The sequence below is a fragment of the Schistocerca piceifrons genome, chromosome 6 (genome assembly GCF_021461385.2).
Source record: "Schistocerca piceifrons isolate TAMUIC-IGC-003096 chromosome 6, iqSchPice1.1, whole genome shotgun sequence".
NCBI lineage: Eukaryota > Metazoa > Arthropoda > Insecta > Orthoptera > Acrididae > Schistocerca > Schistocerca piceifrons.
The window spans coordinates 314,852,221-314,990,405 of record NC_060143.1 but is presented as its reverse complement, the minus strand read 5'-3'; the positions used below and the strand labels follow the sequence as shown (position 1 = coordinate 314,990,405).

The 138,185-nt window shown below is 39.2% G+C and overlaps 1 protein-coding gene across 1 annotated transcript; it reads left to right on the top strand.

The window, feature by feature from the left end:
• The first annotated feature begins 19,120 nt into the window (after positions 1 to 19,120).
• LOC124802527 (ATP-dependent RNA helicase Ddx1) lies at positions 19,121 to 100,729 on the top strand. The gene is made up of 14 exons (XM_047263373.1): positions 19,121 to 19,254; positions 27,752 to 27,803; positions 34,047 to 34,228; positions 46,702 to 46,901; positions 46,988 to 47,230; positions 57,762 to 57,938; positions 76,908 to 77,045; positions 77,172 to 77,411; positions 77,526 to 77,712; positions 77,797 to 77,937; positions 87,547 to 87,717; positions 87,808 to 88,025; positions 89,214 to 89,334; positions 100,272 to 100,729. Exons 1-14 carry the CDS (start codon positions 19,239 to 19,241, stop codon positions 100,394 to 100,396), a joined length of 2,211 nt encoding a protein of 736 aa, XP_047119329.1. The 5' UTR covers positions 19,121 to 19,238; the 3' UTR covers positions 100,397 to 100,729.
• The last annotated feature ends 37,456 nt before the right edge of the window (positions 100,730 to 138,185 follow it).

Below are 138,185 nucleotides of genomic sequence, written 5' to 3'. Positions count from 1 at the left end.
TGGATCACAACCAAACTGTGACTTGGATATCTTTTCCGTTTAATGTTTTTCGAAAAGCGATATCTGAGGAAAAAAATTGTGTAGCTTGTACAGTAACAGACTAGAGTTATCGCTTATGAATAAGAACGTAAGATGACGAAAACATTTTCATGAAATAACATTTTTATCTGAAAAAGTCGGCTAGTTTCATCATCCACGGATCCTTTGTACGATAAATTGTAATGATCTGAAACAAGTCATTCCACACACACACAACAAATTAATATGAAACTATGGCTAGATGCTAAGCATCTACATGCTTTGCTATTCAAAAATATACAGCTGTGACTTAGTAATTCTTACCCACCACATTCTACACATAACAATAATAGAAATTCTTTTACGGAATAGAAGGAGCTGTCAAAAAGAATTTTTTTCAGTTTGTTTCCAAACTTTTACTTCGCTATCTGTGAGACATTATATATCAATGCGTAAGTGATCAAAAATTTTGGTTGCAGCAGTGTTAACCTAATGTGATGTAATGAATATTATTTAATCTTCTGATATTGTACTTATATATCTCATTGTTTGTTTTGCACTGCAGTGGATTATTTACAAACTTCACGAAGGAATAAATATAATGTGAAGCAGTAGTCAAAATGCCCAACTTCTCAAACAGATGTCTACAAGATGATTGAGTGTGAGTACCACATATTACTCTTACAGCACCTTTTTGACCAATGAAGGTTTTTTTCTTAAGAATGAGATACCCTGGAACATTATTCTATATGACATTATTGAATTCAAATATGCAAAATGCGTCAATTTACTAATTTTATTCTCTCCAAGATTTAGGGTGATTCTAAGTTCAATGCGTATATTGTTGCAGAAACAGCCAGTGTATAGAAGACTTTGCACAATAGTGTTTACGGTCATTGCATTTCCTTTTCTTGAAGATAGAGAATGCTTCTGCTGTATGTTAAGGGTCTGGGAGGTTGCAGTTCCACAACATCCATCTATTATTATCAAGGAAATATTTTATTTACTGTTAAGCCTCCATATTTAATTAGTTCAGCAGTTTTCTATCTATTCCGGTAGCCTTACTTTTCTTCATGAAGCCCCTTGTAGCTCCTCCAACCATAACTGGATCTACTGCATCATTGTAGATACATTGCCCATCGTAATATTTTGTCTTGTGGGTATCCATAAATTTGTATAATGTTTCATCTACTGTTCATTGCGTGTAATGTACAGTGAGGATGCCTTTTCTTCCTTCTTTGAGGCTTTCATGACTTTGTATGTGAATTGCTCTCTGTCATGTACACACTGTTCTGAGACACTATGAATGACATTTACTTACTTACGAAAGTATATACATACAGATACACCAAGCAGTATTTATAATAATAATAATAATAATATAAATTTTAGTGTCATTGAACTTTACAGGACTAGACAAAGTCAATATTAATAAGTAAAGGATTGTATTTATAAGTTTATACACCAAGTAGTGCAGGATAGACTTTCTTAATATATCCACAGGTATCTCCCCATTCATGCTACATACTGCAATTTCCCTTAGAACTGCATTCAAAAAATTCAGTAACCGAATAAAAAGGTAAACCATCTAATCTGTTACACAAGTTGTGTTTAAATAAATTTAAAGTATATTACTTATTTCTAAAGGTAACTTATTATACATTTTTAAGCTTAAAACTTTATAACTATTTAATGATTTTGACAATCTATAGAATGCCACATCTATTTTCTTGCTATTTCTAGTATTATTACAATGAACGTCTTCATTTAAGAGCTGGCTGGAAAAATTATTTTTTATGAAAATTAGAACATGGTATATATACAGATTAACAACTGTACGACAACTTAAATTTACAAATAGTGGCTTGCATGTTCCCACTTGTTTGAACCTTTAGTAATCCAGACCACACTTTTTGAAGCAGAAGAATATCCTGGACATGGCTGCTGTTCCCCCAGAAAATAATTCCCTATGAAATGATACTCTGAAAAAATGCAAAATATGCTGATCTAACATAATTATCTGGGACACAGCTCTTTAATTTCCTCAGCAAATAAATTACTATAGAAAGCCTAGCACTTAAGTATTTAATGTGTGGTTTCCATGAGAGTTTACTGTCTATGTTTAAGCCGAAAGATTTAATACTATCTGAGTTGTCTGAACATGGTAAATTACAAAGACTAAAAACATATTTGTTGCGTCTTACCTTCATTTAAACAAAAGCCATTGGCTCTAAACTAAATATAGGCCTGAGATATTGTATGTTCAGTTAAACTGTGCTGTTCATTGAAGTCAGAGCTACTGTTAAAAAAGGTAGTGTCATCTGCATACAGTATAGTTTGAGAGTTGATAAAAGGCGGTAAATCGTTGATAATTAATGCAAATAGCAAAGGGCCTAAAATTGAGCCTTGTGGCACACCATATCTAAGTGTGACTACACTAGACTTATCGTTACCTATACATACAATTTGTTGGCGGTCATTAAGAAATGATTTGAACATTTTAGTGCGAACACCTTTTATTCCATAATAAAACAGTTTCTCTATCAGTACCCCATGATCAACACGATCAAAAGCGTTGCTGAGGTCGCAAAAGGTAGTCTGAGCATATCCCATTGCTTCAAATACATCCAGCACTTTTTTTAACGAGTATGACCATGGCATCCACAGTTGACCTGCCTTTTCTAAAACCAAACTACTCATTACATACTAGGTTATATTGTTCACGATAGGAACAAAGTTGGGAGTAGATTCAATAATTTTAGAAAAAATTGGAGTAATGCATATAGGTCTATAACTAGATGGACATGTTTTATCACCTTTCTTAAAAATAGGAACTACTCTAGCCAATTTCAAAATGGTAGGAAATATTCCCTCACCAATATATCTATTTATGAGATAGATCAATCGGTCAAAAATACATTCAATTTTTCTTTTTATAGAACTACTGGACAAATCAAAAATATGAACACTCTCAGATGGTTTAAGAATTTTAACAACTCCTAGAACATCACTAAAATTAAAATTTGAAAATGGAATTTTTTCCCCAAAAAGCTTCATCAATTCTGCATGGGATTCATTGGGTTTTGCTATGTTTCTACAAATTTTTTCCACAAAAATTGTTAAAACTATCTGGGAATAAGTTCACAACCTCTTTTTTGCCACTATTGGAAGGTGAATTTATTACCTTCCATGTTGTTTTACATATATTTATAGATCTGTTAGTTATACCAAACATCAACAATTTCTTTGCATCATTGACACTTAGTTTGTATTCTCTCTTAGCTTCAGTATGCACTAATCTAGCATTTTCTGTCCTATACTGTCTATACAGATCTAAATAAAACAGTGATTTATTTTTATATGCAGTAATTGAAGAGTGTACCACTCACGTTGGTTCTTAGATTTGCTTTTTTTTATGTGAAAGGGGATACACTCTTTTTTTTTATAAACGCCTCAAAAAGTGAACAAAATACTGAAAAAATTTGTTAAACGTACCATCAGCAGAGCAACATTGATAACTGTGAAATAAACGTTTTCAGCTAAAATTGCACAATGAATTCTTAAAACTGCATAAATTTACTTCATTCAGAGGTCTAGAAACTACTAACTACTTTTACCAGCAACAGTACTCTTATTAGGTAACTTAATATTACTTCATTCACATATCACAGCATTGTGATCTGAAAACTGAAAAGTGGCAACATCTGTGGTACAATAAGCCTCATCGACAGTTGTAAAAATATTGCCAAAACATACTGATCCTCTTGTCATTTTGGAAATTAAAAAAATAAACTTATATTGTCTTAATAGATTTTATAATGCATTCACACTTTGATTATCCTCAGTTACATCAAATGCAGAATTGACCACTCCCCTTATAGCAATGCTAAATTTTTCCCATTTTGACCTACACAAAAAAAATAAACAAATCATCAAGTTTGTCTAAAAAACAGAAGGATCTCCAGTTGAGGATCTATAAAGTACAATTATTAGCGGTTCAGCGTCTTCCAAACAGAAACCTGAAACCTGAAAATCAAACTCATGACAAAGAAAATCGAGGTCCAATTTAAAATCATTACGCAAAGAATGCTTTTTAATATACACTGCAGTGCCTCCATTATTATGCTGTTCCCTACAATAACTGATAACTACTATATAACCATCTAATAGTTCAAATGGCAGTTCTTCTTTCTTATACCAATGCTCACGTAAATGCAAAATATCTAACAACTTTCAACAGCAAAGTTATCTTCTACTACACATTTATGTCTGAGACATTGAACATTGAGATACTCTATTTTAAACTCAGATCTACCTGTTGTGACTATGCTTACATCACCTTGGATATTTCTCTTCAGTTTATTAATTATATCTTCAAAAATGGCAGGGTTATTAATTAAATCTTCACAAGTAGCAGGGTTAAGACCTAGATATCATTTCATACCATCATCTATACCTACTTGTGTCAAAGTATTTCCTGGCCATTCCCTAAAAAACTTTCACTGGTAAAGGTCATTGGGATTGGTTCACAACCATTTAAGTATGTAAGCCTGTCTTTTACAATGTTTATAATTGTCCTACACAAACTAGCCTTGCCACGGGTGTTGAGATGTTGTCCACGTCTAGTGAAAAGGCTGCGATTACAATTAGCAAAACTGATAATACTTACATTTCTAAAATGTTTACAGATACGCCTATATTTTTCATTTTCCTTTAATGTTTCTTCGTTACCACAAGACCAAGACTCAGATCATGTCGCTGAGGGATATTTATCACCACTATGCTTGTATGTGTAAGCACTGACAAAGTCTTCTTTAGTTCATTAACAGCTTCTGAAGTATTTTTTCTGGCCACATCATTTGCTCCTGACATCAACGCCACAGTGTCATAGGAAGAAAGATCCTCGGCTTCTATATTAAAAAACAAAAACCAGCCTCAATTGCAAAAAAAGCACCTAGGTTAAATGTTTAAGTTAGAGTTTATGGCGGGTCATGGCCCATCGAAAATAGGCGTATGAGGTGGAGCATACACCATTAAGTTAAGTATTGGTTTTGACTTTGTACATATGTACTTTTCGTGTTTTTCTTTTATTTTTCGTTTATAAATGTATAGCTATGGTGTTGTTTTAATCATTGACAAAGGTCTTCTTAGGCACTTGTGAGTTTTATTGTTGTTCTGAAGAAAGTTTAGTTATCTACACCGAAACATGGGTTAACATTTAACACTAGGTGCTTTTTTCACAATCGAGCCGGGGCTTTAGTTTTTTAATATATTAACCAACGATTGCTGACGCGCTGTGATGTTGAAGGTTCTTATATCCTTGGCTTCATTTACAGCTGATGAAGCGACGTCATGAAAGCACGCCGCCAGTTACACAGCTCCATGTACTATATAATTCTGAAGGCTTTCAGATTGGTTCAGTTGGAAAGAAAGACATCTGCCATGACTGTCACCAAAAAGAAGAATTTTAGCTCTTTTCGTTTTGATTTTTATTTTGGATTGAAACAAGTCTGGGTTTATCTGCAGATGGGATAGACCTAGTTTCTTCAGTACCGTCGTCTGGAAGCAGGAGAGGTTCAAATCTGTTCTTCATTGGAGAGAAACTGTTATCTTGATCTACTTTCTGCTTCGCTATTCTGGTCGATTGCTTACGAGACCTAACTGATTCCCATCTCCTAGGCATGTGTAGATTATTTGTATCCCCATTTATATTAAGCATGCCCTGCTCAGTCACATCTTTACTGGTTTCTTCCAGATTTTTTATTCTAGTTCTCAAAGCACAATTCTCGTTCTTCATAACTTCCATGTCTTTTTACAACACATTAATTATTTCTAAAGCACTGAAATACTCACTGTTTGCATGAACCACACCTCTGTGTTCTTCACAATGGGCGCAAGTACCACAAAACTAGTCCTTACTTACATCGATTTCTTTAAAATTTGGCAAATTTCCACATTTAAAATGATACCATCTGTCACATAAATCACATAAGATACCGTTTTTCACTATTTTATTAAATTTACGATACTTATCATTCAATACAAAACTACTTTTCGTAGGAGCTGACACAACATCACAACTACCATTTGTCGCCATCTTAGTCTTTTTAGTATTTATCATCGTAGTTTTACACACAATTCAACAGGTTTCATTGGAAAATTCGCTCATTCTAAGAAAAAGACAAAATGTTGTTGAGACTTCACAAAAATCCTCCTTCAGAGCTAACAGGACACACATACACTCAGATATACCTGCAAGGCTACATTGTTCAGGTCAATTACTTATCCCATTTGTTACCAACCAACAGATTTCCAACAGATGTTACGGAGACGGTATGTGGCTTACACACACACAAATTTTCCCTGCTTCGAAAGTTAAAGCATATTTTGTGCATAACGCTAACAAAAATACGTCTATTCAGTGACGTACAACATAAGCACTATGTAGCAGACAATAATTGGTAATTCATACCTGTGTTGAAATATAATATGCACTACTATATAACTTTTTCACTATTTATTGAATTTCATTTATATCTATAACAATCGGCCAACATGACCCACCACAAAACACCTATCGCTTCATCAAAACAATCTAAAGATGGGAATGAAACAGCCTTTTTACTTTATCGATTGAGTATTTTTATTATGTAGCGAAGAATGTCATTAAGAAATGTATTTTTCTCCTTCAATAGATGGCAAAATAAGTGTGTGGAGCACATCTCATATGTAAGTCCGTTTCTTTATATCTCTTTATATGTGAGCAATTGACCATTTAGTAATCTGAGTATTTGTTTTCAAATTATCATGTAAAATCACATAATGCATAGTAGGTCACATTCTGTTGATAATAAACATTGTCTAGTATCAGGTAATACTCATTATAAGTAGCGATTAGAAGTTAATTTTTTAATGAATAAGTTAATTAAGTGAGTGACCAGTTCTTGTTTTAAGAGGAAACATGAATTACTGATCTGCAGGCACAATTTTTGCGGCTCGTAAAATAGATAAATTCGTGTAGTGTAACATGGATTAAGTGATGTAATTCTATTTTCAAGTGTTTCAGCTGCGTTGCAGTCTGTGATAAGTGTGGATGCTGCCATGTAGCACTCATAGCCAGGCAGGGAGTGGTATGTATAGATAGTGGGCAGTAATTTCATTGATGCGTTTGTCATGGTAATTGAAGGCAGAATTCAGTGATGCTGCCCCATGGAACTGTGGGCTTTGCAAAAAAGACGAGACAATCGCTGAAAAGGAAGCAAGGATTTGCGCCTGATTATGCGAAATTTGAACTAGACAAGATACAGGGGGGAAAAGAACATGGAAACTGAGTAAATGTAATACATAATGCACGAAAGGGAAACAGCTCTACAGCTTCATCTACATATGAGGCATCTAATAATTTCGACTTGTTACCTGAAGAAGGAGGGGAAGAGCTTTGTCCACCTGCAGGTCACAATAGAGTGCAGAAGATCTTAAGCATAGAAACTGAATGCAGGTTGGTATCAAGAGAAATGAAGAAGAAAAGAGTTTTGCTGCTAGGTAGTAGCCATGGGAGGGGTATTGTGAAGCCAAGTGCTAGCATTATACAGGTGACAGTGGACATACGGAAATTGTGTGAAGATTTTGACAAAAAGGATCAGGTTAGTATAGTAGTTAGAGCAGGGAACAGATAGGATAAAGATAGAAATTACTACATTAGGCATGATCTGGATGAAATAGGACAGTGTGAGTTTTGTGGAGGTCCGCAGCGCCATGACCAGCACTGACCCACATACTCTGAATGATACACTGGAATAATCGAATTGTACACTGGAAAAATTGAATCATGCACCGAAACGATGAAACGTATCTTACATAAGTTTTTATATCAACTGCACTACACAGAACCACTTATAAACAATTGCAGCAGTATGTAATCGAGATGTATCCAGTAATGAGCACTGTAACCATCTCCACCAGAACAGCGACTACGCTGGAAGCACTGCAAGCACAGGTAACTGAACTGCCTAAGCAAGTTGTGAGTAGTGGGACAACCTTCGCGTCAAGACATGTTGCATTGTTGCCAAATTTATTCAAGATGGCGGCGATGACGTCATCCAAGATGGCGGCGATGACATCATCCAAGATGGCGGCATGTAGACTTGGCAACATCGCATGACGTCATCCAAGATGGCGGATTTAGGCGGGAGAAAAGGCCAATTGTGCTACGTCCACTAACCTAACCTCAAGAAAAAATGGCGGGAAGTTTGACTTTTGGTGGGAAAACAGCCCAATTGTGCTATGTCCACTAACCTAAGCCTCCAGAAAAAAATGGCGGGAAGTTTGAATTCCAACACGATAATGCATGCAAAGACCGTACTTGTCTTTATTATTATTGATTATCATTCACTAACATTCATTATCATTTATTATTATTTATTATCATTTATTATTATTTATTATTATTTATTATCATATATTATTATTTATTATTATTGACCTGCCTCCACTAGAAAATTGCCTACAAATTCAAATTCCAACACGATAATGGCTGCAAAACCTTACTTTTGTTTATTACTATTCATTATTATTTATTAACATTCATTTTCATTCATTGTCATTTATTATCATTCATTATCATTTATTATCATTTATTATCATTTATTGTTATTATTATTATTATTATTATTATTATTATTATTATTATTATTATGTATTATAGGCGTACATCCACTAGAAAATTGCGCCAAATTCAAATTCCAACACGATAATATCTCGAAAACTGTACTTCTATGTATTATCATCGTTTATTATTTATTCAAGACGTCCGATTTTCTCGGCGAGAAAGCCATTTTCCTTACATCCATAACAAAAATATATCACAAGTTCAAATGCCAACACCATAATTGATCACACGTACAAACTTTCTCCCTCAGTTATCTTTTTTCACTGGTAGCCTATCATAATCGCGTCAAATAATAAACTGCTCTTATAGTAACGTAAGTCACGTCCTTTGATTTTGCAGGGGGGAAGGGACTGAAGACTTTATTTCAAGCAGTACGGTCATCACTTGTTCTCCAACACAGTAAGCACACACATCTTTGATATCGCAGTGCAGTCACTACGACGTCCGCGCTCCAACTGAATTAGTTCAAATCCTCACCACCCCCTATCCAGCGCTCAGAGACACTGCCTACGCCTGTCACGTGAGGTGGCCGGCCACTAGCTCAGGGGGCGAGCCCAGCGATCGCTCCCACGTCGTAAACATGTTTTCGCTGGACACACTGGAACTTGTCGAGTTTGACGTCACAGCGGCCACGTGTATTCGACGCCTCCGCACGTCCCCGCCAAAATTGTCTGCCTCGGAGCTGAATCACACAACGGTCGACCGTTCGCTGCCACCCTTTTGGCGCCACGTTCAAATCTGTCGATGCCGACCGCTCACCGTCCACCACGTGCCCTGTGCGAGCGAGAACGCAGTGCTACACTTTTGGCAGCAAAGTTTGCTCGGCAGTGGAATCCGCCATGACTATATATCAGCACGTTTGGACCGCACTAGAACGCCCGCTAATATTGCTCGCGCGTAATAACTGTGCAATCGCTGCGCCAAGCCCCGATTACGTCACACACCCTCTATACACGCGACGGACATAGCCTTCTGTAAATACCCGGAAAAAGACTGTTTATTTCACATATTACGGTTACGCAGGTGTGTTCAAACTGACTTCTCCATGCTCGCACAGCAAAACACCAGAGCACAGCTGACGTATGCGTGGCCGGCTGACGTCAAGCGACCAGCGGTGCCCGCACACCCCCATGGCCAACGCACCAGCTAGGCGGCGAGCGGCGCCTCAGGGTCCCGCACAAACGGTCAGCCGCGCTCGTCTCCACGAGCACTTAACGCCGGACACGATGGAACCTGTCGACCGCATGCCGGACAAAGGATACGTTTGGCGCCAGAGTTTTACCGACAGTGGAATCCACCATGACCGTATAACAGCGCGTTTGCTCGTCGCGAGAACGCTCGCTAATTCACTCTCACCACCCCGCTATATTAAATAATTGAATTTACAATTTCATATACGTATGCAAACGTGTTCAAGTCCCTAATTTCTACTACTTTTCGAGGACCAGACCGCCACCTCCTCCTAGGAACCAGCGCCAAGTTTGAAATCTGCCAATAAACAAAGCTCACTTGCGCTTCCGCCACCAACCTAAGAAAATTGTTTCAAATTAAGCCACCAGCAACCAACTTCTTCCTACACGTTTCTGGTAAATGGGCTCACCCTGCACTAGGCCCATGGATGGAGGAACGAATTTACTTTATTTAGGAATGGAGTATATGTATCACACCGACATGTCCCACATCATACAGACCTGCAAAACACTCCTACATAACTCATTTATAATGTTCTAGACACACGCTTGCTAATTGTAAACAGTTAAAAATAACTCATCGCACAGCCAACAGACATACGAACCGCTCGTAAATAATGCAAAACATTTACCTCCAAATAGCCAAACAACTGCTAATTTTCGGAAATAATTTCAGTGCATAGGCTGATGGAAGGAGGAACGAGTGTACTTTATTTATTTGCGACATATCTTTTTCAAACTTTTACTTCTCATAGGTTTCGATATGTAACGCTCACATAAGGCAGTTTCTGAACTCCAGTAGTGTACTACACTTGGCAACACAACCACATCCATCAAGATATTCATTCCAATACAGACCTGTAACTCCTCTACAGATAAATTTGTCCAGTTATTTATCTACTCACTCACATTCTGACCAGATTGCCGTTATTGCGCAAAAACAGCTCAGACTGCGCTGTGCTGCTCGGGGAAGTAAGGAAGGACTGCACTCTATTTATTTGGAGCCCTTTTATTTAGTTGTGGAGTATATTTATCACAAAACACCCGCACTGATCCCACTGTGGTCATTTGACACAGGCCACAAACACGCAAACAACTCCTAATTTCACCACACAATAGCAAACAGCTCTTAAATAATGCAGTACACAATATCAGCAGACGAGCTCTGTACTCTTAAACTCTCCAAATAAAGCACTGCACAGTGCACAGACATGCTCGCAAAATAGTGCAACAGATGCGCCCAAACACCACCAGCTGCCAAACCGAGCAAAAGTCTCTGCTCGGCCTCCCCCAAACATGACCTCAACACAGTCGCATTCGCACCTATCACTGGAGAAACTGATATCGCCTATGCGCCTTAGATTACGCTCCAAGGCAGGCCGCGCGCGCGTTCGGTCGGCGGGGAACGGGGTTCCAGAGTCTCCAGCCAAGTTCAGCTTCCGAGCGCTCGTGACAGCCGACACATGTGAAAGCTGCATTGTTTTTCTCATGCATACCGCCGGCGTCTCAGGTCTCGACCTGCCTTTACGTCTATTCTCAGAATAGCTCATAGCTCGTTGACACACTCGATTAACGCGGCCGGGAAAACATTTACTACTCGTATGCAACCGAGATGGTGACGGAAAACCAATCACTCTGATCTGCGCTGCAGGCACGTGTAATCATTGAGAACACTCTATTTTTTTTCGAACAACTTATTTAACCATACACTGTATCTATCACGTTATCACAAAACACCAATCCCAGATGTGCCGTGGGCCATGTTGCACAGCCCACAGACCGCACCCAATCATAATTTCAGTACAGACTATAGCAAACTGCTACTAAATAATACATCACACAGATGTGTAGATATGCTCAGTACTCGTAAACTATCCTAATAAAGCATAGCAGAGCCTGCAGATCCGCTCGCAAAATAACTCATCAGACGTGCGCAGGTACCCCCACTCTGCACCTTGCCCACAGGATCGTGAAGTCACTCATCCGTCTGATTTGAGACCTCGCACAGCCCCTGCTCGGCTTCCGCAAGCGTGAGTTGTCGCGGTCAAAGCGCTCGTCAGCGGTCAAAGCACACACATACGTCTGTCCAAGACCGTGAACCCGTGCCACGACCACCGAACGCGGGTGAAAGTAAACTTTATATCAACGTAGCATAATTCCAAAGCTCAACCTCAATACGCTAGACACATCATAGCAGCACATGTCTTTACCTCCTATGACACTGTAGCACACTGCACATTGCTCCTCACACACATTACACGGCCCTTTAACTAAACATAACTACACTTCCCTGCTCTCGCCTCGTCGCGTGACCAGCCATCTAAAAACCTTCTCAATATTATTCTTACTTTACGATATTTTTTTAAAAAAATAAGATCTAATTTACACCTCCCACCGCACCTAACCTCACACCCGTCCCACCATCAACATACGCAAACGTCCTCAACCCTATCTTGACACTCATATATCACCCCACAAACCATGCTCGTCAATCAATTTACCATTCTCATCCACTCTGTTCGAATTACAAACGTAGCCTCTATCTAAACACCAATTAACTCATCTTTCTCACACTTTCAACAGAAAAATTAATTTTACACACACACAGAAATACCAAACGCAATTAAAGAGTCAAACTTTTATACAGAGCATCAAGCACCATCCTTTTTTCAGCAGTTATTGTAAATGCTATTGTGTGTGTTGCCTGAATGTACTGATCTTCTGCAAATATGTTCCAGGTAGGATGAAGGGTTGGGCTCTGCGGTTTATACTGACAAAATTGATGATGAAATTCCTTTGACTTAAGTGACTTACAACCACATGCTGTGTGTTCCATGTAATCCACAGTAGTGTCCCTTAATCCTTAGCATGTAATATCAAATAAATGATGTATCTTGATTTTTTAGAATAACGAATATTATATTAATAAATTTACTAAAATTTGTTAAATATGTACCTCTGATCATCCTTTTTTCGGCAGTTATTGTAAAGTGTATTATGTGTGTGGCCTGAATATACTCATTGTTGTTGTTGTTGTTGTTGTTGTTGTGGTCTTCAGTCCTGAGACTGGTTTGATGCAGCCCTCCATACTACTCTATCCTGTGCAAGCTTCTTCATCTCCCAGTACCTACTGCAACCTACATCCTTCTGAATCTGTTCAGTGTATTCATCTCTTGGTCTCCCTCTACGATTTTTACCCTCCACGCTGCCCTCCAATACTAAATTGGTGATCCCTTAATGCCTCAGAACGTGTCCTACCAACCAATCCCTTCTTCTAGTCAAGTTGTGCCACAAACTCCTCTTTTCCCCAATCCTATTCAATACCTCCACATTAGTTATGTGATCTACCCATCTAGTCTTCAGCATTCTTCTGTAGCACCACATTTCGAAAGCTTCATTTCTGTTCTTGTCTAAATTATTTAACGTCCATGTTTCACTTCCATACATGGCCACACTCCATACAAATACTTTCAGAAACGACTTCCTGGCACTACATTTTATATCCTCTCTATTTCGACCATCATCAGTTATTTTGCTCCCCAAATAGCAAAACTCATTTATTACTTTAAGTGTCTCGTTTCCTAATCTAATTCCCTCAGCATCACCCATCTTAATTCGACTACATTCCATTATCCGCGTTTTGCTTTTGTTAATGTTCATCTTATATCCTTCCTTCAACACACTGTCCATTCCTTTCAACTCCTCCTCCAAGTCCTTTGCTGTCTCTGACAGAATTACAATGTCATCGGCGGACCCTAGAGTTTCTATTTATTCTCAGTGGATTTTAATTCGTACTCAGAATTTTTCTTTTGTTTCCTTTACTGCTTGCTCAATATACAGATTGAATAACATCGGGGAGAGGCTACAACCCTGACTCACTCCCTTACCAACCACTGCATCCCTTTCATGCCCCTCAACTCTTATAAGTGCCATCTGGTTTCTGTACAAATTATAAATAGCCTTTCGCTCCCTGAATTTTACCCCTGCCACCTTCAGAATTTGAAAGAGAGTATTTCAGTCAACATTGTCAGAAGCTTTCTCTAAGTCTACAAATGCTAGAAAAGTAGGTTTACCTTTCCTTAATCTGGCTTCTAAGATAAGTCGTAGGGTCAGTATTGATTCACGTGTTCCAACATCTGATCTTCTTCGAGGTTGGCTTCTACCAGTTTTTCCATTCATCTGTAAAGAATTCGCGTTAGTATTTTGCAGCCATGCCTTATTAAACTGATAGTTCAGTAATTTTCATATCTGTCAACACCTGCTTTCTTTGGGATTGGAATTACTGAATTCTTCTTGAAGTCTGAGAGTATTTTGCCTGTCTCATACATCTTGCTCACCAGATAGTAGAGGTTTGTCAGGGCTGACTCTCCCAAGGCTATCAGTAGTTCTAATGGAATGTTGTCTACTCCTGGGGCCTTGTTTCGAATTAGGTCTTTCAGTACTCTGTCAAACTGTTCATTCAGTATCATATCTCCCATTCCATCTTCATCTACATCCTCTTCCATTTCCATAATATTGTCCTCAAGTACATCGCCCTTGTATAGACCGTCTATATACTCCTTCCACCTTTCTGCTTTCCCTTCTTTGCTTAGAACTGGGTTTCCATCTGAGCTCTTGATATTCGTGCAAGTGGTTCTCTTTTCTCCACAGGTCTCTTTAATTTTCCCCCTAGTGACATGCGTCTCTACATCGTTACATTTGTATTCCTTTTTGCCTGCTTCATTTACTGCATTTTTGTATTTTCTCCTTTCATCAATTAAATTCAGTATCTCTTCTGTTACCCATGGATTTCCATTAGCCCTCGTCTTTTTACCAACTTGATCCTCTGCTGCCTTCACTATTTCATCTCTCATAGCTACCCATTCTTCTTCTACTTCCTGTCAATTGTTCCCTTATGCTCTCCCTGAAACACTGTACAACCTCTGGTTCTTTCAGTTTATCCAGGTCCCATCTCCTTAAATTCCCACTTTCTGGCAGTTTCTTCAGTTTTTATCTACAGTTCATAACCAATCGATTGTGGTCAGAGTCCACATATGCCCTGGAAATGTCTTACAATTTAAAACCTGGTTCCTAAATCTCTGTCTTACCATTGGATAATCTATCTGGAACCTTCCAGTATCTCCAGGCTTCTTCTATGTATTCAACCTTCTTTTATAATTCTTGAACCAAGTGCTAGCTATAATTAAGTTATGCTCTGTGCAAAATTCTACCAGATGGCGTCCTCTTTCATTCCTTACCCACATTCCATATTCACCTACTACCTTTCCTTCTCTTCCTTTTCCTACTGTCGAGTTCCAGTCACCCACGACTATTAAATTTTCGTCTCCCGTCACTATCTGAATAATTTCTTTTATCTCATCATACATTTCATCAATCAATTCGTCATCTGCGGAGCTAGTTGACATATAAACCTGTACTACTGTGGTAGGTGTGGACTTCGTATCTATCTTGGCCACAATAATGTCTTCACTATGCTGTTTGTAGTAGCTTTCCCACATTCCTATTTTTTTATTCATTATTAAACCTTCTCCTCCATTACCCCTATTTGATTTTATATTTATAACCCTGTATTCACCTCACCAGAAGTCTTGTTCCTTCTGCCTCCAAACTTCACTAATTCCCACTATATCTAACTTTAACCTATCCATTTCCCTTTTTAAATTTTCTAACCTACCTGCCCAATAAAGGGATCTGACATTCCACGCTCTGACCCGTAGAACGCCAGTTTTGTTTCTCCGGATAACAACATCCTCCTGAGTAGTCCCTGCCCGGAGATCTGAATGGAGGACTATTTTACCTCTGGAATATTTTACCCAAGAGGACGCCATCATCATTTAACCATACAGTAAAGCTGCATGCCCATGGGAAAAATTATAGCTGTAGTTTCCCCTTGCTTTCAGCCGTTCGCATTTCCAGCACAGCAAGGCCGTTTTGGTTAGCATTACAAGGCCAGATCAGTCAATCATCCAGACTGTTACCCCTGCAACTACTGAAAAGGCTGTGACCCCTCTTCAAGAGCCACACGTTTGTCTGGCCTCGCAACAGATACCCTTCCATTGTGGTTGCACCTATGGTATAGCTATCTATATCGCTGTGGCATGCAAGCCTCCTCACCAACGGCAAGGTTCATGGTTCTTGGGGGAGGGGGGCAGAATATACTCATCTTCTTCCTATGTGGCCAAGATAGGATGAAGGGTTGGGCTCTGTGGTTTATACTGACAATACTGATGATGAAATTCCTTTGACTTAAGTGACTGTAAAATTAAAAAAAAACACATGGTGTGTGTTACATGCAATACACAGTAGCTAGTTACCAACGTATTTTACACTTATTGGAGTAGAAAAGAAAATGCAATGTGTTTTGAATGTGTATATCATACGTACTACCGCATACTTGATAGCTGCACGACATTTTTTTTGTTTTTTCGTGTATAATAATATTCGTAATGTGTTCAGACCCAAAGCCAAGCTCTGGGAAACATCGAAGGGAAGTAAGGTATGATTAAAGAGGCTCTACAAGACATTGCAGAAGAAGCTTTAGGTTTAAAAGAAAGGGTGAAAAGGGCAGGATGGTACGATGAAGATTGTAAAAAGGCACTAGAAGAGAGAAATGAGGCAAGGAAGAAAATGATAAACAGGAGAACAAGATCTTATACACAAGAATTTATGAAGAAAGGGAAAGATTCAGATAGGATTTGCAGAAGAAAGAAATGAGAATTAGAGGGATGGATTACGAAGCTAGAAGAAGAGTATAATGATCAAGAAGTAATAAAATTCTACAAGAGAGTTCAGGAACTGATGAAAGACTTCCACCCACATACAGTATTCTGCAGAGATAAAGAAGGAAATTTTATAGGAGAAGAAGAACTGGTTCTAGACCTATGGGGCGAATACTTCAGTGAACTGCTGAATATCACTACATAAAGAGAAGTTCTGGAAGAAAATGAAACAGAGGGTGACCAACTGTGGCAGAATGTTAGTCAGGATGAGAGACCTCTACCTATACCAACAATAGAGGAAGTTAGAAAGGCAATTAAAAGCCTAAGGAATAGTAAGGCTCAAAGTAACGACAACATTTCAGCAGAGATAATCAAGGGTGGAGGTGAAGACCTAACAAGATTGGTGTGTTAGCTGATAGTGGAAATACGGGGAAAGGAAGAGATACCAGACGAATGGAACATGGCCATTATCTGTCCGATTCATAAGAAGAAAGACAAAGCAAACTGTGAAAATTATCACGGTATTTCATTAGTCAGCATGGTGTACAAAGTATAAGCCAAAGTCATTGTTATGAGACTTGCACCAATTACAGAAGAAATATTCGGAGACTACCAGTGCTGGTTTCGATGGGGCAGGTCAACAACTGACCTGATCTTCATAATAAGGCAAATAATGGAAAAGTGTTACGAATATAATGTGGATGTACACCAGCTTTTTGTAGACTTTAAGTAGGCCTATGATAGCGTTCAAAGGAAAAAGCTATATGACACCTTAATGGAGACGGAATTTCCAAGTAAACTTATCAGACTGGTACAAATGACGCTCACCAGCACAAAATGACAGGTACAAGTAGAAGGAAAAGTTTCTTAAGAATTTGAGGTCAACCAGGGATTAAGACAGGGTGATGTATTATCCACTTTACTCTTCAACATAAGGTTGGAGAGAGTGATGTGAAGGGTGGAGATTGATAACCGAGGTGGCACTCTGTTTAACCGTTTGCACCAAAAACAAGCTTATGCTGGTGATGTGTGTATGCTGTCTAAAAGTTTGAAAGAAAGTATTTGGCAGACTGGAAAAGGAGGTAGAACAGTTAGGATTTAGAGTAAACAACATAAAAACACAGTATCTCTTTGTTTCCAGGAAAAAAGCTGTTGTTAAAGAGAACTATATTAAGTTAAACAGAGGCAATTATGAGAGATGTGAGAAGTGCTGATTACAGTGGATTGTAGAATAAGAGAAAAAATAAAATCCAGAATTGCTGCTGGAAATAGAGCTTACTGGGCCCTGATCAAGATCCTTCAATCATGTAGCCTGAGCAGAAAATCGAAGACGACTGTCTATCGAACAGTCATAAGACCATTGGTAATGTATGGCTCAGAAACATGGACAATGACTGTAGCAGAAGAAGAGCTCTTGAGAAGACGGGAGAGGAAAATATTAAGAAAGGTTTTTGGTGGCGTGTATGAGGCAGGGAAACGGAGGATGAAGAGAAACAAGGAGTTGGAAGAACTGTATAGAAATCCTGACTTTGTGACTGAAATTAAGTGTAACAGATTGAGACAGCTGGCCATGTAGAGCGAATGTTGGAGGATCGAGCTATCAAAAAGGTTTACTCAGGAAAACCAGGTGGCAAAAGGAGCAGAGGGAGACAGCGGAAACGATGGCTGGAGGACATGGAAAATTATTTGAGAAAGATTGGAGTCAGGAGATGGAGGAAACGATCAGAAAATCATCAGTATTGGAATGTGATCATCGGAGAGGCCAAGGCCCTATACGGACTGTGGCGCCAAGCGATAAGTAAGTAAGTAAGTTCAAATCCAATAATGTACCATTTAAATGGGATTAATAGTACTGTTTTGTTCTTGTACACCTGCATTATCGTAGTATTGTACTGATCTGTGTGCAAACGACGTGTCCTACAGTATACTTCACTACTACACAATGTTCCGTTTTCGTGTTTCATAGCTTTCCAACTCTTGTCAAAATTCCGTTTCTGGCTATTTAAATGAGGAGACATTAGTGACCAATTATTGCGTGTGTAAGTTAATCGTATAAATTCATATATTAAAGAGTGTAACCACTTTGTTTTTAATATATAAGGAGACGTCCATCGTGTAAGTCTGGCCATCTATTTGACAGCTACGCGATGTTGTCATATTGAAAGATCACCGAGCGAGGTGGTGCAGTGGTTAGCACACTGGACTGGCATTCGGAGGACGACTGCCCTTGCCCGTGTCCGGCAATCCTGATTTTGGTTTTCCATAATTTCCCTAAATCGCCTTAGGCAAATGCCGGGATGGTTCCTATGAAAGGGCACGTCCGACTTCCTTCCCTACTCCATTGGGACCGATGACCTCACTGTTTGATACCCTCCCCCAAATCAACCAACCAACTAACATAGTCATACCATGATTTGACGGCGACGTCGCCTTTCGTTCCGTTAACGTCCAGTATGAATCGACCGTAACGATATATCGTTGTAACGATTTGGTGTGATATCTTTCTGAAACCTCTGTCGAGCCAACTGAGAGTTCAGAAAGGTCAGAGAGTGTAGTACGGAAGAGTTGTGTAGTGTTGCGGAATACCGGTGTTGATTTCTGTCATTCGGTGTTCGTCGTGTCGGTAATAGTAAATACACAAAAATGACGGCTTTCGAAGGTGTGTCTGCATTTGTACATTTTGTGTTCCAAAGTGAGATAGATAACAAAGTTGTCTTGCAATGAATTAGGCACTGAAGATTTTAACTCATATTTGCTGTCACGATAAATAGCCATTTGGCTTCGAAAAATCATGTGTGCTGATAAATTTCGACTTTTGCCAAAGCATCATCCTTTGAAAAAGCCAAAATCTTAAAAATTCGTCTCCCCTTAATCGAAATAATATAGCCAGTGCATTAATAGTGGAGCAGCTCTTTTCTGCCGTCACTTTACATTATTCGTATTTCTCGGTTCCAGTGGAAGGTGTTCTGTGGGTTGTTGAAATCGAGAATGTACATTCTATTTAAATGCACTGCATTGAAAATACATTACATTACCGTATTACAGTGATTATCTAATTATACATTAACTCAAAAAACTAAAAAATTTCCGTGAAGATACTTTTCAGCGGAGAAAGAGCCGCTATAAAAGTTTTTAAATTTGGTTTTAAGCCCAACTACATTATCTGCCTGATATTGTATTTGGTCCTGTAGGTTGCTGAATACATACCTACCAAAGTGTGTCTCCTTTCCGTACTAATATTGACGCTAATGAGTTCTCTGTTGAAATGATTTTACGCCCAGCTGCTTTTCTCATGGTTTTCACTATTATTTGTAAAATAAGAAACATTGGTAATGACAAGACTTCAATGAATGTACGTTTTGTGAAGTACGTGTCAAAATGACACTGCGGGACATTCTTGAATTAACACCACATATAATTCTTCTAATACACTTAAGAATATTGAAAATGCCGTTCTTATAACTAGAATTTCCCCGAAAAAGTAATTCATAACTCATTAGTGAATGGAAATGGGCAGGTCAAAACTAGTTTCTCCATTTTTAAATCACTTGTAGCAGTTGTGAAGCAACTGCATACATATGCGAACATAGCTATTCATTAATTCTAGTTGCAGCAAACTTCAGCTGGAAGGCTCCCTACCTTCAGTCCCAAAAAAATTAACACTTTCTCCTTCCTGTATATAATTCTGACAAACATTTTTATAGCGTGTGGAGTTCTGTTAAGAGTACTGAACTGTATGTACCGAATGTTGCCACAGTTGACTGATAATCAAGTTTGTATTCAACTGTATGTCAGTGTTTTGAATGTTTAATCAGGTGCCTTTTGAGTAAGAGGACTGGTGCTGTGTTTTATTTCTGTAATTACATCAAGTTAAATGCAAAAAGTACAAAATTTATGTGTATAAAAACTAGTTTTCATTTACTCCTGAAGGATATTGCACGAAACCTATCAAAACGGATTGGTTTCCGCTTCCAGTGCAATGTTATATTATCATTAGCATTTCTAGGTTTATACTTACATTGCTGGTGAAAGAGTGAGAGTTTTTGATAGTGTCTGCCACTTGTTCTGACAGAAAATCAGAAAAATCATTAAGCAAGTGTTGGTAGGTGGTCCTGAGACAAAGCAAATTGACCTTTTTTTTAGTACTGGAGGGCAGCGTGGAGGGTAAAAATCGTAGAGGGAGACCAAGAGATGAACACACTAAGCAGATTCAGAAGGATGTAGGCTGCAGTAGGTACTGGGAGATGAAGAAGTTAGCACAGGATAGAGTAGCATGGAGAGCTGCATGAAACCAGTCTCAGGACTGAAGACCACAACAACAGCAACATCAGCAAGTTGATATGAAAGTCAGAACAGTTTTGTTAAACAACATTCATATTTGACTAGTTTTATTTTTGAGAATAGAGAAAGATCATCCAGGTCAAGGTCTGAACTGTAAAGTGGGTGTCGAAATGTGTAGATAAGGACATCTCTGAGAATGGAGTGTACGTACCTGGATTTTGTGCTTTCTTGAAATGCATTACAGCAAACCAGTCTGCTGTTAACATTGTATCCTCTGAAATAATGTTTCTGAAGAGAGACAATTAGCTTGTTCTCCCAGCTTATACTATTAAGTTTTTGTAGACAGTAATGATGAATCCCTTTATAAATGACTAGTTTCATGTGTGATTGGAATGGTGCAGCCATGTTTTGTCACCGATTGCAATGTTGAATATTGATTTTGATCCACTTGAATTAAACTTACCAGCTGCTTGTATTCATATATCCTAATTCTGAGCATGTTACACCTGCTTAGACTGCAAGCTTTCGTGAGTTGCAAACCAGAGTTAGCTTCCAATCCAATCTGAGAAGTAGGGTAAGCGAGTTGTCTCATCTTCACTCTTCAAAGTAGACATTTTTTCCTTGACGTTAGCTGTTGCTAGATACATAGCTGATTTAATATGCCAGAATTTTATTTCTGTCAGAGTACATGGAACAGTAAAGACTGGCTATGGAAGGAGTATAATTCCAAAACTGCAGTCACTAAAGACACACATTGATATCCAAACTTAAGTTGAGAGAGTTGAAAAAGTCATTGCAAAGAAGTGCTCTCATTATAATGCAAAAATTAATATATACTGAACACTATACAGGGTTTTGACAGTGGACGCTGTTCCACTGATTATAATTGACACCAGTGTCGGAGCTTGCAAGAAAGGAGTGTTCTGATATTAGTGAGTTTCAGGAAGTGAAATAATTAATCTGAACTCTTTCTAAAAATCGTAAGTGAATCACATAATGATGAGAAGGATAAAAAGTCGGAAGTGCACTGTGGTATCAACAACTTCTCCATTGTGTAAATATTGGTAAACGAGTGAGAAAACAGTGTTCGATAAAAATTATCATTCCGTTGAATGTATAAAATTACGTGGCGCCATGATGAAATATATTGTGTTGAATGCTGTCATGTTAAACAGAATATTCCGCAAAATTTAAACTGTGCTCTTAGGTTCTACCAAACCACCACCTTGGAAATTGGGGATTATAGAAGCATTCGATTCCACCCGTCTGCTCTGACCCATGACGTCACCAATATGGCAGAAATTCTCAATGTCTTCAATATGGTGCCTATGACGTTATTACATTAACACGACAGCAAACACGAAAATACATATAAAACCAACAAACACATCTCCCTCCAAAAATATAATCAAACTAATGGGACCAGCGCGGGAAATAGGGGTTTTTGGGTGGGGACAAACTAAATATAAACACTTACAGACATGCACCACAATCCCAAACCACACAAAACGACGACGTAAAAACACCACAAAATTCCCAAATTCTGCTACACTTACAATATAGACAGGAATCGGTCACTTCCCTTTACCTACATAGCTCAACCACAATTGTCGATACCGCAAAATAAAAACCAACTATTCCAAAAATAATAATAACACCGTGACTGCCGATACCACAAAACCAACACCTAAAACAACAAAAATTGGAATCTTACATTTCCCTTGACCTATATAGGTCAACAGCAGCTCACGACACCAAAACACACATAGCTATGGCGACAAATTAGAATCGGTCACTTCCCATGATTTATATAGCTCAAATACAACTGAAGATACCAAAAAACAATTGAAATAGAGTACTGCCTCCAAGATACGTATTTCAGCCACAAGTTCTGATACCAAAACATGAACAACCAACACATGCATTAAATAACACTGACCCAACAACACATAAAAACCCCGTCGAACTTCATAACATGCGAACAATAGACCCCAAAAAAACGAATACCTACCGCAAAAAAAGTTCCAGTGCTACACACACACACACACACACACACACACACACACACACACACACACACACAAAAACCCAACTTGCATATTGTGCTTGCATACACCGCATTTCACTATCTCTGCCACAAGCCCAAAAAGTTGCAGAAACTTAATGATGGACATGTCATCTCCCGTTTCAGCCCACAGATGCGCAATATTAAACTTAGAAGTAATATCCATACCTAACAAAAGAAGCCACAAATTGAATTAAACGACTTACACCGTGACAAACAGCAAACCAATAACATCAAACGACATCGCAATAACATAAACACAACGGAAACTTAATTCTTAACTCACTGAAACTAATGTCCATTCTTCTATAACAGTCACAACCGATAAATGCACACTTCAAGCACGGACACCCAATACACCACATAACACACGGACCATACACACACCACCAGAGGACACTACCATCTGCAACAAGACATCTATACAACACAATGCACTCATAACTCCGTGCCGTCATGACGTCACTCACAACACAACACCCCCCCCCCCCCCCCTTGCATCACGGGTCAAAGCCAACGGGTGGGATCGGGTCCGTCCGTTGACGGGAAATTGAGACAGTCTGAAAATATGACACAAATTTTTTGAAATGATCGTGTTACACTGCAGATCAGTATGCCGTGACAACCAGGTTTCTTATATCCACATTTGTTGTCTACGCCAATTCACAATCAAACTATAACATTGGGATACAAAACAGTATCCCAAGAAATCCTTTCATATTCTCAGAAAACCATTAACAAACCTTGTAAGCTATAACACACAGTTCAAAAATTGTCAGTCACGCACTCTTCATGTTGAAAGTAATTCATTCGTATCTTCTACCAAAACAAGTCATTAGATTTACTGGTTTTCATTGGCTACCATATACTATACTTGATTGTCTACAGCCAGTGGGAAAGAATTGCTGACATCAGCACGCAGCGACACAAATGCGCCAAACTGCAAATATCCTCAGCCAAGTTATAGTTGCTGTATAATCCCGTGTTCTACAGCAAATGCTGGTCAAAATGTTTGCACAGTATGAAAGACTAATGTGTGATATTGGGCACTGCTGTTTGATTGTTGTGCCAACCTGATTTGTAACATAGCCCAAGATCTAGGTTAGGTGAAAGGTTGATAATTTGATTGTGAGTTGGCAAAACCAAGAAATGTGAATCACAGAGTGTGTGGGAATAGATTGACCTGTAGACTATCCTAATGTTTATGTTTGCGCTGTATTCGAATGCACTTTTTGTCATGAAGACTAAAGCTGGAATTCAAAGTCAGGAAATGTTGATGCCCCAGCACATTTTACACAGTACAAAAATAGAAATTTTTATATGGAATTCAAGAGTTGTTAAGAGGAAACTTTTCCAGATTGTTAAAATTTAACTTGACTATTTGTCGGACACATTGTGTTATTGGATAAATGATCAAAAATTGTGGTAGCAGTGTTGTGCAGTCTTGTTTGTGCTAAAGACAATCTTAATTTGGAGTAATTGTCATTATTTCTTCTGCAATTGTAGTAATGTACATAATCATTCCTTTTGAACTGAAGTGGATTATTCACAGCAAACTTTGAGGGGATAAATATGTTGTGTTACATTAGTCAAAATCCAAAATGAATTTTTTAGTCTGCAGTGGAGTGTGCACTGATATGAAACATCATAGCAAATTAAAACTGTGCCAGACAGAGACTTTAACTCAGGACCTTCGCCTTTTCGGGCAACTCCACTGAGTTGGTTGAGCACTTGCCAGACAGAGGCAAAGGTCCTGAGATTGAGTCTCCATCCGGCACACACATTTAATTTTCTGGGATGTTACATTAGTCAAAATGCCTCTCCCCTTAAACAGTTGTCTAAACTTATTGATTTGCCGTTCCCCAAGATTTGCTACAATTGAAAGTGCAAATGTTGCTGAAATAAGATTTACACAAGTTCCCAAAATGTGTGTTTTTCCAGTTTAAATTCTCCTCAATTTGGACACCAAAAGTTTTTTAATTTTCCACCCTAGTGATTATTTCCTCACAATATGTTAAAATTATTGTAGGTGCAGTACCTCTAGTGTGTAGAACTGAATGTGCTGCGTTTTTCTTAAACTGAGAGTGACATCGGCAGAAAACCACTCAGTAATCAGTCCTTTATGTGTGTATTGATTATAATACTAGTTTCATATGGAAAAAGAATGAATTCTGCTGGTTGTTTATTAGATGTAAGGTCATTCACATATATGAGAAACAATCTTGAACTATGATTATGCCTTGTGGAACACCATTCATAATAATCTCCCCTACTTACATTGGTTGAGTTATGAAAATAGCTGTCTGCTATTGTGTTGATAATTATTTAGAACCGTCTAATCATAAGTAAAACACTTTTTTCTTCCATATGTGTTTCGCTTTTATTATTTGCATGGCATCTTCAGTGGCAAATTTTGTAGATGCTGATCTAAATGTGTTTTTCCTGTCTTACGTATGTTGTTCTGCTTTCTGCCGTACAAAATTTCATTTTCACATCACACATGGAGATTAGCGTGTATGAAATTTGCCACTGAAGGTGCCTCACAAATAATAAAGGTGTAACATACATGGTAAGAAAAATATGTTGTATTCAGTTGTGAGTAGACAGTTCTAAAGTAATAATCAACATAATATTACATGCAACTGAGGAAAAGAAATAGTTCAGACTTTCTGCATTCTTTAAGATTGATATGACGTACATTGGTTGGCCACACCATCAATTCCATAAAACCTTAATTCAGAGGAGAAAGTATAATTGCATAAATAGACAGCCCACCCCCAAACCTTTCCTTTCAAACAGTTACACACACACACACACACACACACACACACACAGACAGAGAGAGAGAGAGAGAGAGAGAGAGAGAGAGAGAGAGAGAGAGAGACCAGTATCTGTCCTCTTTGGCCAGACTGCGGATTACAGCTGCATGTGACGGGAGCATCAATCTGTCGTGGTTGGTGGGGGCAAGGAACGGACATACATGGGGCAAGAGGGGGAGAGATGGCAGGCTGTAGGTGAGCGAAGGTTAGTGCTGCTTATAGGCATGTGCAGGGATGTTGTGGGTACTGGCTAAGGCTACTAGATGCAGTCATGAGGTTTGGGGTGAGTGAGTGGAAAAGGAACGAAGTAGAGGAGGAGAAAGGGACTAATGGCTTTTGTTGGAGTGCAGACAATGAAAAGAATAAAAAGTAACAACTTGTGTTGTTGAGCCATTGAATTGTCATTCACTTATACCCAAACCTTCCTCAGAGTTTTTTAAGAAAATAATCTTTTATGTTCCAGCATGATGGTCTGTGCTGTTGATGCTTGTGGAGCTATGTAGTTTGAGGAGAAAGGTATGCTCCCACATGAAGCTAACTGCTTATCGTTGCAGTGTGACACCATGCAGTATTTAGTCTTTTGGATTTTATTTTTTATTATGTGCCATACTTATGTTATTAAACAATAGAAAGTGCGGGCTAGAATAACCAGAATCAGCCATAGTGGTCATGTGTGTGCGAGTTATGCTTTCTGAATGTTAGTGTGTTGTCTACTTCAGAAGAATGCCTCTTGGTCGAAAACTAAAATGTATATCAGTCTTTTCATTGTGCCTGTCGGCAATTCAACACCACATGTATATGAGTTGTAGTAGCTGTCTATTGTTTCCATGATATTGTTATACTTACCTTATTACATAGTTATCTTTGGGATTATCACCTACCACATTGTGTAAGTATTTAGGAGTAATACTGAAAAGCAGTATGAAATGTGGTGGCCACATAAAATAAATACCAGTAAGATGAATGTGTAAGAGTTGTTAGGAGAGTCCTGGGAAAATGAAGTACATTTGTAAAGGAAACTGCATACAAGAAACACGTGCAACAAATTTTACAATATTATCCCACCATTTAGAGTCATTTTCAAATAAATTTGGCAGCATACATCGAACGAAATGAGAAGTGCTGCTAGACTCATAACTGTGTGGTGCAGCCTTTTTGAAAGTGTAACATACATGCTCAGAGAACTTTAATGGGAAAAAAACACAGTTCTCATGAAACTCTGTCGGTTAAATTTAGAGTATGTATTTTTTGAGAAAGACTGTTTGCAACTGTTGTGTAGCTTGCATAGGGATCATGAGAATAAGGTAAGAGGAATTAGGGTGTGTGCTGAAGGGTATGGACAGTCATTTTCAGTACACAAATGTAATAGAATAATGAATAGCCGATATTAGTATGAAGCATCCTTCACTGTGCTCTTACAGTAGCTTGCGGAGTATATGTGTAGATGGAGAATACGATGTTGCAGATGGATGTAGGTAGCAGATTACTTGTGAAGTCTAAGGTATCACTGAAGAATGTTGTGTGTTTTTCAATATAGTGAATGAGACATTTCGTTCCACATCCTTCTTCTCTACTGTTTTACGTATCCTTTCAAATTTCATTATTTTGTGATTTGTAGACATGGTTCCTCATCCCTTTGTTAGCTTCCGTATCGTGAATGTTAGTATGATTTTATATAAATATTGCACCTGCCAACGCATATAATTACTTCTCTTCCCTCTCCCTCCTCCTTACCCCCCTTTACACAAATTACAGTATTTTTTTATGTGACAGAGGGTCAATATCTCTGTCCTGTTCACTGATGGAGAAGGAAAAAGTGTGTTGCCTGGTCTCATATTGGGTGCAGAAATATATAGTAAATCTGTAGGACATTTCAAGCTAACAGTTTCAACAACACGAGAATGAATATGAAAAAAAATTGTTTTGGGTGCAATGTAAATTGTTTTCACTTTATTTGATATTAAGTAAAATACATGTATGTTCTATTACAGAGATGGGTGTATTGCCAGAAATTGCCAAAGCTGTTGACGAAATGGACTGGATGTAAGTTCTAATAGTTGTCTTTCATCTCTTAATTTAATTTTTGACAGTCGCATTATGTTAGGTATTCCCTGGAAGTTTCTTTAAATATACATTAAAGGGAACAGCCATGGGCACCAGGATGGCCCCCTCGTACGCCAACCTATTCATGGGTCGCTTAGAGGAAGCCTTCCTGGTTACCCAAGTCTGCCAACCCAAAGTTTGGTACAGATTTATTGATGACATCTTCATGATCTGGACTCACAGTGAAGAAGAACTCCAGAATTTCCTCTCCAACCTCAACTCCTTTGGTTCCATCAGTTTCACCTGGTCCTACTCCAAATCCCATGCCACTTTCCTTGACGTTGACCTCCACCTGTCCAATGGCCAACTTCACACGTCCGTCCACATCAAACCCACCAACAAGCAACAGTACCTCCATTATGACAGCTGCCACCCATTCCACATCAAACGGTCCCTTCCCTACAGCCTAGGTCTTCGTGGCAAACGAATCTGCTCCAGTCCGGAATCCCTGAATCATTAAAACAGCTTTCGCATCCCGCAACTACCCTCCCGACCTGGTACAGAAGCAAATAACCAGAGCCACTTCCTCGTCCCCTCATACCCAGAATCCCCCACAGAAGAACCACAAAAGTGCCCCACTTGTGACAGGATACTTTCCGGGACTGGACCAGACTCTGAATGTGGCTCTCCAGCAGGGATACGACTTCCTCAAATCCTGCCCTGAAATGAGATCCATCCTTCATGAAATCCTCCCCACTCCGCCAAGAGTGTCTTTCCGCCATCCACCTAACCTTCGTAACCTGTTAGTTCATCCCTATGAAATCCCCAAACCACCTTCCCTACCCTCTGGCTCCTATCCTTGTAACCGCCCCCGATGCAAAACCTGTCCCATGCACCCTCCCACCACCACCTACTCCAGTCCTGTAACCCGGAAGGTGTACACGATCAGAGGCAGAGCCACGTGTGAAAGCACCCACGTGATTTACCAACTGACCTGCCTACACTGTGATGCATTCTATGTGGGAATGACCAGCAACAAACTGTCCATTCGCATGAATGGACACAGGCAGACAGTGTTTGTTGGTAATGAGGATCACCCTGTGGCTAAACATGCCTTGGTGCACAGCCAGCACATCTTGGCACAGTGTTACACCGTCCGGGTTATCTGGATACTTCCCACCAACACCAACCTATCCGAACTCCGGAGATGGGAACTTGCCCTTCAGTATATCCTCTCTTCTCGTCATCCGCCAGGCCTCAATCTCCGCTAATTTCTAGTTGCCGCCACTCATACCTCACCTGTCTTTCAACAACTTCTTTGCCTCTACACTTCTGCCTCGACTGACATCTCTGCCCAAACTCTTTGTCTTTAAATATGTCTGCTTGTGTCTGTATGTGTGGATGGATATGTGCGTGTGTGCGAGTGTATACCTGTCCTTTTTTCCCCCTAAGGTAAGTCTTTCCGCTCCCGGGATTGGAATGACTCCTTACCCTCTCCCTTAAAACCCACTTCCTTTCGTCTTCCCCTCTCCTTCCCTCTTTCCTGATGAGGCAACAGTTTGTTGCGAAAGCTTGAATTTTGTGTGTATGTTTGTGTGTCTATCGACCTGCCAGCGCTTTTGTTCGGTAAGTCACCTCATCTTTGTTTTTATATATCATTTAATACATTAAATTTTATTGATTCGTGTTACGTGTGTAAAAGAATAACAGTAGTTTGTCAGCATACAGACTCTGTTTAAAATAGTAATTCTCTGTAGTGATACATTTCTTGAGTCATTCCATTCATTCATTGACATTTACAGTTACACCAGATCCAATAAAAGTCAAGAATGGGTGAATAGTGGAGAGAGAAAATTACATGACAGAATTGAAATTTAGTGTTACTTTCGAATTCAGACATCAGTGTCCACAAATCTCAAAATAAGTGGGCAGCTTTTTGAAATGTTTTTATTCATTTAACCTACTTTTCTATAGGAAATATTTTAACTTGCATATAACAGTCAGAAGTATGAACATAGCACTAAGTTACACATAATGGCTAGTATTTTACAAGCAGGAGACTGCATATTAGAAAATAATGTTAATTTCCAGAATAATTTACGTTAAATTTATTATTAGCTGTTTCTTATATGAGTAGCATGATTTTACAGCATAACTACTTCATTTAATAAAAATGTACATGTTAAATACAATTTAAAAATTGCTTTTTTACCAGTCAGGCAATTAATGTTATGAGGCAGATTACCAGAGACTTCTGTGAGCCACTGGTGAATTTTTGTATGTTGGTGTAACAATATTGAAAAAATGAAAGTTGCTACACACCATCGAGTGGAGATCCTGAGTCGCAGATGGGCCTGAAAAACTGTGTGTGTGTGTGTGTGTGTGTGTGTGTGTGTGTGTGTGTGTGTTTTGCTGTCTGATTTTGATGCTGGCCTTACTGGCCTAAAGCTATTATTTGTGGCAGTCTTTTTGTTGTGCCTGTCTGCGACTTAACATCTCTGCCATATGGTGAGTAGCAATATTTCCAATATTGTTACATTCCATCCTGGACTTTCCATTGTTGATTTGTATGTAGATGTGTAGCTGTGGTAAATTCTTGTCTTCAACTGATCATTTTTTGATGCATTTAAAGGGTGGTGATTTTTATTAATTTTATTAATGATATATCATCATCATAATCATTTAACTGATTATGCCTTTCAGCGTTCAGTCTGGAGCATAGCCCCCCTTATAAAATTCCTCCATGATCCCCTATTCAGTGCTAACATTGGTGCCTCTTCTGATGTTAAACCTATTACTTCAAAATCATTGTTAACCGAATCCAGGTACCTTCTCCTTGGTCTGCCCCGACTCCTCCTACCCTCTACTGCTGAACCCATGAGTCTCTTGGGTAACCTTGCTTCTCCCATGCGTGTAACGTGACCCCACCATCTAAGCCTGTTCGCCCTGACTGCTACATCTATAGCGTTCATTCCCAGTTTTTCTTTGATTTCCTCATTGTGGACACCCTCCTGCCATTGTTCCCATCTACTAGTACCTGCAATCATCCTAGCTACTTTCATATCCGTAACCTCAACCTTATTGACAAGGTAACCTGAATCCACCCAGCTTTTGCTCCCATACAACAAAGTTGGTCGAAAGATTGAACGGTGCACAGATAACTTAGTCTTGGTACTGACTTCCTTCTTGCAGAAGAGAGTAGATCGTAGCGGAGCGCTCACTGCATTAGCCTTGCTACACCTTGCTTCCAGTTCTTTCACTATGTTGCCATCCTGTGAGAATATGCATCCTAAGTACTTGAAACCGTCCACCTGTTCTAACTTTGTTCCTCCTATTTGGCACTCAATCCGTTTATATTTCTTTCCCACTGACATTACTTTCGTTTTGGAGATGCTAATCTTCATACCATAGTCCTTACATTTCTGATCTAGCTCTGAAATATTACTCTGCAAACTTTCAATCGAATCTGCCATCACAACTAAGTCATCCGCATATGCAAGACTGCTTATTTTGTGTTCACATATCTTAATCTCACCCAGCCAGTCTATTGTTTTCAACATATGATTCATAAATAATATGAACAACAGTGGAGACTGGTTGCAGCCTTGTCTTACCCCTGAAACTACTCTGAACCATGAACTCAATTTACCGTCAACTCTAACTGCTGCCTGACTATCTATGTAAAGACCTTTAATTGCTTGCAAAAGTTTGCCTCCTATTCCATAATCTCGTAGAACAGACAATAACTTCCTCCTAGGAACCCGGTCATATGCCTTTTCTAGATCTATAAAGCATAGATACAATTCCCTGTTCCACTCATAACACTTCTCCATTATTTGTCGTAAGCTAAAGATCTGGTCCTGACAACCTCTAAGAGGCCTAAACCCACACTGATTTTCATCCAATTGCTCCTCAACTAATACTCGCACTTTCCTCTCAACAATACCTGAGAAGATTTTACCCACAACTCTGATTAAAGAGATACCTCTGTAGTTGTTACAATCTTTTCTGTTTCCATGTTTAAAGATTGGTGTGATTACTGCTTTTGTCCAGTCTGATGGAACCTGTCCCGACTCCCAGGCCATTTCAATTATCCTGTGTAGCCATTTAAGACCTGACATTCCACTGTACTTGATGAGTTCCGACTTAATTTCATCCACCCCAGCTGCTTTACTGCACTGCAATCTATTGACCATTTTCTCCACTTCCTCAAACGTGATCCTATTTCCATCATCATTCCTATCCCATTCTACCTCGAAATCTGAAACATTACTGATCATATTTTCACCTACATTGCGCAACTCTTCAAAATATTCCCTCCATCTGCCCAAGGCATCCACAGGATTCACCAGCAGTTTTCCTGACCTGTCCAAAATACTTGTCCTTCTTACCTCCCTTTCGAAGACTGCTAATTACACTCCAGAATGGTTTTCCAGCAGCTTGACCCAATGTCTCCAACCTATTTCCAAAGTCTTCCCAAGATTTCTTCTTGGATGCTGCAATTATCTGCTTGGCTTTGTATCTTTCTTCAACATAACTTTCTCTGTCTACCTGAGTTCTAGTATGTAGCCATTTTTTTACGCCTTCTTTTTCCTTTTACAGGCTGCCTTGACTGTGTCATTCCACCAAGCTGTTTGCTTCCTCCTACTTTTACACACTACTGTTCCAAGACATTCTTTAGCCACTTCTAGTACTGTGTCCCTGTACCTTGTCCATTCCATTTCCAATGACTGTAATTGACAACATCCAACTAACTGGTACCTTTCTGAGATCGCTGTTATGTACTTGTGCCTGATTTCCTTATCCTGAAGTTTCTCCACTCTTATCTTCCTACATATGGACCTGACCACCTGCACTTTCGGCCTCGCAATCCCAATTTCACTGCAGATTAAATAATGATCAGTGTCATCAAAGAATCCCCTGAATACACGTGTGTCCCTCACAGCCTTCCTGAATTCCTGATCTGTTATTATATAGTCGATGACAGATCTGGTTCCCCTGCTGTCCCAAGTATACCGGTGAATGTTCTTATGTTTAAAAAAGGAGTTTGTGATTACTGAGCCCATACTGGCACAGAAATCCAAGAGTTGCTGCCCGTGGCCTCCATATCCTCTCCAAATTTACCCATAACCTTTTCATACCCTTCTGTTTGATTTCCAATCCTGCCGTTAAAATCACCCATGAGCAGAACACTGTCCTTGTCCTTTACTCTAACAACTACATCACTGAGTGCCTCATAAAAACTATCCATCTTATCTTGATCAGTCCCTTCACAATGCGAATATACTGACACAATCCTAATTTTCTTGCTAGACACTGTCAAATCTATCCACATCAGTCGTTCATTTACATACCTTATTGCAACTACGCTGGGTTAATGATATATTAGAAATAATATTTTTAAGGGCATTAGGCTGTGGTCCAAGGCTTATTTCTCTGTTTAACATTGTCTTCCTGTGTTGGAGACATTGAAGCTATTATGATTGAGGAAGCAGTTAAAAAGTTCAGCACACCAAACTGTTTATCATATAAATGGTGGTGCTCAGATAGGCTGTTATCTAGGTGTACAGCTCCTCGAAACATACACAGTGGCACAGTTGCAGGTTGGTGGGTGCAGTATTATGTTATGTGGAACATGCCCATGGGTTTCCATGGGCTGTGACAATATGCAAGGCCATCATGTAAGATGTGGACTACATGAACATTATTGTGGACCTCCTGCATCCCTTCATGCTTGATGTCTTCCCTGGCAATGATGGCATCTTTTAGCAGGATAACTGTCCAGGTTACAAAACCAGAACTGTGCTACAGTGATTTGAGGAAAGCTGTTGGTGAGCAGTAGCACCATAAATGTGCACATGTTTGTAAGAAATTATTAAATGAATGATAACTGTCTCTTGTCAGTCAGACATGAAGATGCAACTTGCGCATCTCTTACGGCTTCTGTCTACAGATTAATATAGTTACCTTGCTAAACTCTTGCTCATGTCACACTGTGTTTAGGATTTGTAAGTACATGTGAATAAGGCTGTAATTTACTACAGGCGGAAAGGTGTAACGTGTGTAGAAACCCGCATAAAAGTTGCCGTTCAGGTTGCTGGGATGAGTGTTACGAATTATTTTGTAGCTTTAACTCAAACAAAAGTTGTTTCATGTATTGAAGCTTTAAGTGAACTTACATCAGCATATATTAATTACCAACAACAAAATCGTTGCTTAATAACCATGTCTGTGTATGTTAAGGTTACCAATGGATGTCCAGGCTGAGGCAATACCATTGATTTTGGGTGGTGGAGATGTTTTGATGGCTGCAGAAACTGGCAGTGGTAAAACTGGTGCCTTTTGTCTCCCAATTATTCAAATCGTCTGGGAAACTTTGAAGGATCTTGAGGCTGGCAAAGGCAGTAAAGTTATTGCTCAGACATGTGAGTAACAGTTATTGCTTTCAAAATATGTTTTGTGTTATTACACTAGTGTCAGCAATAAAGGAGAAGAATTAATTGCACACACCCTTACCACAATAATAATAATAATAATAATAATAAATCCATTTGGCTCAATTGTATAGTGCAATTCTTTCAACTAGCTGCCACTTCAGGGATTTGTGTGCCCCACCTACTCTATAATCCTACCAGGGAAAACGGACCTACAGTTTAATGTGGAATGCAAACCACATGTCATTACTAGTGAGTCTTCACCTCATTTAGAGGTGAAGGCTAAGTTGCAGACTATAATATTCCGTGGTCTGGCTGAGATTTGATCCTGTAAACTTCTGGTTTCCATGCATGCACTTTATCAACAGACCATCAAGTGAGACCTTCATGCTGTGAGTTCTGTCTTGTCTGGTATTACAATATTAATTCAATCAAATTACATTGTAGCTATCAGAGCCAAGCACATATTATATTAATCTACCACATATTTTTATAGCAAGTATTGTGACAGGCACAATCCATTGTGCACACTTTTCATTTAAAGTATTGGAGTTAAATATTTATATTCTCATTTTACATTTGTATGTATATTGTAGCACCAAAGGACTGTATACCGTTTTATTTTCTGTGTTGTTTTAGGCTTCATTAAAAAATACAATATATGTTGATATGATACCTACACTGAGGCAAATATATAGGATGTACCGTACTTCACTTTCTGTTGGTTTCCTGTATTGCTCTTGAATAATCATAGCTTGTTAGTTACTTGTTTCCTATTGATTATTCCCGTTAATATGTATCTGAATCATTTTTATTTAATCTGAATGGCTAAGAAATGGGTGTGAGGATACAAAGATATTTTTTGAATCAGTACATGCTAGGTAATAAAGTTAAGTCAAGTGTCAATTGATAAATGGAATAATTTTGCTTATATGACTGTGTAAAACAGTCATGGTGTGCATGAGATTGCAATTGATAGTGTGCCATAAGTGTTTTGTATAGTTAAGTACCAAAAGAAAAAAATGCATCTTAATTGGTGAAATGTCATAAGAAGTGTATAATTACAGTTTTGACACGTGTTCACATGTGTACAGTGTTAAGGACATCCCAAAACTGAAACCACTGAGATTTAAAGTACGAAATGTTGCGACAGCCACCCCATTCACAAGACGTATCCTTCAGTTTCCATACACTATCTTAGCAAAAGTATCCAGTCACCCCTATGTAATTAAAAATTGACTAACAAATGTCATGAAAGGCAGACCTGCCAGTATAAAAGGAGGTAGGTAGTATTGAGTTAGCAGACTTGGTCGATCAGGAGAGCTCAGCGAGAACGTGGACTAATCAGTGGACGTCACTTGACTAATAAAACCATAATGGATATTTCAATCCATTTAAAGCTGCCCTAGTCAACTGTTTGTGATGAGATTGTGAAGTGGAAATGCGAAGGATTTGCAGTTAAACAGAGACAGGGCAGACCTTGAGCACTGACAGACAGGGTCTGTCGAGCATTGTGGAGGGTGGTTGTAAAAAAATCACATGAAAACTGTCAAAGGACGCTCTCATGAGTTCCAAACTGCAACTGGTAGTCCAGCTAGCACAGTGATTATGTGTAGGGAGTTAAAAAGAATGGGGTAGAATGGTCAAGCAGCTCCTCGTACATCACACATTTCTGGTGTCAGTGCTAAGTGATACTTCAATGAGTGATTGGGTGTGATGGATCCGCTACACCCTGTGGCACTCCTATGGAAGGTTTTGGTGTTAACGAATGCTTGGAGAATGTTAAAAACTGTCATGTGTGATGCCAACAGGGAAATACAGAGGAGGTAGTATAATGGTAGGGAGGTGCTTTTTGCAGTGAGGATGCACTTAAGAAAGCATTAAGTGCAGAAGAATATAAACACATTTTGCAGCATTGTGTACTACGTAAAGTAGAGGAACATTTCAGAGATGACCTTTTGTATCAGCATGACAATGCACTCTATCATAAAGCAGCATCTGTGAAGCAGTGATTTGTTTACAGTAACATGACTGAAATGTACTGGCCTGTCGAGACTCGTGACCTGAACCTAATAAAACACATTTCGAATGAGCTACAACGTCAATTTTGCTTCCGACCCCAACATCCAACATCACCACTTACTCTGGTTTCTGCTTCTGATGAAGAATTGACTGCCATTCCTCCAGAGATATTCAAATACCTCATAGAAAGTGTCCCTAGCAGAGTTCAAACCATCATGAAGGTGAAGGGTGGACACACCCTGTATTAATGTCCACCAATAGGTGTCCAAATACTTTTAATCAGATAGAGTATATTTTAGAGCTAAAGAAATTTTGGCTGTGAAGCATTTGAGAGTTCATTGAAGTTGTTCTTGTATTTGTAAATGAGTTTTTGGCGACCTTCTGGACTGACACTTCACATATAGAACATTGAATAAAGTGCTTGGTCTAAGAGGGAACTTTATTGAAAAATAAGTGTCATTTTGACACTAAAAATGAATGAATATATCGTTAAAAATACTTCCTCCCAGGCTATTAGCGAAGCATCAGTTAACACAATTGAGTACTGGGCTGTTTGCGATATGTATGTCACAGAATCCTCTGTGTTCTGGCATATCTTTAGGTACCTACCATTTCATCATAACCTTATACAAGGTTTACAAGGAGGACTGGTCAGTATTCAGAGATATGAAAGGGATGCTCATTTGAAGCTCAAAACTTTGTATGCCCTATTCTTGAATTTTTTCTGATATAGAATACATTTAACGCACATTTGTTTTTGGGCTAGTGGCACATACATGTCTGTCTTACAAACCCAACCTCTTTGACTTTTTATCCTGGTCTGAGCTACCTCATTCATCGTCTTTGCTTGAGATGTCTTTCTGGTATTAAATTAACCCATTGTACACCCAGTTGTCTGTAGTGAGTTGTGTGAATTAGTGCGAGGGATTGAGAATGTATCGTAGATAAGCATCAGTTAACTTGCCAAATGTTACATCTGGAGCATTGCAATGTTTGGTGCAGAGACCTGGACATTGAGGAAGGAAGATGAAAGAAGATTGGAGGTACTAGAGATGTGGATATGGAGAAGAATGGAATAGTGAAATGGGAAGACCGCGTAAGGAATGAAGAAGTATTAAGAAGAATTGGAGAAGAAACAAACATGCTGAAAGTCATCAGGAAGAGAAAACTGAAATGGATTGGACACTGTTTGAGGAGGGACTGCTTATTGAAGGAAGAAATAGAAGGAATGGTGGAGGGAAAAGGGGGAAGAGGATATTGAATGCAGGACAATATCAAAGGAGACAAATATTCAGAAATGAAAAGATTGTCCATGGACAGACAAAAGTGGAAGAGGCTTAACCCATGACAAGACCTGCTGTAAGGCAGAATACCATACTACTACTACTAACTGTGTTTGTACATGCAGTGGCTAAAATGCACTTATGCAGAATATGCAGGTACGGTGTATGTGTATAGCATCTGCGACAGTAGTGCTCCATCCGTTGTTGAATAATACCGTTGGACCATTCCGGCTGACAAATTTGTGATCGTTGAGTGTTTCTTCCAAATTCCCTTTTTACTTCTGAAGTGTAGTTCAACAATCTGTGCAGGAACAGCAACACATTGTTGAAATGATGCAACATAGTCCTGCTACCAGCACCTCAACTTTCTGCATGTATCAGTGTCCAACGAACACATTAGATATAGATGATTTGTGCCTGTTTTACATACAGCCACCTATCAATGTCCAACGAACACATTAGATATAGAAGATTTGTGCCTGTTTTACATACAGCGTGTCCACAATATTTATATTGGATATTGGTACCAATGCCACATGACTGGAATTTCGTCACTGGTTAAATGCCAGTCATCTGTTTCTGTTGAAATTATTCACTGATACAGCCATGTTTACACGAAGGGAATCCACACACAAAATAATCATCAGGAAAATCCACATGCTTCAGTAGAAACCAGGTTTGTTTTTTGAACGGTGTCTGGTGGGACGTTATTGGTAACAAGTTGATAGCTGCAGTCATTTCAGAAGAATGAATGACAGGCAGATTTTCTTGCATTTTTTGAGAAATTTGTTTGTAGAACACCTTGAGAATGTTCCTTTGTCCATGCATACTGCAGTGTACTTCCAGCAGGACAGAGCCTCCACATTTTACCAGACTTGCTAGGGAACGTCTCAGCTGCACTTAACTTAATCAGTGGACTGGCCTTGGTAGTACTATTAACTAGCTACCAAGATGCCAGACCTCATGCCATTAGATTTTAGTTCGTGGGGGTTTGATGAGGTCTGCGGTCTGCAAACGAAAGGTGATTAAGTGAAATAAAGTGCTTGTTTGCATCGTGACTCCTGCTGCCATCATTAGGAAATGTGCAGACACACTCAGACTTGTGTACTCCCTGGAGTACACAAGTTAACACTGGGATATTCAAACATGTATTATGAGCTGTACAATAGTGACATGTATGATAATGCTTAGTTGTCCTTAGATGTCAATGTGTTAAAAATATGAATTTTCAACTGACACTTCGTTGTAATGTTTACTACCTCTTGTACATGTGTAAACTAGATGAAGTGGTGTACAATACAGAAAATCAATAACAATGTACATTAAATATATTCTATCACTGAAAATGTTTGGACTAGGGTGTGTGTCCATATGAAGTTTTTTGCTTCAAATGATTGTTACTTTCATATCCCTCAGCACTGACTACTCCTTGTGGGACACTGTGTGTACAAAGATGAGAAGGTATTTTCTAACTGCTTTGGAAGATAATTTTAAGTGCGAGTAGGTACCCAAACTTCCACTTCTTTTAAGAGATGACTTACTTGAGACGCTCGGCCGACCTTCCTTGCTGGTTAGACTGCTGCTGCAAACTCTCTTTAACTTCTTCTCCAAAGTATGCTGCTAGGTACAGGAATCTCTTAAGACTCTTTCCACTTACAAAAATAAGTAGACACACAAAGTTTCGTTTGCTTCAACTAACGACGTATATTTGAATTTCACACATTTTACAAATCCCACTCTTCACATAAATATAAACTGTTTAGTAAGTCTTTCATGTCTCCAAATGTCAGAAACAAAATAATTTACATATAAGAGAAAGGTGGCTTAAACACCCTGTCCATTCTCAACATGAATTAGAATACCCATCTTCCCTTCAGCAAGGCTAAGACAAGAGTTTTTCCCAAGAGTACCTTCTCAACTGTTCCTTTTTCACTATTATCACAGAGTTACATAAATACTCCATGGTCCTCTCATATGCACTTTCACTAAAACTTCTATGGATCGCCCGACAGATACTTGTTGTTGCCGTTCGACCGCCGTGTCTACATTCTCCTCGTGACTGAATTTCAAACCTGCACACACAAACACGTGATGTGCAGTAGGTAGGATTCTATCACCCCACCCTCACTTCTAAAATATCATTACTAACAACAGTTTTCCCTTGTGTGGTGTAATTAAAACATTTTGCTGTGCAAATTGGAACTTTTCACCTATAGTACTACCCCAGATCGTGTAAGAATCAGATTGCCCGATCCCTTGGTCTAGCAGGCAGCCCTTGTCAGGGAACGGCCACCAGGCGGCAACAGCGTCACACCTTACTTGTGGCACCAACCACTAGATGGCACTCCGTTCTGTGAAATATGTGGCAACATTGTCCGAACGCGTGCAGCTTTCCACCATTTGGCGTCTGTGAAGTACAGCTGTTTCTGACGTACGGGTGGTAGTGGATTGAGTCATCATGCCGAGTGCCTGCGAGTATATCAACTGTGGAAGGAGTAGACGGACAAATCCTGAGCAAAAAATGTTCAAATTTCCCTTCAAAGATAAAGAAAGGTTACGGGAGTGAATTTTAAATTCAGGTAAATCAATAAATTAGTTAAGAGTAAGAATTAATAAAGAGCCCTAAGCATTCAATCCTATCTAAATTTTGCCGATTCTTATATTCTGATATATCGTGGCAACCCTTCCTGTACAATAGTCATATCATATAATTTTTAAATGAAATCTTTGCTGCGATTTGGACTTTTTGAAACTGTTTATTCACTTCACTATCGTAATTTTGGCTGTAGAGACATTTTTGTGTGCAATGTGGAAACTGAAACCAATATAAGATATGGATAACAAAACGCAAAGCATTGTGTGGTAACATTTGGTAAACAATTTAAGAAGTATTACCTTACAAGACCTTTCCCTTGGTACTTGAAAATGGCTCTAGAGCTGAAATCGCAACAGTGAAATAAATGAATAATAGCGGTCATTTAACTTCTAATTCATCGGTCCCTCTAAATCCTGTTACATACTAGAGCGAACGAAGTGAACGAGTGTAAAATCTCGTTTACACTGCTGAAAACGAGTATTCATAGATAATTCGCCAATGTTCACTGCCATTCGTTTATACTAGTGAACAAGCATTTATACTGGAATGAGAGGAGGAGAATAGAAGAGAACGAGCATAGCGTGCAAACTATAGATGCTGCCTATTTTAATTTTTTTATCTGTGCACTAATAAACCTCACACAGCTTTCACTAAAAAACAACACTACTTGTAGTAACAGGTCTATGCGAGTGCAGATATCCCCAGCAATAACTGTGTTGCAGATAAAAGCGTACGTCTGTTGCGAATATTTGCGGGTTATCTTTAAACTGTACAATGTAAATTTTTAACATAATTGTGGTTTGCCGTCTGTGGCTCTTCAAAGTTGACACCGCCAAAATATGCTCGAAAAACACGCTTTCACTTGTATGTTACCACGTTTGGAGCCCCCTTTCAACAACAATCTAAAATTCATCGTTTTGTGCCACTCCTACATCATTTACGATAAGTTATATGGAAAGTAAAAGAATTTAAATTTGAAATGACTGTCGCTGAAATATGACCAGCCTTAATTCACATCATAACCGAGTGCGGATTTTGAAAACTTTCTAGTGTTAACCTGCACGTGGAGATCTTTTTTACCATCATAATCCATATCAGAAGAGCTGTATAGCAAAGAGAACATATACGGCATGGAAGGCGAGTGTAAAACCTATGCGACTGCAATACAGTCTGCATTTAAACAGTAGCTCGCGATAAATGTTTGTGTGTTACTTTTCATTTATTTCATTTCGCATATGATTGTGAGAAATAAACTTGGTTTGTAGAATTACAGGAGCTAATCTACATTCTTAGATTGAAAACTCGGGAAAAACCACAGCCGATCATGAGCTACAGTCAGCAATGTGACGAATGCATTTCGCGTGCAGCGCTCTAGCCGAACGCAAATCAGTGTCATTCAAGTCACCGAAGATACAGCGTTGCCAATTCCGCGACATGGACAGGTCAGTTAGCATTGCGACATCTGTTGACCGTCAGGAAAACTATTTTTATGGTTGCCTGTTCCGCCGTAAGGACGGTCAATCTGTTTCTTACGTGATCTGGGGTACTACGTCACTGTTTCTTTTCTTGCAGACTTCCCACTAACTGCAAAAGTGTTGCCAATGCAGGATTTTGTGCGTGAACTAAGTCTTGATTATGTCTCATAAATGTTCAATGGGATTCATGTCGGGCGATCTGGGTGGCTAAATCATTCACTTGAATTATCCAGAATGTTCATCAAACCAATTGCGAACAGTTGTAGCCCGGTGACATGGCGCACTGTCATCCATAAAAATTTTGTCGTCGTTTGGGAACATGACATCCCTCAGTGGCTGCAAATGTTCCAGTAGCCAAATATCCAGAGGACCAGTCCATTCCATGTAAACACAGCCCACACCATTATGGAGCCGCCAACAGCTTGCACAGGGCCTTGTTGACAACCTGGATCCGTGGCCTTGTGGCGTCTGACTTTACCTGAATCTTACCATCAGCTCTTACCAACTGAAATCAGGATTTATCTGATGAGGCCACGGTTTTCCAGTCAGCTAGGTCCAATCAATATGGCCATGAGGCTGGAGAGGCACTGCAGCAAAGTTGTGCTGTTAGCCAAGCCATTCACATAGGATGTCTGCTGCCATAGCCCATTAATGTCAAATTTTGCTGTGCTGCCCTAATGGATATGTTCAATATGTCCCCACATTGATTTCTATGGTTATTTCACACAGTTTTGACACTGTGGATATCGAAATGTTAGGACAATGATTTGATTTCTGCTCCTTTCAGAAGTAAGTGCAATACCATGACTAGAATGGTTCTGAAACGGAGTGTCCCATGTGTCTAGCTCCAAGTACCATTCTGCATGCAAAGACTGTTAATTCCCTTCGTGCTTCCATAATCACGTTGGAAAGCTTCTCACATGAAACACCTGAGAACGAATGATAGCTCTACCAACGCACATGTAGGTGATACTACCACCACCTGTATATGTGCATATCGCTATCCCATGACTCTTGTCAACTTGGTGTATATTATCCGCCATTGGTGGTGGCCTTTTGTATGAAAACACAATGGGAAGGTAACTCTCTCAGCTGATTTTACTAGCAAAATTGTGTAACGTAATTGTATCGAAATATTAATTCATACATGAGTCTGACTCAAAAGGAATGTCTTCAGAGAACTCAACATAATCTTGGCACATTAAAAAATTGAAAGCTTCCATTCTAGTCATGGTATTGTACTTACTTCTGAAAGGAGCAGAAATCAAATCATTGTCCTAACATCCTGATTAAGTTTCTAAAGTTTATTAAAAAGAAAAATTCAACTGTATTTGTGATGGGTCTATAAGCAAGCTATTCCTGTTTTTCCAACAGAACTTGCAGTTGCTTCCCTCCACTCCTGAATTAGGCTTTTTGTTGCCCTCGTAACCCCTGTAATATTATGGTAAGACTGTGCCTAGTGCCTCAAAACTATCCATCTCTTTTGCCTATGTTGTCAAAAAGTCATATGTAGAAAACTGTTAACCATTAATATTTATTTTAATGTCATAACATGGTGTACATACAATCCAAGAGATAACCCCCTCCCCCTGAGAGCCTACCAACATCCATGTCAGTGACAGAGTTACTTGTTGCGTATGTGAACAGTCCACCACATTATCAAGGAGAATGAATAGTAATAAGTGGATTGTACTTGTAGAAAAGAGCATTTAACTTCAAACCAAATGTGCTCTATACTTAAGCAGCAAGCTATTTATTCTCATTCAACTGCAACTCCTCAAATGAAAGTGCAACTGGTGCTCTTATTTGATTGCAAACCTTCACTGTATGTGCATACATGTGTGTAAAGATTTGAGTTTTCTCTCTTCATGCCCTCTTCGTGTTGCAGATGTGGTCCGCTTAGTTCTGAGTAAAGTACATTGATGTCATTGAATGTCACACATTAGAGTCTTGGGTCCTTGTGTGTGGTAACTAGTCCTGACAGGGGGTAGAAAATTTTGTCAGTTCAGCTTTAAAATGTTTTTCCAAATGGCATCAAGAATTGTTGTGTATAGTAATAAAGCTGTTCATTCTAGACCACAGTATAAAATACATCAAATGGAGAGCATTATCTATTATTATTATTATTATTATTATTATTATTACCTACCAGCTTAAAAATTCACTCATTTAGTTGCTTCAGTGCATCAAATTGCCTTACACTAAAGTGATACATTGGTTTGCATGGAAGAAATGTTAGAATGATAGGGCTGCTAGAGACATTTAACTGTTAACTCCACCCCTCACTGAAATCAATGAAATACAGTCAATTCAATAATTTTTCTCATGGTGACTTTAGAAGTGACCTGTTTCTTGCTCCATCTCTTGATATAGGTTGTCTGAAATCATGTATTGTGCATACGCACAAAGATTTTAATATGGAAGTAATCCCAATCAACACGGTGTCAACATTAATTTCATCTGGTACTTGCACTGAGTTGATGGGTGCTGCCAGTTGACAGCTGTTGGGTACTGCCAGTTGACACATAAATTTCAATAGACTAGGGAATCAGACTCTTAATATATGTCTGTAGTTGTGCTCTCAAATTTTGTTTAGAACTAGTTGTAAGTGAAATTTGTTGTTAGGGTTACTCAGAATGCCAACATTTAGCACCATTAACAGTTGGCAATTAAATTTGCTGGAGGACACTGTTATTGGAGATGATGGAATACTTTTGAATCCATCAGGAACTGCCTTATCCATTGTGTTAATTACAGTGATCGGTGTCACAAGATAACAGAATTAAAGGACTCTGAACTGAATGTGTGGAGGCAGTCTGCTAGCCACTCAGATGGAAAAAGTCACTCTAACAAGATTGAAAATATGGGCACTGTGCATTAATATATAGGCACCTTTGGTGTTACAAGGGCTCACTACTTTTCAATGTTTGTGCTGTACCAGCCACATTGCATCACAGTTCTAATTGTGTTTTATATGCTGACAAGAAAGCATACCCCCAGGTTGGATACACCTGCACTGTGTTCACTGGTGTGAGTTGTGCAAATTTTAGAATTCTGTATGGAGTTGTTTGTTATAGGTGATTGTAAGCATATTATGATTTTACGTAGTGGCTCACTCATCCACTTTCATTAGTCAAATAACATCTATTTTCTGTCAGGACTTCGTTTATGTATGTATTGTTGCTCCCCTCAAAAATAAATTTTAACCCTGCAGTTGGTCAGGGGGGACAAAATAGTCAGTTTGTCTGTGTGTATTGGGGTTGCTCCAAAAGAAAGGCACTATTTTTTTTAAAACATCTAATTTATTTTCCATATCTTCAATATTTTTATACTATGTAGATGCCTTACTGAGAGACAGTGTCTTTTTTTCACATAATTTCTGTCCCTTTCAACTTTCCTAGTCCACTGTGAACCTAAGGCTTGTATACTTGCACATTAGGATTCAGGAGCAGCACCTTTGCACCACTGTTTAGCAGCCTTCACAAGACAGTTTGCAATCTTCAAATCTCATTCCGCTAAGGGATTACTTCAGTTTTTCAAAGTGGTATTTGTGACATAGTGTCAGATCGGAGCTGTAGTGTGGATATTTCCATGTTGTCTACCCAATCTTTGTGATCTCAGTGGTGGTTTTCGCACTGGCGTGTAAATGGGCATTATTACGCAACAGATAAACATCATGTTTTTGCCAATGTTGTCAAATGCAACACATTCAAGCATGGAGTTTTTTATTGCTTGCTACAAGCAACAGTCCTTCTGAATCAAAAATACACAGTGGCCACCACTTCTCCAGCTGAAGATGCGGTTTTGTGTTGCTTCTCCATTGGCAAGTTTGCATTATGCTATTCTGTCAATTGCCTTTTCATCTTGGGTTCAAAGTGATGCAACTAGGTTTCATCTCTCTTCACAATTCTTGCAAGCAAGTCATCTTCAAAATTTTAATACTGTTCCAAAAGTTCACTGCGCGGTTGCCTTGCATGTTTCTTTGTGGGCATCCATCAGCGCTTTGGAAAGCTACCTAGTGCAAACTGTTTTCAGCTTCAACTGTCTCAGTATTATGCACATACTTGCTACTTCTTCTATTCCGACTCAAAATGACAGTTTGTTCACTGTTAAGCATTTGTAAGCAAAATCAGATCATGAATACGCTGCACATTGTCAGTGCCGTGGTCGGTCTGCCGCTTTGCGGAAGGTCCTTGACTATTGCCACTTCCACATTCACCAGGGATAATCTGCTGGCCCAGCAGCTGACTTTCCTGCTATGGAAAGTTATCATCCCCATACATCATCTTCAGTCTCATGTGATCGTTTGCCACTGTCTCATGCTCACAATATAGGATGCACATATAGAGTGCAGCAGGCATCTTGATGGAGTGCTGTGACAGCGCAACTTGCGGAAACTGGTTGAATTGAAGTTGAGTGCAAGTGGCAAAAATGTATTGATGACTGCTGTGAATAGTGAAGGTGTAGAACAGAAGGTTTTTCTTTCTTTTTTTTTTTGGGGAAGAGGGGGGGGGGGGGGGAGGATGTGCGTTACCTTTGGAATGACCCTCATATAACATGTTATTTTACTGCCACTTTACATGTGCATGTTGCTTTTTGTGGGTATTCAGAAGAATAACAGATTTGATACTTGTTAAAGGCAGCTGACTGCTACTTCGAAAAGTATAAGAACCCATCTTCACTTTCTATAACGTTTCAGCCAATCAGGTATTTCATTCTTGGTGCATTTAAGGAATTACTTATATCGCAGCTGACTGCTACTTCGAAAAGTATAGGAACCCATCTTCACTTTCTATAACGTTTCAGCCAATCAGGTATTTCATTCTTGGTGCATTTAAGGAATTACTTATATCGCAGCTGACTGCTACTTCGAAAAGTATAAGAACCCATCTTCACTTTCTATAACATTTCAGCCAATCAGGTATTTCGTTCTTGGTGCATTTAAGGAATTACTTATATCGCATTATGACATTTTTGAAGGAATTTCTTATAGTGACTTTACATTAATGTTTGTTTCATGCCATTTTTGAAACTTTAAATAATTCAACAAGATGGTCAATTATAATCATATGCTTTCTCTCTTCTTAGCACCACACTGGACCCTCAGTTTCTTTGATAGGGGTCATGCAATGGCTGTAACACCAGATGGACTGAGGTGTCAATCACGGGAGCAGAAGGAATGGCACGGGTGTAGAGCAACAAAAGGTGTCCAAGGGAAGGGTCGTTACTATTACGAGGCAACAGTTACTGATGAAGGCTTGTGCAGAGTTGGGTGGTCCACACTACAGGTCAGCATGACAACACATACAGCAAAAAAATTAAGTTTCACGTTTTACAGGATTTGTTCTAAACTGAAATAAATTTGATTTTGAAGGCTAACCTCGATCTTGGAACTGACAAATTTGGCTTTGGATTTGGAGGCACTGGGAAGAAGTCAAACAACAAACAGTTTGATAGCTATGGTGAAGAATTTGGGATCCATGACACCATTGGGTGCTTTCTTGATTTGGACTCAGGGGAAATAAAGTTCTCAAAAAATGGTGTTGATTTAGGCAAGGCCTTCTCAATTCCACCGCAAATAAAAAACTCTGCATTCTTCCCAGCAGTTGTTCTAAAGGTAAGTGTGTGTGTGTGTGTGTGTGTGTGTGTGTGTGTGTGTGTGTGTGTGTTTTGCACAAGCCTAATTAAGAAACGAGGAAATCAGTATTCCGAACTTACTCTTGCTCTATCTATAGTATACACATCTGCACGTGTGTCACTTTCCTACTACGTGTGAAAGAAGAGTGTGCATGTCGAGATTTCCTAAGGCATGTCTTCATACCATCTTTAATTAATTTGATTCAAGTGATTGCTTGTCTATAGTTTTATTTAGTTATTTCTATCCTGGAATGGCCTTTATAACCAAATTATTCTTCTGTTGTGTCAGCTTTCCTAATAGAAAGAATGGCATACCGTGATGTTGTGTTCCACAGTGTTGTCTTCAAAATGCTACCGTGATCTACATTATCAAATACATTGTTTCTGGAGAGCATACATTTTGTTTGCTCTCAAAGCAAATGATTTGTCATACATTACAAAGAGTTCTAAGAAGCACTGTGATGCTCCTAGTGGAAAACTTACTGTGAGCTTCTGTTAATGGTCAGATTGATCTAGATATGCCAAGAACTTGGTGTTTGATTTAACTAAACACAGTGCCGCATTTGATGAAATGAGTGTACTAATGAGGTGGTTTGTGGAAAAGCTTTACATAACAGACTGTCTACTACACTGTTCATTCAGATAGTTTGGAGGGTTTCAGAGGTTAGCATCAGGCTCAAGACTGCTCAGGCTGAGTATGTCACTCAAGAGAGTGCTGTAGCAATGGGGAAGACTATTGTCTGTTGTACCTCCAGTAAGTGAATCTTTGGAATTGTTTTGGCATATAGTGCTGCCATCTGAGAGACCATATTATAAGAAGAATGGAATGTTAATTGTAAGCAGAACACTCACTGGCACAGTCGTATGTGAATCAGTCTTTATTTTGGTGCTAATAAATGCTTAAAATTATGCATTTTCCTACATGTAAACCAACAAAATAAAAATTACATAAAAGTACTTCATCAAAATATTCAATACTTTGGTAACAAAAAATTAGAAGCAGAAGTACTCCTGAGTGAAGTAAGACCAGACATATTATGCATAAGTGAACATGGACTAACTGAAAGTAAAATACATAATGTGGCAGTAAAGGACTACAAACTAGCTAGTTACTTCTGCAGATCTAAATATAAGGGTGGTGGCGTTTGTATATATATTAAAACAGGTACTCTTTCAAAGAATGTAAACAGTGAAGCTGCTACATTTCCCATAGCAAGAGAAAAAGACTTTGAAGTTACTGGTATAGTGGCAGAGGATTTTAGAGTGTTTTGTGTGTACAGGTCACCATGTGGCAATATTAGCATCTTTCTAAAAAAAGTTGCTAGCTTATTGAGAATGAATATGAAGAGAAATCTCATTATATGTGGAGATTTCAACATTGACATGGGAAAAGACACAAAAATAAGACAGGATTTTGAAGAATTGTTAATACAGCATAACATGAAAGTGACAATATCTGCACCAACAAGAGTGACTTCACAAAGTGAGACAATTATTGACAACATAATTACTAATATGTGTAACTATGAGTCACATGTAGTTCAGACAGAAATATCTGATCATCATGGACAACTAATCAGCTTTTGCAGAAGTAATGACACAGTATCAGAACCAAAACAAACAACCAAAGAAATTAGGATCATCAGTGAACAAAATATCAACATCTTTAGAACAATGTTAAGTAAGGAAACCTGGAATGAAATCCTACAGGCTCAGAGTGTAAATGAAAAATATTATGCATTTATTTCAACAATTAAGTACCATTTTAATGTAGCATTTCCCAAAGTAAAGAGACAAGAAAGGCATCAAGATCAAACACAGTGGATTACGAGTGAAATACTAGAACAGCGAAGGAAGCTTCAGGATGAGAGACGGATGGGCGAAGCTGAAAACTATAAAATGTTAAAAAAGAAGTATAGAAAAACAATAAGAGAAGCGAAAGCAAGAGCAATTGACACCACTATAGCGAACTCAAAAAAAACAAGGCAAAGGCAGCTTGGAATGCAATCAGTGCTGAAAGAAAGGAAAAAGATGGGTCAAACAAAGAAGAAGGTATTAGGTCAATTAAAGTAGACAACACAGTGGTTACAGATGGTATGGAAATAGCAAACATACTGAATAATAACTATATCAGTGTAGTAGAAAACCTAAAATTGGAAAGAAATAGTCAAAAACAGAAGGGTATTAAGGTACCAAAAAGATCATGCAGTACTATGTTCTTAAGACCAGTCATGGAAGATGAATTGCGGAAAACTATACAGAAACTGAAGTCCAAGAAATCAGCTGGTGATGATGAAATATCAAATCATGTAATAAAGCTGGTATGTGAGGAGATAATAATACCACTGCTGAACATAGCAAACTGTTCTTTCAGAGATGCAATTTTTCCAGAAAAACTGAAGATAACGAAGGTAATGCCAGTGTACAAGAAAGGGTGTAAGGATGATCCCAACAACTACAGACCAGTTTCACTGATATCAGGTTTCTCAAAAATCCTAGAAATGCTTATGTATACCAGATTAGTTAACTATTTGGACAAACATAACATTCTCATGACCTCACAACATGGTTTCAGAAAGGGTAAATCTACAGAACCAGCAATTGTCAGTCTAACAGAATACATTTTACAGTCCTTAGATGAGAAAAAGGTTGTCTCTGCAATGTTTCTGGATCTTTCAAAGGCATTTGACACCATTGACCATGAAATGCTGATACAAAAATTAAGCAACTATGGCATTCGGGGGCAACCAGGTGAATGGATAAAATCATACTTGTGCAACCGCAAGCAGTATGTATCATTAGGAAACTCGTACCAATCAGAAACCAAATCCATCAAATATGGAGTGCCGCAGGGTTCGGTAATGGGGCCATTGTTATTTAATGTATTTGTTAATGATATAGGTGTTGAGGAGGAAGAAAAGAAAATATTGTATGCTGATGACATGACAATACTAAATAGTGACCAAAATATGGAACAGCTTGAGAGAAGAGCATACATATCTGCAAATGTCACAGCTCAGTGGCTGTTGGAAAATGAACTGGTTATAAATCTAAAAAAGACTATGTATGCAGTGTTTAAAAACAAGGAAAAGGCTGTAGACATGGATTTAGAGGTTGACGGAACAAGGCTGGAAGAAGTAGAATCTGATAGATTCTTAGGTATTCTTGTGGATAATGAACTGAAATGGAAAAAACATATTAATAATGTATTAATAATGTCTGTAAGAAACTGAGCTCTGTCATATTCTTAATGATGCAGCTATCACAGTATTCAGACAAGAACCTTCTGTGTACAGTGTATCATGGACTTTTCGAACCATACTTACAGTATGGAGTGACGGTGTGGGGAAACTCAAACAAACAAGAGACAAAACGAGTGTTCACATTACAAAAAAAAGCAATTAGGACCATTTTAAGAAGAAAGACCTCTGAAACATGCAGAAACTGTTTCAAGAATTTAGGTATCTTAACTTTTTCATCATTATATATATACAAAACAAAACAATAATGTACATCACAAAAGGTAGTGAGGACTGGATTACAAGTGCTAGTGTATTACAAGAAAGAAGAATGAAGTACGCAGCATACCCCACCGACTGGCAATGCTAGAAAAAGGACCCCAGTACTCTGGTATCAGACTACTAAGAAGTCTGCCCAAAACCCTGCAAGATAGTGTACTTCACAATGAATTTACAAAGAAACTTAAAGACTATCTCATTGAAAAAGAGTTTTACAGTGTTGCAGAATACTTATGCCATTAAATTTGTATATATTGTTACTCATTATCAGTGATGTAAAAATGTAAGCTAAAGGTGTAGAAAAATAATTGATAAAGAATTTTAATACTTTGACATGTCCTATATTACACGTACATTTACTGTACACGATGTAATCTTACAGGATCAAATAAAATTCAATTCAATTACGGGGGAAAAAAGAGCTAAACCTGTTTATCAGACAAAAACTGTTTATGTTGATGTCCAGATATAAAACTCTCAAAGTGAAGGCTAGAAACTGTATTGATGTAGACAAAAAGATGCAAACATTGTAAATAATGAAGACAAAGTATCAAGAAAATCGGCAACCAGACAACAAAGAACGTAAAATCTTGAAGTCAGTAGATGATCAATCAACTTCTGAAAAAGGGTAGGGAGGGGGAGGGTTGTGGCTTTTTCCTCACTTATCAACAAAGGCTCAGTAGTTCTAAACACAGGTTGCTACATTTTAATGCATTTTATTTCATTTACATCTATACCCTGGCAATCACTGAAGTACAAGGCAGGGTGCTTTTTTTCCATTCCGTTCACATAGGGAGCATAGGAAGAATGATTGCTTAAGAGTGTGTGTGTGTGTGTGTGTGTGTGTGTGTGTGTGTGTGTGTGTGTGTGTGTGTACTGTAATTACTGTAATCATATACTCGTTATCCCTATGGGATATCAACAATGTAGGAAAAGATAGATTGCTACTTACTGTAAACAAGACACATTACGTTACAGACAGGCACAGTTAAGACACTCGCATATAGCTTTTGGCCATAGCCTGCATCAGCAGAGAAAGAGAGAGAGAGAGAGAGAGAGAGAGAGAGAGAGAGAGAGACCGGAGTTGGCAGTCGTGTGTGCGTGAGGTGTGCTTCCTGTGTGTGTGTGTGTGTGTGTGTGTGTGTGTGTGTGTGTGTGTGTGTGTCGGATGCAGGCTGTGGCCAAAAGCTACATGTGAGTGTTTTTTAATTGTGCCTGTCTGCAACTTGGTGTCTTCTTTGCAGTAAGTAGCAATCTGTCTTTCTCTACATTGTTGATTTTCCTACCTGGAGTCTCCATTGCTTGATCCCTATGGGGGCAATACACAGGGGTTGAATTTCTTTCCTAGATTTATCACTTAAAATTGGTTGGTTGATCACATCTCAAATCATACAGGCCATGTCAACTCGTGGCCGTGAATTTCTCTCGAAAAAATATATATTAGACCTCTATATCATAAGTGTTAAGAAATAAAGTGTTTGAAACAAATACTAACAAAGAGATAGAGGGGCTGGCCAGTACTTACCTCAGCTCAGTACAGCCGATAGATCTGAAAATTTACATTCCTAGCTTTCGGAATAAATGTTCCTTCATCGGGGAGGAGAGAGGGGAAAGAAAGGGAAGAAGGGAAAGGAGATTCAGTTACTCACAACCCAGGTTATGAAGCAACAGGGAAACCTGGGTTGTGAGTAACTGAATCTCCTTTCCCTTCTTCCCTTTCTTTCCCCTCTCTCCTCCCCAATGAAGGAACATTTGTTCCGAAAGCTAGGAATGTAAATTTTCAGTTCTGTTTTATGTTATCTATCGGCTGTACTGAGCTGAGGTAAGTACCGGCCAGCCCCTCTATCTCTTTGTTAGTATTTGTTTCACATCTTTGTATGAGATTTTCCATTAATCATTGAAATAAAGTATTTTCATTTTATCTTAATTTTTGTAAATTGTACAGCCCTTTGAAAAATGTATATTTTGTAAATAACTCTTAAAACAGTAGTGAACAAAAAATATAACTAATAAACCAAAAGTACTGGAGACCTGGCAGATTTTTTGGGTTAAAGCTCCATCTTAGTGTATTGAAGTTTAGTTGACACCTGCACACTTATGGACTTCTGTCGACTTTACAAACTTAAGACAAAAATACAAAATTCAAGTTAATTTTTCTCTTAATTTTTTTTTTTCTAATTTGGAAAGTCACAGAATGTCATATTACCAGATACTAGTGATGTAATTATAAACAGTATCTTCTCTGCTTCAGCTATCTGTAAATATTTATTACTAAAAATGTAAAAAATTACATTTTTATGAGTTTTTATGAATCATTTACTTGAAAAACCCCCATCCAAAAACTTTTGAGAATTAAACAATATATTATTTGGTTAATATGTTAGTTGTCAGTGAAAACACAGTGGGCAATATTTTTCTGTGTAAAGTGTAAAAAATTTTCAACATTCTGCATATTTTACATCACCGAATTTCTAGTGTAAAATATGCATGTTGGCACACTGTTTCCAGCACTCTTCTGTGTATAACAAACGAGTGAGAACTTGCACATAAAACATTCTGCAGCAAGTTTTGTGTTTGGTTTGAACTTTTTGTTAGATACAGTGTCAGTGAGGAAACACAGTAGTGAAAGAATGAGGTGTGTGAACTATGAAAAAAGACACAAGAAGGCAGTGTTCAATAAAAGTGAAAAACACTTCACAGTTGTTGGAAATCTGTCAGAGGTATTCCAGAAATATCTTGGTCTTCAAGCAACAGTATTAGGATCACATCCATTGTGCAGGAATTGCTACATTCACTACAATTTAATGACAACCCACCTGAACGATCACTATTACCCAAATGTTAAACTGAAGAAAGCAGTGCAGATAGTTATATTCCTGGGTGTGTAGTTGTTGTTGCATTGAATGTTAGCATTTCTGCTGTAGCCCCTACTATATCCCCCCTCAAACATCCAGGAAAGGTAAGAAGCACAAGAAGAAAACAGTATGTAAAAAGAAATGTGGAAGAAATTGAAACAAGTTTTACACAAGCAAAATCTTCAAAACTTTGTGGAGTTTATAATGTCGATGCCCTTGAGAACTTGAGATAGTGATATATGCACGAAATGTGATTTGTGGTTTCAAATCCTAAATACTGATCTCAGCAGCCACTTACACTGAGAAGGTACAGTTACTGATACCAAGTAGCTACTCTAAGCAGCTGATACAGAAGTACATACCCACTTTCTCACATTGATTTCAAAAGCTCGAGAAAGACATGCTCAGATTCTTATTGTGTGCATCCATCGCAAGATGATACGCTTACTACTGTTACGGAATATCACCCAACCAGGCTGATGTCACCTCTGTTAGCGAAAAAGGTGAAAAAGTTAAAAAGGTAAAAAGAGATATGACGAAATCAATAAGAGAAGATATCTCATGATGAAAAAGGAGAACCTGAATTTAAAAATTGGTCTTACAAAATTCTACTCCTTATGACCAAAATGTATAAAATGCCAGCCATTGAAGGAAGTATGCACATGTATTTACTGCACTAATTTGAAACTTGTTTGTTTCACAATAAGCAGTGTCATGGGAAAGAAGTACACAGAGATGGACATGATGCTATTGTGTGTATGTCAATAGCTACAAGATGAATGTTGGTTGCAGGAGTGTGCAATCTGTCCTGGTGCTGAATTGATGACTGTTGAAGCATTACACCTTCAGGATACTGACAATGACGTAACCTATGCATTGTCGGAGGGAGGAGAGTTGGTGAAGAAGACAATAGAGCCAGAGAAGTTTGTTACAGAGGTTAAGCATTGGGTCATGAAAGGAATAGCTGATCATCATATCTGGAGGATTCAGAGACAGGCCATAGCAGAAGTAAAGCCAGCCACATCCCAGAATACTGACACATTTGTTCTTCAACACGACTTTGCTGAGAAATGGTCTGTTGCTTTGCAGAATGAAATTCAAAATTACCACAGGCACACATCACAGGTAAAAACATACACGTGTTGCTCACTTTCTTGGAATATCACACAGTTTTGCTATTGTCAGTGATGATCTCATTCATGACATTGCACATGTATCTATGCTGTCAGCATGCTAATTGATGACTAGAAGCCATGCATTTCCTAAAATGTGTATATGACTGATGGCGCAGCATCTCATTTTAAAAACCACTTTCAGCTTTATGAGTGAAAGACAAAAAAAAAAAAAAAAAAAAAAAAAAAAAAAAAAAAAAAAAAAAAAAAAAAAAAAGATATTTACAGTTTGCAGATGCACAGCATGAAGCTGTTGATGCTACAAGAGATGCTGCTGGATTTGTATGCACTATATCAACATTAGCAACAAAATGGAACTTTTTAATGCTAAATGAAAGTACATTAAGGGAATTCAATTTTAAAAAGAGAGAAGAGTGGTCTACTATGAAGCCTGTGGTAGGAATTCAATCAAGTCACTACTGGGTTACATCCCAGAGTGGCACGTACATTGCAAGAACGGTTATCCACGAAATTCAGCCTGTTACTGCGTGTGAAATGCAGAAACCACAGTGTACATTAGAAGACTTTGCAGTGAGCCACTTCATTTCTCATGTGTATGACAATCAGTGGTAGATGGGACAAATAATAAGTATGTCTCATGGGCTGCGAGATATAACCATCTCCTTTGACACTTCATGGTCCTGCTATTGCTTTGAAATGACCATCATCAAAAGATCAGTGTGCAATTTCCAGTTCCCAAGCACTTCTATTGTTGGATCATTTTTGCCTGTGTGCAAACTCAGCTCACCTGTAAAAGTTCAACGACAAACAGACGAAAAAAAACAAATGAACTCTTTTCAACAGTGTAGTATTGATTGTTACAGTGTAGGCAATTTTAATTCATCGAAAGTCATGAAAAAGTAAAATCATGACAGATGACAATAATAATCAGTGAATAATACCATAAAAAGAAAAGTGGGTATAAGTATTCTGCATCTCATGTTTGTTATAAAATGCTTTTGAACAAAATTATGAGTTATTTTCCCATTCTCTTATACACTACTGGCCATTAAACTTGCTACACCAAGAAGAAATGCAGATGATAAACAGGTATTCATTGGACAAATATATTATACTGGAACTGACATGTGATTACATTTTCATGCAATTTGGGTGCATAGATCCTGAGAAATTAGTACCCAGAACGACCACCTCTGGCCATAATAACGGCTTTGATACTCCTGGGCATTGAGTCAAACAGAGCTTGGATGGCGTGTACAGGTACAGCTGCCCATGCAGCTTCAACACTATACCACAGTTTATCAAGCGTAGTGACTGGCGTATTGTGACGAGCCAGTTGCTCGGCCACCATTGACCAGACGTTTTCAATTGGTGAGAGATCTGGAGAATGTGCTGGCCAGTGCAGCAGTCGAACATTTCCTGTATCCAGAAAGGCCCGTGCAAGACCTGCAAAATGCGGTTGTGCCTTATCCTGCTGAAATGTAGGGTTTCACATGGATCGAATGAAGAGTAGAGCCACGGGTCATAACACATCTGAAATGTAACGTCAGTGCGAACAAGAGTTGACCGTGACGTGTAACCAATGGCACCCCATACCATCACGCCGGGTGATTCGTCAGTATGGCGATGACGAACACACGCTTCCAATGTGCGTTCACCATTATGTCGCCAAACATGGGTGCGATTATCATGATGCTGTAAAAAGAACCTGGATTCATCCGAAAAAATGACGTTTTGCCATTCGTGCACCCAGATTCGTCTTTGAGTACACTATCTGTGATGTCATCTCGACTGCTGGTGATACGAGGCCGTTGGGATCTAGCACGGCGTTCCGTATTACCCTCCTGAACCCACCTATTCCATATTCTGCTAACAGTCATTGGATCTCGACCAATGTGAACAGCAATGTCGCGATACAATAAACCGCAATTGCAATAGGCTACAATCCGACCTTTATCAAAGTCTGAAACGTGATGGTACGCATTTCTCCTCTTTACATGAGGCATCACAACAACGTTTCACCAGGCAACGCCTGTCAACTGCTGTTTGTGTATGAGAAATCGGTTGGAATCTTTCCTCATGTCAACACGTTGTAGGTGCCGCCACTGGCACCAACCTTGTGTGAATGCTCTGAAAAGCTAATCATTTGCATATCATAGCATCTTCTTCCTGTCGGTTAAATTTCACGTCTGTAGCACGTCATCTTTGTGGTGTAGCAGTTTTAATGGCCAGTAGTGTAATATTGTAAAGTAATTATTTTGATTCAGAAATACCAGTTTTTCATGGCATTTACTTAAAATCAGCAATCAGTATTGACCTTGAAAGTAGAGCTAGGTCTACCTAAAAAATTTTTCACATTTTGTACAGAAAAGTATTGCCCATTCTGATGGTACATTCCTGAAGTGCAATGACCAGCTAATGTACCATGAGGTTTTTGGAACATTTAGGTTGGGGTCTTTGGGGAAAATAATTTCAAAATAACCGAAAAATTTCGGATTCTTTCATCTTTATGTACAAATATTTTGACAGTTTAAAAATTTCATGCATTAACATCATAACTGACAGCAGTCCTTCCAGTTTGTGATTTCTCAAGACAGTTAACATTCTGTGACTATTCATATTTTCAAAACATAATTTTGAAATTTGCAAAAGTTACAAACTTTCGTAGTTTATTTTTCTAAAGAAAAAGGAAAAGAAAAAAAATCTCAGAAGTGTATTAATCATGTCTCATAGTATGAGGAACAAAGTATTTATTGGAAATAAATTCAGATCTCGATCGCTTTTGGTTTCTTTATTACAATTTTTCAGTTTTCCCTTTCGGTACATTTTCACAAATATTCTCATTTAAAGAAGTCTGTTGTGTTTTATATATATTTGAAATAGTGGTGTGACAAATTCACTCTAGACCTTTATGATTTGAGATGAAATTGCGCAGTTCATCTGTTGATGTAACTAAGGTAGCGTTGAAAGTATAAACTACTAATCCATTTTAATGTTGTATATAGAATGCAGAGATGTCATTCAATTTTGGGACACAACCTTTCAAACATCCACCAACTGATGGATATTTGGCCATTTGTGAAGCTCCTAAAGAATATGTGAAGCAAAATGAAACTGGAACTGGAGCTGCTTCATCACAGAGCAAGTCAGTTAAGAATGCTCCTCAGGCGATTGTTATAGAGGCAAGTAGTCTGCTATTAAAATTCCTAAGAATATTTTGGTAATGTGCAGTGTAAGTAGGACTTATTATTGCTGAAGAAGTAGGTTTGATTTTCTGCACACATCATTTGTTTTGCCATCAGATGGCATGGAGAATATTGCAAGTGCAAGGTAAATATTGTGCAAGATATTATGTGCATTTCTTTGTGAAGATTAAAGCTAGAAAGTGTAATGACACTGGATAGCATTTTGTTTACAGTATTTTTGATGTAGGGGTGGGTGCGGTAGTTTGAAATGATTTACTAGCTTTCTAAATTCAAATGAGTTATTTTTGTAATTTTAAGATGTAGTAGGCCTGAAATACAAACTCTGCTCTCCGGTTATTAACCTGTTGATTCTAACTGTCTCATGTTTACATTTACCATATGTCTTTACATGTATCCCAGGTAAGGAGTGAATGGAGGCAGCAATCTCAGAAGTTTGGCATGTATATGGATTTGCCAGCAGGAGTAACTATAAACCAACACTTGCAAGAGTTTGACCAATGTGTATGTTGCTAATAAATGACACACCTGCTATGTAGTACTTGTCAAACACCTGACTAGATGAAATCTTCTGAAATCTTGATTCAATACCGATCTCTACTAAATCAGTACTCAGACAGCTGCAATAAGATTTTATGTAACATTGACCATAGATCAAACGAGATTCTTCATTTATACAATGAAAAGACTGTTCCACACTCAGCTTTCACCCAAAGTTTTCTTCAGAAAAGAAAGAAAAGCAAATCTGTTCACACAAGCAGGTACACCTCATGCATACATGATCACCATCTTTGCTTGCTCTAGCCAGGCTGCAACTCTTGCATTGTTTCAGTGTTGTAGTTGGGGATGGGAAGGTGGAGGGATAGCAGAATACAGGTGGGGAGAGAGGAGTGTACCGTCTGATGGAGCATGCAGGGACTAAGAGGTGGCTGGACAAGATTTCCAGGTGACAGCCCCTGCCCCTAGTCCCTGTATGATCCACCAGATAGTGCTCTTTTCTCTCACCATCCATACCCCACTCTCCAGTGCCTGCTTTCTGTGTGTGTGTGGGGTGTGTGTGTGTGTGTGTGTGTGTGTGTGTGTGTGTGTGTGTGTTTCTGAACAGTTTCCTGAATGAGTATATCAGTATTTACAATTACCTCAATGACCATGTAATAATTCCAAAATGGGAAAATTTTGAAACGAATCAGTTAAAAATAAGTAACATTTGTAAGGAATTTATTAAATAACATTAAAACTGTAGTGGTAGATAACATGCTCATTGTCAGTACATATAAACAGAACACACAAACACTAAATCAAATCTTAGCCGAGCTTAGCCAAATATTTTTAACAGGGCCAAACACAAATTTGTCAAAAGGCTGTGTCTGTCAGGTAAATAATTGTGAAATCACACTGAATGTTGTTTTGTACAACCATTTCCACTAATTGTAGACTAACAAGTTTAGGACGGAAATCGAAGCAGCGCTTTTGTTATAACCCAAGAACACTGTAATTCGTTGCTCAAACAGTACACAGACATGGAAGGCAACATGCAATGCAATTAATAATAAATAAGTGGGTGGTGGAGCCATGTGCTCTGGCCTATATATTCATCAGTTTCAAGAGGGGCGCAGCCGGCAGGCTGTGCACACAGCTGTTGTTGTATTAGCAGCTGGGTGGCCTCTAGTGGCCGAATCAAGCACAAACTTCATGCACGAACTATGAAGTGACACATACATACAAAATTGGTAGTTACAATTGACTGGGTAATTTGTGAATTGTATGACATTTTTATCTGTTAAGGATATAAGTTGTAGTGAACCAGTAATAACATCCTCCCGTTTGTTGAAGCAGCATAAAGTGTCCATGGGTAAGTATTACTTGAAGTCCATTGACTCTGAACTGCTCCATCCTTACATGTGATCAGCTGTGTCAAGTAAGTGTTATCTGTAGCAAAGCAGACCAAAACAGTTGTTGATTCCCTGCCTGATCCAGCAGAGACCCTATTCAGTGGCTTTCCCTCTTCTCCAAGATATCTTGCCCTAGTTGGGTCTTTGCCAAACCCAGACTCACCACAATTCTAGACAAAACATAATTTCTCATTATCAGTTCATTGTAGAAGGTTTGAACTACAGATGTCTATCTAGTATCCTTTTGGGACTTGCAAAGGCATTCAGGTTTCTTCAAAGAAATGCAGGGATTGCGCTTGATAAAAGGCTTGATAACAATCCTCACTAGGATAACCATCCTTAAATGGTGTTTCAGTGAACTTTGTTTAACATATAGTTGTACCAGTGACTTAAGTTCCTTTTTGTCATATGGATATCCCATTCCTGCATGAGCAAAACTATTTATGTAACCAGATCCCCCTTTATGCCCACAAAAACCAGTATCAACCAGCTACTCTTTACTCCTTGAAGAAGGAACCTGTTGTCCTGAGAGCTTCTAGTGAGTAATTTATTGTCATGTGTTTTTACCAGCAGTGCTGAACAGTCTTTTGTCTCTTATGATTGTAACAAATACTATCAGCACAAAATGTGCTTTTTGGTACTGCCACTACTCCATTTACCTGGTTTTCAACTAGTTATTTCAGTCAAATTTTAGAGATTTCAAATTGTTTGCTGAAGAAATTTTGTGTAGATATGTGCTGTAACACCTCAAATGTAGCGACATTACAAAAGCCTATGAACATGCTTGTGGAAATTAATTGTTGACTATTTACATTGGTAGATTTTAGTGTTTGTGACCAAAGGGGAACAACACACTACAATTCAAGTGACCAGTGTAGCAAAGGACAAGTGTATGTTTATTTATTTGTTATTTTATGGCCTTCACTGGACCACCCCAGTCAATTATACAAAGGCTTATACAGGTTGTTATTCAGTAATACAGTACAGTTTGATGATGATTCAGTGAGACAATTCAATAGAGCAGTGGTTATACAGGGACTATTATAATTTATTATTATGTGAAGAGTGTTTTGTACTTCTGTCTGCCCATTACTTCATCATTTTTCAGATATTTTCTTTCTTTCTTCATCTGAGATCGCTCTTCCTGTAGCCCCTTTTATTGATCATCATTTTTAGCCTGGTTTGTGTCTCTTGCATTATTCTGATTTTCTCTTTTTTTTTAAGTCATCTGTTGTAATTTAGAGTTCTTTTATCTTCCTTAGTTTCTGTGATCCATTTAATGTTACTCTTACTATCCCACGATTTTTCTATTATTCCCGTCCTGATTTTGTTTTCTGGTGTTCTCATAATGTTCAAAGAATGAGATACACTTCCTCCTGATTGTACTCATTACTGGTTCTAAGCCCTTATCCAATGGTCATTTACTAGGACATTCATGAACTTTCGATTTGCTGTTGGTTAGAGTAAGTACTATTAATTTAGTTAGTTTTGGTTGGACTCTTACATTCCGTAAAATTTTTAGTACTGGAGGTCTATGGAGGCAGTCATATGCCTTCTTAAAATCTACAAATGTTATTGCAAGCAGTTTTTCCGTTTCATGTAGTATGCCATAATCATTTTTAAAGTAATGACCTGCTCTGCGCAGCTTCTCCATGGTTTGAAACCTCCCTGGTATTACCTAACTCCTGTTGTAGTTGTTCCTAGACTGTTCCTCGATTGTTGCAGATACGATCTTGGATAAAAAGTTGTATGTGCAGCCTAGGAGTGAGAGATTCCTCTGTAGTTGTCTGGATTGCTCTTATCCACCACCTTGTGTAGTGTGCAAATGATGGTTGTGGTCCAATGTTCAGGGAATTATTCTGTTATCCAAATTTTTGTGAGAGCATTGTGTAGGGAGGTCCTGACTGTGTGTCTTAAATATTTCCGCTTTTCAACAAAAACCTGATCTTCTCCACATGCCTTACAGTTTTTTTGTCCTTTAAGGACACACTACCTTTTGGAAAGTTGGTGGTCTAGTTTGTTAGGTTCAGTTTTAATTGGGGTATTTATGTCAATTTGTAAGAGTTCTTTGGGTTCTTCACAATTCAGAAGTTTATTAAATGCTTTTGCCATGATTTCAGCATTTTCTTTGTCTGTGTGTGCCAGTCTGTCATCTTCATTTTTCAGTATTAGTGTCAGCAGCCCATACCGTTGTAGTTGTTTCCCATAGATAGTTCTTGGAATTGGTTTTGTGGTACTTACCTTTTACAGAGTTTATTATGTCTTCATGGAATTCTCTCTTAATTCCCCTAATGTTTCGTATGAATATTTTCTTTTCATTTTTGAGGTTGATGCATTTTCTTTTGTTTTGTTTGTTTGAAACTTTAACCATGCCTGGTCTCTTTCTTCCTGGAAATTCACATTCCTGAGTCCACCATGCGTGTTTTCTTCATGGGTTTAAGGGAGCTAGATTCATTGCTTGTTTCCTGAGACTTGGTACCAGTTCTTCTGGATCATCTGTTACTTTAATAGTTTGTGTTGTGTGTTGGTATTTGTCATTTTTAATTATCTGATGTGGTTCATGCCACCTCCTTGTTTTATTACTTTCTCATTATTTCAATTGGGTGAATTTGATTTAAATTTTAACTAAGCAGTGGTGTCAGCCTATGTCTACTCCTCTCAGTACGTTAACATTGTATATTTCATTATGAAAATTTTTGTCTATACAGACATGGTCTAGCTGCCAATCTCCCTTCCTCCAGTCTGGAAGTTTCCATGTTTTAAGTTATTTGGCTTCCTCTTGAAGCATGTTGTTCTATAAGACTTCGACCATTCTTCTTTGTAAAGTTATGTGGACTCCATTCTCCTTACTTTTCCCAGCTTGGCGTTGAAGTCTCCCAATAAGACTTCTATATTCCTTGTACTTCTTCTGTTTACAGTTTGTTTGAGAAGATCCCAAAATATATCTGCCTCTTTCTTTGTTGTTTTTTTAGAAAATTTTTGCCAATTGTTGCGGCATGAGCATTTATAATTGTGTAGGTTTTGTTCATTGTTTTAAAAGTCGGAGTTGCAATTCTTGGTAATATTACTCAAAAATCCTGTACTAAATCTATTATTTTTACATTCACTATAAATCCTGTTCTAAATTGGGCTGTTGCTTCATAACTCTCTGTCCTGGTTTCCCATAATAAACTCTGTGAACGGGTCCTCTATCATGTTTCTCATTTCCTGGAACCTCCTTATTATAAAATTTTTTGTTCATTTAATTCATCTGTAAAATTCTTGAGTTTTCTGGTCTTAAGTAGTGAATTGATGTTGCTTGTTAGTACAAGGGTGGTTTGAAAGGTTCTCGGAATCACCACAAGAGGTCAGCGCTTGCACAACATATTCATTGGACTGTTGCCTGTAAACACATGCCTGTGGTGGTGACGTTGTTCTCGCGTAGTGGTTTGCAAAGATGGAAAAAATAGAGATTCAAGCAGGGACTGAGTACTTCATAAAGAAAGGTATGAAAGCAAAGGACATTCATGCCGATTTCCAGAATACACTGGGGTGTCTCTGCTCCTTCATATTCAACCATTGTCAAGTGGACAAATTAATTTAAATTTGGTTGGGAGAGCTTAGATGATGATTCGCACAGTGGTCAGCCAAGATGTTTCACTACTCCAGAAATCATTGCAAAAGTGCAAAAAAAGGTCATATAAAATCGCTGATTGAAAGTGCGTGAAATGGCGGGCTCACACTTGTCAGATGTCATCTGAAAGGGTATATCACATTTTAACTGAATAATTAGAAATGGAAAAAATTTTCTGCAAGACGGGTGCCACGACTCATGATGCTGGATCAAAATTGCGTGAGAATGGACATATTGGAACAATGTTTGGCCCGTTTTGATTTTTTGCACCGGTTTGTGACCACAGATGAAACTTGGATGCAGTACTATACCCCAGAGACAAAACAACAGTCAAAACAGTGGAAACATGCTGATTCTCCGCCACCAAAGAAAGCAAAGACAATTCCATCAGTGGGAAAGGTCATGGCATCAGTGTTCTGGAATACAAAGGGGATTCTGTTTGTTTGCCCAGTGGGGAGATAATCTACAATTACTGGAGAATACTATGCCAACCTCCTGGACAAATTGCAATGAAAGACGTGAAAAAAGGCCAGATTTAGCAGGGCAGAACGTCATCTTCCATCAAGACAGTGCGTGCCTGCACACATGTGCTGTCGCCATGGCAAAATTACACGAACTAAGGTATGAATTGTTTTCACCCCCGCCTTATTCACCTGATATGGCTCAATCGACTTCCATCTCTTTCCAACACTGAACATTTTTCTTGGTGGATGAAGATTCACTTCAAACAAAGAATTGATAGCCAGAGTTGTCAACTATTTTGCAGGTCTGGATTAAACTCATTTTTGAGATGGGATCAAGGCACTGGAACATTGTTGGATCAAGTGCATTAATCTACATTGAAAAATAAAAAAGTTTCAGTTATGTAGGTACTTTCTTTCTATTCCATTCTGAGAACTTTTCAAACCACCCTTGTATATAATTTAATTTCTTATGTTGACTCTTTCTTATATGTGTCAGTTAGCATTTGGATGATTGCAAATGCTCCTATTCATTGCCGTCTTGGCTACCCACCAAGTCCAATCTAGCCCTTACCTTCCTTTTTGGACAGGTTGATGGAATTTTTTCCCTAAGAGACCTTTCCATAATTAACTTTCAAAGGTAATTAACCTTACCTGGTGCAAGCTCCGATTTACAAATGCAGTTGTTAACTGCAGAGGGTATTTGGTCTGTGGGAGCAATTTTATTTCACTAAAGTCTGCCAGTAAGCTGGTTAGGACCCCCCACCCCAATCAGCCACTTGGGATATGCCACATCACCTTTCCTCTTGTTGCGACAGCGTAGTATGCTTATTAAGTCTAATGAACAGAATGCAATAGCACAATTTCTGTTGAGAGTTGCACTACTTGATTCAGACCTTGAGTGAAGCATCATTCGGTACCAAGCCTAGGGTGCTCAATGATGGGGGTAATCCATGGAGGCCAAATGTAGTAGTGAGCATAGGGTCCTTGAGGAAGGACGTAGTCCGTGAAGCTGCAGTTAGTGGTAGTGGCTTGAGGCCTTGGTCGAAAGTGAGCAATTGGTGCTCGAGGGTGGACGTGGTTTGTGGAAGCCCCATTGTCCATGGATGCTGTAGTGAGAGACTCCTTGTTGGCTAAACCATGTAACTCCGAATAGTGAGCTACTAGGTGCAGGCAGATCAGTGTGTACTGGTTGCAGAGGTGACCTACACACTCACCTGATGGGAATATCGAAGGAGGCGCATGGCTTCTGGACGCACAGTAGTGCCACTATGGCAGCAGCTGTGCTTATACCAATGGCGGGAGGCGGGTGCCAGGCGGTACTGTTGTGGCTGCTGGAGGTTCAGTTGTAAACAGTCTGGCATGTTTCTGCTGATGAGTAATTGTGTTCGATCTCCAGAAGAAAGAGCTGTAAGCGAGCTGAAGTTGCAGCAGCCTGTGATAAACGACTCTGTGGTTGGTGACAATGTTGTAAGGTGGTATCCAGAAGATTCAGCATTCCTTTGCCTCTGAAGGGGAGAGAGCATAGCCATCACTGAGAACATGCAACATCCAAAGGAAGGAAGTGCTCCAGGGTCGAGGAGATAGTCCGTGGCATGGATGCTCAAGACAGTAGTTTGGACCTAGAAAGTGTTGGCTGAAGACAGGCAGCTTCAATGCAACTGTTAAAGATGGATTTGGCTCAAACTAGGACTGGTAAGAGTGAACCCTGAAAAAGCCACATTCAATGTCACTGTCTGGGAAGGACGATTTGGCTGGTGATGGTGGCGACTTAAGCCACACCCAGCATGGTGTGGGTTTGCTTCAAAAGTTCCAGGGATGCTGAATCAGAGCCTGAGGGAAGTCCAGCTGCTGGGCATAGAAAGGCATACACACAAGGAATGACTGTACCTTTATGTGATACAGAGGGCCCTGGCTGCGAATTGTGCAGTCAGAATGAGTGTTCCTGGAGAGGCGACCTGGCAGGGATAGTTCAGGGTTTGGATCATCTGAAGTCTTGTTGGTTATTGCAGTGTCACTGTCTGAAAATAGTGTAGGAGCATTAGGTGTGTGGCCTTTCCAGGAGGGAGGATGACGGGTGAAGCATATGAGGTCCCATATAATGGTACAGAAAAGATGTGCGAAGTATGGGTTTGTGGGTAGATACAACCGAAAGCATGTGGGGTCTGCGGTGTGGAAAGGAGCAGACTGTGCTGCAAGATGGTGAAGATGGCAACTAAAGGAGTGAGGGAATGTATGTGTGGCTCTGCCTACACAGCATCAAAGGACCTTCGTCCTTACTGCTAAAGTTCGTGGCAAATGGATAGAGTGTTACGGCCAACCAGTGGCCAAGGTACAGTGCAAAGGACAATGCAGATTTTATGGTGTACAGATGAGTATGGACGATTGGAAGTCTGATGCTTTGGACACCAGTTGCTGTTGGGACAAAATTCTGGCGGCAGTTACCGCAGTTGCCATTCTTAGTATCGGAGACTGAAACAGAACAACACACTACAATAGAAGTGCAAAGTGTAGTATAGAACAGTTGTAGGTTCATCAAAGCTAATGAGCAAAATTCAGTAGCAAGATTTCTTGATAAGTGAATTGTATACTTGGTTCAGGAAGATTATCAGTGAGTAGAGCCGCGCTCGGCAGCAAACGTAGGGTGCTCAAGGGTGGAAGTAGTCTTCTGAGCCTTGGTCGGCAGTGAGCGTTTAGTGCTCAAGGCTTTATTTGGGGAGGATCTGTCAGTTTGGCGAGGCACTGTCGGTGCTCAAGGCCTAGCCCGGCGAGGTGCTGTCGGTGGGTGGGGCCTAGCCCGGCGAGGTGCTGTCGGTGGGTGGGGCCTAGCCCGGCGAGGTGCTGTCGGTGGGTGGGGCCTAGCCCGGCGAGGTGCTGTCGGTGGGTGGGGCCTAGCCCGGCGAGGTGCTGTCGGTGGGTGGGGCCTAGCCCGGCGAGGTGCTGTCGGTGGGTGGGGCCTAGCCCGGCGAGGTGCTGTCGGTGGGTGGGGCCTAGCCCGGCGAGGTGCTGTCGGTGGGTGGGGCCTAGCCCGGCGAGGTGCTGTCGGTGGGTGGGGCCTAGCCCGGCGAGGTGCTGTCGGTGGGTGGGGCCTAGCCTGGCGAGGTGCTGTCGGTGGGTGGGGCCTAGCCCGGCGAGGTGCTGTCGGTGGGCGGGGCCTAGCCCGGCGAGGTGCTGTCGGTGGGCGGGGCCTAGCCCGGCGAGGTGCTGTCGGTGGGCGGGGCCTAGCCCGGCGAGGTGCTGTCGGTGGGCGGGGCCTAGCCCGGCGAGGTGCTGTCGGTGGGCGGGGCCTAGCCCGGCGAGGTGCTGTCGGTGGGCGGGGCCTAGCCCCGCGAGGTGCTGTCGGTGGGCGGGGCCTAGCCCCGCGAGGTGCTGTCGGTGGGCGGGGCCTAGCCCCGCGAGGTGCTGTCGGTGGGCGGGGCCTAGCCCCGCGAGGTGCTGTCGGTGGGCGGGGCCTAGCCCCACGAGGTGCTGTGGATGCACAAGTCCTCACCTGACAGTGAGCAGTCAAGTGCCTGAACATTGATGTTGTCCATTTATGCTGGTATGAGAGATTCCTTGGCAGTTATGTGTGCGCCTCAGAATGATGAGCTGCTAGTTGCAGCTGGAAAAAGCCCAGAGAACATACTGGCTGCAGAGTGGTCAGACAGCAACCTAAATACTTGCACATTTGGGGGGATATTATGCGTCTGCTGGAAGTTTGGTTTTGAACAATCTGGTGATTATTGTTCATGTTTTATCTCCAGAGGAAATTGTCACAACAGGCAGTAGTTGCAGCAACATATGGTATTTGAGTGTATGGTTGGTGGCTCTGCTGTAAGGCAGTATGTGGGAGGTACAGTGTAGATACTGTGTGATTTTTAATGTGGTACAAAAATTGGTATTGTGGACTACAGGATTCCAGCATTTCCAAGCCACTAATAATTGAAATAAGTGTCTAAATACCAAAATGGGAACAGATGTAGCAAGACTTTACAGACTAGCAGAGCATGTACAGCATCCCTTACAAATAATGTACAAATGGGTAGACTGACTTCATCTCAAAGCATACAGCTCAAGGATGAATGTGTTTCATCAGTATCTCAGAGTTTTGCCAAAAAAAAAAATTCGTTGAAGTTGCACAGGACCGCCTGTGAAAAAATTGAATAGTTTCATTTTCTTTTGATTTGTAAAAATGTTATAGTCCAATCACAAATGAGGATATTTGTGAAGGTTTCTTAATGGAAGGGTAAATGAATACAGTGTAATTAAATTTTTAAAAACAATGGAGATCTGAAGTCATTTAGAATGAAATCCTCGTGTCAAAACTGTCAGACATGGTTTATAACGTTTTGCAGACTTAAAAATAGTGTTTCGAAAATATGGTTAGCCATAGGATAATGATGTGTAAACTCAACAGTCAGCAGTGACATTAATGCTTTAACTTCTTAAATTATCCAAATGTTTCTTCATAAAAATGAGATAATCAGAAATGTTTTGAGCCTTTATAAATTTCTTTTCTCAAAAATCCCCATTCTGAATATTCTAAAAACTGCATGGGATACTCTTTGTCCATTGTACTTATGGAAGATACAATCAGAATAGGCAACTTTTGGGTTAGGCCTAACTACATTCAAGGTCAAAAACTATGAAATACTGGGTGCAGCTACATAACTTCCTGATTTCAAAACACAGTAAAACCTGGTTTATAAATCAGAATTGTTTTTAGTAATGTAGGTACATATCTAACATTTTGTTGTTCAGTTTTGAAAATCGGAGGTAGGTGATGTCCCCCATTGCCCATACATTGAATAAGCCAATTTATGGCATTTCTTATGACCCTTACCAGCATAGTACAGGTATATTGACCTTCAGGTCTTTTAGGATGCTTGGATGATTGTCATAAACATAGGATTTTAAAAAAAAGAAAACAAAATTACCAGGGGGGCCAAATTGGGGGGACTGGGCCAGCCTCATCAAATCGCCTCATATTGAGATGAGGTGCTTTGGGAAGTTTCCTTAAATGTGAACTGTTGCTCCATTCTGTTGGAACCAAATGTCCCCTAAGTCCATTTCATCAAGTTGTGGAAACAAAAATTCCACCAAAATGTTCACATATAGTTTGAATTCAATGTCATTGTTATCCCACTTTCTTCAAAAAACTGGGGACCGACACTCCTAGCTGAGGAAATTGCACGCTACACTGTGACTGGATGACTGTGGAGCCCTTTGATGCAATTCTCGGGATTGGTTGTTATCCCAGTAGAACTTATTCTGTTTGACATATCCAGTCAAGTGAAAATGCGTTGTATCACTGAAAAAACAGTTCTGTCCGCAGAAACGTTTTTGAAAAGTGCCTCACATGCTTTCTTCGGAGAATTGAAGTTATCTTGTCATAATCACGATTTGTCTGAATGTAGTGAGCCATCTTCTTGTGGTCTTCAGTCCTGAGACTGGTTTGATGTAGCTCTCCATGCTACTCTATCCTGTGTAAGCTTCTTCATCTCCCAGTACCTACTGCAACCTACATCCTTCTGAATCTGCTTAGTGTATTCATCTCTTGGTCTCCCTCTACGATTTTTACCCTCCATGCTGCCCTCCAATGCTAAATTTGTGATCCCTTGATGCCTCAAAACATGTCCTATTCAATATCTCCTCATTAGTTACGTGATCTACCCACCTTATCTTCAGCATTCTTCTGTAGCACCACATTTCGAAAGCTTCTATTCTCTTCTTGTCCAAACTAGTTATCGTCCATGTTTCACTTCCATACATGGCTACACTCCATACAAATATTTTCAGAAACGACTTCCTGACACTTAAATCTATACTCGATGTTAACAAATTTCTCTTCTTCAGAAACGATTTCCTTGCCATTGCCAGTCTACATTTTATATCCTCTCTACTTCGACCATCATCAGTTATTTTACTCGCTAAATAGCAAAATTCCTTTACTACTTTAAGTGTCTCATTTCCTAATCTAATTCCCTCAGCATCCCCCGATTTAATTTGACTACATTCCATTATCCTTGTTTTGCTTTTGTTGACGTTCATCTTATATCCTCCTTTCAAGACACTGTCCATTCCATTCAACTGCTCTTCCAAGTCCTTTGCTGTCTCTGACAGAATTACAATGTCATCGGCGAACCTCAAAGTTTTTACTTCTTCTCCATGAATTTTAATACCTACTCCGAATTTTTCCTTTGTTTCCTTTACTGCTTGCTCAATATACAGATTGAATAACATCGGGGACAGGCTGCAACCCTGTCTCACTCCTTTCCCAACCACTGCTTCCCTTTCATGCCCCTCGACTCTTATAACTGCCATCTGGTTTCTGTACAAATTGTAAATAGCCTTTCGCTCCCTGTATTTTACCCCTGCCACCTTCAGAATTTGAAAGAGAGTATTCCAGTTAACATTGTCAAAAGCTTTCTCTAAGTCTACAAATGCTAGAAACATAGGTTTGCCTTTTCTTAATCTTTCTTCTAAGATAAGTCGTAAGGTTAGTATTGCCTCACGTGTTCCAACATTTCTACGGAATTCAAACTGATCTTCCCCAAGGTCTGCTTTTACCAGTTTTTCCATTCGTCTGTAAAGAATTCGCGTTAGTATTTTGCAGCTGTGACTTATTAAACTGATAGATCGGTAATTTTCACATCTGTCAACACCTGTTTTCTTTGGGATTGGAATTATTATATTCTTCTTGAAGTCTGAGGGTATTTCGCCTGTCTCATACATCTTGCTCACCAGATGGTAGAGTTTTGTCATGACTGGCTCTCCCAAGGCCATCAGTAGTTCTAATGGAATGTTGTCTATTCCCGGGGCCTTGTTTCGACTCAGGTCTTTCAGGGCTCTGTCAAACTCTTCACGCAGTATCTTATCTCCCATTTCGTCTTCATCTACATCCTCTTCCATTTCCATAATATTGTCCTCAAGTACATCACCCTTGTATAAACCCTCTATATACTCCTTCCACCTTTCTGCCTTCCCTTCTTTGCTTAGAACTGGGTTTCCATCTGAGCTCTTGATATTCATACAAGTGGTTCTCTTCTCTCCAAAGGTCTCTTTAATTTTCCTGTATGCAGTATCTTACCCCTAGTGAGACAAGCCTCTACATCCTTACATTTGTCCTCTAGCCATCCCTGCTTAGCCATTTTGCACTTCCTGTCGATGTCATTTTTGAGACGTTTGTATTCCTTTTTGCCTGCATCATTTACTGCATTTTTATATTTTCTCCTTTCATCAATTAAATTCAATATTTCTTCTGTTACCCAAGGATTTCGACTAGCCCTCATCTTTTTACCTACTTGATCGTCTGCTGCCTTCACTACTTCATCCCTCAGAGCTACCCATTCTTCTTCTACTGTATTTCTTTCCCACATTCCTGTCAATTGTTCCCTTATGCTCTCCCTCAAACTCTCTACAACCTCTGGTTCTTTCAGTTTATCCATGTCCCATCTCCTTAAATTCCCACCTTTTTGCAGTTTCTTCAGTTTCAATCTGCAGTTCATGACCAATAGATTGTGGTCAGAATCCACATCTGCCCCTGGAAATGTCTTACAATTTAAAACCTGGTTCCTAAATCTCTGTCTTACCATTATATAATCTATCTGATACCTTTTAGTATCTCCAGGATTCTTCCAGGTATACAACCTTCTTTTATGATTCTTGAACCAAGTGTTAGCTATCATTAAGTTATGCTCTGTGCAAAATTCTACAAGGCGGCTTCCTCTTTCATTTCTTCCCCCCAATCCATATTCACCTACTATGTTTCCTTCTCTCCCTTTTCCTACTGACGAATTCCAGTCACCCATGATTATTAAATTTTCGTCTCCCTTCACTACCTGAATAATTTCTTTTATCTCGTCATACATTTCATCAATTTCTTCATCCTGTGCAGAGCTAGTTGGCATATATACTTGTACTACTGTAGTAGGCATGGGCTTTGTGTCTATCTTGGCCACAATAATGCGTTCACTATGCTGTTTGTAGTAGCTTACCCGCACTCCTATTTTTTTATTCATTATTAAACCTACTCCTGCATTACCCCTATTTGATTTTGTATTTATAACCCTGTAATCACCTGACCAAAAGTCTTGTTCCTCCTGCCACCGAACTTCACTAATTCCCACTATATCTAACTTTAACCTATCCATTTTCCTTTTTAAATTTTCTAACCTACCTGCCCGATTAAGGTATCTGACATTCCACGCTCCGATCCATAGAACGCCAGTTTTCTTTCTCCTGATAACGACTTCCTCTTGAGTAGTCCCCGCCCGGAGATCCGAATGGGGGACTATTTTACCTCCGAAATATTTTACCCAAGAGGACGCCATCATCATTTAATCATACAGTAAAGCTGCATGTCCTCGGGAAGAATTACGGCTGTAGTTTCCCCTTGCTTTCAGCCGTTCGCAGTACCAGCACAGCAAAGTCGTTTTGGTTAATGTTACAAGGCCAGATCAGTCAATCATCCAGACTGTTGCCCCTGCAACTACTGAAAAGGCTGCTGCCCCTCTTCAGGAACCACACGTTTGTCTGGCCTCTCAACAGATACCCCTCCGTTGTGGTTGCACCTACGGTACGGCCATCTGTATCGCTGAGGCACGCAAGCCTCCCCACCAACGGCATGGTCCATGGTTCATGGGGGGGGGGGGGGGGGGTAGTGAGCCATGTAATAGTTGATTTCTGGTCCGAGACATGGTGCTACATTGAAGTGATTTTGGAAGGCTTGCTGGATTGCAATCACAGCATTGATTCGAAAAGTAGGCCGCGACGACAAACGCATGGTCCTCACTGTTTTGACGCATGAGGTGACTGACCTGGAAGAGAACACCACATCAGAACTACGCTGTCAAATGAGGCATCCTTCCCTGCTACAACCACTAAAGCCTGAATTGTACGCATGTCAAACAAGGAAGTTATGTTGCCTCACCCGAGGAGTGGGTACACCACCTATGTGATACGATTTTCAAACTGGTGTAAAAAAAAAAAAAAAAAAAAAAAAACTTTAGGTATGTGCCTACATTACTAAAAAATTTTTTTAAAATCTGATTCATAAAATGGGTTTTATTACGTGCTGAAATCATAAAGTTGTGTTGGTGCACCCTGTATTTAAAATAATTGCTGCCATTGAGTCAAAGTAGTGCAAAATTAGATTTCTAACAACTGTGATGTGATTTTCACTCTTCTTAAACATAATCTTCTTGTCTGTTTCAGTAGTCCACATATCTAACCCTTTCACTGCTTTTCTCTCTCACTGACATTGTACATGAAAACTTGAAACCACACACACAAATCTAAACGAAAGCTGAAAACAGTAGTGCCAACATGCTTAGATTACACTAGAGGTTAAATGCTAAATACATAGTGTGCTGAACATTTTCTGATACTTTACACACAAAAATTGCCTACTCCAATTGTACAAACTACTGACACAGTAACCAGATAATTTACAGTGCAGTTCTCACAAATTTTTAATTTGGCTTTTGAGTAAATAATTTGTTAAAAGTCTCAAAAATGTGATTTTTAAAATTGTTTAAATGTATATTTACAAAATACAGATAGCTGGAGCAGAGAAGATATTGTTAACCTTTTGTTAGTGGTGTCCACATCAGAGGTGCACAATTTTTTTTATTTCCCTTGCCACGGTTGGTGGCAGTGTTGTGGTGCACTCTCTCCAAGTATCCTTCAGATTTTCATACTTAAGATGGCCAGTTGCGTCACTGCCAGTGATCCAGATTGTCTGTAAAACTGGCTTGCTCTTAGCCTCACAGGTGTTGTGCCACCATTTGTGTAAGTTTTTCCGACAAGAGTTTTGCAATTTTCTTTCTCCATCTTATTGTGCTATCATCTGCGAGTATGTTGGGGAATTAATTTGATCATAGAATAAATTGCAGGTACAAAAACAGGGTTGTTCCTAATAAGTGTAGTGCCACTGTACATATAATTTCATATGTTATATTGCACAATGGAGACTTCACGGCGAACCTCCGGTGGCATCATCCCTCAAGATATTGGCAGGCTGCACAGGGCTGTGTTTGGTGAGAGGCTTTGAAGGATGATAACCAAGTTGGTGACCCTCCTGATGCCAACACTGAACACAAAATTGAAGTACGTGCTGAAAATTCAGAATCTGAACAAAACTGTGAAGAAACAGATGACACGGAAGAGCCCAGTGATGATTTGTAATACGTGACTAAACAAATGAGGACCAAGGGGGTCATTGGCTTAATCCAGTGGAATAAAAGTTCCCTACCTAACAGGAGGAAACTTGGTTAGCAAAAGTTACTTGCACACTTTCCTGGGGTGGAAGGTAAAGATAGACATGGGAAAACCAATGCTGAAACATGGCCTCTGCTTTTCAATGACTCAGTTCCGAACTCTGTCATTACATGGATGAACCAATACAGTGACAAACTGAGATCAGCTTTTACCCTTACTAGGAATGCTTGTTACACAAATCTGGTTGAAATTAAAGCTTTTATTGCTTTGTTATACCTTGCTGGTGTTTATCACATATCGTGCCTAAATTCAGAAGAGCTGTGGGATACCAAAGGAGATGGTGTGGAGCCATTTAAGCTCACCATGTTGTTGAGTAATTTTTTATATATATAAAATAGAGGGAAACATTCCACGTGGGAAAAATATATCTGAAAACAAAGATGATGTGACTTACCAAGAGAAAGTGTTGGCAGGTCGATAGACACACAAACATACACACAAAATTCAAGCTTTCGCAACCAACGGTTGCTTCGTCAGGAAAGAGGGAAGGGGAGGGAAAGACGAAAGGATGTGGGTTTTAAGGGAGAGGGTAAGGAGTCATTCCAATCCCGGGAGCGGAAAGACTCACCTTAGGGGGGAAAAAGGACGGGTATACACTCGCACACACACATATTCATCCACACATATACCAATGTGTATCTGTGTGGATGGATATGTGTGTGTGTGTGTGTGCGCGCGAGTGTATACCCATCGTTTTTCCCCCTAAGGTGAGTCTTTCCGCTCCCGGGATTGGAATGACTCCTTACCCTCTCCCTTAAAACCCACATCCTTTCGTCTTTCCTTCTCCTTCCCTCTTTCCTGACGAAGCAACCGTTGGTTGCGAAAGCTTGAATTTTGTGTGTATGTTTGTGTTTGTTTGTGTGTCTATCGACCTGCCAGCGCTTTCTCTTGGTAAGTCACATCATCTTTGTTTTTTTAAGGAGATGCTTTTGATTTGGCAACAGCAACACACAAGCAAAAGAGAGGAAAATGACCAACTGTCTTGCTCCAGTAATAAAATGTTTGAAATATTTGTTGCTAACTGCCAAGAATATTACTCCATTGGAGAAAATTTTACTCGTGATGAAAAGTTCAGTGATGAAAAGTTCAGAGTTTTTCATGAGCATTGTCGTATTCATCGTTACATCACATCCAAGCCAGCAAAATGTGGCATAAAGATATTTGCCCTTGTTGATGCAAAAATGTACTACACCTGCAAGATGTAAGATGGTAAGAAACCAGAGTTGGAGCATCATGTCAGTAATCACACTTCTGTCACCCACAGTATGGTAACACAAGTAGTCAATAAATGGCGTAATCTGTTGGCTGTTGAGGACTGTTTCAGTGATGTCCCCCTGATGAAAGAACTGGCAGGTAAAAGAATATCAGTCATTGCCACTTTGAAGAAGAAAAAATGACAAATTCCAGTTGAGTTCAAAAATATGAAAGAAGCAGAAAATATTCCAACCTTTCTTGTTTCAGGGGAGAGGTAATGATGGTTTCAAGTCTGCACTTGACGATATGATTGAGGACACAACTGGGCTCACGGAAAAACCTGAAATTATCACATTTCACAATCAGACAAAAGGGGGCATTGACATGGTTGATAAATTGTGTGCTACCTTTTATGGTTACGCACACATGGCGATGAACAATGGCTTTTTATACCCACCCCCCATCCCCTCTCCCCTACCTCAACATGGCTGGTATAAACATTAAGGTTATACACACAAGAATCCACTTTGACTCCGGCAGCCAGACAGTCTTCTTGTGCCCCCCACCCCTGGTCGAGAAAGATTTGTCCACCTCTGGATGACTCAAAAAGGGGCACGACTGATGGAAGATTAATAGTTACAGCAGTGGTATGTGGTAATATAACATGGAAAATAACATTGTGTACATTTCCAAATTTAAAAAAAAGAAAATGTTGAAGATAAGAAAAATCTTAAACTTAGGAATTTTCTTGTTAAATTTGTAATGCGTAAAAAGCCTATAACTGTGTTTGTCAACCAAGTTTTAACATATTGAGAAAGAACTTAAAGTAAAACATCTGTCAAGCCTCTGACACTTTTGGTTCATTAGTTATATTTTCTTTTAGTTCTCCACTGTACTAAGAGTTAAAAAGTGTTTTTCACAGGTCTCTACCATTTTGTAAAAAATCAAGAGAAAATGACAGTATTTTATTTTTTAACAAGTGTGGTATAGAAGTCTAATGTATATTTTTTCTAGAGAAACTCGTGATGATAAATTGACAGACACTGTATGATTTCAGATGAAATTGCCGAGTAGGTGTTACTGTATTTGTAACATATTGTTATGATTATGAACCCCAGTTTTAGCGTGATAATTTGAGGCTAAAGGATTTCTTTCCTATTCACACTTTTTATCATTTTTGATATTATAAGAACCTACAAAATATCTTATGGATAATGGTAGACAGCTGTTAAAAGTTTGGTTTTTCTTAAGCAATTTTTATTTTTTATAGTTTGCTAGTTGTGTGAATGAGTTGTTGTGCAGCGATCTGTAACATTGTCTGTAAAGAAACGTAAGTATATCCTCATTTCATAACAGAGAACGTGTGAGACAGAAGTGTGTGCTTTGCACCACAAGTAATCCTTACACAGTAAGCTCCTCTCCTACCCAGATGAAAGTTCTGTACCAGGATTGAGGACTAAATTTAAGAACATGTTCATCTCCTTGAGTGTTTCCTGAACATTTTTTAAAAAGAATCTTTTATTTCCAGCCATCTCGTGAATTAGCTGAACAAACATATAACCAGATAATTAAGTTCAAAAAGTACTTGGAGAATCCAAAAGTACGTGAACTGTTGGTGATTGGTGGTGTCAATGTTAAGGATCAAATTGCAGCACTGATGGCAGGAGTAAGTTCATCATACAATTAAGTGTAATCTGTGAACATGCTATACACTCATTTTTGAAATGAAAATACATTTTGCTATTTGAATAATTGTAGCAAAACCATTCTTAATATTTTAAAATCACAACAGGTTGACATAGTTGTGGGAACACCAGGCCGCTTGGAGGATCTGATATCTGCTGGTCATCTCTCTCTCACTCAGTGTAGATTTTTTGTTTTGGATGAAGCTGATGGTCTTCTCAAACAGGGCTACACTGAACTCATCGACAGATTACATCGTCAGATCCCAAAAATTACATCTGATGGTCGAAGACTGCAGATGATTGTCTGTTCAGCTACTCTACATGCTTTTGAAGTGAAAAAAATGGCGGTAAGTTTTACTTATGTGTTTGACTCTAATAAGAAAAATGGTTTGATGGTTTTCAAATTGTGAAAAATATCTGGTTCCAAGAGAAAAGGAAAAACTAATGTAATGTTTACATAGGAACGTCTCATGCATTTTCCCACATGGGTTGACTTGAAAGGTGAAGATGCTGTTCCTGAAACTGTACACCATGTTGTGGTAATGGTAGACCCCCAGAAGGACTCAAATTGGCACAATCTACGTCGCCATATTCAAACTGATGGTGTCCATGCGAGAGACAATGTTCGGCCAGGAAATAACACTGCAGGTTAAATTATAGCATAAATTCATCTTTAACTCTCATCAGTTTTCTCTTAATGGGCATGCACTTATTTAAACTTTTTTGTTTTAGAAACACTTTCTGAAGCCGTGAAGATGCTGAAAGGTGAATACTGTATGCGTGCAATCAATGAACACAAAATGGATCGGGCAATAATATTTTGTCGAACAAAGCTGGACTGCGACAACCTGGAGAAATACATGAACCAATTGGGTGCGTTTTGACTTAAGTAATAGCTAAAATGATGATGTGACAGAGATACATCAATAAAAGAATGCAGTGTGTTATTGCCTTTAAAATATTAGCAGTTTATTCTTTTCACACTCAAGCGTTTGTTTGTTTGTGAAATTGTTATAGTTGGCGGCATTCTTTCTTTGGCCAACAATATCACATTTCAAAGATGAGATGAATAGTTCATTATTGGCATTTTCTTTAGTGAGACATACTTCATTTTTTGATAAAAGCTATCTGTTTGTCACAGAAGGATTCTTTCCATCAAGGAGCAACTTTTTTCAGAATTTTATCCCATAGCCTTAGCTCTGCCAGTTTTTTGTGCACATGAAGAATGTTGGCAATCCATGCTGGCATTATGGGACTCGTCTTTATATTATCATTACAGCCAGTTACATATAATGGGTATTTCCCCAAAAAACAGAAATTGCTAGCAGTAGTGTCCATTTGTAGTAACAGAAAAGTGTGAGTAATATCTAGTCACAAAATTAGGTAACGTATGCTAGGATACAAATCAATTTATCTAATAAGTGGCTGTTACCAACTTGTCAATTTTACTTGCTTGGTGGCTTATCTATAGACTGTCATTTTTAATCATAAAACTAGAGTCCAACAAGAAAAACTATACTTCTGAAAACTTCACTTCCCCTTGGTCTCACCATCCTTCCCTAGGTCTCTTCTGAAGAATACAGTCTTTTGTCAGAAGAAAAGACAGCCATTACACAATGTGAAAACAGATCCAGACTTCATCATTCTCCCTGAAGATAAAGGCTCCACCACTGCTGTGATGAGGCACACTGATTGACACAAGGCCTCTACCAATGGCCTGCCTGTTTTAGTCCAACATAACCTCTAATCCCTACTGAAATCCATTGGCCTTCCCAGAAGCACTCACCTGAGACAGTCTCCCTCCTCACCCCAACACCACCCCACACACCCATCTTTTACATGCTCCCCAAAAATACACAAACCTAACAATCCTGGACACACCATTGTAGATGGCTATTACACTCCCACTGAAAGAATTTCTGCTCTTGTTGACCACTGTCGCCACTCCTTTACCTCATGGATCCCTACTCGTCACTGTTGATGCCACCTCCCTATACACAAACATCCCTTATGCCCATGGCCATGCCCCTATCGGACACTACCTCTGTTGACATCCTTCAGACTCTGCACCCAACACCTCATTTTTATACGCATTATCAACTGTATCCTGACCCACTACTACTTTTCCTTCGAAAGCAAGTTTCACAAATAAATATGCACCACAGCCAAGAACGTGTGCATTGCACCCTTCTGTGTGAACTTGTTTATGGGCCATCTAGAGGAAACCTTCCTAGCTGCCCAAGACTCCCAGCCCCTAGTTTGGTTTAGGCTCATTGATGGTATCTTCATGATCTGGACTCATGGTCAAGGCATCCTATCCACATTCCTTCACAACCTCAACAACTTTTCTCCTTTCTGCTTCACCTGGTCCTCTTTCTACTCAATGCACCACCTTTCTGGATGTTGACCTCCACCTCGTTGATGGCTCCATTCCCACCTCAGTCCACATTAAATGCACTAACCGTCAACAGTACCTGCACTTAGACAGCTGCCATCCCTTCTACACCAAAAAGTCTCTCCCTTACAGCTTAGCCACTGTTGACAACAAATCTGCAGTGATGAGAATTTACTTGCCCAGTTTTCTGAAGGCTGCACCAAGATCTTCACAGACAACTAATACCCCTCAAATCTAGTCCAGAAACGATTTCCTGTGCCATATCTTCACACAACCCCAATCCTCCCACCACTTGCAAGAATCAGTCACAAAGAAGTGCCCTCTTGTCACCAACTGTCACCCTGGACTAAAACAGCTGAACCATATACTTTGCCAGTGTTTTCTCTCTCATCCTGCCCTGAAATGAGGAACATCCTACCCAGGATCCTGCCCACCCCTCCCAAACTAGCATTCTGTCACCCACCAACCCTACACAATATCCTGGTGCATCCCTACACCACTCTCACTCCCAACCCCTTGCCACAGGGATATGATCCCTGTGGCAAACCAAGGTGCGAGACCGGCCCAATGCAATCCAGTCCTGTCACAGGCTTATCCCACCCCATAAGGAGTTGAGCCAATTGTGAACGCAGCCATGTTGTACACCAACTCTGCCTCAAACACTGCACAGCCTTGTATGTTGGTGTAACTACTAACCAACTGTCCACTGGGATGAATGGCCACTGCCAAAGCTGGCAACCCAATGGCACAATATGCTGAATTTCACTTCACAACCCAAGTCATCTGGATCTTTCCCTCCACAACCAGCTTCTTTGAATTACACGGATGTTAGTTATACTTACAACATATCCTCCACTCCCATAATCATCCTAGCTTCACTCTCATGTAGTCCACTGTCCTCACACTCTCCACCCACTGGTTTCCCCTTCATATTGTCACCCCCTCCCGATTCACATGCCCATGTTGCCTTTAGCATGTGCCACTTCCCACTGACAGACACCCACCCGCCACTACACGCTGGCTGCAAAAATCATGCCCCCATATACCTGCTCCCCCTCCCTCCCGCATTCCTTGCCAGCAGTCTGGCCGCCTCCCTCCTAGCCACTACCCATACAACCCCAGTACCTCTCCCTGCCTCCTCCTTCCTTTACCCACCTCACCCGACAAACCTCACAACCATCAGTCCACCTGTTGCAAATTAGGATTGGCACTGTTAGTCTAGATGGCATGATGAGGCATAGCTGGGTGTGCATGTGTGCATCCTTCTGTGAGCATTACTCTAGCACATCAAGAGATATCTCCAGAATGTAGCAAGTTTTCATTCTTTTGCGTGTGCCTATTTACAACTCAACACTCTGTTTTTCAGTGAATAGTTTCCTTTAATCCTAAAGTAACTACATTCTACAAGAAAATTGTATGTCAGAAATGCTGGCCAGTACCTCCTGATGGGAGCCGAAACACACACACACACACACACACACACACACACACACACAACACTATCCAGGTGACTATTGATAGTATGAAATATTTCCTCTTCTGAAGGTGAGTACTGGCAAGCACTTCTGCCTCACAATTTTATAGTTTTCTTGAATGAATTTCCCCTTCAATAACATTAAACTATAGTGATTGTATGTCCTGTGACTTTAAGGCATTGTCAAATCAGTACCACATCACATTTGTGTTTAAAGCCTAACATATAGGACAAGACACACATTAACAAGCCACATCATAGGAGTAAAATTTAAATAAGAGGAGTGGTACCTCCTCCAAAGTTCCGAGCTTGGTTTACTTCGGTTTTTGGTCATAAAATACCTGTTGAAAAGTATTACATGTGCTAATGATAGTGGATCAGATCTTTTAATAATTGTTACTGATTTAAAATATGGAATATATTGTGTAAAGTTCTGCGAGGATACAATTAATTGAAACAAGACAAGACATTCAAAAATTGATCTGAAACCTCAGTTGACCCTGCATTTCACCATTGAAAGTCTCTCACTGTCTTGAGCTGTTGACAAAAGCACCAGCACAGTTTACTTAATTATGTATAAAGTACTATATTGTAAGGCAAATAAAGTATTTACTGTCCAAAAATGAGAAATAATATTATGTAGAATTAATAACAGAACATATTATAGAACATAGGAATTTTCGCTCCTACTGGTCTTCCAATTTAATTCACAGCAAAGCTATTCCACTGTATAAAGACAAGTCATTGTTTAACTTTGTTACCAAAAATCTTGAAAAATTCTTGACCCATTTACTTCAAATTTTTACGCTATAGTCTAATAAATGTTCAGATGGATATAGGTTATGTAGATTTTTTAATATGTATGGTTTATAACTAAATATGTAATATATAAATGGGAAATGTTTACTAGCAAAAATCTTGAAAAGGTCTTGACCAATTTACTCAAAAGTTTTCACTTGATAGTTTAATAAACATTTGGATGGACATAGGCAACACATTGTTTAATTAACTATAAAGATGACATATTGAGTTGTGAATGGGCACAAGGAAAAGACATTTACACATTAGCTTTTGGCCAAAGCCTTTGTGAGAAAAGGAAACGCACAAACAAGCACACCTCACGCACACGACTGCCATCTCGTATCAGCTCGGACTGGAATGCAGCTATCACTTATAGTGGAAGCAGTAATCTGAAAGGGATAGGGGAAAGGATAGCAGGGTATGGGTGAAGAGAGAGAAGAGCACTGTCTGACGGAGCTTGCAGGAACTAGGCTGCCAACAGGCTGTTTTGGAAGGCTCTGGGGGAACAAGGAATGGAAAAGGAGAGGAGTGGGGAAGGGGAAAGATGGGCAATGGTGTTGGCAGAGGGGAGCAGACGAAGATGGTGGGAGATGAGAATAGGGAGGAGATGGTAGGACAGGGGATGGAGACTGTCGGGTGGAGGGTGTGGGTGCAATACATTACTGTAGGTTGAGGTTAGTACATTACTGTACTGAGAGGGAATGTGTTACAAGGATAACTCCCACCTGCGCTGTTCAGAATAGTTGATGGTGGAAGGTAGTATCCAGATGGCTTGTGTAGTGAAGCAGCCATTGACGTCAAGCTGCATACTGTGCCATAGGATGATCTGCTTTGCTCGTGGCCACATTTTATTGGTGGCCATTCATCCCGATGGTCAGCTGGTTGGTAGTCACAGCAATATAAACAATTTGTGCAATGACAGAAGCTGAGCTGGTATATGACATGGCTGCTTTCACAGGTGGGTCAGTCTCTGATGGGGTAGGAGAAAGCTTTGAGAGGACTGGAATAGGAAGTTCTGGGTGGATATCTTAGCTCTTATTCCAGTTCACGACTATATTGCCAATGAATCTGAATCAGACTATGGATTTAACATTTTGGGAGGCTAGATCGCGCGTAAACTGGTTGGCATAGGAGGGTGCCATGCGGGTACCCATTGCTGTTCCGCAGATTTGTTTCTATACCTTCCCTTCAAATGAGAAGTAGTTGTGAGTTAAGATGAAGTTAGTAAGTTGTATGAGGAATAAGGTAATGGGTTTAGTGTCTGAAATATGTTGGGAAAAGTAGTGTTCAATAGTGGTTAGACCATAGGCATGAGGGATGTTGGTGTGTACGGGAAGTGGCATCAACAGTGATGAATAGGGATCCAGAAGGTAAAGGGGTGGGGATGGAGGAGAAACGGTGAAGGAAGAGGTTGGTATCTTTGATGTCAGAGGCTAGAGTACGAGTGGTCGATTTGTGGTGTTTGTCCCTCCCACACAGTTTTGCTACTCAGAAATGGCATATCTACAGTGACAAGGGCTCCCTTGCCCAGTATGTTGATGTTCTCACCAAGGCCTTGACACAGGCACTATACCCCAGACCTAGTCCGCAAACAGCTCTCCTATGCCATTTCCCCAATCTCCCCATTGCCCCCCGAGAACTATCTACAGAGGAGTGGCCCCTTGTCCCCCAATAGCACTCTGGACTGGAACAGCTGAACCATATCTCTTGTGAGGGCTTTGATTACCTGTATGATGCCATGAAATGAGGGACTTGCTATCCAACATTGTTCCCACCCCTCCTAAAAAGGTGTTCCATCACCCACCCAATGTACACAACATCCTGTTTCATCCCTATCCACTCGCAATCCTAACCCCTGGCCACAGGGATCATATTTCTGTGGAAGACCCATGTGTAAGACTTACTCAATCCTCCCACCGATCACTTTCTATTCCAGTCCTGCCACAGGCTTGTCCTACCCCATCAGAGGCTGGGCCACCTGTGAAAGCAGCCATGTCATATACCAGCTCAGCTGCAATCATGGCACAGCATTTTATATTGATATGACAACCAATCAGCTGTCCACCAGAATGAATGCCCACCACAAAACTATGGTGAAGAGCGTAGTAGTCCACTCTGTGGCACAACATTTAGTGGAACATGAAATACTTCATTTCAGTGGTTGTTTAACTACCCAAGCCGACTGGATCCTCACCTCCACCATCAGCTTTTGTGAAATGCACAGATGGGAGTTAACCTTACAAAACATCTTCCACTCTCGTAACTATCCAGACATCAACCTATGGTAACATATTATCCCCACACATGTATATGTTTGAATAAAAAATATGATTCATACTAAAAATTTGGCATTTTCAAATCCACTTTCTGTTTTTGATAGATCCTCTGTATTACTTGTTTCTTGTTCTCTTACAAATCTTTTTATGGTTATAATAGCATTACTAGTTATCTATTTGCAGTAATCAAAGTGACAGTCATGTAACAGTCACTGAGCAAGGTGTAGTAGTTGTAGGATACTGGACTAGAATGTGAGAGGAGCAGGGTTCGAGTTCTTGTATGACCTTCCAGATTTAGATTTTCTTTGGTTTGCCTAAATTAAGGTAAATTCTAGGATAGTGTCTCTGGGTTAGCCATGGACTCAGCCCATTTCCTTACTCATCTGTGTCCCATCTGACCTTACGCTTTGTTTGTAATCATCTTGTTTTTTACTTTATACTAAGGGGGGATGTAATGGAAAAAAATCATTACAGCCATTTTTATTAATGTACAAATCTAAAATTTTGCGTGTGTAAAGCAAAAGAGCTGTATTTAACGGAAAAATATAGTAAAATATGCAGGATTAATATTTTGCCAGAAATTTGAATTTTTAATTTTTTTATTGCCTTTCTTATAAAAAGCCATAACTCAAATTCTAATCATGCAATTAATCAGAAAATTTTATTGTAGTGTCCTGAGGTGGTTATAAGACCACTGAACTACAGTTATTTATTTATGGTACAAATTGTATCATTACCAGAGTTTATAATTTTGCACAACCAAAATTAAATTAACTTTTTTCTACATACAATCATCTGAAAATCATAATGTAATTGCAGGATCTCATATTTTTTAGTTCCAGGGAGACAGCAACACCTTGCGAACAGTTCCTGAAAATTTCATAGCATTAGCGCATATACTTTTTGAGAAAAGGGTTCTAATAATGTAAAAAATGTAAAACTGAGAAAATGAGGTTCAAAGACTTTCTTCTCATACTTCTACATGTAATAAGCTTACCTCAATTTTAAAATCCTCCATACTGATACTCGTCATCCTCCAGGTTTCTCTTCTCTCCTCTTCGAATCTGCCTGGCCTGTATTTGCAGGTAAGACACTGATCTGTTAGCTTTCTTGACCCTGCTCTCCTCGAAGGTGCAAAATGTTTTTGTTGTGAACGTACCAGGATCTATACCAACTCTCTCTGGAACTTCAATTCTGCCATTATTTCCGTTATTTTAACATAAAATTGCATCATACACACACCTATTTTGAGTACTTCAAGTCCATAGAATGTCCTTTTTGAGTATCTAATCCAAATTAAATTATTGAGACTTTCATTTGCATTTTGTGTATTTCCATGAAGACACTTCCTTAATAAATCAGGATTTGCAAGAAACCTGAATGTGGACTTAATTGCATTCATAACAGATTCTGATAATGAGTATTTATGTGAATATATCTCGTTTCTGTTGTTGAACTTACACCAATCGTCTTTCAGACATAGGTTGTGCATTGGTGTTTGGTCTGTAGTTAGTTTGTGGGAAAAAATTCCCCACACAGCACGCGTCGTTGCCTCTAAATTATGTGTGTTTTCCTGATAGCTCTCCCATAAAATAAACTCAAGAGAATCAATTTCTTTCAGAGTAAACCTGCCTTTTCCTCCTAGTTGTTTTCCATCCTCAAGTACTTCACCTTTCTTCCCTTTCAGCAGGTGACAAAGCGTACCACCAAGCCTCTTTTGGATGTGGCCAACACATTCCAACTTTTCTCTTGTTGTATTGTATGGATTTTTATCTGTTACAGCTTTGAACAAAGAGGAATTTCCATCACCAAGGTATTTAGTATATCTAACACCATACTGATCCCCAGATCTGGAGAACATCTTCACAACTGCAGCAGCCTCTGTGCCCCCACTTGAGCCACTATAATTTTTTGAGCATGCTACTCCATGCTTTTCTTGCCACAGTTTCTCACTGTCTTCGTTGTTGAACATTTTCCTTGTTGCACACAGGTGGCAGTATTTAGACATACTTCCTGCATCTAAAACTTTACCTGTGTCAATAATCAATAACAATTACAACTCCATACAGAGCTGTGTGACCCCTTTTCATTCAGGTCCCATCTATGGACACACAGGTCAGTAACATTTGTAGGAGATTCTCTGTCATGAATATCTACCCTAGGATCTATTTCTTTTCTTTCCAATTCCTCCACTGCTTTCTTCATAGAAACTTTGACAGTATCACATACGGCATCAGACATTTCTTTATTTATTTTCTCAAACCTTGCACAAGGTGGGGGCATGTTCAGAAAACCACACAATAAATACCTCCTTCCCTGCCCTGTCCAAGGCATGTCAGTGCATATGCTAATCTAAAATTGCTTTCCAGTGTCTTTTTTTTTAGGGGGAAAATGAAAATTCATAGTCACACGATTTACAAATTAATTTAAAATCACAAGCTATTCCTACCCTTCTTCCTTCAACAACAATCATGCATTCCGTATTTCTACAGCTAACAGATGAACGTGAAAACTTCATAGCCTGCAGAGAAGCTCTAAATCAATAAGTCTGAATCCTGTGGAATCCATATCAACATCATTCACACACCTGTACAATTCTCCTGTTCAAAGTTTCGATGCTGAAGTTGAGAGCTTATGTTCTTCATTTCAAGCTGCTTCCTCTTTTTTTGTTGGTTTACGGATTTCCATTAAACCCCTGTTTCCTAAACACAGTTTTTCCATCACCAATTACATATAAATCTTGACTTCAACGTAAAGGTTTGTGAATTCAACCTTCCACCTACTAATATGTGTTAGTATTGTCAAAACGTAAATAAACAACATGCAAGAAAGTTTTCAGCCAGGGATATAGATGTCAGCCAGGGATATAGATGTCAGCCAGAGATATAGATGTCAGCCAGAGATATAGATGTCAGCCAGAAATATAGATGTCAGCCAGAAATATAGATGTCAGCCAGAGAGATCAAAAGAAAGTAGCCCTTCACACTGACAAAAATTCCGCTGAAGCAAGCAGTTTCCCAAATGCTGACCGAGCGAAGTGGCGCAGTGGTTAGCACACTGGACTCGCATTCGGGAGGACGATGGTTCAATCCCGCGTCCGGCCATCCTGATTTAGGTTTTCCATGATTTCCGTAAATCACTTCAGGCAAGTGCTGGGATGGTTCCTTTGGCAAGGCATGGCCGACTTCCTTCCTCATCCTTTCGTAATCCGATGAGACCGATGACCTCGCTGTTTGGTCTCTTCCTCCAAATCAATCCAATCCAATCCCATCCCAAATGTTGGGAAAGGTGGGACTGGCTGCTAGTGCAGTTTAACAATTTAAAGCCATTTCTAAAGCTGCTATCACGATAAAATTCACACCCTACATAGATTAAACTGTGTAGATCAAGAAAATAATATTTTTGAAAAATAGATTTTTTTGGACCAAAAGCCATTACATCCCCTCTTAAACGAGATCATCCTCCTCCTTTGTAACTGACAGTCTGATTTCAGCTTGCAGAATGTGAGCTTCACATAACCTCTATATATGTTTTAGGTGGTGGCCCTCACAACCGGGGCAATCCATATTCTTGTGTTTGTCTACATGGAGACCGTAAACCTGCAGAGAGAAAGAGCAACCTTGAAAAATTCAAACGCCAAGAAGTAAAGTTTCTTATTTGTACAGATGTAGCAGCAAGAGGTTTAGATATTTCTGGACTACCATTTAGTAAGTACAGTTTTTGTTACAATTTGTTAAATTATCATTGGATTTCGTTCATGAAAAACTAATTTTATACAAATGTTTTCATACGACCAGTGATCAATGTCACATTGCCCGATGAAAAGTCCAATTATGTACATCGCATCGGTAGAGTGGGACGAGCGGAAAGGATGGGTCTAGCAATTTCACTTGTGTCATCTGTGCCAGAAAAAGTGTGGTATCATGGTGAATGGTGTCCTAGTCGAGGACGGAATTGTCACAACACAAGATTGACTGATGAAGGAGGCTGTTGCATTTGGTACAATGAACCACAGGTACTGTAAACACATTTTTTGCAGAATGTGTATTGTAGTAACAATTGTAATTTACCACTGTTTGAAAAGCTCACAGAAATGCAACTTGATATGGAAGTCAAAGAATCATGATAAATTTCACCAAGTTTACTACAGTAAAATGTTTCATTACACACATTTTGAGTGTTTTCTGAAAGTGAAAAGATAAGCAGAAGGTGGAGGAGAAAGACAATTATTTTTTTCTATCAGGATTGTTTATGATCAAAACTGCTAGCATTGTTTTGTATGCATGTGACTGTGTCACCATGCTAATTCTTGTCAGTATTTACATTCCTTGGTGGGAAATGAAACTGCTGGTGAAAGTTATTTAAAAGTAACAGTGTAGTTTTTTTTCCTTATAGTTCTTTGGTATCGGCTTATGTGTGCTTCCAAATTGTTAGTATATTTTCCGATAATATTGTGTGACAGTAAAAAAATTATTTGAATTTTTTTTAAAGTTTGATAGGCACTTTTAAGTTGTTAGTGAATTCTATATGTTTTGCAGATAATAAGTTTCCAGGTGCTTACATCCAGATATGTCCGAGTCCTGCACAGAAGCTCCACATCTTTAAATTGGAGTAATGTTTTGTTAATGCCCCTGTGAAACAAGGCTTTGTATTTGGAAAAGAAGATAATGAAAAGAATGTTGTGGAGTAGGAGTCCTATTGCACTATATGCTTCCTTTCTGGAATATACAGGTGGCTTAAAATTGGACAAACAGAAAGTGATAGTTAGTTCTGAATGTTTCCATTGTACGGATTTTTAGTAAATTCTGTATAGTTTATCAGTAGGAAGAGAGAAGTTTTCTTCTGAACACTTGCTAAAACACACAAAGAGAAAGAAAGGTGTAACTCCACGAAACAGTTGAGATAGGAAATTATATTGCTTGGTTTTCGAACCATATATTCCACCTGCAGAGAGAGGGGTCTTTTTTTTATTTATAATTTTTTTAGGTGGTTGGGGGGGGGGGGGGTGTGAAAGGGAGGAACAAACATTTGGCTCCAGAAAATAAAGATAGGAGTAGTATTTTGAGTTTAAGAATTTCTGTCTATAGTACTGAGAGTTGCACCTCCTTCGAGTAATTTAGGTTAACCTGTCAATCTCTATAATTTAAAATTTTTCCCCCAGTTGAATTTGTCACTTTATACATATTTATTAATCTATTTACAGTACTTGGCAGACATAGAAGACCATCTGAATGTGACTATCCAACAAGTTGAACCCGATTTAAAAGTTCCTGTTGATGAATTTGATGGGAAGGTTGTTTATGGTCAGAAGAGGCAGAATGTTGGTGAGTGTGGAGATTAAAATTTACACAATACAAACTTTAATGTTCTAAGAAGCTTTTATAGATATTATTTCTCAGGTAAAAATGCATCTTACAGTTGTAATTTATGGCCTACAACATGTTTTGTTTCCCAGATAAGGCACATTATTTGAATGAATTTCAAAATAAATAAATAAATATGGTGGATGAAATAAGTGTTGCAGTAGACACATAAACAAGACTGAAAACACTGCTAAGCTTTTGGACAAGTCGTCCTCCAGAGGATCTTTTTTTGTGGGTATATCAACCACTCAAAACCTCTGCCATGTGAGGAATTGGTGCCTTTATTGGTATACCACCAAGGATTTTCTGTTGCCATATGGATTTTAATATTTGAGATGAAGCTGTCTTCTGTTTAAAGAAGTAACTTATTTAACAAAATCTTAAATGTCATACATTTTTGTAGGTCTGATTTTGCTTAAATGAATACTAAAGCACAATTAAAGGTACTATTCATGGAAGTTTAATGAAGAAAATACCAAATAAACAAAATTGAAAATTATTTGTTCTGCTTAGTGATCTCAACATTCTCAAGTCATAATAGGAGCTCTTTGGATTTTGCACAACAATACGTGCCAATACTTCTACTTTTCTTTTTCTCACTTTTTTTTTTTTTTTTTTTTTTTTTTTTTTTTTTTTTTTTTTTTTTTTTCCTACTAAGAAGGGTCATTTTATTTTTTTCACTAATTTCAATAATAATCAAATCATCCTCTGACACAGAAATCATTACCATAGGATCCCTGACCATAAAAAACTAACTCCTTAAAAAACTTAGTCACTATAATGTCAGAAAAATTAAGAATACTGAGTTTTAACAGGTGGACAGAACTGTCAGAAAAATGAAAGAACTGATAAAGTTGGGGCAACCACTAAGAAAAAGGTATGAGAAACGAAATACCGTATTTACCTTAGTATAAGATGACCCTGAACATAAGACTACCCCCCTTTTTTTTAAGTGTCTCCTTGAATTTTTTGCAAATTCTGATAAATCAAAATTACTAACTTTTATTAATGTAAGGGATCTGTCTAGAAATTTAACGTTAAACCTATTCTAAATTAATGCCATTTATTAATTGTCTGTGTTTTGATAATAACAGAAAAAAATAAAATAAACAAAAAGAAATTGTTACCTTAATTTCTATCAGTGCCCTTTTTGTTTACTTGGCCTGTCATCTGTGGTATCACTTTTTTTAGTCATTATCATCATCCTAATGGGGCAGCTGTGAAAGTTATATCTACGTTGTAAATATGTGGCTGTTTCTTCTGAAGTTGATGTAACTGCGGGACCCAAGAACATAGTTCTTTTTGTGAACACACAGTGGATTTCACCTCTACGCTGATGTGGCAGTGTTAAAACGTCTCTTACTTACAAACATATTGTCTACCCACCGCTCTCTCATTGGCTGTGTAGAACCAATGTCTGACACGTCCCCAATTGTTTCTGTCTTATCTCAGGGTGAGTGTCGATAACAATGCTGTACGAAACACGTAAGTACACCATAGGTCCATATCTAGACGTTGCGGGCTTTCACAATAACTATGCACCCTCCGACACAGAGTTGCAATATCAAAAGTTTTCGTGGTTTCGTTGTCTAGGGGCTGGGATACGTAGTTGCCACATTACAGGCCAAATACTGCTGAGTCTACAGTATATGATAAGAATACACACATGAATCGAATGGTCGAAGGTTTCTATCACTCGGCAATTGCGAATTATGAATGTAACATATGACTTTATAAATGAAAGATTTCAATTAAATAAAATCTGCAGGTACTATCTTAAGGGCATTAAATGATGAGTATGAGAGTATAAGTACTTTTGAGAATGCGGTATATTTCTGCAAAACACTTATTGGTGTCGATGGTCCAGCAATTAAATAAAATATAAGTTGAATAACAGGGAAACAAGAGTCCTGCAGCACGCAATTAGTTATGAACAACAACACAGCTCACGAGATATTCGCTTCTAAACGCACACTACGTCTTCACTGTGGAAGCCACAGAAATCTCACAAGTGCACAAGTCGGCACTCCAAAGTATTTTTATCTGCCGCGACCACGCGCAAACTGCTCCACTGTCCAAGTCTTTCCGCTGACTGTGCATCCGTCGTGCTGTACGGTCCGCATCCAGCACTCACTTCCGTATCCTCTCCAGATACAATGCTCCTCCCCCAACCTCCATACGTCTCTCTTAGTAATGAGTGCTGTGATTGGCTAGAGCGCTCGCCCCATGTCTTCATGCCAATGCACCCACACAAAAATAATGAAACATATTCGAAATACTGGATTTACATTTAAATACTTGAAATTAAATAAATATTTCTACGGCTGGACCATAAACACGCTCTAACACACATTATTAAATACACAAACAATTAAATAAACATACATCAAAAGAAAAGAAACAAAAGGTAGGCCAGGGGCCTAATGTCTCTGTGCTTTCTAAAACACAGTAAATAATTGACCAGTTTCTTCGTGAAGAGCATATATCGGATATTAACAAAGACATGGATGAATCAATATATTTATAAGCATGCTGCTACCGTTTTTTCGTGTAACTGTGGAGTACTTATGGCCTGACGCGATCAATAGTAATTGCCCACTTTGACCTCCAATAACTCATGTACTATTCAAGTCACATGCCTGTAATTCATATTAATTTAGGTTTACACCAATAGCTTTCTAAAGACATGGCAATCGACAAAATTGGAAGAAGTGTTAAGATTTTGGAAATTCGTTCCTGGGTGTTACTTGTATAATATACAGTCAGATACTAAACATAAAACTAATAAAGATATTGAAAATCTGATTACACCATCAGAATCATCATGCAAATAGTAGTAATGTACATGTCTCTATTTGAGGTACCGTATCATATTTCATCTGGCTGCTATTGATTTCTATATGAACCGTGAAATGTCTCCCATGACGGTTTCACAAAGTCTGCCATCTTTGGTGCTTTTGGCATACAAGTCTCTTTCTTTGACACAGTGTCACTAAGGAATTCCAAGCCACATGCTCGGCCTGGACCATGCGTTGGGGCTACCCCTCTTGTCCGTCTAACGTTTGGCAGCACATGTTTGCTGCCAGGCCCCAGCTTTGACGAGCATCCTGTGCGGCTGCTCAAACACCGAACAGGGCGCCACAACTCGCCCGTTACCTCACAACGTCAGTGTCTTTTGTAGACATTTATGCTACTGTTGAGTATGTGTCCAGTTTTGAAGTTAGTTCAGTCCCAAGTGCAAATGCATTCAAGCAAATTGCAGTTTAAATATGGTAAATGAAAATAAAAGGTCAAAGTATGCAGTATACATTCCCATGGTAGGCTGCAGGACAAAATTTCTACCTGCTCAATACTTTCCTCACTGCACTCATTGTAATTCTCAGCCAAGCTAAGTCACTGTCCCACTCCAACTTTCATAGTGTTGTGCTTGAGCAACAATGAAACATGGACGGCAATATCTTCTAGGGTGCACATCATATGTCCAAACAGAAAGATTGCAGTCACTATGCAGTCCAATTATCGATCTGTCACTTGTCCTGCAATCAAGTGACATCTGTCCATACTATCGCCACTGCAGATCTTTAATTTATTCTCATGACAATAGTTTAATATTATTTATTTCATTTGTTATACATTTCATTCTGGATTAATTTTTCTTCTCATTTTATCTGAATGTCATCATCTTGTTCTAAAACTGATCAAAAGCTGATAATAATTTTCTCCATTGTTCTAAAATGTATACCAATCGAATTTGTCATTTGCAAGTCACTTAGTAAATCGTTAATTTTTCGTAACCAAATAAAACATTGACTTGGGTTCAGAATGAAGTATGGTTTTTCAAGGACAAGATATTCACCTTTGAATGTTGCCTTCACTTAAAAACCAACATAAGTCTACGTATAGAGTAGAGGACATTTATTGCAGTTCAAATGCAACAAAAGTTGGTTAGTCACAGAATTTAATGTTATTTTCTCCTGTGTTTCAGAAAACATTCAGGTTTTAAGCAGAGCATTATAGTGTTGTAGTTGCTAGCTTACAGTTTCTCACATATCCCTTGCACTAACGCTGCGAATCAAGTATTACGTGATTGTTTCTGCAATTTGGAAATTGTATAGAGCACTTCGGCATATGGAAAATCTTGAGCCTATCGAATGCAAGTATTGTTTGATGTGCCCTACCCTTCAAGATTGTTAAAAATAATTTTGTACAAACCCTCAATAGCCAAAGCTTCATATGTAAATGTAAGACATTTCCTATATTAATATGTTAAATAATGTAAAAACGTTGACCTTGGCAACAATAGTTAAATCTGCAAATGTAAGACAACCCTGTATTTTGCGAATGTCGAATCTGGAAAAAGCCTGTCTTATAATCGAGTAAATATCGTGATTCAACAAGGTACAGAAGACCTCTTTGGAAATAATCCATAGAGAGAAAAAAAGAGGTTACATAAACATGTCAAAGGAGATAGAAAAGGACTTCAACAAAAACACCACACACAATTTTTACAGAATATTCAGAGAAAATATGACAGGACATCAACCACCGGGCTAATGCTTCAAAAAACAAGACAGGACACTGAAGACAAAGACAAGAAAAAACTGTGAAATATTAGCACGATACTCTGACGTACCCAAAATCATTGAAAAATAATAGAGGAACTGGAGAAGACAGATTGGTTTTAGGGATTTGGAAATTAAATCATGAAAATGTTACACCCAGAATACATAGAATCATTGAAAACATATGCAAAATAGAAAAGTTAGCAGGAGAATTGAATTCGGCCCTAATACATCCCTTCCACAATATAGGAGACAAAACGCCATAATAAGTGCAGAGGAATTTCACTAATAGCTGTCACTAACAAAATTTTATATGCAGCCTTGTTGAATCGGCTAGAGCCTCAGATAGATTCACAGGTAGGAGAACACCAAGGAGGCTTCAGGAAGGGGTCATCATGCAGTGAACAGATCTGGTGTAGATAAACACTCCTCCACACACTGGAAGAAGTGAGTGGACAAGAAGGCCAGAAAGCTAATTCAGGAAACATTAACAAACACAACATCTGAATTGAAGTTCATGAGAGGCGTCTCAGAACCATTCGCAATCTAGAGAGAGATGACCTGTCACCCATTGTATTTAACTCGCTCTTAGAGAAAATAATCAGGACATGGGACAAGGGAGTCAGTGGGGTAAAGATGGGTAGATACAATGATAGAACCATCAGCATAAAATGTCTGGTGTTTGCTGGTGCTCCTTCAGTGCCAAATTAAGACACTACTGTAGTCTTTATCAGAGGCCTTGTATACCTCAGAAACAGCAATAATCGAGGAAATAATGAAAATCAAGGAGACAATAACAAGATGAAAATACTGAGAAAGATCTATGGGCTGTTTCAGAAAGGGTTCTCGCTAAAGAGACAGACAAAAAAATTTTACATTAGACAGACTGTTATAATCATCAGGAAAAGAAGGGCATAAAGTGCTACAGACACATGCATAGGATGAACAAAGGCAAACTGACCAAGAAGTTTCCTTTAATATAGGACCAATGCAGTGAAGTCCAACTGGGTAAAGGAAATTTTGGAAAACCTCAAAAAATTAAATATCTCCCCACAAGACATGACAGGCAGGTAAAACCCAGAAAACTCTGAAAAGGTAACTTTGAGCAAATTGTGACATTACTGCTGGGAATGTGAGTAAATATGATTACTTAAAACAGCTAAACATTAATGCTCACTTTGAAATCTCATTGAGTAGTCTCATCAGAAATAAATAATAAAAAACTTCCCTCCGCCAGGTACAGAACACGATGTGCTTGTACTGAAAATTTAAACTGAAACTAAAAGAATTAAAGTGACAATAAAGTTCTTTGGTGATGTAAACTCGCTGGGAGAATTTAACACTCAACTTTTTAGATCTTCGTATCTGCTTTGCTGCTAATGTCCTGTTGTCCATAATACTGTGTTATAAGAATCTTACCACATTGTGGAAATCATCAATGACTACATCTTGACACTTTGAAAGCTGGCTGCACTCTGGGCAATGACAGTGATGTTGTACATCAATTTATACTTTTAGTAGCAATTAGTAGTGTTGTTTAAGACGCACATTTACAAAATAACAATAGAAAATTAAGACACAGAGAAAAACTGTGGACAGTGTAATTTAGGTACATCATTTCCTGTTGAGTGTGTATAGGTAGTTGGTGAAATGAACAATTTAGAAGTGTGGAACAAGGTAATGTGCGGAAATTAACAATGCGAATTACATTTGATTAATTTATTAGCAAAATATAACTTGTCGTTTTCATAATATAAATTGGAGTAAAAAATTAAAAATGCTTTCATTTAATAGAAGCCGCACATTCAAAAAGATTGCTAGAACTGAAGCTCAGTATATGTTTATAGTTGTAATAAATGACTGTGTAACCTTTCTTTAATTACAAAGAAAGTTGCAAGTATTTTACCTTGCTTGACCTATTAGACTGTAGTCTTTTATGAAATAATGCATACAATGCGAACAGTGAACATTGGTAGGTACCAGGTTTTCACCAGAGAGCATACATGGCTCTGAATGGCTCCTCTATAACTTACATTCAATAAGAAGTTTAACAAGACATCCATAACAGCATTTTTACTCTTCAGTAATTTTCATAACCAAAGCCTCCTGGCTGATACATGTATGCTTTCGTCCTTTAAAATACCATTGAGCAATACTGCCATGAAATCAAATAGTCTTATAAGCCAATCATGCTGAATTTCAACACTAAACAGGACTCTCACTGTCTCAAATCTTGCCTATATAAAGCCCTGTAGAGCTAAATGTGTCAACAAAACAATCAGTATACCCTGTTGCCACCAACTGAACCTTAGATTAAACCACTTCATTGTTTGCATTTAATTTTGTAGCTAAAACCATCAATTTTGAGTTACATTATTTGTTTTAGTTTAAACTAGTTCTCATGGTTTTTTCTTTTAGAGCATCGATTCTTCCTCCATTGCTTTCTTCCAGCCTTCCGTTTCCTGACTACACCTCTTGTTTATAATTCCTTGGTGTCTCACAAAAGAGTGTCATTCATGGTTGATGGGCAGAATTTTCACAGTAACATAATGGCTTCTTTAAACCTTTCCGTTCATGTAAATTGTAGCTTCCTTTTTCTTCATTTCGTGTTTCCATATTGCTTTCAACTCGTTCCTCAGCGTCACACAAATGGTTGCTAACCCTTTTGTCATTTACAGCCACATCTCGGTTCATACAATCCCATTGACAGTCCTCTGCAAAAGACAGCTCCACATTCAGTTTCTGTACTATCTTCCTTTTCGTTGACATTTTATTATCAATACACCTTTTTGAGGAAAATAAACATGGTATCCACAATCATCATAGTCAACAATCACATATTGTTTGGAAGATTTACTGTCAAACTTCTTACATTCCTCTCTGGGAATGCAAGCATTGCATTCCATTCTAAATATCATCAGATCATCGAAATAACCTTCTTTCTTTAAACATTTCAAGTAGAGTATTTTCGTGGGACCAGTTCGATTGAGTGTATGTTGTAGCCAAAATTGCCTTACCTCACAATGCTTTTCATAGGTATGTGACAGAGCAGAGCCAAGAATGTGCCATCCCACAAAGAATTCAATTTTCCCACGCAGCAACTCTGTTCTGTTGAGGAGCGTATGATGCAGTAATTGAATGTTTCAGTCCAATTGAGTCATAAAGTATCTATGACCCTCGAAATGATTTTCTTCTTTTGGTCTGCAAACATCTGCTTAAACTAATTCTTCAGTTCAGTGTGATCCTGCACTCTTCCACCAAACGCCAGCCAATAATGTCTACATAGACGCATCTCACACAAAAGCTGTCTGTGTACTGCAATGCTTCAAAAACTATCACACACAGCATTTATGTTGATAACACTTTCTTTCATGACATCTCTGCAAAATATCATCAGTTTCAGTGACAACACAAGACTTTCTTCGATGAAAAACTTTCACAGCTTAAGAATAAAGCTTGTTTTCACCAGTGGATGTAGCAACATCAGTTGCAATATGGTTTTTGAAAAATATTCACAATTTGCTATCTTCAGTTACCTGATTTATTTAATTTTGTACAGATTCCTTAATAGAAAATCAGTTACAGATCCATATTGACAAAATCCAACATTTTCAAAATATCTCTGTTCATTTCTGTCCATTGAATCAACATCAGCACATACATCAGTACACGTGTACATCAATTCAACCTGTACCAAATGCTCAATTTGTACACCTTTCTTGGCACTGGCCAGCTTCACTGGAATTTTGAATGGTTCATAAGTAGTGTATGAATCGTGTTTTGTCGCACCACTGTCAATGTACCACTTGCCATAGACCAGTTTGTTCACATCTGTAGAAAAATTATCTAACACCAGCAACATTTTGGAGACCAAGCTCGAGCACAGCTCAGGCCACATCACTGTTTTCAAAAGGCCACACCCGAATATAGCTAGGGCCACAATTTTCTCAACACGCAAGTCACCTATCACTCGAAAACTGGACCCATTTCATATGACAACAACGTACGGACATCTCACTACCTGCCCCTTGACAGGTGCTGCCTTTTGTTGTCAGTTTCTAAAATTATCTTGAATGAAATATTAGTTAATGTAACAGCGAATGGCCAAGTGAGTATGTGTTTGCACTGACATAATTTCATTCATGTACTTGTTAGGTTTCACAGTGACTGTAATTCTGCTCTAAATACAAGGGGTATTCGGTAACTTCAGATAGTCCATGAAATGGAAACCACTATAAAAATCAAAATTTTTCTATTTACAACAGTTAGCTACAACTTCCAGCTATTTATCTACAAAATCACCACTCCGACTTACGTTGTACCAACTTTCCAATACACTTGTCATAGCAGCCGCCAGTGCTTTCCGCCAATTCTCTATGCTGGTCTACAGCTCATTGTCAATCCCAAAATATTCTCTTCATAGCCAGCGGCTCATTTGAGCAGAGATGAAATTCAGAAGGAGCAAATTATGTGCTGTATTTTGCGTGATCAAACACTTCCTGTTGAGAATGTTGCAGGAGCATCTTCGTTGCCCCTGCAGGATGTGATTGAGAATTGTTTTGGAGAAGGAAATGCATGAGAGTTATGTTAAGTGGGCTGCATAGCTTCAGATTAAATTTCTCACCAGGTCCTCGTACTTGGCAGGAGAGCCTATTTTCTAGGCATCTTTACATGCTCATTGTGCGCTCAGAACTCTAAAAGAGAGACATGACACGATCGACAGTTGTACTAGACACACTGCCCAACACATCTGTGCAAAGCTGCATCGGATTTTTCACAGTGGTTTCTATTTCATGACTGATCAGAACTTACTAACCCTCGTATGTCACATTTGTTTAGTGAGCAAGAAAGTTTGTAAATTTGAAAGGAAAAAATTCTTAAGTAACTTATCTTGCATATATGTGGTAGGATAATTATACTTTTTATCATAATCATTTTAAAATTTGTGATGTATAAAAGAACTAGAGCAAATATGAAAAATAAATCTGGAAACTTGGTCCTTTTTAGTATCTATTACTCTTCCAAATATGTCAATTGCACATGTGCCAGTAACACATTAAATAATGGCATAAATGGCCAGTATTCTTGCCCTAATATTCCTTTATGTGACCAGTCTTCAAAGTGTTAAAACTCCCTTCTCAATTTTTGAACCTCTTGCTGATGTTAAACAAGTTGGTAACATAGATCAGTTTTTTATTTTGTCTGCACTAGTACATTCATTTGATTTATGGTCTTACACTTTAAACAAACTAAACGTGTTTCAAACTGTTTTGATAAGTGCCCTACTTTGCCACATGAAAACCATTTTCTCTCTTCATTCTTTTATAATGAAGTGTCTTTGTTATATCTACTTTAGATGAAGCTTGATCGCATCTTTATTGCTATTTGTTATACTTTAGTTTTGACATCATCGTTCTAGCAACACTTTCATCAACATACTACTTTAGATGAAGCTTGATCGCATCTTTATTGCTATTTGTTATACTTTAGTTTTGACATCATCGTTCTAGCAACACTTTCATCAACATAATGTTAAACGAAGGTCATCATTGTTGATTGGCTTGTCCAACAAAGTTAACTTTCATCAAATGTGATTAGATGGCCTCATATACCACCAGATGCTTCCCACATATTGTTGAGAACTTTGTGTTCAATCAGATCAATGTTTTCAGCTGAGCGAACATCATAAATCTTCTCCAACTTGTCTTAAATACTTTTGGTAGTCTTGCATTTTGCAACATGAAGTAAAGGATTGGTGTCAAGCAATAGAATTAGCTATTTCCTTGTTTCGACATTAGCCGTCATCCATTTAGCAAGATTGCTTGTGTAATTTTGCCTGTTTCCTGCTGTCTTGAGGAGCTATCCATTTACAACATCAAAGATTTCGTCACACTGTAAAGTAGTTTTCATTAAGATTCTCTAAGTTCCCCAATTTTCTTCTCCAGTTAGTGTTCAATCCACTGCCTTTTGTCACCCATTGTGTCATCTCTTGCACTTTTATAATGTCGAGTTATTGTCAAAATTGGCTACCACTGTCACACTTCATATAAACTTTACCACTGACTCTTTGCTGCGATGTTGATGAAACATTAAATGCCAATTTAAAATAAAGCATCTATTTAAAATATCACAAAATTACAACAATCCTAGAAGAATATGTCAATCACTATCAGTCTGATGTGAACTCGAAGTTTCTGTAATTGCGCAAGTGACAAACTTCAAAGATAAACAATTGTTTCACAGATTGACTGACATAAGTATTTCATTGGTTTAATTTAGAGCCTTCTTATCTTAACATTGTTTTCATTATTTAACAAATATGTTTCACTTTTACAGGTTCATCATATGAGAATCACGTAGCACAAATGGCACCTTCTGTGAAGGAGCTAGCACAGCTGGAAAGCAAGGCACAGCTCATATATCTTAAACGACAATACATAAAGGAGGGCCGTGCTTGGTAACTTGACATCTAATAAATGTTCAAAAAGATGCCACATAAATTCATAATGACTGTGTAGGTCCTTTACAGTGGGGCAGCTTCCAAACTTGAAGTAGCTGCAGTGTATCTCATAATATTAATTTCTGTAAACATCTTATTTATAGCTATGTTTCTGAGATTGTCAGTCTTGAATTAGACTTTCAGAATTGACTGGATAAGGAAATTCAAGTTTATGGCAGTGGTAACATTCTGATGATTCACTACAGATGAGACTTAACTTGATTGCTGTTCTCCAATAACAAAAATAAAATAAATGTAAAAATTTGCTCATTAAATATTTATATGTTGAACTCCATTTAATTGCCTTTGGAAGCTTGTGATATTACTGATTGTTGCTTGATTAAATCTATAATGTCTTGAATTGTGAGAAAATCACACCTCTGTGCTATCTTACATGCATTAGTATACCCTCAAAATAATAATACTAATTGTTTACTCTTCATGAACTGACTGACAGGAGTAGCTGTTTAGATAGAAGTTGGATGACAGTGTGTGACTGTGGACTGATATTAAATTGGTTCCGAATGCTACCAATGATAGCTTTCAACACATTGTGTATTGTAGGCACATTGTTCCTATGTTAGTTGCCCTGTGATTTTCGTCATGACAATGGACATCTACATCCCAGCATTTAAAATTAACAATATAGTCTCATTTATGAGTATGCAAACTGTGGGTACAAACGAAGACATTTGACTTCTATCAAAACAGCTACATCAGCGAACCACCACACAGTCAGTCTTGAAGTGAGCAATTACCAAGGAAGAATTGTATTTTTTGTCACACTGAATCACATTTGTATTATTTGTTCATGGAGTTTGCTGTGATATCATCATTTATTTCTTAATGCAGCGGCATCTTCTGCATCAGGCTTTCTGAAACCTTCGTGTTCTTATACAAAGAATGAAATCTCTTATTGAGGGGACATCAAAGTTACTGTGCTGCTGCTGCTGCTACTTAATCATCAAAATTTTCATTGTTTTTGTTAAATCGGCCAACAGTTTGGAAGATTTGATAAAACATCTTGTGTAAAATTCTATTTGATCAGCTGAGGATTCTGTGAACTCAAAGCGTACTTCAGACTGCCATTACTGCCCTCCACTTTCAAATAATAGTAAATATAAATAATAATAATAATAATAATATAGTATAAATTTACTAGATTGAACCAAAGGCTGTGGACTGTAAAAAGAAAGACACAGTTCTTTTTCGCAACCATAATGACCTTTTATCATTGGTTAACGAGCATGCCACTCGAAAAAGAAAAACCACACACACACACACACACACACACACACACACACACACACACACACACAAAATCTCTCTCTCTCTCTCTCTCTCTCTCTCTCTCTCTCCACACACACACACACACACACACACACACACACACAAAATCTCTCTCTCTCTCTCTCTCTCTCTCTCTCTCTCTCTCTCTCTCTGCAACCACATGCTCACAGAAATCTGTATTCTGTCAACGACGCCGCACCTTAATTTGAAGCAATTTTTTAAAAAAAAAAAAGTGTCCCATTTTTATTATGAGATTGTAAAGCCAGACTAAAAAAATTTAGTTTATAAAACTGAACAGGCTTTTAAAATCTCTGAAAATTGTCATCTGAATCTTCTTCTTCCTCCTCCTCCTCCTCTTCATCGTCATAGTTGTCCTCTTCATACATCAGATGGTCTTCACTGCCACCGAGAGCATTACTTACACTGCACTTCTTGAAAGATTTGGCAGTAATGTCTTCTCTCACTCTAGACTGCAACAGTTTTATCCACTCACACACTTGATTGTAGGTCATTTGAAAGCTCCCTTCGGTGTGAATTCATGTTGGGTTTCTTCTGTCGTCCATTTGTTAGATTTGTCTCTCATATGCACTTTAAATGGTTTGTTTATCAAGACATCAAGAGATTGCATTCGTGAACTAAGTCCCTGGAATAACAACATGCTCTATATTTCCCAGTCTCAATTTCTCTTTCACAGAATTTTTCAAATGACTTCTGAACTGATCTAGCACAAGAAGAGAACTCTTCTTCAATGCAGCACTTTGCTTCTCTCCCCCTCTATGTTAATCCTAATTTCATTCCAGCCTCATCCATCCCACCCTAGTCATGTAAGTGAACACCACCTGGTGGTTTTTCAGAAGGTTTTGGCATTGTTCTGCACTTGAAAATCATCATTGGATTAAGTTTAGTACCATGAGCACAAATTGAAAGGACAACAGTGTAGTGAATTTTTTCATGTCCACTTGTTTTTATAATTACAATTTTAGAACCTTTCATGCCAACAGACCCATCACTTAGCACATCAAATGTCAGAGGAGTTTCATCCATATTCGCTGTTTGGCTTAGTTCAACAATGGCTTTCTTTCTATGTTGAATAATAAAGCGAGGTAAAGATAACATCTTTTCTTCAGGCTCTTATGACATTTGCCGAGATATTTTGGTTTTCTTGATTAATCGGGTTACTGCTGGTTATTCGCGTCTTTCCTGCATGATATTTCAACTGCGTGACTCGCAGTCTTCTTCCAGTGCTGTCTGATACTGATTCCTGTGTGGAATGAGTCCGGTATTTATGCCTACGTTGAGCTAGGCATTCTAACCCCTCAATCGTGTGTGACGGCATATGCCATCCACCGCCGACTGCTCATCCAGCGTGTGCAATGTCATATGTCGTCCGCACTTTTTTTATTCGTTTATCCTCTTGGCCGATGCAGCGTGAATCACGGCTGCTAAATGGCAGTGCCGTATGTTCCTTAGCTTCATGTTGACGGAGTTCGGAAGTTAGCATTTGTGATTCACGTGGGTTACGAATGTTTGTCTTTGTGTGTGACAATTCTCAGTAGCTCACGCGCAATGGTTGGGCTGACGGGAGATGAAGTTCTGCAACTTTCGATGGAGAGTGATATTGAGGAAGACGAGTTTTCATTGTCTTCTGATGATTCTTCAGATGATGAATCTACTGTGCAGGATGCAGTCTCTCCTGACTGGAAGGAATGTGACACTATTTCTACACCTATTGCATTTACATCGAGTATTGCTGAAGGTAGGCTGAAACTCCAAAATCCTGCCAATGCAGGGCCATTAGCTTATTTTGAATTGTTCTTTGACAATGAAATAATAGAAATGATTGTGAAAGAAACAAATAAATATGTGGCAATTTTTTTACAAAAGGAAAGTGAAAAAATACTTTCTCTGAAGAAATCTTGATTTGTAAAGAGGTTTCCAACTGATTCTGATGAAGTCAGAGTTCTTTTAGCTTTTTTTTTATTCATGGGGATTCTGTGTAAAAGATCAGCTAAAATGTATTTTACCAGAAGGAACATGCTAGAAATGCCCCTCTTCCCTAATGTTATGAGTGAAGAGAGATTTCATCTCCTTACAAGATTTCTACATTTTGCTGACAACACAGAACACCAAAATGTATGTTGTTGTTGTTGTGGTCTTCAATCCTGAGACTGGTTTGATGCAGCTCTCCATGCTACTCTATCCTGTGCAAGCTTTTTCATCTCCCAATACCTACTGCAACCTACATCCTTCTGAATCTGCTTAGTGTATTCATCTCTTGGTCTCCCTCTACGATTTTTACCCTCCACGCTGCCCTCCAGTACTAAATTGGTGATCGCTTGATGCCTCAGAACATGTCCTACCAACCGATCCCTTCTTCTGGTCAAGTTGTGCCACAAACTTCTCTTCTCCCCAATCCTATTCAATACTTCCTCATTAGTTATGTGATCTACCCATCTAATCTTCAGCATTCTTCTGTAGCACCACATTTCAAAAGCTTCTATTCTCTTCTTGTCCAAACTATTTATCGCCCATGTTTCACTTCCATACATGGCTACACTCCATACGAATACTTTCAGAAATGACTTCCTGACACTTAAATCAATACTGGATGTTAACAAATTTCTCTTCTTCAGAAACGCTTTCCTTGCCATTGCCAGCCTACATTTTATATCCTCTCTACTTTGACCATCATCAGTTATTTTGCTCCCCAAATAGCAAAACTCCTTTACTACTTTAAGTGCTTCATTTCCTAATCTAATTCCCTCAGCATCACCCGACTTAATTAGACTACATTCCATTATCCTTGTTTTGCTTTTGTTGACGTTCATCTTATATCCTCCTTTCAAGACACTGTCCATTCCATTCAACTGCTCTTGCAAGTCCTTTGCTGTCTCTGACAGAATTACAATGTCATCGGCGAACCTCAAAGTTTTTATTTCTTCTCCATGGATTTTAATACCTACTTCGAATTTTTCTTTTGTTTCCTTTACTGCTTGCTCAATATACAGATTGAACAACATCGGGGAGAGGCTACAACCCTGTCTTACTCCCTTCCCAACCACTGCTTCCCTTTCATGTCCCGTATGTGGCAGTAAAACCATTTATGAAATTGTGCCTGTGATAAAGCATTTAAAAGCAAGATTTCAGAGAGCTTATGAGCCAGAACATAACAAAAATGTCAATGAATCCTTGTTGCTGTAGAAAGGGACACTATTGGAAGCAGTAATACCTTTGAAAGCATCACACTTTGGGATGAAATTTTTCGAACTATGTGACAAGAGTGGGTATTTATGGAACTTTATTTGTGCACTGGAAGAGATACTGACCTTAATTGTCAAATAACAAAAGATGATGATCACAAAGGTGGTGTTAAATTTGTATGGAAATTTGTTAGATGTAGGTAGGTGTGTGTATATGGACAATTACTATTCAAGTCCTGACTTGTTCCAAAGACTTGTGGACAGGAATACTGATGCAGTAGGAACAGTTAAAACTTCTAGGAAAAGAATGCCACATATTGTAAATAGGAAGTTACAGAAAGGCCAGATCATTGGTGCACAAAAGGGGAAATTGGTGGCTCTGAAATTGTAGGATAAAAGAGAAGTTACAGTGTTAGCAACAAAGCATAGTGCATCAACAGTAGATGTACAAAGAAGAGTAAAAGGGGGAGAGGTACAAATGACCCAGATACCACTCTGTTTCTGACTACAACCAGAACATGGTGGGAGTGGACTAGAAAGACCAGTTACTGGAATCGTTCCTTGTGGAAAGAAAGCAAAGTAAGGTTTGGTACATCACTGGTAGCTGACCTGACCTCGTTTTGTAATTCCGGAGTTGGATCCTCATGCAGTTCCGAAATACTATAGTCATTAAAAAAAACAATAGATTTTTTAACGAAAATAATATTTCGGAACTGCATGAGTTTCTGACTCCGGAATTACAAAAAGAAGTCGGGTCAGCTATCAGTGACACAAAATTTTTAATCAGACCTTTCCATAAGAAAATGCATATCAGCATGAACCCTCCGCCCCCAAAACTTTGTTCTCAATTCAGAATTCACAAACCTAACCATCCAATATGCCCGATTTCTAATAGCATGAATAGCATGTACCATGATTTAGCCAAATTTCTTTATAAAACTCTGAAAAAATCGTTCATTTTCAAGAACAATTACTCTGTCCCCAATAGTCACACCTTAGTCCATTAAATAAAAGATTTAGACTGCAGCCCAGATACAAAGTTGTTTTCACTAGATGTCAAAAATCTTTATACAAATGTTCCCGTACAAGAAACGCTTACAGTCATGGAAAAAAATTTTACATCATTTCAAAAAGCAACTTTCAGAGCAACAAATCACTGGCTTTATGAATCTAATTACAGTTGTAGTCAAATACAACTATTCTGAATTTAGTGAACAATTGTTTGAGCAACCCAATGGTCTCGCTATGGGAAATCCATTAGCTGGTATCCTTCACATTCTTCACCAGCGAATTCGAAAACTAGGCCCTTCAATTGAATCTTTCTTGATTTGACATGTACAGGAGAAGAAAATAAAATCTCATTTAATGTTTTCATAAAGAAACATATACCAATCAGATCGTACCTGCATCTTCTATGCAAGCACAGTGTCATAACAATGCTTTCTTTCACGTTGCTATTCACAGAGCTACTTCTGTTCCACTCCTGAAAGAAAAATTCGAGGAAGAAATTAATATAATCAAAATGATAGCAGTTAAAAACGAATACAAACCTGCCATAGTGGATAACATTCTTAAAAAAAACTGTAAAAAGAGTTACTACACTCGGCAGCTATATCGTTGAGTCCAGCATAAAGTAGTAGTTTTTTTTGTACTCCTTTGTTGGGGCCCATCTCCTATTAGAGCCTTCTTTGTTATAAATACAACTGTAATGTCGCTTTTTCAACCAGTAATAGTTCGAAAAAAAAATATTTGTAATTTAAAATCAACTAATTCCCCTTTGAAAAACTCTGGTGTGTCTAAGATTCTTTGCGACACCTGCTCTTCTTACTACATAGGACAAACATATGTGCCTTTACAGTCAGATACAAAGAACACCTTTTAAGAAAAAATTGTACTAACACACAAAATTTGTCTTTTGCTGACCACCTTTTGATTACAGGCCACGCTCTTAAAGCTGTTCATGATATCAACATTTTGCATACTGAAGACAGGGCATAGATTAGATGTTCTCAAAGAATTAGAAATTTTTCAACATCTTCCTTGAAATGATGGTCTCATTCTTAATGAGAAGCTACAATTACGTAATCAAAGCTTCTTCAATGATATAAAGCCATTACTTGATATTTGATTTCGTGTTTTCTCGTGCAGTTACCAAAATATTTCTTCTATCTAAGTCGATTCATAACTGTTTGCTCCTTAATTGGTTTATATTAACTACATTTCATGTTATACCGTTTTTCTATTCGCTAATTTATTCAGCTCCCTTTGTAATTCTGTAACGGCACTTTTCAGCCTTTAAGCTGTACTTCTAAGCTCTTATGTAGACAAATTGTTACCATGTCTGCTGCTGTTACATAAAATATTGCCTCTTACTTCATGTATTACACATTTCACCTGTCTATATTTGGAATGTTAAGTAGCCCTTTGTATTTGCGGCTACTAGATGGCATTTTCGGTGTAACGTTCACCTGCCCGGAATTGCTAATGCGGACACCTCAGTCTGATGCTACCGCAGCTTGGCATGTGGTGCAGCCCTTAGTGGCCTACCCCTCTATTTTCTATTTTAATATTTTGTGACTAAAGCGTTATCGCTTCATATTTATTTTATATGTGACATACTAGTTTTAAATGTTTTATTTCTGATGAAAGCACTCTTAGAAGTTGCCGAAACCCAGATCAACGCGACTTCATTTTCATGACCGAGGGCTGCAGTCATTTTAATTTTACGTCATCTTCTAGATTTGGGCATTTGGCATTCAGTCCACTGTTCGCACATTTAGTCTCCCTCATTTTTTTCAGTTTTTCTTTACTAGCCTGTCAATCGCAAATGGGTTCTTCTGTTGGTGGAGGGCCAAAATGCCGCTTGGTTGCTCTGTTTCCCTGTTCTTCTGCATTCGCTATTACTATCAACTTATAAACTGCATCGTATGAACACCTTTTATATTTTTCCCTTATGAAACTAGCTACTGACAGAAATATTGTACTGTTACCGATAACACAAATCACTTCCATTTCAAGTTCACTGGCACCATATACTGCAATGGTACATCATAGGCTAGACAGTGTTCTGGGTTTGTGATGGCAGGGTGGGAGGAAGACAGTGTCAGCAAGCTTGTGAATCACCGCAACTCATGTTCCTCACGTCGGTGTACTGCTGCTGCCAGTTGAATCCAATGTTGCCAAATAGAGATAGCTTCCATGCCACATTGAATACGTGGGTATTTTTAAGCCTTGTGGGAATTTTAAATCAAAGACTGGGCATTTTTAAATTAATGTAGGGTATAAGACACATCTGAATTTTGGAGGCAATTTTTCAAAGAAAAGAGACATTGTGTTAAAGGTAAGTCAGAAATTACCTTAAAGAAATATTCCCTTCATTCCTAATCATTTCTTTTACCTGTCACAGATTGTTGTTTCTAGGAGTAGAGCGAGAATGAAGATGATCCAATGTCATTACTGTACATATATCTTGAAAATGTTTTGTCCGTCTTCTTACTCCTCTTGTAGCCATATAGTTATTTGCGTCATCCATTCATACTTCCATCCATCCTTTAGACAATCTTAGAGTAGAACATTTGTGCAACACTGAATTTATAATTTTATTATTATGGTTTGGAGAAGAAAATGCAGTCACTGATACGGTACTTGAAAGTCTTGGTTGGAATATAAACAATGAAAAGTGTAGATATGCATACCACTGACAGTATAGCTACAGCAAGTAGTGGTGGAGTCACTTAAACAAAATTTAAAACTTACAGTTCACTGTCAGACAATGTTTTCATATTTTCACTCAGACTGAAATACACACACACACACACACACACACGCACACACACACACGCACACACACACACACACACACACACACACACACACACACACACACACACACACCACTCCTGAGGCTATCATATGAAATGAGGTAATATACAAGGGTCACACAGGATTTGAGAATGGTGGCTTTCAGGTCCTTGTCACACTTTCACCATAAAAGTACAATATTATAATACAGTCTAATGTAATGTATTGTCTGATACGAATTGTTTTTAAACTAACCTTCTAAGCAGGCATATCATTAAGACTGCGAACTAGAAGGAAAATAGAGATACTGCCCAGGTAAGTTTTGAAAGAAACAAAAGTTCTAATATTTGTTGAAAATTTTAAGAGAATCCTTTATATTGACCTCAGTTGATGCCTGTGTAATTATTAAGTATAATGGAATCACTCCACATTCATTACATTTGCTTATGTCAGTTTTGTGTAACAGATATTATCTGTTCTGTGATACAGAGGTAAAGTGGTAAGAACAGGTAGAAGTGACATTCTTTATGTTGTTTGACGCCTAATTTCTGCGAGTTAGTGAAAATAAAATCTTTTGTAACTTCACCAGTGTCGGGTGAGGTAGTTTGTCTTCAGCTTGCAGGCCACTAATGTATATACACACTGTTACATATCAGTAGTTCTTAACAGAACCTAAATTAATAAAACCACATCTCTTGAAACTGTATGTCTACATTTATGAAGGATTACACAGTCATTTCTCTGCGCTGAAAGAGTCTTGGAACATTATATAAGTATGCACAGCAGAAATTTATTTACATTGATTTCACTTATATCTTGCAGTATTGAATTTAGCAGTGTATTTTATTCGGAAGTACACAAATTCTGAGAAATCTGATTTGCTCCACTTCCCTGTCTGCCTACTGTCCAGGGTACTGGTCTTCGATATTACCAATACCGCATTTAATTCTTTTGCTGTGTTCCAACTGAAAATCATCTAATTCATTTTCCTATAATTTTGCTCCTTTTTATGATGTACTTGTGTGTGAGTGGGAGAGAGGAGCACGGATGTTGGGTTGCAATGGAATATCTAATTTGGATCTGTTGGTATGGATCATTTGAAATTTGAGTCCTTTAACAGTTTTTGATTCTGACATTCATCATACTTCCCCTCAATCAATGAATATCCAGTGAGAATTTTTTGATAACATACTACATGCTTGCCCATTCCTATCAATACAGTTTACAAATTGCTTCATTAATCTCAGTTCTGTGTTAGCAGTGAGCATGTTAAGTTAACATTGTGCACAGTTTTGTTGCTCACCTTGTGTTGTTTCTCAGGGGCCAATACGCTTCTCATATGCTACTGTCAAAAGTTTGCGTGTCCAAATAGTTGTTCTCTCTTTCAGATTACTGCCCTATTGCTCTCCATATTCAGTTATGCCAAGAAAAACATATTTTATAAATCTCTTCTAAATATACAGCAGTTAAATGTTAAGAATATTTGTACCTGTGAATAAGTGTGGCTGTTAAAATCCTTCATACATGTACAAATGTCTTGTAAGTTTTGACACAAGCTCGCTACAGCTGTATAATACACTAACTCTCATTAATCTGCTGAAAAAAATCATAAAGACAAAGAACAACACAATAATTAGTGTATTGTGAGGTTCTGTATCTTGATCGTACAGTTTGAAAATATAATGTAATTGGATTGATCGAAAATTTACTCACAAAGTGGCAGCAGGAGAAAAGAGGTTAAGAAGATGTGCAAGCTTTCAGGGCAGTGGTTCCTTCTGGAAGAGAGGTTGAAGGCAAAGGAAGAGGGGGAAGAAAAAGGACTGGTGAGTTTTAGGAAATGGAGAGAGTTCGGAAAAGTCACCCAGGTAACTGACAATGGTCCTATCAGAGGAAATGGTAAATGCAGAATGTCAATAGCAATAATAGCGTTTCTGAAAATGAGAAATTTGTAGCATCAGATATAAATTTATATGTTACAAAGTATTTTTTGAAGATATTTGTTGGATGTGTATCCTTTTGCGGAAGTGAAACATGGGCAATAAACAGTTCAAACAAGAAGAGAAAGTGAACCTTTGAAATATGGTGCTACAGGAGAATGCAGTTTAGATTGTTAGACTGGACACCTAATGAAGAGGTATTGTATTGAATTGTGGAGAAAAGAAATTTGTGGCACAAGTAATGGAGGGAACCTGGGGGTAAAAGAGGAAGATGAAGCCATGACTACACTAAGCAGGTTCAAATAGTTATGCAGAGATGGAGAGACTTGCACAGGAAACACTAGTGTGGAGATTTGCACCATACCAGTCTTCTGACTGAAAACTACTACTACAACTACTACTACTACTACTACTACTACTACTTCTTCCACCACCACCACAACTACTACTCCCCTCTTAATGTAGAAACAATGGAAAGAGTAAAAGATGTTGTAGCAGCCAGGCACAACAAAAAGTCTATTAAACATGTAAACTTTCTGCTAGAGGGCCACCATCTGAAATAGAAAAACACACACATTATGTCTGGCTGCTGAGGCCGGAGCCTTCTGGCCAAAAGCATACATGTTTTCGTTATGTGTGTCTGCGACTCCACATCTCCACTATATGGTGCGTAGCATACTATCATTTTTGTAATATTGTCATTATTCAGTCCTGGATTTTCCATTGTTCGAAAGAGTAAAAGTATAGTTGAGTGGCTGACAGCCCACATAAACAAGATTAAATTGGCTACATTGTTCCAGTGCCGTGTCTAAGGTGTGGTAAAATATTGTGTTGTGAGGGAGGAGTGAGAAAAACTTAAGTTAGAGGAAGTTGAAAGGCAGGGAAGGAAAGAGAAGCAGCAAGGGAATGAGATAGGAATGTGGCACTTGTGAGAGAATGCAGCCTTATTTCATATATTTAATGTGTTAGCTCTTGAGACAGGACAAGTGTGTTTCTATACAGGGAGTAGAAATCAGAAATGAGAATTATATTCCTGTTTTACTCAAGTTCTGTATATGTGATGTAAATTAATTTGCCAGCACTCTTCATTAATTTTCATATCGCACACTCAGGAGGACATCTTTGCTATTGAAGTAGAAGGCAGCTGTATGGAGTTGTTAACTTTTGTTTGTAAGTGCTTGAAAGCCAACACTTTCAGACGGAATATCATAGTCTGTGCACCAATAATTGCTGCAAGAAAAAATTCAAAAGCAGAAGATAGCTTATTGAAGTTTTCTTCACTTCGCATGCACATCCTCTTTCGTCAATACGTACAAAAGTGGTTTTGTTCTTCAAAACGTCCTGACTTGAATGTGACAGCTGCTACTCTGATCATTCCACACCTTCAGTATTGACAACTTTATATTGTTGAAATTCTTGTAAATTATTTCTTTCAACAATATAGTTCCCTTTGTGTTGCAAAAATCCTGGTACAGTTGATGCATGAAATTTAACTGTGTAAATTCTATTTCAACATGGCCCAGAGAACTGGTCACTAATTTTTTGGAGAGTATCAGCCGAAGACATTTAAAAAATGCCCTACTTCAATAGCAACACCATCCTTGGTCTTCGTGTAGCTCTTCAAGTTTTCAGTACCTGTATCATTATATCAGTAAATATTATTGCATAATGCTAAGAAGAGTGCATAAAATTTCATGATATTTACGTGAATGATACAGAGTTGCATATAATGTCAAAATTGTAGATGCAGAAACCTGTTGACTAACCATTTGATATGTATTATTTGTATTTTCAAGTATTCTCTAGTGTTACAAATTATTGTGACAGTGATTAGTCATAACTTTGTCTCTCAAATTTCATCCTCATATGTTTTTTATGAAGGATGTAATCTCCCATCTCCTTCTTAGTTGCAGCTACTGTCTACAATGAGCAAAGTCTTTCCTGAAGATTTGAGGAGAATAAGATTACAATAAACTTTATAGTTTACTTATCTTTCCTTGTTGAGTTGGCTCCAGTTCTTTTTGTCTAGGGGTCTGATTCTAGAAACTGAAATTCTCACATTTTAGGTCCTCGTGGTTGAATTGATCTAAATGATTTTGAATTGGGTAGATAAAAAATCTACACACCAAGCAGCAGCAGAACACACACATAAGACTGTTGTGACTGGCAAGCTTTCGGAGCCAGTGGCTCCCCTCCGGGCAGAAGGGTTGAAGGAGAATTTTATCAGTAATTGATTGTTTTCATTGTTATAAATAATTTTGAATATTGTTGCTGCAGAATTTTTGTTTTTACGTTACTGTGTTTTGTCACACATTAATATATCGCATAGTCTTTTGAATTTTCACATTAACAAAGCCAAAATTACTTTGTTCGCCCAAAATCCAAAAATACGTCCAATCACATCTGAGGCATGCTTACTACCACCTCACTCTGTAGTAATAATAATATTCCAAAGGATTTATAATTTTTCTTGACAAAGAATTTCTATTAGTTTTGATTATTATTTCATAAATCAATCCAGAAATAAACATAAAAACGGTATTAGATTGCATAACTAACAATAGAAATTTTAAATGTGGCAAATAATTCATAATTGGCTGTACATTCACAACTAGTATTTATCGATTATAACAACCAAAGTAATAATTTTAGCTTGAAATATAACACATTGTGTATAAAATTATACAGAATTTTTCAGAAAACAGCTGAGATTATATTAACTGGTCCAAAATTCGAAAAATACTACTGGTATCGACTACTACTGTTGAGGAAAATTAATGCTAGAGGAGGATGTCCCATTACAATATCCCCCTCACATAATATGGAAACAATCTGTTTACAATATTTTGTGACCTGCTGTAAGGTTTGCCAAACAGTGTACAAAATGATGCCAAAAGATAGAGTACAGATGTATGGAAGTATCTGATACAGAAAACATGAGAAAAATATCTAGCATACAAGTCATAATCTAAAAGTATAAGAGGACATGACATTCAGATTTTCATATCTGTAGAACATTCTGTCTCAAGATAAATGATACAAAGTCAAGTCTGCATCTACAAAGTCACACCTTCAAAATAATCAAAAGAGAGAGGACAAACATTCAGAGCGTAAGTGTACGACATGTGAGCCAACTCGAAAAACTCTGTGACTGGTACAGACCAGAAAGATATACTCGATCGCAAGTAGGAGTACAGCACAAAATCACTGAGCCACATAAACCAGACTACGGAAGGATATGCTGACTCATGAAAGGAGAAAATAATGAAAAAAATATTCAAGCCTATGTTTTGACATAACAAAATTAATAATCATACATCAGTAAGCTCAATCACATGTAAAGAGTAATTATAGGAAGCATCTAGCCTCAGTCAATAGTTGTGCGCGCACGCACACAGTGTCGTGATGACCAGGGGTTCCGAAAACAGAGTTACGCACGTGTTTGCGCACAACTCAAGTTTAAATGAGATAAATAATGGAATACTGAGGATAAATACAGGTAATCAGTCATAAATAGCTTTGAATGATGACATAATTGAGTAGCTTGAGGACCAAAATCTGTGTGTGAAATCAGAAATGTATACATCCTGTTATTCAGTCTATAATCAATTTATAACAATCCTAAATATCTTCCACACTATTCATATATGGCAGATTAGAAGATTCATTTACTGTTGATAAAAAAAATACATATTAAGTGTTGAGATAAGAAAATTCATTGAAATGTGAGATTACTAACCCAACAGTGCCTAATTTTATAGATTCTGATAATTATTTACTACTTGGTTCATAGAATGTACTCTCGAACTTTCTAAGCTTTCGCATTTCTGTGTTGAATATAACAAATCATAGGTCATAGAACATCAACCTTCCACAGCATTATTTAAAGTTACGTTATGTGCTGGGAAGTTAATCCTCCTACTTGAAAAAACATACATTTGTGTGGAATAACATTGTCTGCAGCAGTGATTACTTCTCTAAACAAATAGTCCCACAAATTTTTCATATAGGATAATTTCTTGGCTTGCAATTAACGAATTTCAGTCACAAGACTGATGTAGTTGACAGGTGCTCGAGTACATTACCCAGCACCTATGATCTCTTCTAAGTAGACTGGACCATCAAGGGTGCAGCCATAAAGGAGTGTATCCATCCATATCTTTCAGTTTCCTCCCTAGATTCTCATTTCACACTCCAACTGATAGGTAAATTGCTGTCTAGCTTTTCACATCAAATCGTGAAACCCTGTTTAGTGTAGTACTATGTATTTAAAGCGGGGACCTAGAAACGACGGAGAGGCTTCGTCCCGCCATAGTCCTCAGTGGTTCACAACCCCACAACAGGCCACAGCAGTCCACTCACCCATCTGCTCCCCTGCCGCCCCACACTGAACCCAGGGTTATTGTGCGGCTCGGCCCCCAGTGGAACCCCCCCCCCCCCCCTCATGTCCCCCCCAGGAACGTCTCATATCATACGAGTGTAATCCCAAGTGTTTGCGTGGTAGAGTAATTATTGTGTACACTTATGTGGAGACAGTGTTTGCGCAGCAATCGCCGTCATAGTGTAACTGAGGCGGAATACGGGGAACGAGCCCGCATTCACTGAGGTAGATGGAAAACCACCTTAAAAACCATCCACAGGTTGGCCAGCACACCGGACCTCGACACTAATCTGCCGGGCAGATTCGTGCCATGGATCGACATGCCTTCCTGCTCAGAAAGCAGCACGTTAGACCACATGGGCTTTAGAGTACTAAGAATGCTGTTCAGTACCTCCCTCACATCACATGGCATATGTTTTCCTATCTATAGTGAAAAAAATAAGTATACAGGGTTCACATCAAAGTGGATTAAAAAATGTTCACATATAAAACTTTAAGAAACTATTCCTAATATTTACAGTACATATGAATAAAACGAGTCTTCAATTTACCACAACACCCATCGCTTTACCCAAAAGAGTTCATGATAATTAATTTTAATAATTCTCTGCAGAATCTTCAGGAATCATAATAATAATATTTAACACTAATAGCAGTCTAAGATAAGAATTTTATTGCTAGATATTTAACGACATTGTCCCATTTCAAAATTGTAAAAGAATTTACTCCTTTAGTCACATGGCATATATGTATTAAATTCTAATGCACATATCTATTACATAACAGAATTTGAATGAACCTGCAAATGTAGTGTACATTTTGTTCCAGACTAGGGATCACTAAGCATCCATGTTCAAAGGTGTTGTCTTCTATACTAAAAGTTAGCAGTACCTGAGATTTTGCCAATTTGCTTTGATTACCAGTAGCGCCTCTTATCTTTACACCTACAATGGACATTTTCACAAAAATCTTACTATACTTGATCTTGCCCCAAAATTGTTCAGATATACCACAAATCGGATTACCTGTATCAATCAAACACTTACTTTCCACTAATTTTAATGTAAGGACACCCAAAATCTGAACCATACTCTCTGTTGTCAGACACTTCATGCAAAAGATCGCTTTCAAATTCATCAAATGCCACATCCACACTGTCTTCACAAGGTTTTATCAACTTTACAGGTATCATTTAACATTACTTTGATGACTCATGTTGTCAGGCAAAGATTGAACATAATGAATAGATTCCATGGCACAACTAACATCACTTGTTACAGAATGAACACAAAGCACAATACTGTCAAAATTACACTTCCTGCTTAGATCCTCTTTCACTTCATTCCACCAATTTGGATACAAATTCTGAGTGAGCAAAGCTATCTTATTCCAGACTGCACATTTATCTGTTGTCATCAATCTGATTCCAAACAAACTTCAAAAAGTTTTCACCTTTATTCTCCAGGTTTACAGATACCTCACCTTTACCATTTGGATCTGTACTCTGCATGACATTAATGTAAAACTATTTTGAGTGGACTGGTATTCCATGACCTTCACTTACATCAAATATATCAGTTATCTTGCCAGTATTGTCAACATCATTTACAAATAACTCTGAAACTCCACGAATACCTGATCATTATATTCCTCCAAAATTACTTCAACAACAACATCACTGACAATACAAGTCTCATTTCCATCAAAGTCACTTACCTCACCTACATTCATTTACAGTAAGCCAGCCACTAGTCTCAGACTTACCAACCTCAGTTACTCCACAGTTTTTTTTCACATCTACATCAGAAATACTACCTACTTCAGATCCATTACTGTCATCACATGATTTACATACATCAACAACACTGTTTTACAACCAAGAGAAGAAATAATTAGTACATACATCAAAATTCTAACTACTGTCACATTCTGGTTTGTAATTAGCACCAAACTCATTTTCTAAAACAATAAATTTATTTTCTAAAATATCATCTTTTTCATTCACACTTTTTAACCTCTCTGACAAACCATTTTTTAACTCTGAAGCTCGATTACTAAACTGATCTATCTGATCTTGTACATTGTCCATTTTGCTATTGTTTTCAGTTCTTAATTCAGTTAACTAATCATTTGCTATTGTTATCTGTCGTCATTTCCTCTAGTTTTGCCAAAATTAACTGCAAAATATCATTTTTTGCTGTTTCTTTACTGACTACGATCTCACTCAGCTCAAACATGTCCTGACTGGATCCTACAGGTTTCACTTCTACCTCACTTTTGCTTTCATCCCTATTCATTTTTTAACAAGCACACGAGTCCACAAACAAATTAACTTCACCAATAGTTTGCACATATATTTCCTTTTTGATGACCTTGGTTGTAGTTGTTAAGTCCTCTTCACTTTCATTCAATCCAGTCTGTCATTGTTGGTAGTACATTGTCACTGTTGGTATGATTTGCTGCATTGGGCAGTGATCAAAAGTTTATTCGTACATAATTTTCAAAAATTAATAAAATGGAGCACTTTCTGCAACAGACAAAACCTCATTATTAATCAATTAATCACAGACGATGCCCACTCTTGTAACCTAACCTCCGCCCCCCCCCCCCCCTTCCTACTTGCAGCTATTGTCCACTATGAGCAAAGTCTTTTCTGAAGATATGAGAGGAGTATGATTACAATAAACTTTTTAGTTTACTTGTCTTTTCTTGTAGAGTTGGCTCCAGTTCTTCTCGTCTAGGTGTCTCAATCTTGAAGCTGAAATTCTCACATTGTAGGACTTCATGGTTGAATTGATCTAAATAATTTGGAAGATTGTTGATGCAGAATTTTTGTTCTTATTTTATTTCGTCACATTTTAGTATATCACACAGTCTTTCGAATTTTCACATTAAAAAATCTGAAATTACATTGTTCACCCAAAATACAAAAATACGCCCAATCACATTCGAAGCATGCTTACTACTCACTCACTCTGCGGTAATAATAATATTCCAAAGGTGTTACAACTTTTCTTGACAAATTAATTTCTATTACTTTCGATTCTTATTTCATAAAAGAATCCAGAAATAAACATAATAATAAACAGTACTAGGCCTAGATTGCGTAATTAAAAATAGAAATTTTAAGTGTGCCAAATAATTTGTAATTTCAAATTGTTCTTAAGAAGAAATCAACTGTGTGTTCAGAACTAGTATCTATCGATTTTAATATCTAAAATAATAATTATTGTTCATAAATTTTAGCTTGGAATACAACGTATTTTATATAAAATTATACAAAATTTTTCAGAAAACAGCTGAGATGATATTGACTGGTCCAAAATTCGAAAAATGTTACTGACATCGACTACTGATGTTGAGGAAAAGTAATGGTAGAGGAGGATGTCCAGTTACAAAAAGCATCTCTTTTTCTTAAACCACTATGCTAAAGCAATTTTAAATGTGTTGTGGGAAACGGAATATGTATTTTTTAGAAGTCTTGTAAAATCTGGGGCCACGAAATTGCTAGCCCGCCGTAGGGTAAATTGGTTGATTTTCTTGCATTGTGTTCATGTATTGACATTAATTATATTGCCTTTAACACTGAGGAAGCCACTGCTCATATAAAGGCCAAGAACTGTCATAGTATTGAGCCCTTTGAAATGGTATTTACACAGTTCTCATGGAGTAAGTGCTGCTATACATTTTTTAGTCTTTTTTTCCCACTTGATGCTATTTGTCATAGTGTACCCTCATTTCCTCTCAGGTGTAGTGTGTACAAGTTCCTCAGTTTCTGTGGTTTATTACAGTGGTTTAGCTCTTTTTGCAATATTTGGGACAGCATGAGTCAAGGTTTTCAAATGTTAATTCTAAAATTTTTTTGTTGATTTGTTGTCAGAAATTTTTAGTGTGTACAGTAATGTATCCCAGTTTATATGATATATATGATTATAGTTGTTATCCTCAGTTTCATTCTTCTTAAAGCCTTTGGGAAGTTCGTGGGGGCATTAATATATTCACTTCTTATACTCAGCACCCAGAATTAGCCGTTAACATTTATGTCCTCTTCTCGCATATGTATCAGGTTCGTTATTTTTTCTTAGAGAGACCAAGTTTTAGGTTCAGCGTCAAAAAAGAAACACTGCGGCAAAAATGGTTTTGAATAACGGATGCACAATGACGTTTGAAATTTACAGCTGCACCCAACTATTCTGAGAAGTGCATACAGTACAGTATTTTTCCATTAGCATTGTAAACCACACAGAAGCTCCCAAATACCTCAAAAACTGAATAGCGAGAAGCACCTTAGGGAGTCCGTAACCAAAGTTGGGACTAACTTAACGGGAATTACTCTATTATTATTCCTGTGTCACTGTCAAATCACATAGATTAATCATGTTCACTTATTGCTAAATAAAGCGATAAAAAATGGCTCAACCATTATCTGAAAAAAATACTCTCAAGCTGTATGCGGCGTTACCATGGCAACACCGAATCCGCGTATGCAGCGACACACGCGTCAGCGTCGTTGGTAGGACGTTCCAGGTACCATGACACCCCCCTCCATGCGGGCCGTAGCTCCGTCTGATTGGTCGAACTAAGCTGTCACAGATACCGGGCGCATGCGCGCGGGTATGTGTAGTCTGCTGCCACTATCGGTTCCGACGGAAAACAAATGGTCGGATTTAGTATTGTTTTGTCCGTTAGTGCCGTACGTTGTTGTTCTATGTGAAGCATCGCAAGTGGAAAAAAAGTGTGTTACCACGCACAACAGCGTGATAAGCAGACTTCGTCTGTGTGAAAACGTAGTTTTGCTCGGGAGTTTTGTGTGTTTGTGATGCTCGGTGTTTAACAATGTGCCAACAATGAGTTCGGATGAGGATAAAGTCGACGACTTGAACCAACGGAATAAGGATAACTTCGCCATCATAAGGGTAAATATATTGTACATTTTTCACTCAAAATGCCGATACAAGTTCTGGTTTCTTCGTATTTCGGTCGTAGGTAACTAGCAACCACAACAAATTAGTGGCAGACCAACAAGTTACCTGTTTGGGAATTGAATGACGAGAGTATATTAATACGGCAAAAACAGTTTTTCGTCCCCTTCTTTTCCAAGCACGCTCTTTCGTTTATTTTGTTTGGAGCAAACGTGACGTAAACATTGTATCTTACATCTACTTTTGTGATTAAGACAGTGAAACTATTTCACAGTTCGGTAGGTGCTGGTGCGGCTCTTTTCGATGTTGAATGAATTTGAAGCAGTGATGTGCAGCGTACATATACCGCTATAATATGATAGCAGAAATTTTATCTGCGCGGAAAACGTAACCGGCTCACTCATCTTCAGATTATCAGACTATCGAAAACCGACAGTAGTTGAGATAGCAATGTGGTAGCATAGTACCTGTATGTACCCGTGAAAGTGAGATATTGCTGCTTGATACGCCCAGAGAAAGGTCGTGTGTAGCAAATTGCTTTTCAGTTTCCGCGTGTAAAAACAAGGTTGGACCTCATTCATTACGAGACTCATTAGCTTCTCCGCGTTTAGAATTGTACACCCCTGCATCACTACAAATGAGTTGAACACAAAGTAGACGACTGACTCAGATTCTGATTACTGCCCACAAAACGTTTGCATGTAAGTCTCATGAGCAGAACGATTGAAAATTATTGTTATTAATTTTTACCCTTTTATGTTAAGGCGTACGCAATGATTGTTTCACATGAGTAATTCTAGAAATAGCTGGAGAAGATTTTTTTGTGTACCAAGAAGTTGGGTTCTTTGTACTGATTTTGGGAAAGTTGTGTAACGATCGACGTCCATAATGAGTGGAGGTGTTTTGATGCACATTTGGCTAGAGCGCTGCCTGCGAAAGGCGAACGCACGGATCCAGTTTCCACCCTGGGACCCAGTTTTAAACCGTAAGGAAGTTCAATTACATCATACATTACGCGCCAAAGTGAAGTTTCGCTTTAAATTTTAAATGTTTAATGAGCAAAAAACATAGTCAATCTCTACCACTACTCGGTAATTAATTGCTGTTAGACTTTGAAGGAAAGGACAGAAATAAATTTTTTGTCGAAAGTACCTGTTTCAACTACCGTACTATTTACTCTGATCATACCGTAACGCTGCTGTTGAATTCTGCTTTTACCCCCATCCTCTTTCAAATGTGTTTGGGCGGTAGTTGTGTAGGACTACAATGTCTGTGCTACATCTACTCTACTTCCGATCAGTTACGGATAATGTAAACAGAAATTTCAGCACTGCATACCGTACAACGTAACAGTCGTTTCCTGATTCGTATGATATAGACAAAAAAATCATGCAGCTAACGTGTCAGGAGATATTAAAGATGCACAGTTGTGTTGCATTGCATTTAGCCGTCAACAAGTAAACGAATATCTGCTTGTTTATATTGATGCAGTGCATTTTGATATATGCGTCACGGTTTGGCGGCGACATTTTCTGGCTGGGCAGTGGTTTAAACAGTATAGTTGGTGCGATTATTTATGAATTCAGTTATATCGTGAATAATGAAAAACCAGAGCTCGACCCCCAGATTTCCTGCTTCTCTCGTGCTGAGTACGCCTTAAGGCCAGACACAAATTTCGGTTGTCAGTGGTTTTCTTCATATTATTATTATTATTATTTCCAGATAATTTTACTGACATAAAATGAATGATGTCTGTGGGAATGAAATCTGTCCTGTGGAATGACGTGAAATGATATCCGTGAGGTGATGCTAAGAAAGGATAAGTTCCAGTATAATAACTACGTGGTAACTAAAATTTGTGCCAGACTGAGACACGAACATGAGTTTCGTGCCCTTTATGAGCAGACCCCGCAAGCATTAATCCTAATGGCCACTGGATGGGTACACAGCCCGGGGTGAGTTGTTTTTAAGCGACCCGTCCGCGCCTGTCACTTGGTACGTGAAGGGTCTTCTAGGATACGTCTTCCATTGGAATCTTCGTTTCATTTCTGACTCCTGTTTGTATATCACATAGTCACAAAGAATAATCGGCGAATCTACCAGACTTTGTCTTTAAAATATTTTACATGTACGCAATGTAATGGTTATTACGTTGAGAAGTGTAGCAAGTTGCCATCATTTAACTTTATAGTGAATTAAAGTAGATTTGATGAACGAACTGTATTATTTGCTTTAAACACTGTAATATGTGACGACTTGTAACATGCCTTAACTAGACTGCTCAATGTTGCGGAAATGTTCCGCTGACAATTTCAGAAAATCCGTTTTAATAAGGGGACTTAAGGTGAACAGGTAGCATTTTTACTCCTTAACTTGAGAATGGATATCTGTTGTGAATGGGAGAGTAAAGATCGCCACTACATTTTTGCCGGTGTATTCAGCACGGTAAAAGACGCATTGGAAAATCAGCAAAGAGTTGGGAGTACGAAATATAGCTGCAACAGACTGTGTAAGGCATGGCAGAAGAAATAAGACGATTTTGAAAATACATTGCTCTTGATCCGTTGCTGTTATACGTCAACACTACCCAAATTTCGACATAGCAGTGTTAGAAATTACATCTTTATGATAGTTTAGTTATAACGCCTGATCGACGAGATGAACTTTGAATGCACGTTTAGTTTGGGCAACGTTATATGGCTCATCATGCGTGTGATATCACTCGAATTGCAGCAAGCTTTCATCAACATCCATGTAAATTTTATGTCTCACATCTCGTAGTTTGGATCATAGATAAATGTAATTTCTAATACTGCTTCACGTTACGTTATAAGTGCTGATATAAAACCGCAACGTCTTACAGGTGTTATAGATCAAGAGTACTGTATTCTCAACGTATAAGCTGAATTTGCTACCTATTGACGACCAGGTCGCCTTAGTTACGACTAGGTTGTAGCTTGCAGAACGAACGAAAGGTTATGGTGTATTGAAATGTAGTAATGATTGGCTCGTACGTTCTTAATCGGTGGAATCAGCAGACACAGTCGTGTTGCCAGACCCGGAAAGTAGTACGTACAGGCTCCGAGGTAGATGCTGTGTTCCTTGATTTCCGGAACGCAGTCAATGAAGTTCCTCACTGCCGTCTAATGAACCAAATACGATCGTGCGGAATATCAAACCAGCTCTACGACTGGACTGAAGAGTTTTTAGCGAACAGGACACAGCATGTCATTCTCAACGGAGAGTAGTATTTGGACGTAAAATTAATTTCGGACATGCAACAGGAGTGTAACAGGACCATTTCTTTTCACAATATATGTACGTAAATGACCTATTAGACAATGTCGCAAGTTCCATGAGGCTTTTAGCGAATGATTTATACAGAGTAGTCGCGACGCTAGAAAATAGCGAAATGCAGGAAGACCTGCAGAGGGACGACGCCTGGTGGAGAGGGTGGCAATTGACCCCCATCATAAACGAATGTAACGTATTGCGGATTAATAGACAAAAAGACGCCTCATTGTAAGATAACACAATTGCAAAACAGTCACCGGGAGCAGTTAAAGTTCTGAGAGCATAGGTTCCCAGAAGTCACCAATATATTTACGCCTCCTACGTAGATTTCGCGAAAACACCTCAAGATGAAATTAGCTAGATACGAGCCTACACGGAGGTTCACAAGCAGTCGTTCTTCCCTACCACACGCGACTGGAACGGGAAAAAGAGGGAAGATACACAAAAGTACCCTCCGCCACACACTGTAAGGTGGCTTGCTGAGTGTAGATATTGATGACAGATTACCGACGGGTTAAAACAAAATTGTGATACCCACGGAGGTATATGCGGATTAGAGACCTATGGCTGCGGATAAGGCACTTGAGGCTGCAGATCTCCTCTGTTCCATTCTCGCAGACGTCTTAGATATGGTCCGTTGTGAAGTTTGACAAGCCCATCCATTGTCAAGGGGCGGCGGCTGCTCCGCTTCCATAGGCTTTGGGAGCAGCGCATCGCCGGCGGCCAGACACGCTGGTGAAACGGGAGATTTCTCTCGTCTGAGAACGCACGTGGCGGAGAAAGCCGAACGAAGCGTCTGTGACACGCCCACCTCAGCCGCATGCTGCAGCTGCCGGCGACCGCACTAAAGCTTGGATCAGATTTGTCTGGGAGGTCATCTGCATACATGTATAACTTCGCAAGGCACTGTATGGCGAAAGGTACGTCGCACCAATATTATCAATTTTCTGCCCTACTTCAGTCAAGTACTCAGCGACGTAAAAAATACGGCTGTATACCCTCCCTAATCCCTCTTACGAGCGTGTTTTGATAATTCTGGTAAATTTGTATGAAAGAATGGAACATTTTATTGCGCCCTTATAGTTAGTAAGCTTGATTATACCAAGGATCGTTTAAAGAATTTCAACAATGTACAGCCTACAATTCTTTGTTGAATTGATCAGGGTGTCTACTGTCATTGACAGTGGAGAAAACTGAGTTTCGTGCCGTTACTAAACGTTTTCATTTGAAGCGGTGGACTGCCACACAAATCAAAACAGAGCTGAATGAAGCTCACACGGACTTTGCACCATCATTGAAGACCATTTCCTTCTGCATTAATGTATTTAAAAGTGGACGAAGAAGCATCGAAGAAGAAAAAGCGCACTCTAGTCGTCCAACTAAGGTCACCATAAAGGAAATCACTGAAAAAATTCATTACAAGGTAACGCAAGACCACCGATTAAAAACTGGTGAGATTGAGACTCCTGAGACTGTAGGCATCTCAAATGAGCGAGTGCATAATATCCTGCCAGGAGAATTGGCTATGAAGAAGCTGTGTGCGAGGTGGGTGCCACGATTGCTCACAGTCGACCAAAAGCGCATCCGGCACAACATTATGTTGTAATGTTTGGCAATGTTTAATCCCAATCCGCTAGACTTTCCGCGTCAATTTGTGACTGTTGATGGAACCTGCCGGCCGGAGTGGCCGAGCGATTCTAGGTGCTACAATCTGGAACCGCGAGACCGCTACGGTCGCGGGTTCGAATCCTGCCACGGGCATTGATGTGTGTGATGTCCTTAGGTTAGTTAGGTTTAAGTAGTTCTAAGTTGTAGAGGACTGAAGACCTCAGATGTTAAGTCCCATAGTGCTCAGAGCCATCTGATGGAACCTGGATCCATAATTACACACCTGCGTCAGAACGGCAGTCAAAATGATGGACAAAGGCTGCTAAAATTGAACCGAAGAAGGCAAAGACCATTATGTCAGCGGGTAAGCTGATTGCCACTGTTTTTTTTTTTTTTTTTTTTTTTTTTTTTTTTTTTTTTTTTTTTTTTTTTTTTTTTTTTTTTTTGCAATTCCAAAGGAATAATTCTCATAGATTACTCGGAAAAAGACAGAACCATAACTATGTCCCATTATGCTTCGTTGTTGGATCGTTTGAAACTAGCGTTGGCTGAAAAAAGCCACGGTTGGCATGCAAAAAAGTGCTCTTTCACCAGGATAATGCACCATCCCACACGTCAGCAATAACAATGGCGAAAGAGCATGAATTGGGCTTTGAATTGGTTCTTCACCTGCCCTATTCATCAGACTCAGTTCCAAGTGACTTCTTGCTGTTCCCTAACTTGAAACTTTGGCTTTCTGGAAAGAAATTTTCATCAAATCAGGAAGTGATAGCAAGTTAACGAGTATTTTTCAGAGTTTCACAGAACCCATTATTCCGATGGGATGGAAAAGGTGGAGGATCGCTGGACCAAGTTTATATCCCTCAAAGGAGGCTATGTCGAGAAGTACAGTGAGTTGTTTACGAAACAATCGTTTCTTCTTGATTTTCTTTTTACCGGACTTATAAAATCACCCCTCGTATCTCATGATCCGTATGCTAGATACCCGATGGTGGCAACATAGTGATAACACCGTCTTATTCGGGAGGACGGGTTCTTTAAATTTAACCAATATGGTTTGAAGAGAACAAAGTAGTCACCTTTTTTCCAAGGATTCCCATTTAAGTTCCTCTAGTATATCTGTTGCATATCGCGCTACACCGACCTGTTAACGAGCGTAGTAGCAAGTCACCGAATTAGTCCGATTTGTATTGTCATGCTACATGGTAAGGACTCCAAACAGTGGAATAGTACTCTAGATCTGGTCGCACTAGCGTCTGGTTCGCGATTTGTTTCACAGATCCATTGGATTTTCCCGGAACCCTCCAACAAGTCTTCCATTCGCCTTCCCTAATATTGATTTTACAACATCGTCCCATTTCTTATCACTTCTTATTTGTTGCTGTTGTGGATTTAAGTCCGAAGATTAATTTTCATACAGCTCTCCACGATAGTCTGCCCTGTACAAGCCTTATCATCTCTGCATAACTACTGCAAGCTACATCCATTTGAACCTGTTTACTAATTCAAGCCTTGGTCTCTCTCTCTACAGTTGTTACCCCTCACACTTCCTTCCGTTACCACATTGATGAGTCCTTCTTGGCCCAGGATGTGTCATATCATCTGATCCCTTCTTTTAGTTACGTTCCACCACCAATATCTTTTTTTCCCAATTCGATTCAGTATCTCCTCTTCGTTGTTCTATTTTACCACCCAGTTTTCAATATCCTTTCGTAGCACCACATTTCAAAAGCTTCTATCCTCTTTTTGTGTGAACGTTCACGTGTCACGTCTGTACAAGAGTACATACCAAGAAATACCTTCAGAAAAGCCTTCCAAATAATTGCATTTACGTTCGATGATAAAAGTTTCTCCGCTAGCAGGGTTGAGAAAAACCTGGAAAAAAATTACCATTGGTTAAAATTGGATTTTTACGCTGGTTTTATTGGTGTTTTGGGAGTTTTTCGTATTGAAGATTAAATAATTCTATGGAAATTCCTATGACTGATTTATTCAAACACTAACCCATTCATACAGCTACTTTATTAGTGCCTCATTTCTTGTCCTGCCTGCACTGCGTCCTTCGAGGGAATCTTCTTCCCAATCTAGAGGCTTGTTTGGTCACAATTATAGAAATAATTTAGGAGAGAAAAGATATGAAAATTTAGTGAAGATATGCACATTTCTGCATTTAAACTAAATTGTACCTTACAGTCTTTACGATTCTACATCAAGTTAGTTTTTTTTCCCTGGCAGTGTAAATGTTATTTAACTGTGTTTCTTATACTGCAAGAAAAGTTAAAATACAGTATTAATAGAATCAAACAATGAAAAATCCAGGATGGAATGTAACAATATTATGAAAATGAAAGTTGCTACTCACCATGTAACGGAGATGCCGAGTTGCAGATAGATTTTTTGCGTGCGTGCGTGTGTGTGTGTGTGTGTGTGTGTGTGTGTGTGTGTGTGTGTATGTATGTATGTATGTGTCGTCTAATTTTGATGAAGGCCTTATTGGCCGAAACCTATATTTGTGACAGTCATTTTGTTGTGCCTATGTGCGATTCAGCATCTCCGCCATATGGTGAGTAGCAACTTTCCTCTTCACAATAATATTAGAGAGTAAATTCTTGTGACAGTAAATAGTTGTCTTCAGTAAATACAATGGCTCTTTTTAATTCGTGCAAGGCAAACGAATGTAACATTTCGTATATTAATTAAATTTTCATAATCAAATGTAGTTATGTTTCATTGACTGTTTTTTTTAACGCAATTTTTCGTGTTAAATTACAACACCCCAGCTTCTAAGTATTGCCCGTAAATACTAATACGACGCGCCATGCTGAAGATTTTCTCCAGGATGTTTATTTGAGACATCTCGGTGCTCCAGTGTTGTGCTTCCTACTACATCTTCATGATGTGCATGCTGTGGACACTTCCACCTTCCGCAACAGTCGTGTTCACAGGACTAGTATGAACGTGTTGTGGGTGACAAACTCTCCCGTTTTCCCCGGGCTCCTCCGCGTCGTAGCTTTTTTTATTTATTTTTATGTTTTTTATGCTCCTTCCTTCATATTGACCAACTGTTTCTCCCATACATTACGGCATCGATCGCTGTTATAAATATTAATCCCGCGAAGTAGTATCTATAATTCTAATTCTCTGACGAACAAATCACGAACAGTTTTTGTATAATAATCGATACGATTGTCGACACAGTAATTTTTCTGTTCGTGCATCTACGGAAAGCGAGAAGCGGAGAAAGAATGACATGGCCTACGTGTCTATAGGGGCAATGTTTGTTTCTCGGTCAGTATTGGCAACACAGATGCTTTCGGCTCTTACCAATCAGAAGCTATTGTGTAAATGAGACACTGAAGTAACAAGACTCGCGAAAGTAGATTATAGAGATGTTCATTTTTAAACGCACTCGTTGCGTTATTTGTCAATTGACTCGCACAACATTTTGCAATGCTTCGAAATAGCCAGTATTGATAAATTGCATTAGTTGGCAGCAATCGAAAGCATAGGACAGTCAACATGAAATATAGTGATTTGTGTATTCCTCTTTCCGCAATCGTACCTACGATACAATACTGTACTGTACTATACTATACTGAGTCTTATAACACGCTTCTGCACTCTAATAACCATTTCGTTTGTGGAGCTACCCCGAAACATGATATACTTGAGTAAAAGTAAGCAAAGTATGCCAGTTTTTTTTTTATGTTTATGTCTCCTTAGTCAGCCATCCAAGAAAACGCGATGTAGTTGTGCAGTTGAAATTTATTGCGACTAAATCTCCCGTAAACTTCCTTTGAAATCATTGTCATCTTCCTCAAAACAGTGAGCAAATGTTGGTAGCCGTGGGGTCACGACACTCCTGCTCACTTCTTGTTATAGACTGCGACACCAGCGCTCCAGGCGGACAGAAAGCTACATTTCTGAATACGATAACGGACGAGTGCGACTAGTATCGTTTATATTGATTTGTAACATAGATTTTACAGAAGGAAACGTGTGTAGTGCCATAAACAGTGGCAGAAACAAACAAAAAATTACATCACATTTGTCTTTCTTTAATTTCCTAAGGTCCCTCGCAGGTATGAAAGGTATATTAGGAGATAGATTCTCTTTTAACCAACAGATATTTAATAAGAATGTTGTTTTCTTTCAAGAATATAAAAATGACTAGTAAACAGCAGAAGATATGATCTTTCGCCGACAGACGTATATCTACCCAACAATGTGACAGCTACACTACACTTCTAGCCAAGTCACTGAATGTGAGCGCAGGAAACTTGTGTGGAATGCAGTATCAATTTTTTAATATACCAAATAAGCCACCACAACTGTAGCTGAAATAAAAACCACACAGATGTGATAACAAAACGTTAAAACCCATAAAACTAACACATAAGAATAAGAAACCAATGCCACAATTGTTGCTACATCTGAGCCACAAACGGCAAGAATTTTCAACACATTTGCCTTTGAAGTAAAACTAATTACATTTACAAAAATATTCATGTGTTAGGAAGTCGAGCGAAGTCTAAGAAAGTGCGAGTCATTAGACTCAATCTAAATTATTACGTGATAGGAGAGTGCCAGAGCGGACAACAGAACTATGTGCTGCCCATGCGCCAAATATGTATTTATACTCAACTGCATTCACCGGGGTAAGCTGCAGTTACACGCATATTCGAGAGTATTTCTTCACGAATAAGTTGTAGCTTACGTCACTGAGTCAGCGAGATTCGACTTATTTTACATTTGTTTCACGATCATTCATATCTCTTGATCATTTACTAATGCTTGAAAAGCAAAAATGAGATAACCGCTAACTAAGTAGGAAAGTAATTATAAAAAATCAATCTTGTGGCTGGTATTTTCGCCGCTAGGGGCACTAGTGTCGGCCCAGCTGTCATACGGTAGCATCTTTCACAGCAGTGAGTGTTGTGACTGTGTACCCTGGACTGTGTTATTAGCGCCATGTCTCCATAGTGTGACCAATTTTTTGTGCGATTTGCCCATATCGATCTGCTGCGAGATTAAGTAGCAGCTTATATCGAAGCGCAGAGGCCTAGAAAAGTGCTGCGACGGCGAGCACTGGACTGGCTTCCGCACCAGACTCCGAAGGGCTTCGCGAATTCTTGGCGATCCACAAGGCTGTCACCTAGACGGTCAACGGCTTCTTTGGGGGACGGGGCGGGATGACACATAAATTGATTAGCTCTATCTTATAAAATCTCGTTTACACCGGAGCGAATTGAAGCGAACAAGTATTCGCAAACATTTCGCCAGTGTTTACTACAATTCGCATGTACCTATGAATAAGCGTTTACACTGGAGTATACGGAAGAGAATGGGCATAGCGAGCCAACCGCACGAATGCACAGGCATTGTTTCTCTGGCGCTAATAATCGTCGCTCCGATTTCAACGGATGGAACAGTATAGATGCGTTGAAAACTTTGTACATCGAGACAGTATTATTTTGCATGCAAAACGGCGTAGTACGAGGGGCGTTTGAAAAGTCCGTGTTAAGTCCGAGAGATGGCACTACCGGCGCGTATCGAGGTCATGTTTAGTTAGTAGCATCTTTGGAAAGAACACACACCAAGTTTCAGTCATATTGGTCTATTTTCTTTGTGGTTGGCATTCACGTGAGTCAAAGAAGTCGAGTGACAGTCAAAAAATGGACGAAAAAGAATTTCATGTGGCGATTAAACATTAGTTAATGAAAGGCAAAACGCCTCAGGAGACTAAAGGGAAGCTTGATAAACATTACGGTGACTTTGCACCTTCGATTAGAACAGTTTCAAAATTTTCGGAGTGGCCATGCGGGCACAAGTGTTGCTGAACGTTCTGGACGCCCTGTGGAGGTTACGACTCCAGAAATCATTGATAAAATCCGTGATATGGTGATGGATCACAGAAGAGTTAAAGGTGCGTGAGATTGCTAGTGCTGTAGCCATCTCGCATGAATGGGTACATAATATTTTGCGTAAACATTTGGATTTGAGAAAGCTATCTGCAAGATGGGTTCCGCGATTGTTCACGCTTGACGAAAAACGGAAACGTGTGAAGTGTTGCAAGGATGGTTTGCAGCTGTTCAGGAAGAATCCACAGGACTGTAAGCGTCGTTTCGTAACTGTGGATGAAACATGGACACATTATTATACTCCTGAGACCAAACAGCAATCTAAACAATGGGTTACCAAGGGAGAATCTTCACCAAAAAGGCGAAGACCATTCCTTCGGCTGGAAAGGTTATGGCGACTGTCTTTTGGGGTTCGCAAGGGATAATCCTCATCGACTATCGGGAAAATGGTAAAACTATTATAGGTGCATATTATTCATCGTTATTTGACCGTTTGAAAACCGAGCTGCAAGAAAAACATCGGCGATTGGGCCGCAAAAAAGTCCTTTTCCATCACGACAATGCACCTGCAAACAACCTCAGCAGTTGCGGTCGCAAAATTATTGGAAATAAGATTCCAACTCGTTTCACATCCCCCCTACTCTCCAGACGTGCCACCGTTGGTCTACAATTTGTTCCCCATTTTGAAGAAGTGACTGGTAGGAGAAAGATTTTATTAAAATGGCGAGGTGATTGCAGCAACTAATAGCTATTTTGCAGACTTGGACAATTCCTATTATTCGGAAGGCATCAACAAATTAGAACAGCGTTGGACGAAGTGTGTAAGTCCAAAAGGCGACTATGTTGTAAAATAAAAAAAGGTTTACCCCAAACAAGTAAGTAGTTTTTATTTTTGCACGGACTTTTTAAACGCCCCTCGTATAAGAAGGCAGGTGTCAGAACTAATACGTAAGCGTAAAAGCCGTTGAGGCAGTGCACTAACACTGAATTGCATTTCCAGCGTTCCTTAGCATTATTCCAAAATTTTGTACATAATATGTAGATTGATACTTTTCGTTGGCTTCTAACAAGGGAAACTCCCCATCGCACTCACCTCAGATTTAGTGGTATCAGAGCCCAGTGAACAGCCCATAAAAAACTGAACACAGATCAAGCATGAAAACAAGAAGAAGATGTACTGAACTGTGGGGGAAAAAAAAGCGAAAGAGGAACAGTGAGCGGTCCACGCACAAGAAGTCCAACGTAGAGCAGTGTTGAAGAGCCTGGGTGTCATGTTTAAGTCGTCATGTTGGATTGCAGAGTAGAGGGGCTGTGGTCAGACCTCCCTGGTGCGATTTTTTTTTAAATTTTCCCCCCTATTCGTTGTATTCAAATTTGTGTCTGTGTCGTGGTGTAACGTCCGTTTGCAGCAGTGAGGTATAAGGGAGGGACCTACAGTGAATGCTGATTCTGCACAACTGCTCTATTAGCAACAGATAGGAAGTGGCTTTCGAATAGGAACCGCAAACGTCTGATGACAAGGCGGCAAGTCAATCGAATCCTCCGCCGGAAAACACGTCTGATTTGTCATACACGTCATTAATGACAGTACGTGTCTCTTATCGACGCACCTAATTTGTACGCCTGGCGAGTGAATGAAATGTGCTTCCTTGCCCGATTTCGGTGTTCGTATGAATGTGAATGTGATCACAGCCAGGAAAATGATGAAAACGTAATAGTTTGTCATATAAGCTGCAACAAATGGACGCAAGAGTTTCACAACCAAACAGTTTCTCTGTATTCTGTCAAAAACATATGTTTTTAACGATTATGAAGTTGCGTTCCGTTTTGCAATTTTTGATTCTTGAATTGCTTTGTTGTAACAGAGTTCACACACTTTTATTTAGTGTTTTCATTTCTGTGAGACGTCTATGTGGTGTGTTGCCAGCTCTCACTATTCGTTACATTTACTTGCGACGGTAAGGTATTCTTACTACATGACTCAGATTCTATAACCAATGTACAATATGACAACTGCCAAGACTACAGAAACAGAAAGAGAACAAACATTTCAATGGCCGGGCGGACAGTTCATAATGTTGGGAGGGGGGGGGGGGGAGAGGGGGGTGGCACGAGGCAGTTTTGAACCCGGCTCGTCCGCTGTGCAGTGCAACACCGTGCCTACTTAACATCGCCGTCGCTCTTCCACTTTGCTGGATGTTTTACATGTTACTCTTGGGCCGTTTTATATATATATATATATATATATATATTATAGTTAATTACTACTCCTTGCTGCTTTCATGCTTGATCTGTGTTTCAATTTTTGACGGGCTATTCACTGGGCCATCTTACCACTAAATCAGAGGCGGTTACGAAGGAGTGCAATCGAGAAGGAAATTTAAAAGCAGAATACTCATTACCGATGAGAAACACAACCTGAAGGAAGCATTTTCACTCTGGTTGATAGCAACTGGAGACATTTACCAGTAATTATTTCGCATTATAATAGGCGCTGTGTTTCAGATAGTGCTTGACAACTGCAGCATATGTGTAGCACTTCAAAGGGTTCATTAAAGTATGTATAAGGAAGATGATGTCAGTAAAATGTGAACAATGAAATGTTAACTATACATGTAGCCTGTCAAGTGGGCTACTTGATAAGAAATTTTATATAGTTTGTTGGAGGAGTGATAGCAAGATAGGGGGAATACTAGTTTTATTTACCGAAAACAATTAAAAGTATAATGACACGTAAGCCATATACAGAGCCTAGTCACATTATTGAAACCACCGCATAAGTTCGACGTGCAATAAACACTGATCGACTGCAGCACAAATAGAGGAGGGTACAAAAATCGTGCCGGGAGACGATTAAAACAGTGCAATCGTTATTATAATGGAGAAACCGAGAGATTTATTTGATGTGCACAATGGCATGGTCATTGGCTTTCGAGCCACGGGTGGAAGCATTTCCGAAACGGTAAAGTTTGTAAACTGTTCACGTGCCGCCGTGTGTAAAGTACACCGTATATGACAAAATGGTCCTATCCAAAGCAGGTGACGAGGACTGTGGAACACTACGGGCCGTACAAAACAGTGGTGAACGACAGATGCGGAGAGGTGTACGGTCAAATAGACGCGTAGGGTGTGAGGTACTGACCGTACAGGTGAACCAAGGGGCTACCAACAGCGTCTTCTCAACGACCATTCAGTTAACGTAGCTGCTTATGGGCCTCCTCAGGAGGCGCCCGGTTCATATGCATCCAGCATTGACTTCTGTTCATCGGCGACGAAGGCTGTAATTTGCACGCCAGTACAGCAAGCGGACGTCCATTTAGCGGCAACAAGTGACCTTTTCAGGTGGACATGTTTTATGCCCCATTGATCAGATGACCTTTGGCGTGTACGGCATGAAACGTCTGAAAGCAAACAACCTGCAATAATCGTCGGAAGCGTCCAGGCCGGAGGACCGAGTATTGTGGTCTGGGAAATGTTGTAGTGGCATTCTCTGGGTGATCTCGTCATTCTGGAAGGCACAATAGAGCTAGTACAAGTATGCGTCCCTCCCTGGAGACCATATTCAGACTTTTGACAGTCAGTCAATGTGACTGGACAGTAATTTTCTAGGCGACAGGTCTTCACCTGCTCACGCAGTGACAGCTGTAGTAGCCGTTACTTACTAGGGACGGGCAATACAGGGCTATTACAAATGATTGAAGCGATTTCATGAATTCACTGTAGCTCCATTCATTGACATATGGTCACGACACACTACAGATACGTAGAAAAACTCATAAAGTTTTGTTCGGCTGAAGCCGCACTTCAGGTTTCTGCCACCAGAGCGCAGTGAGACAAAATGGCGACAGGAGCCGAGAAAGCGTATGTCGTGCTTGAAATGCACTAACATCAGTCAGTCATAACAGTGCAACGACACTTCAGGACGAAGTTCAACAAAGATCCACCAACTGCTAACTCCATTCGGCGATGGTATGCGCAGTTTAAAGCTTCTGGATGCCTCTGTAAGGGGAAATCGGGTCGGCCTGCAGTGAGCGAAGAAACGGTTGAACGCGTGCGGGCAAGTTTCATGCGTAGCCCGCGGAAGTCGATGAATAATGCAAGCAGGGAGCTAAACGTACCACAGCCGACGGTTTGGAAAATCTTACGGAAAAGGCTAAAGCAGAAGCATTTCTTAAACAGGAGATTGGAAAACCGATGGATCGGTCGTGGTGGAGATCATGATCAACAATTCATGTCATGGCCTCCACGCCCTCCAGACTTAACCCCATGCGATTTTTTTCTGTGGAGTTATGTGAAAGATTCAGTGTTCAAACCTCCTCTACCAAGAAACGTGCCAGAACTGCGAGCTCGCATCAACGATGCTTTCGAACTCATTGATGGGGACATGCTGCGCCGAGTGTGGGAGGAACTTGATTATCGGCTTGATGTCTGCCGAATCACTAAAGGGGCACATATCGAACATTTGTGAATGCCTAAAAAAACTTTTTGAGTTTTTGTATGTGTGTGCAAAGCATTGTGAAAATATCTCAAATAATAAAGTTATTGTGGAGCTGTGAAATCGCTTCAATCATTTGTAATAACCCTGTATTTAGCTTAACTGCTAACACTGTTATTGAGTCGTATCTACAAGCAAATAATACTTGCCGTGCTGGACCCTGTTAAAATTTTAATGGAAGAGGCTTCACCAACAGAAAGGCGAGTTTTTACCGTTCGGCTCGTTTTTGGATAGCAGTGAGGAAGCTATACAGATTTTATCACGAAGTTTGTCTTTTTGTTGTTAAAACAACAGTTGTTTTAATGAAACCAATTACACCACTGGCCATTAAAATTGCTGCACCACGAAGATGACGTGCGACGGACGCGAAATTTAATCGACGGGAAGAAGATGCTGTGATATGCAAATGATTAGCTTTTCAGAGCATTCACACAAGGTTGGCGCCGGTGGCGACACCTACAACGTGCTCACACGAGGAAAGTTTCCAACCGATTTCTCATACACAGACAGCAGCTGACCGGCGTTGCCTGGTGAAACGTTATTGTGATGCCTCGTGTAAGGAGGAGAAATGCGTACCATCACGTTACCGACTTTGATAAAGGTCGAATTCTAGCATACCGTAATTGCGGTTTATCGTATCGCGACATTGCTGCTCGCGTTGGTCGAGATCCAATGACTGTTAGCAGAATATGGAATGGGTGGGTCTGGGAGGGGGAACGCCGTGATGGATCCTAACGGCCTCGTATCACTAGTAGTCGAGATGACAAGCATCTTATCCGCATGGCTGTAACGGATCGCGCAGCCACGTCTCGATCCCTGAGTCAACAGATGGGGACGTTTGCAAGACAACAACCATCTGCACGAACAGTTCGACGACGTTTGCAGCAGCATGGACTATCAGCTCGGAGACCACGGCTGCGATTACCCTTGAAGCAGCGTCACAGACAGGAGCGCCTGCGATGGTGTACTCAACGGCGAACCTGGGTGCAGGAATGGCAAAACGTCATTTTTTTTTCGGATGAATCCAGATTCTGTTTACAGCATCATGATGGTCGCAACCGTGTTTATCGACATCGCGGTGAACGCACATTGGAAGCGTGTATTCGTCATCGCCATACTGGCGTATCGACCGGCGTGATGGTATGGGGTGCCATTGGTTACACGTCTCGGTCACACCTCTTGTTCGCATTGACGGCACTTTGAACAGTGGACGTTACATTTGAGATGTGTTACGACCTGAGGCTCTGCCCTTCATTCGATCCCTGCGAAACCCTACATTTCAGCAGGATAATGCACGACCGCATATTGCAGGTCCTGTACGGGCCTTTCTGGATACTGAAAATGTTCGACTGCTGCCCTGGCCAGCACATTCTCCAGATCTCTCACCAATTGAAAACGTGTGGTCAATGGTGGCCGAGCAACTGGCTCGTCACAATACGCCAGTCACTACTCTTGATGAACTGTGGTATCGTGTTGAAGCTGCATGGCAGCTGTACCTGTACACACCATCCAAGCTCTGTTTGACTCAATGCCCAGGCGTATCAAGGCCGTTATTGCGGCCAGAGGTGATTGTTTTGGGTACTGATTTCTCAGGATCTATGCACCTAAATTGCGTGAAAACGTAATCACATGTCAGTTCTAGTATAATATATTTGTCCAATGAATAACCGTTTATCATCTCCATTTCTTCTTGGTGTAGCAATGTTAATGACCAGTAGTTTACATATGTGCTTTGTCATTGTAATAAGCATTCTGGGACGCATGTCTCACAACCTATTACGCACAGATGGCTCCATGCAATAAGTATGTTACTCGCATTCTAAAGTTCTATGCTATGAGTATCCGTGTTGTAAACAAGAAAACATTATTGCAATTACTGAGTGACTGCTGTGCATTTTTCTTATGTTTCCATTTGTTTACTGTTAACTCCAGCAAATGAACGAGTTATCTTACTCCACGTACGCTGTGGCTATAAGAGGCGTACAAAAAGTCCAAACAGGACCAACGTTCTGTTATTCTTTTCTTGGCTGCTGAAGGACAAACACTTGTAGACATCCATTGGAAAATGTAAAATGTGTATGGGACAGTATCTCTCGTAAACCACCATTGTGAAATGGTGCGCCAAATTCTGTGCTGGTCGCGATTCGATACAAGACGTTGGTCGATCTGGGAAGCCAGCCTCGTCCATTACAGACAACAACAAATGCGCGCATGATGATCCGATTTAGGATCGACTGGCGCATAAGCATTTCTGCGCTGGCAAAGAATCTTGACATCAACTGCAGTAGCGTGCAACACACTATCAGGCAGGAGTTTGGCTACCGTAAGGTCTGCAGCCAGAGGATTCTCGGGGCGTTGATTGCCGAACAAAAAGTGAACCAGATGGCTGTCTGCCAGAAGTACCTGATGCGCTTAATTGTTGAAGGTAACATGTTCCTTGAGCGCATTGTTGCAAAGCTGGTGCCACTACAGGTTTGGAGTTGGGTTGATTTGGGGGAGGAGACCAAACTGCGAGGTCATCGGTCTCATCGCATTAGGGAAGGATTGGGAAGGAAGTCGGCCGTGCCGGCCGGAGTGGCCGTGCGGTTCTGGAACCGCGAGACCGCTACGGTCGCAGGTTCGAATCCTGCCTCGGGCATGGATGTGTGTGATGTCCTTGGGTTAGTTAGGTTTAAGTAGTTCTAGGGGACTGATGACCTCTGATGTTGAGTCCCATAGCGCTCAGAGCAATTTGAACGATTTAGAGAAATCACGGAAAACGTAAATCAGGATGGCCGGACGCGGGATTGAACCGTCGTCCTCCCGAATGCGAGTCCAGTGTGCTAACCACTGCAGCACCTCGCTCTGTCCATTACTGGGAACCGGAGAACGTTACAATGGTCCGGGGTCCATTGCTTGTTGATTTTACGGAATCTGGTGTCTCCATCACTGGGGAACGCTACTGCGCTTCGCTGGAGAAATT

Excerpts from the sequence above, each read along its gene's own strand:
- LOC124802527 (XM_047263373.1), top strand. Across the intron at positions 34,229-46,701 it reads TAAAGTTATTGCTCAGACAT|CACCACACTGGACCCTCAGT; the intron begins GTGAGTAACAGT and ends CTCTCTTCTTAG. Across the intron at positions 89,335-100,271 it reads TCAGAAGAGGCAGAATGTTG|GTTCATCATATGAGAATCAC; the intron begins GTGAGTGTGGAG and ends TCACTTTTACAG.